The 144179-nt window shown below is 38.2% G+C and overlaps 2 protein-coding genes and 1 long non-coding RNA gene across 4 annotated transcripts; 2 read left to right on the top strand and 1 right to left on the bottom strand.

The window, feature by feature from the left end:
* Positions 1-52204: 52204 nt before the first annotated feature.
* FST (follistatin) lies at positions 52205-58925 on the top strand. Its single transcript, XM_079330515.1, has 6 exons — positions 52205-52436; positions 54454-54645; positions 55053-55271; positions 55611-55835; positions 56864-57094; positions 57811-58925. Exons 1-6 carry the CDS (start codon positions 52355-52357, stop codon positions 57891-57893), a joined length of 1032 nt encoding a protein of 343 aa, XP_079186641.1. The 5' UTR covers positions 52205-52354; the 3' UTR covers positions 57894-58925.
* An 18895-nt stretch (positions 58926-77820) lies between these two features.
* On the bottom strand, positions 77821-85098 carry LOC306814422. Of its 2 annotated transcripts, none has more exons than XR_013777165.1 (3): positions 84989-85098; positions 83100-83186; positions 77821-78573 (listed from the first exon to the last, which is right to left on the bottom strand). It is a non-coding gene; the product is annotated as an uncharacterized lncRNA (long non-coding RNA). The 2 variants fall into 2 exon arrangements; XR_013777166.1 differs by having other exon boundaries at positions 83122-83186.
* On the top strand, positions 84989-132405 carry NDUFS4 (NADH:ubiquinone oxidoreductase subunit S4). Its single transcript, XM_079330434.1, has 5 exons — positions 84989-85149; positions 105207-105285; positions 124198-124370; positions 127802-127875; positions 132197-132405. The coding sequence occupies exons 1-5, from the start codon at positions 85064-85066 to the stop codon at positions 132298-132300; spliced, it is 516 nt and encodes a 171-aa protein (XP_079186560.1). The 5' UTR covers positions 84989-85063; the 3' UTR covers positions 132301-132405.
* The last annotated feature ends 11774 nt before the right edge of the window (positions 132406-144179 follow it).

Raw genomic sequence — 144179 nt, 5'->3', positions numbered from 1 at the left:
TTTATTCTTGTATGATTCAAGCTGTATTTTATGTGAATCAGTGTTCCCCTCCCTACTTAAATGTAGACATGTTATTTTTGTGGTCTGGAAGCTAAGATCAGATTTCACCCATAATGATTTTAGCTGCCACACAGCTCATCAAAATTGCAATTATGAATACCAGTGTTTTTCTTTTTCTGGAATGTAGACTGCATCATGCAAGATCCTGCCAAAAGATGCAAAATTAGCTCTGTGATGGATATACTTGTGGAACCTCCAGGGAAGCACAATTAAGGAATGAGGGATAAGAGGAGAGAGGGAGTTGTCACTATATGAATGACCAAAAGTCTAAATCATCTTTATATCCATCTCTCCTGCACTGGGAGCTTTTGATTCAAGTGGGAATAGCTTCAAACCAAAAAAGGGTGGGTTTAGAATAGATACTGGGGAAAAAATTCTTTGCTGTGAGTGATGAAACACTGGAACAGGTTGCCCAGAGAAGTTCTGGAAGTTTCAAGGCCCAGCTGAACGGGGCTTTGAGCGACCTGAGCTAATGAAAGGGGGCTTGGAACCAGGTAATTTTTAAGGCCCCTTCCAAACCAAACCATTCTATGATCCTACACCCAGTAATTTTCATTGGTGTAATGAGCACAGTGGCACAAAAAAAAAAAAAAAAAAAAAAAAAAAAAAAAAGGCCAGTATTCATTTATTCATTCTTTTTCATTCTTTCTTTTCACATATTGCTTATGTGTTGCTACTGAGCTTCTGATCTGAGTGGATGAGGCTTTGGTTAGTACAGCAATCCAAATTCACTTGGAGGTTGTCTGTCAACAAGAACCAGTTATAATGTTTCTCTCCTGTTTGCATTCTACTTGTGCTGGCTTGTATTAGAATTAAATCTCCACTGAATCTATGACAGGTGTAGCAAACATGTTGTAAATAACACCAGACTCCTTAGCACTCTCACTACAGATAGAGAAAAATAGGGAAACCATAAGTGGGTCAGGCAGACATACCTGGAAGTGCGTGCTATCAATCCTGCCTCCAGCTTAGGGCTGGTCTAGGGACCGCTCAGTTCCTCATTCCATTCCATGTGGAAATCAAATATACATTTCCCATCTGTTCTCTTTGAAGTAGTATCTTTACTTTGACAGTGCTTTGAACAGTCTCCCATTCTGCATGAAAAATTTCTTGGTGTGCTCTGTTTAATCATGCTCAGAGATTTTTGGGAAATAACTCTGATTAGTTCCAATATCATTAGGAATGATAGGGCTGTGCTTCTACATGTAGACTATATAACTTTTCCAGATGCACTGACTTTATAAAAGTTTTTATACAACATCAGCAGGCAAAATAATGGGAAAGAATGTTTATAAAGATTTCAACCTCTAGAAAAATAAGATGTCTGTGAGTCCTCAACTCACCTGCTCAGTTTTCAAGTCAGATGGGAGACAGACCTACAGGACATTTCACAACTTTCCTGGTTCATGAAAGTTTTAGCACTGTCTGAAAGGCTTTGAGGATTTTGATTTACCCATACTGTTGCAAATGGAAATTAGAGTCATGGAACACAGTTTGTTGCATTTTAGGAAGAACAAGTCTGAACTGAAATTTGTCTGAAGACTTAAGATTCTCACTAAAAGTACTTGTGTAATGTCTGGCTAGCCAAGTAGTTTCAGATGTTAATTGTATTCAGCAGCTCTATTAATGCAACCAGAAGGTAAAATAGCACAGATGGAAGGGTTCAAATACATAATCTCAGTGAACTGGAAAATTCAAGTTATCACAGAAGAAGTAAATTTGTGTTTACCACTAAAATTTTACTCCTTGCTTTTTAATGACTGCCAGCCAGACCATGGAAATCCAACCAGCAGTACCATTACTTGGATTTTGTCTTCTCTACAGTCTACACTATTTTTTTTATTTTATGTAATTGAATGCTATTAAGTTGATTGTTAAGAAAAAATATATTTTGTCTACTAAAAGTCACTGAAAAGTTTTTTCTTCCAAATCAAAGTAATTATAAGAAAATGTGAATATTTTATGTGTCTGCCTACTTTCCTTTCACAAGCAATTGTTTAAAACTTAGGAGCTCTATGTGATCTTTCTGAAAGAGGTTTGATAGTCTGCTACATAAACTTATGATTGAGAAAATAAATACATCTGGAAGACAGTTTGGAAGGAAGGTATGGGGAACTTCAAACTAGTTAGTCTGGCCTCAGTGCAGGGAAAAATCATAGACCAAATCATCATAAAAGTGCCATCACACAGCATATCAGGACAACCAGGAAATCAGGCCTAGGAAAGGCAGCTCCTGCCTAACCAACCTGATCTCCTTCTGTGACAAGCTGAATCATTTATGGAATGGGATGGAATGTGGAAAAGTTGGTGAGGAAAATGCTGTTCCCTATGAATATTATATATCTGTACTTCAGTTAAGTCCTTGACATAATTTCCCACAGCATTTTCTGGGAGAAACTAGTTTCTCATGGCTGGACAGGTGCACTGTTCACAGGGTAAAAAGTGCCTGAACGACTGTCCCCAAGGAGTGGTGATGAGTGGGGTTATATCCAGTTGGTGGCCATTCACCAGTGGGGCTCTTTGGGGCTCAGCATTTAGGACAGTTCTGTTTAATATCTTTATTAATGAAGTGGATGAGGGGATGGAGTGCACCCTCAGTCAATTCATGGGTGAAACCAAACTGTATGGGAGTTTTCATCTGCTGTTGGGCAGGAAGGCTCTGCAGAGGGATCTGCACAGGCTGGATCATGGCTGAGGCCAATGGTGTGAGGTTCAACAGGGCCAGTGCTGGGTCCTGCCCTTGGCTCACAACAACCTCAGGCAGTGCCACAGGCTGGGACAGAGAGGCTGGAAAGGACCTGGGGGTGCTGGTGGCAGCAGCTGAACATGAGCCAGGGTGTGCCCAGGGGCCAAGAAGGCCAATGGCATCCTGGCTGGATCAGCAATAGTGTGGGCAGTAGGAGCAGGGCAGGGATTGTCCCCCTGTCCTGGGCACTGCTGAGGCCACACCTCGAGTGCTGTGTCCAGCTCTGGGCCTGAGTGCAAGAGAGACACTGAGGGGCTGGAGTGAGTGCAGAGAAGGGAATGGAGCTGGGGCAGGGTCTGGAGCACCAGAGCTGTGAGGAGCAGCTGAGGGGGCTGGGGGTGTTTATCCTGGAGAAAAGGGGGCTCAGGGAGACCTTGTCACCCTCCATAACTGCCTGAAGGGAGGGTGTGGCCAGGTGGGGGTTGGCCTCTTCTCCCAAGTAACAAGAAAGAGGACAAGAGGAAATGGCCTCACTTGCACTAGCAGAAGTGTAAATTGGATATTAGGAAAAATTTCTTCACAGAAAGACACTGGACCAGATTTCCCAGGGAAGTGGTAAAATCACCATCCCAGCCAATTTTCAAAAACTTTTGGCTTTTGTTGCATCTGGTGTTGCTTGGGGTGAAAGCAAGTAAGAAAGCAGCAAGGGCCTTTGCAGGGGTTTTGCAGAGATGTTTATTCCAACCACGCTTGTGCATCATTCATGGTTCAAAGAACAAAGGCCAGGTACTTCGTAAGGGTTGAGGTTAAACACATGGGATGATCAGGGCAGGGAGAACATCAGAGACCAATTATCAGGGGACATGGGGGTGTCACATGGGGGTTAGGGCAAAGGGCCAACAGGAAAACAGGGTGGGAGTGACTGAAAGGCTGATGGATAGGGAGAGGGCACAGGGCTGACCCAGGGAACAGAACAGGGGTTGCTTTCCCTAATTGGGAATGCCTCTGGTCTCCACAGGCTTTGGTGCTAAGAGCCATGATTTACTGGTGAACTTGGCAGTGCTGAGTTAATGGTTGGAGTTGATAATCTTAGAGATCTTTCCCGGCCTTAATGATTCTATGATTCCAAGAAAGTGCGGTCCATTCAGGTTAAAATAGCCTGGCTGATAAGCCTTAACCTACTGTAATCAGACAATCACTGCTCCTTCTAAAGTTGCTCTACAGCCTATTCTTTGCTCCTCTCTATTTGGACTTCTATCCATAAACTGAAGTGAAACATAAAATTCCTACCATTAAAATTTACAGCCCATGGAAATATTGGAGCAGTAATAGAAGATAGAAAAGAGACAAGTCACTAATGCAAGTAAATTCTGAGTTATCTGGTATTTCATGAGCTAAGAAACTGTATCTATACAAATACAAAATCAAGCACATGTGAGAAGAACATAGGCCATATTTAAAGAGGATAAAGGCTCAGTTTGGTAAGAAGCAACTTAAGAAATATACTCTGTGGTCTTGGAAGAAAATCAGCTGTTAAGATAGACAACAGCATCCAAGTTATTTGCCCAGACAGGCTGCATACCTTTTGAGGTTGACAGGAAAAAAAAAAAAACCAAACCACTACTACATCTGCCTTACCTGCCAAATGTCTGGGATGAGCGTGCATGTGCACAGCAAGTAGGCTGAGACAAGCACACATGAGAATTTGGAGTACTGGGCAACTGTGCATGCAGCAGAGCTGGGAGGCACTCACACATGGCAGCATTCAGCTTCTATGTCTCCCTGGTTAAATCTGACCAGGTGTGCCAGGTATCACATGGTATGTCTTGTACCAAAAGGTTTCACGGCTTCTGGGCTGCCCAGAGAGGTGGCACTGGGTGCCATGCTGCCCTCCTGCAGCACAACAGCCTGCACTTAGCTCTGAAGCTGCCCCAGAGAATGTATTGAAGGGCCACAAATTGAACTTACCCCCCAAGGCTGAAAACACCTCATAAACCATGGGCTGAGCTTCCCCACCATACCAAAGAATAGTAAATTAACCCTTGTACTTCTTACTGAAAATCTCCACAAGGAAATTGTTTTATTTCTTCTGAAATGAGTCTGTCCAGTTTCTGGAATATTAAGCAGGATTAATATCACCTACATCAGATCTTCCACACAGAACTGCTCTCATGGGTTTCCTTATATATATATTAATATATATAAGGAAATATATATTATAATATATAATATTATTATATAATAATATTATATAATATTATATATTATATATAATATTATATAATATTATATAATAATTATATAATAATATTATAATATTAATATATTATAATATATATAATATATTAATATATATATTAATATATTATATATATAGTAATGAGTGAGAAATGGGGTTTTTTTATGGTGTGATTCATTTAGGGAAATCTGCAAAATTAATTCTGTCTTCAAAGCAACTGTCTCTCATCAGTGACATATAGGGCTCTTGAGTTAGTAGTTCACCTTTGGTCAATTTCCTCCCACCCACTCTCGTCTTTTCTGGTGTACATAATCGTGAAAATAGGTGGACACTTCACATAAGATTGCAGAAAGAATCTTGAGAATTATTTTTGGAAATTTAATTTACATTGAGGAGGTGTAGGAACCCTGCTAAACTGTTAATCTTAACCTGAAGAAAATTAAGAATCAATCTAATCATATCCATAACATACCACCAACCATTAGATTCTCTTAAATAGATAGTAGTCTAAAAGGTTGCATTAGGAGACAGAAGAAACTCAGAACAGAAATAAGTAATACAGTCTTAACAGTGATGATAATTAAAATGACAACAGTTTTGCAAAGCTAATCAAACACTAATGTCACATCTTTCTGCATCACATAAAACAAGGATGACAATATAAAAAGACACAAATTAAATTAGAACCAAGTGCTGGGCAGGAAAAAATGATGCTGATATCTACTTTCACTTGGGAAATCCTAAGTCAAATCCCAATGAGCTCAACTCACAGTTTTTAGAAGTTTACCTACTGGACTTATTTTCTAATACTGAAAGAGTATTAAAAATTCCTGAAAGAGGAATTTTATTGTCCTGGAAAGAAAAACCTGGTCTAAAGGTGTGAGCTTAAGCCAATGAGCCAGAAAGACTTTGTGTCTAATCCAGTCTTGTCTCTAGTTCCTTCTGTTGCCTTGGGCAAGTCACTTAAAACCTAAACCAAGAATAGTAAAAATTTAAGAGCTATATTAATGCAAAGTATTTTTTCTTAAAAAAAAAAAAAAAAATTTATATGTCAAAAATCCTCAATAGAAGTAGTAAGGAGAAGAAGTCCAGCCTTGCAAGATTCATAAGAATTTTGGAGTCTCAAGTAATATTGAGCCAGAATGAATGAACTGGACAAGTGGGGTTTGAATCAATCTAAGCAAGCTGGGACTTAAACTCATGAAGTCTTACTCACCTGATACAAGATTAGATATTTACTCAGCAGAGTACCTAGTGAAGTTTTGTGTAATGAGGGGGAAAATCCTACAGCATGTGGTTGTCGTTCCAATTTGATGAAATATAAAAATTATAAACCTGCCATGGGTACACCAACAAATGCAAACAAGGTCTGACTCTTGAAAGCTTTAATATCCTCCCACCAGGAAAGAATTAAAAGGAGTCTAGCTAGATTAAACACAACAATCTAAACTCTGCTCCTGACTACATGCATGCAAATCTTAAATAACATAACTTAAAGACTTATTTTGGACTTAAATTTGTGTCTCTGTAAGCCTGAATTTTGGCAAGCTTTTATTTCAGCTGGGAAGAAGAAAACATGTTTATAAAATCTGAGCAGCCTACAGTTTATCTGCCTTTAAAAAGACACACTGTAAGCAAGCCAGTAATAGACTTCCAGCTGTAGTGAGATCCTGGAGTGTGCTGGATAACATATTACAGCATACAGTCTGCTGGCTGGAGAACAGTTTATTATCTTCTAACCATGTATCAGTGCCAACTCAAATGCATCTGGGCAAGTTGGAAATGCACATAGATTGTCCTAAGCTTTATAAAACAACATAAACTTTTCTCAGAAAAACAACTAGCAGAAGCAGCTAGGTCAGTGATATGGAACTAGAAGGCTGCATGTTTTCATGGCCTGCTTCAAGCATCTTGTCAGATTGTGGGCAAATCCAGGAGATTCACTTTCATCTCGTCCAATTGGTAGCAATTAGAGACCTCCTGTATGTTGATAAAAGTCAGGTGCATCTCAGACACCTTCTGGCAAGACCTGACATTCCCTCATGAGTACAGACATTCCTCACAAGGGCTGAATGTCTGATTTAGGTGCTGTAAAGGGCATAAAAGCAGAGCAAATCCTCCCTGGGTTGCTGGCTGATTTGATTGCTCAGCTGTACAATGGAAATAATAGGATCTGACAAGGGAAATGTGAAGATAACAACAGAGACTGTGAGACACTCAAATGTTATGATAATAGATGTTGTACATGACCTTAAAGTAGATAAATATGAAATGAATTATTCACATATCTTTCATTAGTCCATGACAGAACCCTTCTGATTCCAACACAGCTGCAACAACCTACACTGTTTTCAGCTGTTCCTTCTCCTTTATTTTTTTTAATATCTTGCTTGCATTTAACATGTTTTCAGGGCTAACTTTTTGCTAAATATGTATTATTCAAGAGTAATAAATAAAAACTGTAATAACCTTTTATTTCCAACAAACCCCAGGAAATTTTCAGTTCTCCCTCTCCCCACTTTAAAACCTCCACCCTAGGAGTATATGCAGCACATGTGAAGAATGTCTGGATAATGAGCAATTCTGAGTCACGAATAATACTTCCAGATTTGCAATTTTGGCAGCTGAGAGTAGGATTCCCTGTCTGTACTGCGTCCAGTGCTTTCCTGCAGCTCTTCCCCCTCAGAGGCCCTGATTTTGTAGACATATTTAGCAAGAGGGTCCTCTCATTTACATGAAGTTTTGCCGTTATCTGAGGATCTTTCCCAAGAAGCCGGGCAACCTGCTCATCACTTCAGGTTGAGAAGCTTTTACCTTCTTCTTCAATATTTTAGCTGCTAAAACACAAACAGATGCTTAAGCACCTGATTTCTCTGGAAATTAATGAGGGACAAGTACTCAGGCAAGTGGGTAGGAGCCCATACAGGTTAAAAGATAACGTCTATCCCTGAGATGGGATCCCTTGCACCTTTCCCACTGAGGCTGTCTCTGTCTCATACACACTGTGGAGTTCCTGCTGATATCAAGTGGTTTGCAGTAGCCTGCACAGCAGTCAAGGCAGCCATTGGGCTTTATGGGTGTTTGGCAGCTGCACTTCTATCAACATATTTACATAAGCTTCTGCGATTTCGGATGATGAATATAGATCACTGTTGCATTTTATTAAATAAATTGGCAATCTAAGCCTACATATGACCACACTACAAAGTCATCCACTTGCTGATAGAACAAGAATACACCTTTTTCAGTCATAGTGTTATGATTCACATAGCTAGTTGTGCTGTTGCTCACAGTTTCAGTGCAGATGTCACACCACAGGCTCGTGGAAGGCATAGATTGAAAGACGTAACCCCTAAGTCTGGCTCCTTCAAGTCAAGTCTCTGGTGAGGAAAGTATGGAAGGATTTGCAGTTTGAATGTGTCAGTACACAGAAAATGTATTTTTTATCAAGAGTCCAGAGCAGCAGCCATAAGACCTTTAATAGTCAGTCAGCTAAAGACTTCAAAGATGCAAATATTGATATTGGTCTGGGTGAGTTTACTGAGGGAAAGACAATTTCACTGTGTATTTTGTCTTTGCTAAAGGAAAATTCATAATCATACAGATATGAGCAATTATTGCTTCAGGAGAAGTTAACACAGGAACCACAGAATGGATAAGGTTGAAAAGGACCACAGTGAGTCAGCTTGTCCTACCTTCCTGCTCAAGCAGGGCCATCCCACAGCACACAGCACAGGACTGCAACTGGATGGTTCTTGAGTATCTCTAGTGAGGGAGACTCCACAATTTTTATGGGCAGTCTGCTCCATTGTTTAATCATCCACACTGTAAACCAGTTCCTTTTCATATTCAGGTGGAAAGTCCTATGCATCTGTTTTTGCACATTGCCTCTTGTCCTAGTGGCTGACACCACCAAAAAAGGCCCGGCTCCATTATCCTGAGCCATTATCCATTATCCACTGTCCCTTCAGTGACAGACCTTGATGACGTCCCTGTGCAGCCACCTCTTCTCCAGGTTGAACAGGCACAGCTCTCAGCCTTTCCTCATAAGCACAATGCTCCAGTCCCTTGATCAGCTCTGTTGCTCCCACCTGGACTCACTCTAGGAACTCCACATCCCTGTTGTGCTGATGAGCCCAAAACTGGACAGAGTATTCCAGACTGCATCCTCACTAGGCCTAAGCAGATGGGCAGGATCAGCCCTCTTGACCTGTACTCCAGAATTCTGTTAGCCTTCTTGGCCACAGTGAAACAAGACTGGCTCATGGACAGCTCCTTGTCCACCAGGACCCCCAGGTCCTTCTCTGCAGAGCTGCTTCCCATCTAACAAGCCCCTGGCCTATACTGGTGCAGGGGATTACTCCTCCTCAGGTGCACGACCCTATGTTTGCTTGTGCTGAATTTCAGATTGTTCTTCTCAGCCCAACTCTTCAATCTATGAAAGCCTTTCCAAAGGGTTGCACAGCATTGTATGCTACTGGCCGGTTTTTCCAGCTTTGTATCATTAGCAAACCTGCTGGAGAGGCACCTGCCCCTTCCTTCAAGCCATGGATGAACAAGTTGAACAATTCTGGGCCCAGTACTAAACATAATGGAGCACCATTATTGCCAGGCCTAACCAGAGCCTGTGTCTGTCATTACAGCCCTCTGGGATCTGCTGTTCAAGCTGTTCTCAGTCCACTGCACTTCTGAATTTTCCTCTCAGAATGCAAGAGACAGTGTCAAAAGCCTTGCTGAAATCAAAGTAGGCAACATCCACTGCTCTCCTGTCATCCATCCAAGCAGTTGTTTCATTGTAGAATGCAATAAGGTCAGTCAAATATGACTTGCATTTAGTGAATCCATGCTGATGACTGATCAGCTTCTTGTCTTCCATGTAGACAGAGATGGCCTCCAGAACCAGGTGCCCATCCCCTCTCCAGGGATTGAGGTCAGGTTGAATGGCTGGTTGTTCTTTGGGTTCTCTTTCTTGACCTTTCTGAAGACCTAGGTGATGTTTGCTTTCTTCCTGTCCTCAAGAACTTCTCCTGATTGCCACAGCCTCTGAAAGATGGTCACAAATGGCCCTGCTGGGGTGTCCACCAGCTCTCTCAGCACTAGTGGATGTATCTGGTTAGCATCCATGGACTTACGTCAAGTTTGCCCACATGTTCTTTAGCCCCATCCTCCTAGACCCAGGGACAGTCTTCACTCCAATATTCCTTTATCTTAGACACAGGGGTCACTGATCCCTTACTGATTCCTGACCAGGGCTGGTATTGTCAGTGGTGACTGATGCAAAGAAGGTATTCAGCAATACTGCCTTCTCTTCATCCTCTGTTTCCATGGTCCTACCTTCGTTTAGTAATGAGCCCACATTATCTTTTGATTTTCTTTTTTTTATTGATATATTTGAAGTAGTCCTTCTTGTTGTGCTTGACATCCTTGGACAGATTTTTTCCTAATGGGCTTTGGCCTTCCTTGTCGTGTTTCTACTTACTCTGACATGGTCTCCTATATTCATTTGAGTGGCCTGATCCTGCTTCCATCTTCTTTGTATATTTTGCTTATACTTGAGTAATGACTGGAGTTGTCTATTCATCCATGGAAGTTTCCTGCCTCTTTGGCCCAATTTCTTTCTCGTTGGAATGCATTGTTCTTGAGCCTGGAGGAAGTAATCCTTGAATATCATAGAATCACAGAATCTTCTGAGTTGGAAGGGACCCACAAGGATCATCGAGTCCAGCTCTTAAATGAATGGCCCATATGGGATTGAACTGACAACCCTGGCATTATTAACACCATGCTCTAGTCAGCTGAGCTAATCTCAGTGGCAACTTGCCACTCTTGTACTCTTCTCCCTTGCCGGGGCCTGTTTCCATGGGATTGTTCCAAGAAGATCCCTGAAGAGGTAAAGTGTAGTTCTCCTGAAGTCCACAGTTATGACCTTACTTGCTGCCCTGTTCCCTCCTGACTCGGCACTGAACTCCACAATCTCATGATCTCTCCAGCCAAGGCTTCACATCTGCAAAAAGGCCTTCCCTGTTTGTTAGCATAAAGTCAAAGAGCACACCATTCCTTGTGAGACCCTCCCCTGCTTGTGGCAGGAAGTTGCCATCAGTGCTTTCCAGGACTGTTTGTGTTTCACTGTGTTGCTACTCCAGCAGATGTCACAGAACCACACAATATTCTGAGTTGGAAAGGACACACAGACACCATCAGGTTGGGGTAACTCCAGCACCACGCCTTCCTGGTCTGTCTCTCCTGAATAGGGTGTAGCCCTTCCTGACAGCATTCCAGTCATGTGAGCTATCCCACCACATCTCTGTAACTGCAATGAGATCAAAATCCTGTGGCTGTGCACAGATCTCTCGTTCATCTTGTCTGTTCCTCATACTGCATATGTGGTACAAGTACTTTACAGAGATATTTGATTGTGCCAGTATCTTAGCAGAGATCTAAAGAGATGCTGTATAGTTCTGTCTTGTTCTTACACCTTTGTCTGCTTGTGCTTGCTGGAGCTATTCCATCGTATGTTTCCTTTTGCTACTAGGGTCACAGTATTCCTCCCCTTCCCACAACTTTTCTCTGTCAAGCTGGTTATGTCTCCATCCCCCTTAAAATATAGTTTAAAGTTCTCTTGACAGGTCTAATAACTCCTGAACTAAGATCTTTTTTTCCCTTTGAGACAGATGGATCCCGTTATGTGCTATTCATTGATGTTAAGAGATATGATTTCCCTCATGTGATAATTACCCTCTTGTCTAGTTGTCTGACAAAACCAGTTCACCCATTCCCATTCATGTGACAGAGTGGGATGCTCTTAACCTGCCACTTCAATTCCCATGCATGCAAAAGAGTTAGCCCTCATCTCTCCATTCAAAATGCTTTATTTCAACAGGAAGAAACTACAAAAACTCACATAAGAAATCTAAAGAAAAACTGCAGGAAAGCAGTGACTGTTATTCTGGTTTCAGTTTCACTCAAGAGCAGGAAAAAAGCTTATAAAGGTTGTGAAAGAAGGACCTTTCACTACTAGTTTAAATTGTATAGTTGTGTCCCTCTCTTTAAGCTTCTAAGTACTGTAAGATCAGGCAAAAATAATAGCAAACACACTTCATCTATGTTTTAGTTATTAAGTATTTTCTTCAGACTGAGAACTAAATGGTCAATGAGAAGGCAAACAGGAGCTGAATCAGTCAATTTGTGTCATACAGCAGCCTGCTAAAGAAAGTATCCAGAGTAAAGGGGTTCTGCCTTCAGTCCTCTGGATACAGGCATTCAAAATATGCAGCGCCTATCTACGTCAGTGAGTGATGCATCACACGGGGTGAATACAAAGGAATATTTTGCCCTAATTAAGAATTTTACAGATCCAGATCTGGAGGTTGGATGATGCATCTGATTGTTCTCCATAAAGAATTTTGTGTTCCAGGGCAGATCAAAGGCAGCAGACAGGATGACAACACATTGCGTGCTGTACAGGACAGGGAAGGGCTGTCACCATCAGACACCTTGTGGTGTTGTGCCCATCATCCAGTCACCACCTTACCTTCAAGAGAGGGATTGGAAAAACATGCCATTTAAAGCACAAGCACTGTGCATTTTGAGTTTAATAGTTCATTAAGTGTCACTGCTGAAATCAGCTGAGGAATTTCCACCTCTGCTTTACTCATTCAAAAAATTAAGCAACAGAAAATGAAATAAATAATTCAGAAATTTATCTAAACCAATACTAAACTGGAAAGCAGATTTTTTCAAGGCACAATTAAACATTTCCCATTTGTGACTCAGTCATAATGATGCAATGTGTCATACTGAAATACCACAAAAGCAGTGTTTGCTTCCCGTTCTATTAATGTTCCTAGAATTGGGTGGGATTCAGTGTTATGTGCCTGGCTTAGGAATTGCCTACATCTTCGTCACTCAGTTCCAGGAGGGATGATCCTGTCCTAGAAAAACTGCCCACATTCCCATAAAATCAGTTAAGAAAAGCTGGATCCTGAAATAAATATTAAAAAGAAGAAAAAATCTGTCAAGTGTTGATATGCTTGTCCTTTCCATGTGCACCAGCTGCTCCCCATGCATAATGATTGGCTAGGAATTTTAGAGCTTTATAGTGTGTGGCACCAAGCACACAGAGGGTGTGTTCACTAATACAGGTTGACCTGGATAATGAAGTGGGTTTGCAGGATATTTATTTTCCCTTTAGCTCAGTATAATATTGAGAGATTCAGGGCAGAATGCTGTAGTTTAGGAGCAACCATTCATCAACTGTAATTTTGTATACTGCACTGGAAACTTTGAAGGTCCATACAGAATTATGAGACTTTTTAGTCTGCTTTACGAGGACCTTCCACAATATATTTTGCTTGTGGATAATATGGTGTGTGGAAGGGCCACTGAATTCCTTCCTCTCAGTCCAACTCCTGTACCACTCCATCAGTGAAACAGTTTCCATTGTCTGATTGGATAGACTTTGGTTTGGGCAGCCAACTGAACCTTAACTTTAGCAGTTTTGCAGTATGTTTTCATCACAGCTTGTTGCACAGCTTCAGCCAGAATTAGTCCTGATGTTATCTCAACCCCAAACAGCATGTATGGTTTTCCATTGGCAGTTTGGAAAGAACCAACGTAGTCTACCTGCCAAGCTCTTGTTTTGTGTCAGGTGCAGTGGTGGGTTTTTCAGAGGATCGTGATGCCAGCCGAGTGTGGCACTGGCTACAAACACAGATCACTGTGTTGCATAGTTCCCTAGTCACCAGCCACCCTCTAGTGATTGCTTCTTTAAACAGATTTTGGTTTCCTGAATGGCCTTTTTTTACATATAACCATTCCAACAGATGCTCACATTTTTCCTTTTCTCCCCCAGTTAATCATGTCAGTGAATCTACCTGATTGTTCAACAGGTATGCAGGATTATTCCATGTTGGATGTGCAGGAACCTACCCCACAGAAGGTTTTTGTTTGGCTATATTTAATATTTCTTCCAATTTTTCTCACTGCAACAATGATACTTAATTTACTTCACAGTGATTCTGCTCCCAAAAAGGGGACCCACTCTATACATCCTCTGAATGTAGCATAAATGTACATGTTTAAATGTACATGTCTTCTTCAGTGTCTGATTCCCTGGTAAATACACTCTATATTGCTACAATTTCCCCATCTGGCACTCCCTTCTTCTGTCACCACCCTGGTCCCCATATCATCTTGTAGATCCACTGCTCAGTATTTTCACACTTTCCTCTCTTGTCTGATGAATACACTTGTAAACCAAATATCCTTTAGGTAAGCTTCAAAATGGAGAGCAGGATTTATAAGGAAGGAGGAGGGGCCAAGTCAGGTTGTTTAGCAGATTTTTCTTGTATTTGGAATGTTTTTGGGGTTCCCTAAATTACTTTGTGAGAGTGACAATAATGATCAATTTATGCATACTCTTTCCAGACCGTGTGCCTCTGAGTTACCCCTCAGGCGGGGAGGGAGGGAGAAGTTCCAGACATCACTGGTTTGAAAACTTTAAAAGGCCCTCACAAAATGATCAACTGTTGTCAAATTGGGATTTTTGCTTCCTGCAGGGCTAAGCAAACCACAAACAGGCCCTTTTCCCATGCAGAATATAGCTTCTCAACATCTTTACAGCTAAATAATAGAACCCGATGGGATGGGTGGGACCTTCAGGTCCTCCCTGCCACATATGCATGGGTAGACAAAGGATTGCAAATCCCCATTCAATTTGCAGTAGATCTGAGGGATGTATTGGCCCCAACGTTTTTTATACACTGTCTTCAAATTAGTAGTTTTGGAGCTTCCCCATGCATGGGGGGTCCAGTCCCAAACTACTCTTTTCTGTGTTAGATCATACAGGGAGCAAGCTATAATGGAGAGATCTGGAATATGTTTTCTCCAAGAAGCAAATAAACCCAAAACATGCTAGAGCTCTTTTTTATTCACAGACATCATTACTTGTTGTAGAGTGGTCAAGGTTTCAAAGAGAATACAACTGCTCCTCCTTTTTATCATGTAACTAGGATTTAACCCCAGAGGAATGAAGCACTACCTTTTCTCTGCAAATTTGAATTCTCAGATTCTCCATGTGGGTGATAATTTTCTGAGTCTGGCCCTCTGTGGTGACCTTAGAGCCACCCATCAGTATATCATCAATGTATTGGTATACTTTGGTTCCTCCTTCATGGACAGTCTGTGCCAAATCCTATGCTGGTGTGTAAGACCATAGTAGGCGAATGCTGGTATCCTTGAGGGAGCTGTGTAAAGGGATACTGATTCCTCTCCCAGTGAAAAGCAAAACAATCCCTGCCTGCCTCTGGCAAAGGAGCCATAAAAAACATGTCTTTGACATCGCTAGTCTCAAGGATTGAGCAGACCCATTCCTGAATTGTGGCAATCAAATTGGCTGTGTTAAGTCCAGCAGCTGTTAAAGTGCCAGTGTTAGCACTGAGTTGTCAGCAACAACTTCCCATTAGGTTTATGGACAGGCCATACTGGAGAGTAATACAGTGAGTGTATGGGATAACTACTCCTTCCTTCTGCAATTCTGCAATTACTGGAGCAATTTCTTCTCAGGCTCCTAAAGGGAGTGGGGCAGGGTTTCACATTTGTTATTATGGAAGGAGGCAGATCCACAGCATTCTACCAACAGAGGAACAGAGGGAGATGTGAGGCCAAACACTCATTCTCTCTCTCTGACATGGGCCCAGGCATGTGCCTTTAATAGATTTATCTCCAAGATATTAGCCAGTAGTGGCTCCACAATCCTGACAGCTTCTGTGGCTGAGTCATCCCCTGATATCCAGCATTTCAACTCAGCTGTTCATTGGAGTTGAGATTTACCAGAAGCATTAATTACCCATATCTTTTTCTTGTCTGGCTTAATGCCACAATGAGTGGCAACTTCAATTTGAAGAGCTGACATTTGTGCTCCAGTATCTACCACCAAAATAGCCCAGGATTTAAAAGAGCCTAGGGAAAACATGATTACCATATGTCCCTTGCTTTTTTCTGTGAGCCTTCTCATATAAATCCACCAAGCAGTCCTCAGCTCATGCACTGAGACGAAAGAGACAAGTTTGCTGGCTTAAATTGGTAGTTCAGTTTCTGAAGGGGCTGAGGGAACCACAGTGTTGGCCTCCTGAGGAGAATCACCTATGGGAGGTTCTTTGATCTTATCCCAATTCTTTATCAAGCCTTACAGAATAGTGGTGGGTACTTTGTCCATTACTTCTTGAGGAATTCCCTTCGCAGCACCCTCCACCCACCAACTGTATCTTCGCCCATTAGCTGTCACATTTTGTCTGTAATTACCTGTCAAGGGAGGTTTTGGACCTGCTCTAGCCTCCTCTAGTTTATCTTTGATATAGAACCACCTGTTCTAGAGACCTAGAGTACTTATTAATTCTTGGGCAACCTGTAACCAGGTTATTCTAGTGGTGCACCCCTTCTTCCGAGCCCAATGCACTCTTGTAACTGTTTAGCATGGATTCTTCATGCATCAGGTAAGCCTCAGATCAAGACAGGAAACCTCTGTGGATCTGCCTCAAATTCCATAGACAAATGTCATTGCAGGTCCAATAGCTGTGCATGCATTAATTGGAGACATACAGTCTTTTGCACATTTTCTGCACTGACTGTAATGTGCCAGTCATGAGGGTTTTAATGGTGTGAGGATCTCTCCTTTATACAGGATCTGTGCTTGGCTGCAGTTCACAGTCAGGAAGGACCTTGTTCCTCCAGCAACCTCTTGCTTCAGCCTGACTCAAGAGAATCTGATTTTAGTTAGGGACACCCTTCACACATATTAAGTCTGATTCATCAGGCCTTCAGCTGTATTTTTCCTGAAGCTTAACCAGAGCTTCTCCCTTGTACAGAACAGTCCATGTGGTAGTTTGCTGACCTTCCCCCAGCCATCATTAGTAGTTTTAGTTTAATGAAGGGACACATACATATGCCTTTGCCCTCCTGATATCTTTGTCTAAGCTCTTCTAATTTGCCAGCAGGATACAAAGATTTATTAACACCCACTAACCCAGGGCACCTTAAATTTAAATTCTGTAGTTCATTATAATTTGTTTCTAGCTTTTCAGCCTCCTGGAGAGCCAGATGAAGGAATAGATTAATTTTTATTTCCACACAAGCTGCTTCATGGTCCCTAGCTAACTGTAAATATTCCTTCTCTAATTGCTCCTGCAATGCTTTCTTTGACTTTCATGAAGTTCTTATCATATGTGGATTTTTGAATAGCCAAACTCTCTTTCCATGCTGATTTAAAGATAACTGTACACGTGTACAATTCTGAACCAAGGACAGATATTTGGAGAGGAAAATGCCTATTTGACTCACCCTGGGCAATCATTCCTTTTGAATCAGTCACTAACCCTCCTAAAGACAATGTCTTTCTCCCTGTTAACCCTCTGAGGCTTGGCTTGACTCTCTCCTGGGGACAAGGGTTCAACAGGACCAGGTTATTACAGAAAACCTTTCAGTGAGCCTGATGTGCCCAGGTAGCAGCAAGAGGAGAAAAATTATTACTATAATTTCACAATGATGTGATAGCCACCACCTGACTCATCCTCAGCAAGATTTCAGCAACCCACAGAGGGTCAATGTCCATTCTCTACCATCCCCTGGGGATTGGTCAGAGTAACTACCAGGAGAGATCCTAAAGCATCATTTAGGATTAGTGACTCCAATCACTCCATCACATCCAGGGAGATCCTGTGCCCCAATGATGATAAAATGTTACAAGCCACCAAAGAGGAGGGCAAGTCAGATTCTTGTTAATAGATCTCTTGGGATGGATTAGAGTGAATGAGCCTGAGTGATTGATGTTTATAAATATACACATGTAAGTTTATTACACAAAAATTTGGTTGCAAAGCAAAGGAGGTAGGTAGCTGTTTCATTTATTATTATCAGTAGTACTATAAAAACATGAAAGCATTGAAATATGAAAGAGCAGCAACACCACCCAAGAATTTGCACAGAGGAAAAGAAAGAGGAAGGATGAGAGTGTGAAGATCTCACCACTTGTGGGCTCCACAACAAGATTTGATTGCTTCACGGTCTTGGTTGAATGGTGGTCACAGGCTGGTGGGTCATGGGCAGAATCCCAAAGAAATGGTGGGAAGACATCCACAGGATGATCAATGAAACATAAAATCTTCTGGGTTTATAACCCTCAGGTTTGGGTGAGAACAGGTACCTCCCTTGGCGTGGGGAGATTTTGGGGGTTCCTGATCTTCTGAGACAACACAGCTGCCATCACACCAGCACAGCTGAGTCCATGATGGCCCATTATGGCCACTGACAGAGGTGAATGACTGTGGCACTCGCAGACCACCATCAATGTCCCAGTACTTCCCCAGGGTGGGGAGCACAGGGAGCCTCATAACCCAGTGTTTTGTGCAAGGCAGGACAGCTTAGCATGGCTAGAGGCACCTGCTCAGCTCCACAGGACCCTTTCCTACCTCACTCATAACCCATCCTTCACCTTCTGTCTTTTCAGATCAGAGGTCAAGGACACCCAAAAGCTCACCCCCTTCACCTCAGCAAAGCACCCTGGTGTCTCCAGAAACGGGAGGAAAGTTTAGAGTCTTTTTCCCTTAACAGTTCAGTTTCCCACAGTAACTTTATAAAGACACTTTTAGAAATCAAAGTCATACAAACTTACCAGACTTCTTCAATTACTTAGGAAAACTGTAGGCAGCCTCCTTCACTGGAGCCAGCACAGCAGTGGTGTTAGAGCAAGCCATGGGCACCAAGGTCCTTAGTATGTCTGGGAGAAGATGTAGACAAATTAAATCAGACACTTGGGAAATTTGAAGATCAGTTAGGGAATATATTAATGCCCCTCAACAGTAGTGGAAAAACTGTTGTATATTATCTGCATTGTAGTCGGATTTTTTATGTGTGTTCCAGTTATGACAGGATTTTGTGTACTACCTGCTTAGGTTCTTTTATGTAGATGAAAAAACCTCAATTTAGTTAATTTATATATTTTTATTAATTAATTGCATTTCTTAATTGCATGAATTAACTGCATTAATTAATGTGCATTAACTACACATCAGAGATGAAGACACTTGGTAAACTCTGAACTAATACTTACTTTGGGTAAGCTTTTTGTTTAATTTGAGGGTGAATTATTCTCAAAGTGCTTTCAAATGTTGAACATTTTATTTCTTTTTTACAGAAAACATCTTCAGCATAGGCTGCTTAACTGGCATACATTGGAAGTTTATGGCATTATCAACTTACTTTCTCTTTATTAAAATGGTATCTAACATTGTGTTCATATATCTCTAGCATTCTATTAATTAAGTCTGTATTGTATTTCTGTTTTCAATGCTGATTATTTTGCCATTTCCCGTGTTGAAAATTGCCTTACTCCATGACCATTAGAGATGCTTTAGGACTAATGCACAACTGAATGTGAGAAATATAAAAAGTCTGCCCTGAGATTTTTAATGAAAATAAATCACACGGTTGCTGTGAAATTGTCTGAGGACCATACAACAATACTAAACAATAATAAGTCAGATCATTAATACTCAAAGATCTTGACACTCCTGGTCTAACTTATATTGAAATTAAATTTAAAATTATCCTAGCAAACTAAGTGGTGCAGTTGCAATTTCCTTGTCAAAACCTGCAAAATCTGTAAAATGCTCACAAAAACTGCAAGCTAAAAGGATATGCTTTTCTGCACTATATACACAGAAATTGGAGGCTCTTTAATACAAAAATAATAAAGTCTTTAAATCTGTTTGTCTGATAAGTGTTCTTAACTTTTTCCTAGAAACTATCATTGCATTAATTGGTCATGAGGATTTTAATTAAATTAAATAGTAATAATTAATACTATCAATTAAATTAATAGCAAAATTCTACTAAAATTTATTTCACTCTAGGACTCTTCTTTAACTCAAAACTTGTATAACACAAATGAAAATATTTAGCTCAATCCATCATGAAAGTGAAAAACCAGCAGATTCATCATTGCTCTAACCATCAATTCTTGATGATGAAAGATATAGGAATTTATTTCTGTCTCATCACTGACTCTCTAATTGGTCTACCACCATTTGGTTGTGTTTGTCTTACACACTGTGAAGGATGAACCATGATTGATCTGGAGAAGTGTGCTATGTGGACAAGCAATTGTGGTATCACAGGTGCCCAGTGATATTAGAATTTCTGAACATATATTTGTTATGTCTCTTGAATCACACTCTATTAGTGCCCAGAACATGAAAGGTGAGTTGAGGAAAATAGAGTCAAGAAGCAGCCTAGCAGCAGCAAAGGGACAGCAGCACTGACCTGCTCTCCCTTGCCTTACATTGTGCTGTGCTCTGTAGAAGTTTGGAGTTTACTAAGGTAGCAAAAAGTATTTTCCATGTTATTCTTTCAGCATTTTTTTAGAAAGAAGAAATGGGACAAAGTCTGTATAAGGGAAAAAGCAAATAAATGGTAAGTTTTTTTATTATTATAGGCTTCCTAAAGCACTTTGTGTACTTTTGTTTTCTTTGTGGAGGAAGGCTGGCTAGTTATTTTCAAAAACAGTGTTAATTCCTTTAAATCCCTGAGTCCTTTAGGAACTTTTTTGTGTTTTGAGACACTAAGATCCATCTCCTGTATGGGAGGAATTAGAGTGAAGTTATAATAACAAACAGATTTTTGAAAAGCCTTTTCTGTATTATCACAAGTCCATCAGAAAATGAAATAAAAATTAGAAAGGACTAAATGTTGTTGATTTGTTTTTGGCCAGAACAAAAGTTCCAGAATAGTTAAGGCAAAAGTAAACAGATTTAAATAAAAAAAAATTACATTATGTCCCAGCTCAAGAATAAAGACAATTCTCAGAACCATTCCATCTGCAGGGAGAGTTCATTTAGGTTCCCACTGAATTTGTGCAATTTAATTCTTTGTAGAGAGAGCCAAGTCATATTGGGATTGGAGGTAAACATCACAAATAAGTGTGTGTGTGTGTCTGTATCTGTTTTCAGGAACAGAAAGCAGGAAGGCAGTTTCAATAAAGCTTCAAGGAGACAACCCATATAGCTTATTTGATAAATAGTATGAATACTTTCATACACTAACTAACACTTAATAATACAACTTTTATTTTAAAAAAATCAGTAAAAATGTAACCCTATTTGGAAGGGGTCATTTCACATGACTATTGATTGATAAATAGCATTTTTATTCTAGAATTTATTTTTAACCTAAGTACATGTTAAATTCAGTCTATTCTGTATCATGCCTAAACCTTCAGCATGTAGCATTCTGAATTCATTTTTACTGATTGTAACTCCAAGATAAGTTAGAAGAGGATAAAGATGTCTGTATGTCTCTATTTCCACAATCCAGCAGCAGTTAGATCCTGTGTCCCGACCAGGACCCTTCCACAGTAATTATTAGTCTTCACATACAGGAGAATGTGTTTTCTGCACCTACTGTTTCTCACTCTTTTGTTTATTCCTTTTCTGCTCACGTTCCCAGAGGTGCCCCCAGTTTGGCTGATGGGCTCAGCCCTGACCTGCCATGGGTCCATTGGAACCAGCTGGGCACAGGCCAGCCCCTGCTTTCCTGCTACACAGGACACATTCTGAAGCCTATTTCTCTCAAGGCTTCTCCAACCACAGCCAACACAATACCTTACTAGCACGGGAAGTGATGAAAGCATAGCTGTGTTTATTGGTAATCTCATGTTTCATTGGCTGATCAAAGAATTGGCTGAACAGGAAACAGTTGTGTCCATTAACCCGTGTCTTGCAGAACAAGTACAAGGTGAACTTTGGCTCACTAGATACCACAGAATTTCTTTTCTGAGGACTGCTGTTAAGAAAACCACTAGGATGAAAATGTATTAAGGCATAAACTAAGTTGTGTTGCAGCTCTATGGCAGACTATACAGCTGTGATCTGTTTCAGCCCTCCTTAGACATGAATTTACTATTATGGTGAAGGCTGAGTAAGACAACACTGGTGGTTTCCCACAAATACACAGAACAGAAGAAACCATCATAGTTCTTCTTAGTGTAATGCATATAAAACAGCTGAAGCTTATGAGTTGCTACTCAAACCTCCAGCCATATGCAAGTTGAATAAGAAACTGAGTTAGATGGTGAAAAACATTGGCTGGAAAATGTCTATAAATTCAATTAATATACTGTTTTAGTAAAAATTTGGATGTTCATGGACAGGAATAGCCAGATGCAAGCAAAGAAGCCAAAGAGACATCAAGATAAGTATTTGAGGCTTTGAAAGAAAGCCAACTCATGGAATCTGGGGGACAGAGCACTGGCTGAAAAAACACTTCTATCTGTGGACTGAAAAAGCTGTCTCTTGAATGACCTTTTCTGGAATCTGAAAGGGGTTTTTTTGTACACCTTGTAAATAAAGAGCATCACATCAAAAAGTGCATGGCTATATTACATATCTGCTCTTAAAACAGAACCAGTCTAAACAACTACAAATGATGGCTATGTACCCTATAAAAGCAGTGACAATTGTGTTAGTAGTGAGATTCTTTTTGAAGAGGAAATCAAGGATTTCCCCAGAGGAAGAAATTGTGAACTGAGATTCCTGTTGAGCATGCTGAGGTCCAAGATAGCCCAAGATGCTTTCAAGTCAAAGGCTGAAACTATACAAAAGGAGTAATAGCAGCATCTGGAAATTTCTCAGGAAGAGCTTGGAAAAAACTTAAAAGAAGGAGGAAAAATACCTCTGTTCATCAGTGACAAAATGTCTGTGTTCATGAGGAAAATCAATAACAAATGGTCCCATCATTCAGTAGTGAAGAGAAATCAAGGGGTAATCAGCAATCTGAGTTTGTGTATTAGAGTTTCCTGGAAATTAAGGGAGGCAGAGAAAAGTGTAGCCAACTTCAAACTTGTAGCAAGTATTCATAGAGCAGATGGTTCACGCTGAGAAGAAAATCAAAAGATCACAGACCTCACTGGCAGACAGCCACCTCAAATGGCACTGATCCAGGCAGAGGCTGTAGTAAGAAAGAGTAATTCTTATCTTCCTAGTACATCTGTAACCCTCAGAGGAGAGAATTTGGATTGTCAGATGCTTCTATTTGCCTTAACTTTCCACACCTCATCACAAACTTGAGGGCTGCCTTTGAGGACATCATGATGGTCTTCCTCCTGGACAGGCTTGAAAGGTGCCTGATAAGAAAGCAGTATGATATAATAGAACCAGAATTCCTAACAAGTGACTAGATTTAAGTTTTTTGAAGTATTATCTGGAAATCCAGACAAGATTATTTTTTTCTTGATTCCAGCTAATCAGGATTTTCAAGAGCCAAGGGATCAATACAATGTTATAAGACCAACTCTGAGTCAGATGGGTCAGTGAATGGTCTCAAAAGATGGGTAGCATTTCAAACATAAAAAGTGGGGCAATTTACCAGAAGATCCCATTCCTTGGTGGTTTATTAGCACCACATTCCATTAGGGCATAAAATATACTCCAACCCTTCCAAACTTTGATTACAAGCTAAGGAGCAGCTGCAGTGGGAACTGCTGGAATGGAAAAATAGCATTAGGACTATTTGTAATACTTAGAAATGTACAATCTCCAGTTTTAAAAAAGTTTACAACACTTGCTTATTACAAAGTAGGGACAGACTAAGAAAATAACTGAGAAGAGAGATACATCATGTGAAGGAACTACAAAACCTGGACACCTTGCCTGTTCTCCTGAGGCAGCAGAGGCAGTACAAAAACCAAGGGCAGCAGGTTTGTGTAATCCTGCTCAAAGGAGCAGCAGCAAGCATACAGCCAGATCCCGGTAGTCCTTCAAGTATTGCATATCCAGGCACTACAATTGCTCAGAAGTGCATAGGCCAAGTGGGCATCAGGATCATGAGGAAATGGAGGAGTACAGGTGGACAGCCACAAGCATGGACCATTCTAGACCTCAAATTACATTTTATCAATTCATTTCAAGGACAGACTGTAAAATTATCTGTGGAAAGATCTGAGAAACGAGCAAGAAGAAAACAACTCCCCAGGACCACAGTCAAACACCAGAGAAAAATAAAAGAGGCAAAATTCAGTGTTCTGTATTTACAATGTTACTGAATGAAAATAGCTCAATCCTCTTCACTCTTACTCAGGTTAAGGTCCCAAGTCCAGCTGTGAGAGGAGCATTACATGTATAATGTGTAAAGAAGGAGCAACACTGACATTACTTCCATTAGAGAAGAATTTCCTTATCTTTTAACATTGAGTAGTTGAATAAAAGACTCAGTAAATAAAAAGTAAACAGTCAATCCCTAACTGTCAATACTCACAGTGAAGAAGGATTCTGTTTTTCAGGGTATTTGGTTGTAATTTTTGCTTGTATTTTTTAGTAAAGTTCTTTCTAGGTCATGAAACTTCTGATAAAATAGAGTCCAGTTTCATGGTATGATACAACACTTGATTTTATATTCCTGTTTCCAATCTGCCTATAGAGGTCTGGTTTGGGGGACAATTTGCTGAAAGAATCATTGTTTAGAAATACTTTTGGTAGCAGATTCACGGTTCTGAAAATGGTGTAGCAACATTAAATTACAATTGCCTTCCCACGGTATAGTAACACAATAATTAGAAAATTACTGCACTTTCAAAGTTTTAATAACATTTTTACATTAAATAAGCTAAATTGTTCCATTAAAAAGCTGAAATATAAACAATTAACTTATGGATCCCTTAGGTCTTCATAAATATTTACCTGCTTCATTCAAAAGACTTAGACACTGCAGCAGCACTTTAACAGGAAAGGGCACATAAAGCAAGAATGCCAGAATAATCTTGAGTCCTGTCAGATATGCTGATTTCAATTTACCTGAAATCAAAGCATATTAATATGTAAAAAAAATTCAATTAACTTTAATTAAGTTGTGACTTGTTTATTCTAAATTTTTTAGGCCTTTAAAAGTGCAGACAAAGGGTTTTCAAAGCATCAAAGCACATAGGGCCAACTGAAATTTTGGTATGAGTGCTGCATAAGTCCTAGATATTGCTAAAAGAATAAAATAGAACACTGAAGTTTATACAGCTTCATTTGTAGCACTCTCAACTCTGCACACTCAGTAAACATTACACCAAACAATTACGTAGTTCTGTGGTTCTGTAGAAGACATAGTTAAAGAGGAAAATGACTTTCAGCTATTATGAGCATAGATGGAACATGCCCCTAAAGATTTAAGGTACAAGAAATTATATTAATTAATTTTGTGAGCAAAAATAGTATATGTTGAAATTGAATGTTGTCTGGACCACTGTGAGCTCCCACAGACTACTGATCAGTACCACTGTCTCTATGAGAAAGAGGAAATTTTTTTATCCTACTTTTATTTCTTAAATTCATTGCTTACTTCCTCATCTCTGACTCAGAAGTTGCAGTACAGCTCAAAATGAGAACTATGGCCAGGTTTCTATAGGGTGTATTCAGCCCTTTCAAGGTAGACAGTCTGCAATATGTACCTTTTGCACCTTTGAAATCCAAGACCAAGGCCAAAGTAAACAAAGAAGATTTTTGTCCTCTTCAACCTTAAATTAACTGGATACACTCTTTCAAATGCAGCAAATCAGCCATTCCACCCCCTTGTAAACCTTTCCTCTCTGAGCTGACATTCTTCGATCACAGAACCCAAACAAGTACTTAACAAAAGGCATCAGACACTCCCCAGATAACTTGCACACCAAGCTCTCTGGCATTTATTAAATAATTTATTAAAATTCTGACCCACTTGTCTGCAGAAATAAGAGGCGGAGCAACCATGCTAAATGTCTTCAAATATCCAAAGATCTGAACACCAAATATGCAGTAATTAGGTTGAACTATGTACCGATTTTTTGACATATTAGATTTTGGGTTAGAGAAGTAGTTATGTTTTCAGAAATAGTGAAATAAACTATTAAAACCTATTTACTATTAAAACCTAGTTACCTTGATGTAGGAAACAACCTGACAAAGGTAAGAAGTTGGGAAGACTGACGTAGAAAGTTTTCTCAAGAGTAAATTGTCCAATTTTGTAAAAATACATTTTTAGGCATGCTATTTCTATGTTGACATAGTCTACTGAATTTGGTATAGAAAAACTCTAGACCATATGACAACAGTATTTTAACTAGTGGACAAGTTGGTCACTAAAAATTTCAGTTACAGAGTTAGTGGGTTTTGGAGAGAAAACCTGCCTGTCTTTTGAAAAAAAGTCTCCATTCTACACATTGGTTTTTAAAATATGGTCTACATCTGTATTAATGAGTGACAAAGAATTTGAGAAATCTGGTGCACATGTGGCTTGGCAGGTGCTTTATATTGAAAGGCACATGAGGTTTTGTCAAATTGTGTAGAGCTGCTCTAATCATAACGTCTGAGCATCAGTCATTGTTTACCTTAATTCTATCATAAGCACATCTGGGTAACTCCTTAAAATAATGGTAAGATAATTAGTCATGAACTGAGTTGGAAATCTGATAAAGTACTTATGACATCCATATTGGTACCAAATTAATTCATCATGGTTTACATTGTTACAAAAACACCAAAGGAATTAATAACAATTTCTGCCAGCTTTTGAATGTGTTGCTAACATGAGATCAAGTACAATGAATGCTTCTTAAAAAAATAAAAAAGTTATTACAGAGGTGTCTCAATAGCCCTACAAAATTTTATGTCTTCATTTTTTTATTGATAAAGCACATAACTTTTTTTCATGCATTACCATTCTTGGGGAAAAGGACAAGCAAGTTAATTTTGAGTATCTTTTCCAGCAAATTTTCAGGCTAACTCTTTGAGACTGAGTTACAAGACCTGAACACTGTCTGTGCTGAACTCACAGCAAGAACTCCCAGCTGGAGGCAGCACATACAGTCTCCCACCAGAGAAATCCATAAATGGATAGTTAGGGCAGATCTCAATTCTTTCCTGTTTTGACTTAGCACAGCCTCAGCTAAAGTTGGTGAATCAATAGTTCATGGCAGCAAGAAGCTGTCCCTATATGTCCATGGCAGTCCCATTGCCATGTGAATCTAGGGAAAGACTGGCACTACAAAGTGGGCTGTCTGCTTTGAACCAAGTTGGAGGTTTCAATCAAGAATAGTCTGGTGTATTCCTGCTAAATGGCTACACATTTCTAGGATGTCTGCTTTAAAAGTATTAGCTAATATTTTCATCATTCTTCACTAATGGAAGTTTCCTGGCACCAAGGTGGAAAATATCAGCCACAGAGAAAACCTGGTTATAACCTACTTAGGGAAAGAAGGGAAGAAAGAACCCATTCCCTGACATGTGCATGTATGGGTAATGTTTGTGCAATGCATATGTAGAGCATTGTCCTGACACTTTCTATTTTCAGTTATGTTCATCCTCAGCAAATTTTTAACTCCTTAGTTCAGAACTCTGCTCCCCAGGGGGGTTGTGGGTCTCTCTACAATAGAAAAAGCACAGCATAGAAAACAATAGGATCATAGAAAACACAGAAAACATCAGGATCTATCTGTGGGAGGATGGCTAGGTCCACAGCTCATCTTCCTGATGTTTATGTATCTCCTTCAGATGTTTTCCAGCATTTCCTTTTTTCTACATTACAACACTGATACTTCCCTGTTATTTCCTGGTTACCATCTAAATGCAGCCTGTCTTTGTTTCCCATCCACTGTTTTCACACATCTCAGTATCTTTCCTCTCTTTTGCATTCCCAGACAGGATTCCAAGCCTTCAGCAAGCTTATAGATGTGTAACTCTGTTTGTATTTGAATGAGAGTTTTCATGTTCTCTATGTCTCAACCTGAAACATCTTCATAATCTAACTTCTGGAAAATCCTGTTGTTTTTCTCCTGTGTTCTCCCAGCACTTATCCTTTGTTTCTCATTTCTCCTACAAAAGTCTGACTTGTTCCTTAGTCACTCACTATACCTGCTTCCATAATATTTTACCTTAGCCTCTTTCTCTTTGTTCTCATTTGCTCAGACTCAGTTGCTATCCTCACTATTCAAGAAAACAGTGCTCATTTCTTTGAATTCCTCACTATCCCTTTTGTGCCAGGGTACAGTCAGCCCTTCAAAATTTGCACAATAGAGCTGTGGTTACACCCCTACAATATTATCCACTGATTCTCCCTCTGTGCTTTCTGCCCTGCCCAGACTCCTCCAATTGCTTTGCTGCACTCCCTAACTCCCTTGAAGTACATTCCATAGTGCAGTTGCCAGCGTATGTTGAAGGAGCAGCTTTGCAAATATGAACTAACCTTATTTTATCTTAGCTCATCTTGCTTCTGAAGTGCATAAGAGCACCTCTAAGTCCAGTAGCTCTCCAAAATCTCTTTTGTCTATTTTCACCAGCTCCTTTCTCCAATACACCTGGGACAACTGTCAGTCTCACCACTGGTTCCAGTCTATTTCCCCTGCAGGCATATTACAGCTGTCCTTTATGATGTCTCTAGCTGCCCCAGGTTGGGAGCTCTGTAAAGTTAAAAAATACCTCACTATATGTTTGTGTAACATCACACTGGTGCTTGGCAGTTGAGAAGAATTATTTTTTTCCCCTATTTATGTTTTCTTTATTTAAAGGCATGTATTCTCACTTGGAATGCATTTTGTCCTCCGATTTGAAATTATCATATAATCATAAAGTGTGTTTGTGATAGTACATTACATTTCATGACAAAAAAAATCTGATGTCATAAATGCAGGATTTGTATCTTTACTGAAAAAATCAAGCTGAAGAAGCAAATGGATGGAAAAAACCTCATTAAAATACCAGTATTTTCTATAATTGCAGTAAAAATATCAGTGGAAACCCAGACACACATTGTTTAATAGTTTCCTTTTTATTCATGTTTCCTGATTTTTAGAAGCCTGCTTCTCTGAATAAGCCCTTTTGGGGTGTGGGAGGAGGTGGAAATATATTTTAAAATAGCTGCAAAAAATAAGTGTTTGGAATCAAGGCTCTAAAATTCAAAAATATTGCCTCAGACAAATTAAATAGAATGGAAATAAAAAGGGCCACAATGGTGAGAAAACACACATAAAAATTTCTGGGCTACATTTCTCAAAGCTGAGCTGCCCCTGCTGCACTCTATTCACTAGAGTGCAAATGACGTACCAAGGATGTGTTTGCGCAGATTATTTACAAGAACTAAGAAGTGATTAATAATAGGATGGATGTGAAAACGTCCTCTGTGTTGCTCTTGCTAACAAGTGGGCTCAGCTTTGTAATCAATGTTGTCAGGAAAAGCAGCATATCCCAAAATGGTATGAATCATTTCTGACTTCCTGCCCTCCCTCACTGAAAACATAGACAAGGAAAAACAAAAACTTCTGAACATAATACAGCAGTTAAAGATGTATGTTTGACAAAAATCATTGAAATTTAAAGATAAAAGGTGTTCCTAAACAGATGTCCCTAAACAACTGGTGTATTTCAGACACAGGAATTTCATAATATTATGATTCACACATTAAATTATTTATAATAGAGATTTTTGCTGGAGTTTTCAGAAGATGTTGCAACTGTAAGTTAAACAGTAGAAAATTGTTTCCTGTGGAGGAGTTGTGTCTCTAAACTGATTTTAACAAAGGTGTGGGATAGAACATAACCTGTATCCACCCAGCTTGCCTGTTGCTCTCACACATTCTGTTCCAATCAGATAGAAGAGGAAGTTACCCTTTCCTTGCCCTTAAAGTAGGTTGGGAATAGACCACAAAGAGGTGGTTTAGCATTTTTGATTGCATTCAGGTTTTGCAGTAAATAAAGTGTTTGATGAGCAAAGGGAAAATATAGAAGACAGTACTAATAGCTGAACTCATCCAGGTCTCAGAGCTATTTAGCATCAATGAAAAGCATCTGTCACAGCCCTTGACTGGTTTAGATGGCCTTCCTGTATGGACTTCCCTGTATGGACTTGCATGCAACTTGTATGGATTTGTGTGGACTGCAGGAGTCCTCTTGGGCCAAGCCACTCTTGGAGATTCTGTCTGGTGGTGATCACTGTCTGAGACCCCAGAGTTACTCAAGGCTGCAGTCAGAATGATCTCTGTGGAGAAATTTTTAACACCTTTTTCTTCTCATGCATCCAAACACTTTCTTTAACTTCTACTACCTAGCAATCTGTGGTTTTTCATGTAGAGTGCCTTACATAGTGTGATATTTTGCACTATGGAGAACCATTGGTTCTGACAATTGCTGAAAATTTGATTTTTTTGAAGATGATCTAAATATCCAGTGTAGGGATAGAGATAATCAAGACAATCCAAACAGACAGGAAAATAACATTTTGGGACGGCACTGAGCACTGACAGGCCTTGCATGTGCCCAGGAAATGGGTGAGTAGACAATACTGCTCTCTTAAATAAGAGGTACCTGTTTCAACTATTCATTTGGTAGGTTCATCATGTCTGACCAGAAAGTCAGGTATGTAATTTAAAATACAGAAGTACTGTTTGTGCTTAGAGAAGGAAGTCCTCTTTCTGAAACAGGAAACAATATATTCAGGACTCCAGGCATTTGTTAACCCACAATATGAATCCACATGGATTTATTTACAAACGTGTCACCCACAAGAGCCGTGACAGCCAATTTAAAGACCTTACAAAATGATGTACAGATGATTGAACACTACCCATCAGCCAGATCTACAGCACTTTCAATTTGCTATACAAACAGTATTGTGTATATCAGTGGAACTAAATTCAGAATAAGACAATGTTGTGTGGGTTGATTTTTTTTTAATGGTCACTTATGATTTGAGATGTTCCAAAGAATGCCGTTAAAAAGTTTTGAAAAAATTGTGTTTAGCATGTCCTTAACTTTTGATGTTCCCTTCAATACAAGTCTTTATTAGCTTATCCATTCAGATCAGCACTCTCACAATCCTCTACTGGATTAACAGAGAATCCTACACAAACAGTTAAAGGCCAAACCTCAGAAAAGGTTGCCTGTGGTTGTAACAACAAAATAAACTATTGCAGAGAGCTGATGACAAGCAGTCCAAATGAGATCCAACTGGTCTGATGACAAAGTAGTCCTCAATGGCTTTCAGAAGATGGTTTTTTGTAATGCTATGATGACTACAAAGAAATAAACACCACAGTTACTCAAACTGAAGTATAATACACCTAACACACTGCTGGCATACAATTCATTCAGTAGTGTAAAACGTGGCCATACATCTTTATGTTACAAACATTTCCTACCTACATTTATACAGATATAAAACTGTTAGCAAAATGGAAGCTATTTGAGGCTTGTAAAAGAAAGCAGACTATATTACCTGGATTATTTCCATTTTGGACATATTTTTTTACTTAGTCCAGAATGAATGGTTTATATTAAAACATTTAAATATTGAAAGAAGTTTTGGGTTACAAACTGATAGTAGTTCCACAAAAACAAATTATTTTTTCATTTCTACAAAATTTAATTAAAAATGTGAGAACAAATATGTTGCATAATATTGTTCTTTTTTGCCTTCAAAAATAAGACAGGACCCTGATAATCTGCTACGGACAGATTTCTTTACATGGCTGCAAGGCTGGTACCCCTTTATGACTTCTGAATATTTTATCTCTGCTACTCCTCTCTTTTTGCTAATTTTAACTCAAAATATTTTCCCATTGGAAATACAAAAAGCCTTTTGCAACTTGGAAAGTGACACAATACTATTTGGTAATTTCTAATCAATTGTAATTCAAAATTTGTGACAGCAAAGCATGTAACTCAGTTATTACTCAAAACTACACCATGAGATACACCTAAACCTGAACACCTAGCACAAAGTGTGACAGGTAGATGAACAATCTCAAGCTTTGTCTGTACCTCTTCCATGTAAACCTGAGATTCTGTACCTAAACCACTGACTTTAACTGTAATCTCTCAATTAGTTTGACTGAAAAGAAAATGCAAGTTCCTGGACTTAGAACAGATGTTTGGCATTATTACATATACTTCCCACCCATGTTTAATTAAGATAACCTGGATTTCTCAGTACAACTTGAGATCCAGCAGCTTGAGATAAATTCATGCATGAAAGGAAATTTGCAGCCTCTTAGACAGCCTCAGACCTCAATTCACATCATGTATTGCAGTACATTCTGATAATAAGGGGAAAGCATCATTTGTCCCTTCACTGTTCTTTTAGAAACATTAATTTCAGTCATGCCTTGCTCCTTCCGGATCTCCCTTCACCTTTGCTCTTTCATGGATGAGTAAGAGGTTTGTAATATTGCCTCACTTGCTCTCCCATCATCTGGCTTTTTGAACTATAACATCTTCATCTCCTCTTTTGCCAGCTGTCTTCAGTCATTTTTGCCTTGTGTTTTTCCAATAGCTTATCCGAAGGAAAAAACCTCACCCTTTCCTCATTAAAAAATCACACCAATAGCTGAATTTCCTCTTTCCTGTCTTCCTTCATTTCATTCTTTTTGTTTACACACCATTGGCAAAACAGCCAGCATTTCCTATCTCTGCTCTATTGCCAGGACTCCAGAAAATCCAAGCTCTATTTTATGCTCAACTCACAGTTCAGTCTCATTTGAACCCTGCATACATGACATCAGGATTTAGTGTGCCTTCTTTCCCCCATACATACAGTTCCTTCTCCCTTCTCTCCTGCTTCAGTGTGAATGCTGATATTTCTTCCTAATTACCTTTTCCAGATTATCTTTTTAATTTTTCCCTCAACTTTCCTCCCATGAAATGTTTTGTATGTTAACTCTATCTGCCCCCGTCTTTCTATCTAAGCATTCACAATATGCTTATCATCTTTGAGGTCAGATTCCTGCTCTCTGGTTTTACTACTGTTCAATGATTCTTTCAGAATATTCCTTGTATGTCAGGTCATACAAGAAGAGACAGGAGGGCCAGCTACATTTGCATCTGTTTTAAAGGCCCGTGGGCAAATATCTTAGTACGATTGCAACTGTTTACTAGGTTGGAATCCTACAGCACAGATCTCCAAATTGTCACGAACACACTTACAGACCAGTTAACATTGATTTTACTGGCTGATAAGATATTAAGTTCCCTTTCTGATTTTCTTTTTTCTTTCTTTTTAGGAAATGGTTATTAAGCCAGGGTAATACGTAACTTCACAGGACTAAGTAAAATGTTAATTTTCTCTATTCCTCTGGATGCAGAGTACACCAGGGTACTTTTATCATGGAGTGCCCAAGAATATCAGAAAATAAAGTTCAATTTTGAGTGAACTAAAATAAACCAGTAAATCTAGAAGACAGACAGAGGAGTGAAGAAAACTCGGGGAGAGGAAATAAGCAAATGAAGTAAGTTGGTTTTGCAGGACTGATTTTGCTTTAATGTAATACCCTGAAGACAACTGTAGGACAACAGTACAGTACAGTTAAATGAACAGATGTGTGCACCAGCCTTCATAAAATAAGATGTAGCCTTTTCATATATATGTCTGCTGAAGGAATAAGAACAGAAAGTAACATCTTTCCCATCCGGGAAAGGGTAAAATATTCAACCCATATGAAATGGCTGGTCTTTAACTCTTCTTTATTAGTGAAGTAGTAGAAATGGAAAAGTTAAATTTATCATCAGTGGTAAGATTACCAGTCTGCTGTGTTTTTTTACAGGCTTAATAAGTGATATGCTGTTGTTATTAACTTTAGTTATTTTAAATTATGCATTAGGTGGTGTTCAATTTTACTTGTGATGATTTTTTAAAAGAAAATACAGAAAATTTGATAAAATAAATGCCTATTAAATAAACACACTATTATTCTGTCTGTTTTGAGCAACTAATAGATCTCACTTTTTAGGAAAACTCCGATTTTATGTGTCAGTGTCTAACCACTCTGGAACTTCACATACAAATGGTATGAATCATAAGACAGAAATGTAAGATGGATGTTACCTTCTGTGTGTTGTGTTAAGATATTATCACTCTCCTCTAAGAAGATTTATGAAACCATCTAATATGAAACACTGTTTAAAGGACAGACAATACTGTGACAAAAACCAGTCTCTCTGGAGAAACTCACTTGAGAACTCTTCTTTGGGGAAAGTACTAGCAAGTCATTCATACCCATAATAACATATAATAGAACCCTACAAACACTAGGGTACTGTGAATATCTTGTGTGACCACTAAAGGCACCGTGTAGCTACACAGCAAGCAGAACATGCTAGCAGCATGAACCTTCTCCTAGTGAAACCAACATCAACAATAGGAATTCTTCACCAGCACTTTGCAAATATCTGAAAAGGAATAAAATCTCCAAGCGCATGATAACTTATAGACACTTTGTAAGCAGTAAGAACTTTCAAGCTAAATGAAACATAACAATCTCTGGGAAAGACCTTTTTGACACAGCTGGTGAGGCTGTAGGTGATATTGAACTTTCCTCATATTCAAATTCAAATTCAATGTATCTTGTTTTAGCTACTAGTCTAGGCTAACTACAAAAGTACCTCCAAATTTGTTATATCCTGAAACCATCATTAAAATGACTACCCTCTTTATCTTTCTCTCCCTCTGGAGGCTAGCTAATAAATGCATACTAAAAGCTTGACTTTTTAAAATAAAAGCCAGGTGATATTAATTCCAAACATTATAAGAAATCTGTCAAGGGTCACTCTAGCAATAATGAAAAGTATAAGAAAGTAGCATAAATATTAGAATCAGGGAAGCTAATGCTCTTCTTTTGCTTGGTATCTTGCATAAATTAGCATCATTCCACTGAAGTTCCTCCAAAAAAACTTGGCTTCCAAAACAATTGTGGATTTTATAATAAAACTGTCCATAAATTTATCCTTCCTGTGTATTACACCACTGATGGTTACAGCAAAATCCCTTTCCAAGAGACATTCTCTTAATCCTGGTGGTTTTAACTGACTGTTCACTTACACCACTGTGAATAAGATAAGGAATGACACAGAAATTATTGTAAACACATCAAGGTAATTAAACAAACAAGCAAACCCAAAACATAAGCATCAGGTAAATGACACCAGACTGAAGTTTTTGCTTATGTTACAGGATTTAGTTTCACCAGCCTTGTTTCTCATTCACTTTTCTTATAGTTTGGCTTCCTTTTTTTCAGACTTACTACCCTGTGGTGTGCATTACATACACAGTGTTCCGTATATGTGTCTCTCCACATGTGCTCATGCATTTGTGTATTTTTCTCTCACTAACCCTGGCCATCCTTCAAAGCTTTTGAAGCCATTATCTCACTTAATTAAGTCACAAGGCAGAGCAGAGTCACTTTCAGAGATGTTAAGTGTTTATGAGCTTCATGAAAACATATAACCAGAATGAGAAAATAACTCCTATCACTGTCCCTGGAAAGGCTGTGGCTGAGTCTCATACTTATTAGACACTTGGGAATCTAACCTCAAAACACTTCTCAGGAAGAACGTGTACTCCAGTAGCTTCACTGTTCATTGCCCTACTAGGAATAAAGTCTACCACCTGCTGTTAAATTTCTCTTGAAACTGCTGTGGAAATGCCTAAGTGACTACAGATGCACAACCTCATTTAGAATAAACACACTACAAAATAACCCACTGTCTTCTAAGAAGTCAGCTAGATAGAAGATCAGCCTGGCCACTCAGAGAGGTCTTCTTGAGCCAGCACCCACATCAGCAGACTTAAAGCTCAGAGTACAGTCTGATAGATAAATAAATATCTTTTCCAGCAAAGGCTGGGCTCTCATGTAGGCAAGGACCAACCACATCTTCATTTTCCATGTAAAACAAATCTGTTGCTTTACATATAGAAAGATTAGATAATAGCAATGTTAATGTCATGGCTTGTTGATAAATTAACTCAGATCAACAGATGCACACAGTACAACCTCAATAGATTTCAAACTAGTTATCTGCAACCCAATCACCTCGCCGTTCAAGACATCCTTTAAAAGCACAGGAACAAACTGCAAACCAGACAGCAAAAGACCAACTTATACTGCCATATTCCAATGTTGTGGAAGAGATTCAAAACATTCCCACCTTGGCCTATCTGCATTTGTGCTTTAGCCTTCCTAGCTCTTAGGGAAGTTTCCTAGGGAAACTAAGTGCACATGAATATGAACAGCAGGAAGAAGCAGAGCTGTTAGAGGGTATCTGGCTATTCTCCACCCCAGTCTCTTTGTCCTTTCTGCCTGTGGCTTTTCTATGTGAAGGATTAAAAAAAAACTCATAAAACTAAAAAGGGGGAAAAAATGGAAAAAGAAGGCAAAAAAAGAGCCCCACCTTAGTTTAATTAATATTTCCTTTCCTACTTGTTTTATATTACACAACCAAGTGTGCTAGCACTAAAACACCACATCATCCTTGCAGTGAGTTAGAACAGCTGTGGCCACAGCATAAGTGCTCTTGAACATGCTGAAATTTTCCAATGTATCACAATTACAGAAACACCTGTGCCAAACAGCTTTCTTCTGATCCTCTATAAAAGTTCACAAAGCCCTCAAACTTTCTCATTTCATACAGGTCTGTGCTGCCTTGAAGCCAGCTCCATGCATCTCAATATGGGACACTGCAGCATTGTTTCTTTTCATTGTGCCTCAAAACATAAAACCAAGTGTATGTGCAGGTGCAGAAGTTGACTTGTTACTTGACAAAAAGGCCTAAGACACACCACGACAATACTCATTTTCTTCATAAATCATTTCCACAACCAAAATTCTTTTAAAGAATTTAGAAGTGCAGATACTGTGACAACAAATGATGTGTGCTATAGTGTATTCTCGATCTTGGGAGATCAACTATCCCAAAAATACATGTGAGCCATTGATTTGATGAATCATCTGGGAGTTGGTGAGGGTAGGTTTAAATCACATCTGTAAATAGTGACAAAAGCTTCAGAACTGAATGCATTTGGCTTTGTTGTTATTTTACAAACACTATACCATAATTGTGTAAGCTTTAGTAACTGCTGGCTGGAGTCTATTAAATTGTTTACATTTATACTGCCCAAAATGTCTGTTTAAAAAGGGCCAGAAGAAAGTCACCATTAGCAATCACCACAGAAAGTGTGGCTGATGATCCCCCAGGCAAACGCCCAGAAGAGGGAAAGGGAAGTAGAAGTTCCTTACCAAGCCCAAGTGTTCTTTTCATGCAGAATGGAGTCTGTAGATAAGCTTGTCTTTGGAAAGATGAGGAGTGTGTAATAATTACACAACCTCCCAAGTCTTGGCTCTCAATAGTCATTCCTATTAGAAACTTATCCATGTCCAAAAAAAGCAGCAAAGAAAGTTTTAATAAAAATTTAATAATAAATACTGCTTATAGTAATAAAAGCTATCTATTAAAATAATAAAATATGCTTTAATAAGGCACCATTTTTGCAGTCTTAAAGAGGGGAAGCTTTCCACCATCACCATTAACGTGGTGCATTGTGGAAAACATGAGGTTTTTTCACAGAGCATGAGCAGACAATAAATAAAATTACTACACTAATTCAGGAAGCAATACACAATGGCAGGAATAATTTGAACCACTTCTGCGTTGCTCATACACTCAAGAAAAACAGCTAGATGTCATTGTGTATAGCTCAGGGGAAACATCTGTTCCAACTGCCTTGGTCAGCAAGTAATAAGGCATATTACTGAAAATATCTGAATGTTTTTATACAAATAATAGGTATGTTTTCATGTTGCATATTCTGTTTTGTTCTGATTACTCCACCTAATGAATCATTTGACAGGAATAGAGAGTGACTGGAGATAACTCATAAGAATGCTACAGCCACAAGAAGGATTCTATACGTTAGGATTATTTAGCCCGGAAATAAATAAAACCAGCAGTCACAGTGCAAGTGTACGCCATAAAATAAAACATTATTAAGGGTATAAATTGAATACTACTATTTGCTCACATTTTCTGCCACTTTTCTTACCCTTCATATGTCTGGTCTATTTAGATGCTGTGATATGAGCATTTGGAGATATCTATTATTCTAAATTTGAACCATGGCTGCCATAATGAAGCTCACAGATGGTCACTAGGCAATTCCATAACAAACAAAAATAATCTTATTTACCCTTTGTCCTCATAAAACAACAAGGAGACCATTACATTTCAAAAGGAAATACTCCTATAACATAGCCCTAAGAGTGGTTTTCAAGAGCTCATGCTTCTCTGGGAAGCAAATTCTGCTTGCTCAGGAAGGCAAGAGATCTGTGAGCAAGTTGCCCTCCCACAGCTGGCTCACCAACCCTGCTGCAGCCCAGGTTCAGACATCATTCTGACACAAGCATGGGCGGGCAAGGAGGACCACACTGCTGTCTTTGGAAAGGACTTTTTCCCTTGCCACTGCAGTCCCTGGTTGCTGGTGCAGTAAGCAGGGCTGAAGATCTCCCTGTTCCCCCAGAACACAGCCACACTGGGCAGCTCACAGTGACAAGCAAGCATCACTGGAGCAAATGTTTCTAACTAATACTCCAAACATTTTGTGCTATACATCATAGCTTTCTCCACACTTCTTTCTGGAGAATTCAATGTTGGAAAAGATCAGAGATAAGAATCTAAATGGCAGTGGTCCCAGATTACATGTTTCTAATTCACTTTTACATCAAAAATAGGAGTTATTTTTAGGAGTGATGAAAAGACATGCTTATTTAAGTGCTAAACTCACTACTAAAAGGTAAAAAATGAGGTAAAGAATTTAGGAGGATTCAAAAGGCTTAGACTCTGTGACAAGTCAAAGCCACCACAGTTACATGTGGCAGATAGACCCCTCTGTAAGAGTGAGGGCCTTGATGCATGGTTCAGACACAGACAGCTCATCACTGACTGACTACCCCAATGGACAATCTTCTCTGTGGTCGCATTATTCCATATTTGTCTGCACTGAGGCCTCTTGATCCCTTTTAGAAACTTCTGGTAGAGTTGATCTCTGTCAGAGATATCCTACTGCAGGCACCAGACCAGACAGAATCATAATTTTCTGACACCAGTCAGAATCATAATTTCTGTGTCCCAGTCAAAGAATTGGATTTTTCCCCTTCTTTTCACCTTTATCTTCATGTGCATAAAAGACACAGAGAGGAACAAAAAGACAGGGGAGAAAAAAACTGCTACCTTTTATGCTTTTACATATTGAAACAGGACTATAGAAGCAGAACATCTGAGATGGCCAAGATCAAATATAATCTTCCTGCTATAGTATTTATGGTTCCAGTTTTTGTTTCAGTGAAAAGAAAATTTATTTCAGCATTTCAAATTCACTTCCATTTGCAGCTATTACAACCATTGGCACATACATTTAGTGTGGATATTGTGAGCACAGTCTGTGAATACATGTTGGCACAAGTTTCCCTGCAGCCATGGAAACACCTGCCTCCAAGTTAATTTACAATCTGCACCTACGGCCATGGGACACTTACAAGTTTATTGAAAAAGATCTTGTCAAACCATATAGGAAAGACTGTTCTTTCTCTTGCTTTTCCACATGACATAAGTTTGGCATTAACAAGTCACATTTTTATGTCCAGCTTTATAGATTGTTAATAATACATAAAGATATTTGATATGTAAGACCATGGGTCAAATATTTCTCACTCTACTCCCATGAATAGTCCCACAAACTTTATTTATGCAATTAGTCTGAGGAAAATGGTCATGTTTTACCTATCCTGTAAAATTATTCTGCAGTATTTTGAAGTGGCTCTCACCACTACTTAAGGGTATTCTCATTAACTTTGAAGCACAATGCTCTCTTGAGCTCTTCAGATGAAATCCTGTAAGATGAAGCAGAGTTGTTCATACATAAAAAAGAAATCTGATAATGCAGTCAAGATGCCCTGGTTCTTCTCAAATATGACTCAGTACAGGAAAATATCATATCCCCTCCACTATTTCTGGGTTTAATGTATTCCATGTCACTCTACATAGAAATGAATATGAAAATGCGTTCAACCACTGTTTCCTTGACAATTTTTTTTTCCCTTTGGTTTATTAATGACTATGGAGAATAGGTCTGTAAATGAATCACTGCTTTTTGACTCTAGTGTAGTCAGTTGGCATACTGCATCTTGGCTCTGTACTAAACCTAGGTTGTTTGGTTTTGGATAATGATCATGTAAGTAATCAGGAACTGAAATCTCCTAGGATGTTTATAAATATCACAAAGAGTCATTATTAAAAATATCAGACAGATTATATGGGATGGTCTGGAAAGCACAGAGAACTCCAGACTAATAGTTTTTCTCCAGTAGTTTGTATAGGAAAGTACTCCATGAAATATAGAGCAACATAAACAACTCATTTCAACTCAAATCTCGATCCAAGCTGGAAGCTTAGTATGTAGCACTCAACCCATTTCAACACAGAAACAGCAGCAGAAAGTTTCCACAGCATTTGTAGTTTTATTGAGGATCAGCAGATGATGCTTCCCCAAAGCCCTTTACAAGTTCTGTGTAATGAAATATATAGGTGGCTAGGTCATGTTGAAATGTTAATTACAACTGTCATGACTGGCTGTGCATGGCATCTGTAAAGTCTGTTCATTGACCAAATTTCTTGCATTTTCTTAATTGCTGACCCACCTGTGAAATGAGTGATTTATGCCAGAAGCTTCATTGTTACACCTCAGCAGATGACAGCATAGGTACTCCAAGCCTGTCATTCTTCATCCCTGAAGAAATTGCATAGCTACCTTGCAAGGATTCCTTGAAATCTAAAAATCCTGACTAAAGTTAAACTGAGAAGCAAAACTCTGAACAGCCTTGGAATGAGTATCTCACTGGAAGAGGAAAAACTGCTCTGGGCATCAATATTTGGGATAGGAAACAAACAGTGTTTTTAGAACAACCTAGCACTATGTGCCAAGGAGAAAAAGTATAAACACCAGAGGTGCAGCTGCCTCTAAAGCCACACTTCAGGGTCGAAAAGAAAAGCTACCCCCACCAACATGGTGTGGACTCTCACCTACACAGATCCTCATACTTCTCCAATCTCTTCTGCCCCTTTCAGCATGCGCTGCCAGAGCTGGTGGCACTGGATGGGACAGCACCTTCTCCCTCCCAGCAGCAGCTCCCTCCCCCCACCAGCACAGCACACAGGCACATCTTCCCTCATCTGGGTTACCACACTCTCAGTGATGGCATTTTCCCTGCAGCTACCTGGTGCACATTCAGTATTAGACAGCAGTGCTTCAATATGGACCAGGACCAAATATTTAATTCATGATTACACTCCAATTACGACGTGAAGGTGTATTATCATTACCCTAAATTTACAGTAACCTAGAACAAAACAATCTAAACTGCTTTCTTAGAATGACATAAGAACGACCAGTAGGGATTTTCCAACTGTTATGTTCTATTTTAACCCCAAATCCATCTGTCTTCTTTGCAAATTGACATTATGTATACAATGTTAGTCCATTTATATCCAACACGTTATTCCTTTGCAGTGGATTCTTGAAAGTTTTTTTGCAAAATCCTTAACTGCCTGAGGCCCAGGAGAAATAAAACCCCCTTACTTTGTTTTCCAACTATTTCTAATGGGATGAATAAACCCTTTAACTCTGGTAGTAGCTAACATGTCCAGTGAGAGGTAACAATTATTTCCTGAAAAGCAGTTGTTCTGTATACATCAAACTACAGTTCTCCTTAGAGCAGGTACTTGGGGAAAGGAAGGCACTCTATGAACATAACAAGGTGTTATCATAGTGTGAAAATGTGATTCTGTAAAATTCATGGAGAAGGGAATCAAAATAAGTACTGAAAATCTGAATTGTCAGGAAGATGCCCCACCACACATCGCCCTCAAGAAAGGCTCTAGAATTTTCATTTTTCCTTGCTCTTGGGACCTCTGCAGGTGAGTTTTTTTTTACTTATTTACAAGGAATTCAGTTGAATGAACATTTTCTATTTTCTGCTATCTCCACAAAAAGAAAATGGCCACCAAATCTCAAAAACTAACAGCAAAGAGGTGAGGCTTCACGAGGGAATGGTGACCAACCAGCTGTTGTGTGACATGAGTTAGCTGGGCTGAGGTAGGACATGGGAGAGGACAGATAGACCTGGAATTCCCATGGACTTGATAGGAACACTCTTCAAGGGACACAGCAGAACTGGACTGCTGCATGTTAAGCACCTTCTTTCTGGAAAGCCTTTCGGGGTGCCAGAACTCAAATGCTATCAGAGTGGTCTCAGGGGACAGCATCCCTGGTGGCACACTGCCAGGAAACACTGGAGGCATTTCCACAAGTGACTGAAATCCCAACCAGTTCCACTAGAGGGTTATGCTGAAAGGACAAGCCTGAGCAGCAGCAGAAGCAGGCAGTGTGCTTTGCCTCGCTGCAGTGCTAATTTTCCTTCTCCAAATACAGGGGTACAGTCTCCTATTTTTTCTTGCAGGAGCAATTTAAGAAGCATAAACCCCCCCAAACCTTATCCTTTTCTCTGTGTCTCTGAGCCTTCAAATCTGCCCCTACAAATCTTTCTTAGACTGAATTTGCTGACTACAGAACAGGAAAACTTGACTGCTTCTAAGATATTTAAACAAAAGAAAGTGCTGAATGATGTCTCTTCTCCTCTGACAAATAAAAGAGCCATATATAAAAGAGAAAAATGTATTTGCATCACACAAAAAGAACTATTGTAGAAAAATATAACTTAAATATAAGGCCATGTATAACAACCATATAAGTGAGAAAGTGATGGGTCCTCATTTAGTAACATGCATTACCTCTACATGTGCATCTTGTCTGAACAGTAATGCTCTGAAAAGAGAGATCAGATTTGAAGACAATCTTGTTTCTGCATCTGAAAGAACATTGCTGTAATTGAATCACAAATGTTCTATCACTTTGAATAAAATATTAAAGCTATAAAGATATAAAAGTAATTGCAAATAACTCCCTACTATCTAGCTTCTCTCCCTACATTCAAGCATAATTGATACTTTATCATCCATCAATATGTCAAGTTGTTACTTTTTTAAATTTGCTGTTGAAATTTGTCAAGAATTTAATCTCATTTTTCTGTGAAAATAATATGATTTTAATTCTGAGAAGCTCCAAGTACACTTTGAATATTTTCTGGTTTCATTTTTTTCTTTTTTCTTTTTTTTTTTTTAATAAGTTGAGTAAAATCAACACTCTCATACTGTACTCTTATAATATCATAGAATAAGACAAGAATTACCTGCTAATGCCTTGCTTCAGGATAAAGCAAAGTTTTTAGAAGGCTCAAAGATCTTAAAAATTACGTATATCTTTAAACAAGGATAAAAATAGTATATTTGTTCCATTTTTAAGTGGTTCCAGACACAGCAAGCTACACTGTTGGTATGCTGTTATTTTCCTCAAAAGAGTCAGTTACTTCACTTGTACTATTGAATTTTGGGATTTTGTGGTTTGAGCCAAATAGCGTACAGAGTTTGATGCTTAAATTACTCTCTCACTGTCTAGATTTGTTATGTCTTCATCTTTGAGATACTTCAGAATGAATTATTTTAGTGATTTGTGTTTTGCTAGTAGCAGGCTACTAAAGCATGTTTCAAAATTTTGTGGGTAAAGCACTAATTGGGGTATAGACTTTCTTTCCACCTAATGGATGTGAAATCAGTTTTGACTTAGGCCTTCTCAGGAATATTTTTCTTAAATTCTCTTTCCCTTTCATTTCATCAATATGTAAGCTACACATGCATCAAGGACATTTAAGAAGAACCAAGCTATTGGAATTCATTCTTAGACCTCAAGAGGTCTCTCTTATTTTGTGAATTCTTTGTAGCTATAAGTCAGTTTGGAGTAGGGAACATTGTTTCAAATACCACAGTTTCAGATTTTCAAGTTACTCAAAACCTCCCTTATATGCGTTTGCTGCTAAGAATCCTTTTAGATTTTTTTTTCTCTGCTAAAATACCATGAACACCAAATGAAAACTAATAGCATAATTTGATTCTTTACTTTTCAGTCCTCTCTAGAGGTTCTAGTTATTACATTATTTGCCCCATGCTATCCCTTCCCTTCTCTCTCCCATGCTTCTCCATCAAAAGCTCGTGAGTTTCTGTAGATGAACACAAGGAAAAGTGTCTTTCTCTGACAATCACATTTCCACAAAGTAGGCTGCCTTTGCTACTGTGTTTTCACACTTTTTAGGGACAGCATGGTCCCACACCTTGCAGGCCAAAATTTCCTGTTTGGAAAATCCAGTGTAGATTCTAGCTAGATATTGTAATCCTGAAATCATATTAGAGTGTACGTTTTAAAAAGACTTAAAAACATGAAAGTAGGAAAGAAAGATAGCTGAATTTAAAACTTTCAAGCTGATTTGTTTGAATCAAGCCTTGTGACACGTGTACCTTCAGAACACTTGACCTTGGAAATACTGCAGCTCACTGAGGTGAGTAACCATGAAAAACAAAGACTAGTGAGAACCTCTGGTCAGAGGTGTGGGGCCTAAGGCATCCTCAATTTAACATTATTGTCATCATTACAGAGAAGCAGGGACCTGCCAAGCCACCCAGATTTCCTGCTTCTGACCCTACATAGTAAATAGCACTATTTTATCATTCAGATTAGAAGGTATTTGAGTGCTCTGACAGAACATATCTGTGATTTTTTCCATTTGCAGACATGGCCTTCACATACAAAGCTGGAAAGGACACTGTTACCTTCTCACCATCATCCCCACAGAATTTTGTCTTCCTTTCAGATACCATGAAGGATGGCAATAAAATTCCAAGAGCTCTGCAGCACATGATCAGTGTGTGAAGGACTTGAGACTGACTTTTGTCTTGGAAATAGGGATTTTTAAGATTGTACAATTAGGGTGAAATTAAGGTGCTAGGAGCAAGGAATACTTGGACTCTGGGCCACACTACCGTCACCTTCTACTGCTTGTGTTGAAAGAAAGTAGGAATTAAGTTTTTGAAACTTAATGACAAAACCTCGTGATCCTTACATCATTAAAAAAAGAAAAGGGAATCAGTGGAAAATTTAATAAACACAAATAAAAAGAAGACACCTAATATAGACCAAATCCTCAATGTCTGCATTTATGAGGCATTAATTAAACAACCTGTCCCTTAATAATCAACTTTTCTTCATTATTTCACAATTTAATGGGGCCAATCCAAGGATTTTTGCATGCTAAATGAGATAAAGTAAGAGCAGCAAGAAAGAATGGCCAATGGAGACAGATTTACTTAAGATTTGGGGCTTATTCCTTCTGTCCCACAGGCATGTTGTTTTGTACCTGAGCAAAGACATTTAATATCATTTGTCAAGTCCAAGTGTACACAGGTCATTTGTACAAAGCCACTAGATATGTTACCATGCACTTCTGGAGCAGCAAATGGAATTACATAGAATAGGTATATCATCTATAAAAATGGCTAAAGCATTTTTCCTGCCTGTACCTCTGAAACCCTCTCATGTGTGAGGTAGGTTATCTCCTCCTGCTCCCACAATAGTGCTGTATAACAAGACCTGTTAAGGCTGAGCAGGTTTCCAGAGTCTGAGGCCTTGCAGATATCCCTCCCATTGACGACCAGCAGAAGTCAGAGTTGATTAGGTTGGTCATGAGAACTGTCAAGGATCAGGGCAGAGGCAAGAAAAGCAGAAGCTCAAACCCATGCATTCTGGACTGCCCTGCAAACCTCTGACTAAACCTGCTACCTGGTGTACAGAAGATGCAACTCTTCTCCCAGACACCCAGGGAGAAATGTAAGGACTGGTAGTCTGGAGATACATCTTTCTATCCATAACTTGTGGCTACTCTAATAATTTCATGATCAAGCATACAAGAAAGTATATGCAGACTAGTGGACAGAACAGGAGCCACAGGGATCTCTCAGGGGAGTTTTAGGAGGGTTTAAGCCAATTCTAGTGCTACTCAAGGGAGACAATTCCCATAGAACACACTGTGAAGCCAACAAACTCTAAGTGATCCATGCAGGGCCTTCACTGCAAAGAAATTTATGCAATAAGTCTCAAAACAAAGTATAAATTACCTGGGGTCTTCATCCTTCCCATTCTACTAACTAATATTTGTATTTATTCCACAAAAGCCTAGCTTCAAAATAAGACTTTAGGTGGTCTACAGATACCACTATCTAGCACTGCCATAGGACAAGTCTACAGAGGCACATGCACAGCCATGTACTTAATATAGCACAAAAGTTTCAATTTGTATTAAAAAAATAATTTTGGAAATTCACTGTTGCTTTTGTGATAGCTTTTTAATGGACCAAAAATTTTTATGACCTGCAAAGGGATGTGATACAAGTGTGATGATGCTCCAGATCCTGAAATACTCTCCTTTTCTGTTTATAAAAATAAAGCAGCTCACCACAACTGGGATAAAAACTTTCTTTTTCTTCCATCATAGCCATGATCTTAAATTCTCTAAAATTCCTTGTCACAGTTAGTCTTATTTAAATCATCGTTTTTGCTGATAACTAGTAAATTTCTCATCTGACCAGCATGTTTAAGGCAATACTAGACGGTGGCATTTGGTGCATTTGGACTTTACCAAGAGGTACCGTGTTGGACAATTTTTATAACGTCCCAGCAAGGTGGCACTGACTAAACAGCAGTCTAAAATCCATTTGGTTCCATTAATACCAGAAAGTAAACCATTAAAATCGATCCTCTTCCTAGATAAGCAATAATGTAAATATAATCCTCACAACAAGGAGTTAATGATCTGTCCCTAACAAGTACTTACTCTCTTAGTCTAGAAACAAGATCCAGTACATCACCAAATACATGCATTCAGCTGGAAATCGTCCATTTATTACCCTTTTTGCCTTGCTACATTCAGCTTGTTACAGTTGATCATCATACTTAACACGATTTTTTTTTGGTTAAGCCCCAATCCAGGACCTACAGTCAAACACAGGTTTTTTTTGGATTAGGGAGTTATGTGACCACACTTCCAAATAATCAGATATGCCCTTCACATTAACTCTAACAGAATCAAAATAACAAGAAGGAACACAAAGTAATGGCAAAAATTGACTTAATTTTCACAGTAGCTGTTTACAAACTATGTCTGTCCTCACTTTATCTTTGGTTTAGTCTCCAGTCCTGGTTCAGCTGCAATTGCTTGCCAACTAACATGTCTCTTGAAGTCTGCCATACAAAATGCTCCAGACATTGAAAGCATAACCCTGCCATTCCTAAAGCATTATGCTCCTCATCTGTAATTACAACTTAAAATTTTGAAGTTTTGTCACCAAGAATGACATAGCTTCACTTGGCAGGGTTGTAGAAGCAGAAAAGGCAATTTGCCTGGCAAGAAGCTGGGCAAGAGCCACTCTGCACTTAACACATGACTTAACAGAGCCAGAGGTTGAACTGGCCTTCCAGGGGCTGCTCTGCCTGACAGCTTTGCTATCTCCATGCTCCTCCTACCGTGCCACATCTCAAGCATTCATGTGGAAATGGGCTGTCTAGAACTAGTGGCATCCTTCCGGCATTTCTTTACTATAGTAGCATCATAAGGACTGTGAAGAGCAGGTTTCCCACAATAATTATATTTTCTTTCCTTTTTAAATTTTTTTTTCAAGTTTTAAACAACTCATTTAGAATCTGCATCAGAATTCCTGTTGGTGTTGAAAACTGCCATCCCAACAAGGTGAAAGACTTCTTCTGCCCTAGAAATTCCATGGTCTGTTGCACATTTCTAGTTGTTTAATATTGTCTGAAGATATACAGAAGAGCATCTCATCAACAAGTCAGAAAAGTAATAGACCAGTAGACTCCTTTATAATTTTTATTTCACTTCCTCAGACAGTTAATGTTTGTAAGCTTCTTACAATTTTTTCCAATACCATTTTCTACTGGAATTTTGCACTTTTGTCCAAGTTCTCAATAAGACAGAAAGATTTTGCAACTTGTTTAATAACCTGTTTTCATTCCATTCTCACATTAAACCTTGTCTTGCCACACCACATCCCGTTTGCAAAGGGTGCTGAATAATAAGGCTTGCTGCGGTTCTTCAGTGGTGGTCCTGGCAGCACAAGACAAGAGACTGCCTTTGGAGTGTCTAAGACAGCTCATCCTGTTTGGACTTCCTGTAAGAGGTAGGTATCCTTCAAACTGTAGGGGGATACACAATTATGCTTCTACTTCCTGAATCACCAAAAAAAGGTGAGGAAAGGGTCAGTTTGGTTCACATATACGTCAATTTTATCTAACCTAAAACATGAATGACACCTGTCTACATGACCTTTCTGCAGTATGAACCAGAATGAGCCAGTTTCACTGGTTTTGTTTATTAGGTAAGATTCCTACTACCTCTTTATCTAGTCCATTGCCCACCACCTGACAACAGACATAACTTCTTAGGTGAACTTTACAAAAAAGAGAACACAACTGTTCCACATACCTGTATTCATCCAATAAGCACAATCCTCCCCAAGAGGATGCACTGCAAGGTCTATGTTTAATAGTGCCACTGATCTGCAGGAATGATTTCAGTAGCACACATAGCCAATACCTGATATTAGAATTCAGCTTGTATTTTTAAGCTTAGTTTTATTGGGAACTATTTTACTTGTTTTGTGCAAAAGACCATGGTTAAATCAAGAAATTAAATTTATATTACAATTGTTTAATGCTTTTGTCTCAGAAACAGGACATTAAATTTCTACAGAAAATGTTGTTGAAAGACTGTACTTCTTCTCCTATACTTCAGAAAAAAGTGGAGGGAAATCTTTTCAAATAGAACAATGCAATGGTACTCAGAAAAGTCCTTATATCTGAGATGCAAATGAGGGAAGTCTACATAAAACTGCGGTTTTCCAGAAACAGGCCGTTCTTTTTGTGATAATCAGTGCAATTACATGAGAACAAAGCAATGTAACAAGTTTTCTCTCCTACCAGAAGAGGACGTTCTATCTTTATTTGAGTACTTGCTCTGTGGGAGAGGCCAGTTGTGTGAGAAACTGCAAGGGATGATGCATACATACATCCAGGACCACAGGAGGGTGTCTGAGTCTTTTTCTGCTCTCTTGAATGTTAGATTGCCAGGATAGGCCTTCCCATTTTCACTTGATCAAAATCCAGATCCCTTTCAAATATTCAGCTTTGGCCCAGAGTCCCATCCACAACCTCAAAAAATTTTATTGCAGACATGTTCCTTATCAAAGAGGGGATTCCAAGCTGGTCCATTCCTGATACAAGCAACCGCTCTTCTGTTAGGCAACAGAGTGAGGGGAAAGGCGTAAAAGATAATTTTACCTTTGTACAGTGAATACTGACTTATCACAAAGCAAATATTCCACATATGTGTATGAATGCATGTGTGTATCTATTTCTGTTGGTATGTTAATAGCACATGTTGATCAGGTAGCTTGCAGGTTATTTTTCCTCCTTCTCTGTATTTCGCTGCTATTTTATTCAGAGGCCAGCCATTTAATATTTTTTATTATGGAGTTTGCTGTAGCTGTAGCTATATTAGAAATAGGACACAGAAACATGCAAATTGAGAACAAATCTGAACTTTCTGAAAGTCTGAGATGTAAGTGTATAAGGGTTTTTTTAAAGGCTCTATTATCCCAAGATCAGGACCAGCTGCAAAGATTGGATTCACATCCAAAAGCCTATATTAAAATGCATACGTTTCTTGGTAGAAAGAAGTTGTGAAACCTGTCAGACTGAAAACAACACTCTTTTCTTGTGCTGCCTGACAGTTCAGTTACAGATTGACCCCATTGTTTTTTGGAAATTTAAATATGATTGTTGGCACAGCAGAAAGGGTGGGGGAGTCGTAAAGAGTGGCACACACAGTGAGAAAGAAGAAAGCATTTCTGATTACATAATATATTCCTGACATGTTCTTACTCACAAACCCAGTATCTAACATTTAAAAAAAAAAAGAAAAAAATTTTAAAAGGGGAAAACAATGAAAGAAACAGCAGCTGTTTCTAAGTGATGTCAGAGAACAGGTGTGATACAAATCTCCATACCAGTGCAATCATATTGATCTCCCGATGATGCATGCATGAAACACATGTGCAAACCTTATCGACCCATTCTGCCTTTCATTTCCAGGAACACGGCCTGAAAACGCCCCTCTATAACTGAAAACATTATCAGAATAAACACTGTATTGGCCAATTACTAAAAAAACATACACAAACGGAACCCAGGAAGGTGAGCCTGACCCCGCTGCCCTCTCGGCAGCCGTGCAGTGCCGGACCGAGCCGGACCGAGCCGAGCCCAGCAAGCTGTGCAGTGCCGGACCGGGCCGGACCGGGCCGAGCTGTGCAGTGCCGGACCGGGCCGGACCGGGCCGAGCTCGGTCCCCTCGTTCAGGAGCAGCCGCCTGCGGGGCCCGCGCTGCCCCCGGGACGCCTCCCGGACCGGCCCCGGCGGACCGTGCTGCCTCCCGAGCCGTGCAGCGGCTGTGGCCGGAGCCCCGCGGGGACAGCGGCCCCGGAGCAGACCCCGGAGCACCTTGCGGGCGGACTCCGGCGCTGCCCGGCCCCGGCCCCGGCGCAGCAGGGGCTGCTCGGGGACAGGAGCTCGGGGGACGGGGCTCGGGGTAGGATCGGCTCGGGGGAAGGGGCGCTCGGGGGAAGGGGGGCTAGGGGGAAAAGGGGGCTAGGGGGAAGGGGCGCTCGGGGGAAGGGGGGCTAGGGGGAAGGGGCACTCGAGAGCAGGGGCGGCTCGGGGGAGGGGTGGCTCGGGGTGTATAGAGACGGCTCTCGGGGCAGGGGCCCTCGGCCCTGCCGCTGCGCGTCGCCGCCGTTAGAGGGCACTACGCACCCCCGCATGAGCGCGGCTCGGGCAGCAGGGGCGGGGGGCAGGGGAGAGTGGCACCAATTTGGGAAAAGATTAAATAGGATGTGGAGTTTCTGAAGTCCACAGCTTCTGAAGTGCTCAAAATTCCCGCGCGATGCTCAGGACGAGGATCATAATAATAATTTTTAAAAATCCAACAAACAAACAAGGAAAAAAAAAAACAACAACAACAACAAAAAAAATGTAGCGAGGTCAATCATTTACCAGTCTGCTCCTTAATGCGTGTGACCGCAGGTGGTACCGAGGGACATTGTGATTCATGCCCACTTTCAAAGCGGGACCAGGGCCCGGCCTGAGGCACCCAAACAACTGTCTTCTAATATTAGCACGGCTGTATTTCTGGATCTATTATAGTCTGTCCAGACAGATCCCATTGTAATGGGATCTTTTATTAAAAGATTAGCACTATCTCCTGCAGTTGGTGGAAAAAAATCTGTTATCACTGAGTTATTTGCAGTTGTGGGGAGGGGGCAGTCGGGAGGGGGTGGCGGGGGGCGGGAGCGGGAGGAGGGCTGTGGGGAGGGCCGGGCGGAGGGCGCGGGCGGCTGCGGCGCACCGGCCCCTGACCCGGCACTGTCCGGGCATTCCTGTCTGCATACTTCGCAGTCTGTTGTGCTTTGGTGGCTCAGAAAAGCGAAAGAATCGAAATTTAAAAGGCAGCTTTTGAATAAACAATACCATTTTCCGTTAAGTAATCGTTTTGTATAAAAGGAAATATCGCCTACTCAGTTTCATTCAGCGGTGCCAAAAAATTTTATAAATGAGAGACCGCCAACTTTACTAAGGGGAGAATAATGCCAGACTGTGCTTAATAAACTAGTGCCCTAGAAGTTCATTATCGATGTTGCAATCTTTCTGATTCTGAAAGGAGACCGCCTACGTCGCCCCCGTTCCCGTCTCGTCCTCCCGGGCTCTCCCAGTGAAAAGCCTATCACCCGGGAACGGCCCTAGGTATTAAACTTTTAGCCGGTTCTGTGTTTTGGGGTTTTTATTTTTTTCAGGTTTGGGGCTGGTCGGTCGGGGTTCGAGGTTTCCTGGGGCCGGGCGGTCGCCCGCCCGCCGGAGCTGCGGGGAGTGGGATGCATCCTCCGCAGCCGCCCCGCGCGGGGCCGCGCCCGCGGAGCCGACTGCGGGCGGACGGGCGGGCGCCGCTCGGCTCCGCGCCCCGGCAGCACCCGCAGCCCGCCGGCGGGGCCGGGGCGTCCCTGGGGCGGCCGCGACCCGCCGCGGGTCCCCAGCCCCCCGTGGCGCTTGCGGGGCCGGGGCCGCGGCCGGGGCCGCTCCCGCCGCTGCCCCCGCCGGCGGCTCCGCCGCTCAGCGCTGCGCGGGTGCGCGCCTGTGTGTGCGTGCACCTAGAGCGAATAATTGGAGAGGGTTTCCAGAAGGTGGAAAATGTCACCTGATTCACACTGAACTTTTTAAATCTCCCCACCCCCGAGCAGACACACACACACATTAGGAGACCGCCCACCGCAGACAGCTAGGACCCCCGTATAGATTTAAAGAGAGACTGCATTCAGAGCCTGACGTTCATTCAATAGAGCGATCATAAGCAGGCTGGCTAGTGCTCGCTCCCTCTCCCTACTCCCCCTCACGCTGTCTCTGCGTCTCTCTCACTCCCTGCTATACTGAGGATGTTAAATCACAGAATCCACCCGGGCATGCTCTTAATCCTGATGTTTCTGTGCCACTTGATGGAAGATCACACAGTGCAGGGTAAGACCAGACTGTTTATTCGCAGATATGTTTCTTTATTATTACTATAGTTTTCTGTCTTTCGGTTTAGTTTTCTTGCGGTGTTAAACGCCTCTTTTCAAGGTCCAACAGAACAGAAGTTAACTGTGGGCTTTGTAGTGAACTGCAGAGGTGTCATTTAGATCCCTTTTTGATCGGATCTTCGCACTGCTCTGCAAAGGCACAGAGGACAGATAAGATGTTTCTTGTTTTTTATTGTTATTATGCAGCATGAATGATGAACAGCATCGTGAGTGAACTTTCCCAGTCTCGGCTCACGAATGAATGCTCAAAGTTTGTTGGTAATTTAGTTCAGATTTTTATCTGTCCTGAATGACTGAAGGAGAGATGGTGATGGAGAACCCCACGATTACAGCTGACATTTTAGAAACCACAAAGTGGTCATTTTACTGACTTTAATATTGGGATTTCCTCCTCTCCTCCTCCCTAGATTTTTTTTTTTTTCCCGTGTGCTTGTGTCTAAGTAAATATCAGCGTTGTAAATTCTCCTGCACTGAAGAGTATGCTTAAATAAGTTGGTGGCTGGTTTTTTTTTTTTTTTTTTCTTCCTCGTGCGAACAAAACAAACCCGAACCTGATATTGACAACACTTAAGAGCCCTCTTTCGACACAAGGGAATATTGATTTTTAGTTTGGGAGCTTTTTCCCTTTTCTTGACCATGTTCCAACCACATCCTGGACGTCTTGCCATTACTTCTTTTATAATTCATTCTTTTCTTTTTCCCACCCCACTACCGATATAGAGTAGAAATTAATCTAACATAGGCAGCGGTAAGACGCAAAACTTTCTTCTTTTTTTTTTTTTTTTTTTTTTTTAAGGGCATTGTTTATTCAATGACTTTTACCGTGAGGGGGGGCGGGGGGGAGGATGGGGGAGGTGGGAATCTTTCCCCGCGCCCATCGACATCTCCGCTGGCCGATCCTGACCCCTCGCTGCGGTACATTCCCATCGGAGTAAGGAGGCAGGATCGAGCCCTGGCTGGATTAGCAGCAGAATCAATTGGTATTGAGTTGCTGGAGAAGTCACATTGGTTATTCACGAGAGACTCATCCCAACCAAAATGCTTCAGCTGAAAAAGGGGGAGTTGCTTGGACTAATGTTCTTGGCTTTACTCCACAAAAAACAGGGATACTAGAGGGGTAAAAAAGGCAAAAAATAACCCCAAGAAAACCCACTCTATCCGGTTAAGGACTTTCCTCTGAAATGTTTGTAGGAGATATGGCACCTATAACTTTTCCAGCTTGATCGATTTTTAAAACTCTATAGGGACCTCCTACGCAAAGTGTCCTTGTATTTTATGTACTTTGCTCACTTTTTTTTTGGAACTCTGCTGAATTATTTTAGTGAAGGAGACATTTGTTAATAGAAACAGCAAAACTTGGAGATTTCGAAAGACTTCGCTAAGAGCAAATGTTCCCAATTCGTGCAGATTGCAAAATGGGCTGGGAGTGAAACTGTGCGGCACTAAAACAATGCTGCTGTACTGCCGCGGTGAGGAGGAGAGGGCAGGGGGAGGAGGAAGGAATTTGCAAGCGCGATTTTCTTTTTATTCCCTTTTAAATGCACATCCTTTTCAAGCCTCTGTCACGTGTCGGCAGTGCTCCTTCTGCTCTACATATGGAATAAATACCTCCAAAAACTCTTGTTCTGTTTTGGTTCGGTTTCCTATTTCTTTCATTTTGTTTTGTTTTGTTTTGCTCTGGATTTTGTTTTGTTGTTTCCTTGGTTTAGGTTTTTTAGTTCTTTTGCGGTTTTGGGGGGGATTTTTTTTTTGTTTGGTTGGGTTTTGGTGGGGGGAGGGTTTGTTTGTTTTTTAAACTGCGTTTCCAAATGGGCCGTAGTAGCTGCGGGTTATGAAACGGGACTAATAAAAGGAAACAGTCTAGTAAAAGTCACGGCAAGGCGCACGTGCTGTGTCTGGGTCACTGGTGGCCGCCACTGATCCGTCTGGGTGTCCCCCCCACCCCCTCCCCACAGCTGGGAACTGCTGGCTCCGGCAGGCGCGGAACGGGCGCTGCCAGGTCCTCTACAAAACCGACCTCAGCAAGGAGGAGTGCTGCAAGAGCGGCCGCCTGACCACGTCGTGGACGGCGGAGGACGTCAACGACAACACGCTTTTTAAGTGGATGATTTTTAATGGGGGAGCCCCAAATTGCATCCCGTGCAAAGGTGAGGGGGTGCTGGCGAGCTGCTCCCTGCTGAGGAGCGGCTCCGGCAGGGGCTGGTCTGGGGGAGGAGGAGCTGGGAGGGGGTTGGAAGGGGGCAGCTCTGTCCTCTCGCTTCTTCCCTCGTCGGGGTTTTGAGGCGAGTCTCGTACCAGCCCCGGGGTCGCGGAGGGGACGCCCATTTCTGCTCACCGCCTTGCACATCACGAGAAGGAGGAGAGACACCCTCTCCCCCCCCTGCCCTCACTGGCGGAGGGGATTTACCTCGAGTGGTGTGTCCCGGAATTGGAGGGGAAGGTGGTTTTGCTCTGTGCTCTGGGTTGACAGTATCTTTTTTTCCTTCAAGCAGTTTTGACACCAGGTCTGTTCTGCACACTTGGTACTAAAGTGGTGCCTCTTTCCTTCCATCAGAAACATGCGAGAATGTGGACTGTGGACCCGGGAAGAAATGTAAAATGAACAAGAAGAATAAACCTCGGTGTGTTTGTGCTCCGGATTGCTCTAATATCACTTGGAAGGGCCCCGTGTGTGGCTTAGATGGGAAAACCTACAGGAACGAGTGTGCCCTTCTCAAAGCCAGATGCAAAGAACAGCCCGAACTTGAAGTCCAGTATCAGGGCAAATGCAAAAGTAGGTTTGCAAATCTAATCCAATCTCCCTCAAATGCCAAAGGGTGTCTGTCTAAGAGTAGGGAGGAGATGTTGGTTGCACTTCCTGACAGGAGACATGTTGGGAGAGAGCAGCTAGACCATGCTCAGTAGAGAGGGATGTAGCTAAACTGAAGCTCCCCATAGTCTTGCAGCACATGTGCACACACAGCTACCCTGACATTTGAAGGCATTTTCCCACACCCCTTAAACGACAAGAGCCGCTGGAGGCTTTTATCTGATCATTTGCTCTTGTCGCTTATACACTCCTCACTGGGATCCTGGTCTCTTCTACTAATCTGTGTTTCTGTCTGTATTTCAGAGACCTGCAGGGATGTCTTGTGCCCAGGCAGCTCCACATGTGTGGTTGACCAAACCAACAATGCCTACTGTGTGACATGTAACCGAATTTGTCCAGAGCCTACCTCTCCTGAACAGTATCTCTGCGGGAATGACGGCATAACCTACGCCAGTGCCTGCCACCTCAGGAAAGCTACCTGCCTCCTGGGAAGATCCATTGGATTAGCCTATGAAGGAAAATGCGTCAGTAAGTATCTTTGGAGGAGACTGAGTGTGGGGGGAGCTTCCTCAATCACCTTTTTCAGAGGATCCAGCATGTGTAACTGGATGAATGTAATTAGTGCTGGGGAGGCAGAGACTTTAGCAGCTTGGGTTACTACTCCCCTCCCAGAAGAGGAGAGTCAGGGTGAACTTAGTCCTGGGAAAGACTGGAGCAGGGATGAGGGAGAAGGAGGCTGATCCTGCTACGGTGCTGACATTAGTATCTAGTGTAGAAGTAGCCTCCCTGAAATAGATGACGAGATGGTTACAACATAATAAGGTCACCATATTCAGTGGGTCTGTATTCCTGGAAACAATTGTCTTCAAATGGTTTTGGCAAAGTATGTTAACCTAATTGGAAACATCTGATCACTTTTTCCTCTCTAGAAATAATTGTGGGATTTGGAGACAGTGAGTAGGTGAAGACAGGCAAATAATTTCTATGCAACCTGACATTCTGTGTTGTGAGTGATTCCAGAAAGGACTGATAGTACAGTGTATTACGATGAAGCACCTGCAGGGCAGCCTCTGCTCCCCAAAACTGCTGGGGGAATCTGGGGGAGTCTCAGGTTGCTTTCAGTTGGCATAGGTTGTGGTGAATTCCCTTTCAAATCTTGTAGACAACTGCTCTCTGTGGGTTAGTTTAAAAATAATAGATTTAGAAATGCTGGACCTGTTGACAAATCCTGCATTTACTGCTAATTTGGAGAGCCAAATTTCCACTGACATGAAATGGAACAGCAAAGTCATGTACAATAGGCAAATGTAATTCTGTATTCCCAGGGCCAAGCTTTGCTGGCATCGCTGTCTTTCCTCCCCCACATATAGACAGGCACTGTAGTCCAAGGGAATACTTGCTTGAGCAAAATCAGCAAGTATCATCACATCTACTACATCTGAGCTTTCTTTCTTCACAGTTCACAAGGGGAAAGGAGGTTTTGGGGGTTGCTTGTCTTTGTTTTGCTTTTTGCTTTGTCTTTTCACTTACCTCTAGTATTCTGTGTGCATTTTTAGAAGCCAAATCCTGCGAAGACATTCAATGCAGTGCTGGGAAGAAATGCCTGTGGGATTTTAAGGTTGGCAGAGGTCGGTGTGCCCTCTGTGATGAGCTGTGCCCTGAAAGCAAGTCAGAAGAAGCAGTGTGTGCCAGTGATAATACAACTTACCCAAGCGAGTGTGCCATGAAAGAGGCAGCTTGCTCCATGGGTGTGCTTCTAGAAGTTAAGCACTCTGGATCTTGCAACTGTAAGTGAGATTTTTAACTCTGCAGACACTTAAGGCTTCTGAAGGCGATACCTAGGTAATGAAGACTTACACCTTTAAACATAAGAAAGCTTGATTTATTGATTCAAGGTACAGTAGAATATAAGTATCTATCTTTCACGCACACACTTTGGTTGCTGATAAAATGCAATAGATCTCCAACAACGAGCTGGCCTTCAAGTTGGAGTTTTTGGGGATGTTCCAAGGACAAGCCATTCTATCAGAAAGGGTTGCCCGAGGAGTGTAATTCTAGTGACTTTTTTTGTACTTTGTCTGCTCTTGTGTGCTTTGCTGATTGCTTTATTAACACCTGGATAAACTCTTAACTCGGTCCAAAAGAACAAGCTTAAAGGTAGCACATGGCACCTGGTTTAGCACAGTTGCCTCTACTAACTCTGAATGAAGGACACAAAGCAATTAAACTAAAACACCAGAGCGCTTTTTATTTGATTTCAGGAATCTGCCAATAAAACCTGAGCCATTGATTCTTCCGAACTTTCTGCAGTTATGACTTCATAGATTATGTGTAAAAACTTTATTGCATAACAGATGATGCCAAAGAGCATCTCACTACAAGTCGCATAAAATGCAACGCTGTATTATGGCTGTTCAGAGGGCTTTCAAAACATGCACTGAGCTGCTTCTGCGCTGTTGTTGTCCTTATTTAAACAACAGCTCCCCTGTATTCCCCCATCTAGCAATTAATGAAGACCCAGAAGATGAAGAGGAAGATGAAGACCAGGACTACAGCTTTCCTATATCTTCCATTCTAGAGTGGTAAAACCTCCATTACTATTGGAACAGCCATTGGGCACAAAATCAATGTCCGTACTGTAAATAAGTGTATGCTTATTTATTTTGGGGAGAAAAAAAAAAGTATACATATAGATGAGTCTCGTAGACATTTATTTATACTGTGTCATGTTTTATAATTTATACATAAAATGTCTGGTTGACCGTACACCTTGTTTTTTGAAGAAATTTATTCGTTACGGGAAGAGCAGTGTTATTTATTGTGAGGTCTCTTGCTTGTAAAGTAAAGCTTTCTTTTTTCTTGTAAACTATGAAAGTCCATTCCTTAGAGCCTGCCCACATGATCTCATCTCTTTGTTTCACTGATGTTAACTCTTTTCCACTTTAAAAAACTTGCATGTCAACTTCTGTTATGTTTATTTATTGGATTTTCTTATCACCAGTTCTGTGCAAAAAAGATCCCTGTGTTTTTGTTTACAAGGAATCTTGACTGACCAAAAGGCGTTGTAACTGACAAGTACACTTTCAAGGTGCAGTGAGGCAATCTTTAAGGAAACTTCTTACACTTCATTTTCTCTACTTCTGATCACATTGTGTACTGAAATTATCTCAGTGTACTGAGAGTTTATACTGTACTATACAAATTTTGAACCCAAAGAAATTGGATTGTGAAGTTTGGTAACAGCTACAGGCTTAACTGTAGTAGGAATAAAGGTTTTATTTTATTTTTATTGTTTTTTTCTTTGTAACATGCAAAAGTCTTTTATCGGGTGTTTCCTTTAAGATGGTCTTGCAGTACCACTTTCAAAGTTTTTTTCCCAATCAGTGTGTTGCTAAAAGTTATATCAAAGCTTTATCAGTTCAAGTTTCTTGCTTTTCATAATACTTTTTTTCTGATGCAATTTTATATTTTCAAACATGGCGAGTTAAATATAAATTCATTTAAATATATAGTTTTGTACTTTTCTACCATGTAAATGTGCAATGTATATAAAAGTTATAATGTGTATTTGTAAATAAATGATGAGTGAAAAAAAAATAAAAAGTGGAATTTTCCCTAGAGGCAGTCCTCTGTCTTTCATTCTAAATGGTTTTGGTCCTCTGGATTCTTTTGCACCATGCAATACCAGTTAAGGCCAAAGCTCTCAGCTTACATTGATATAAGAAACCCTCTTTTCTGATATGGACAATGTTTCCAGTACATTACTTTTTAAGTACAATGATACAAGAGAATAAATTAATAAATTTTTGTTCCACTCTCAATCCTCTCAATAAGAAGTCTGTAATTTCATACAATCACAAAATGTTTGGGGTTAGAAGAGACCTTAAGATCACCTCATTTCAACTCCCCTTCTCCTGGAAGATGGGCAGGGACATCTTCCACCAGATCAGGTTGCTCATTGCCCCATCCAATCTGGCCATGAACACTGCCAGAGATTGGGCATCCATGGCTTCTCTGGGCAATAGAATATTCCACCACCCTCATAGTAAAGAATTTCTTCCTAATATCTAGTTTCAATTTCCCCTCTTTCAGTGTATACCTATTCCTCTCTGCCCTGTCACTTCAGCTCCTGTCAGAGAATCCCTCTCCAGTTTCCCTGAAGGCCTCTTCAGACACTGTGTCTGAGGCTCCCACACAACCTTCTCTTCTCCAGGCTGAACTGCCCCAACTTTTGCAGCCTGTTTTCATAGGAGACATCATCCAGTCATCTCACAAACCTCATGGCCCTCCTCTGGACTTGCTCCAGTAGTTCTATGTCTCTCCTATGTTGAGGACCCCAGAGCTGGATGCAGTGCTCCAGGTGGGATCTCAGCAGAGCAGCACAGTCCCCTCCCTCAATCTGCTGGCCAAGGCTGTTTTGGATGCAGCCAGGATTCCCTTGGCTTTCTGGGCTGGGGGCACTCACTGCTGGCTCATGGTGAGTTTTCCATCAGCCACCACCCCCAAGTCCTTCCCACAGGGCTGCTCTCAATCACTCCTGTGCCAGCCTGTGTGTCTGGGCTGGCCCCAGCACAGGGGCAGGAGCTGGCACTTGGCCTTGCTGAACTCCCTGGGGTTTGCATGGTGCCACCTCTCAAACCTGTCCAGATCCCTGTGGATGGCAACCCTTCTCTCTGCTGCCCCACACTTTTTTAGATATCTTCTGCTTTCATATTTCTAGGAGAATTTGAATATACATTTGAATTTTTGGTATGCTTCAGATCCATTTAGATGACCAATACAAAAAAAAAACAAAACAGGATCTGCTCGCTCAAAGTCAAGATGTGCAATAAATAGCAAAGAAAAAAAGAAATCCAACAAACAATCAAAGAGTACCCTATCACTTGAAAATTATTTTTCTCCCAAAAGGATAATTCAGAAGTTCTTTTTAGTCAACCTATATTAAGGCTGGACACTATTTGAGACTGGCTACTAATACAGTGAATTTAATAAAGGCAGCCTGCATAAGCACAGCAGGAATCAAAATTCCTTTCAGTGCTACCTGGTCATGCTGTTATCACAAATAAAGTCATACTTACAAAAAATTCTCTATTGTATTACATAAAACTTAAAACTGTACATATGCATGTTACTCAGTGATAATCTAAGTTTTCTGAACTGAGGTCTGAGTAAAGGGAAGTTATCCTTTTTGTTTAAATACAAATATTTGAAGATTTTCCTCTTATAGTCTTCTGTATATTTTTTACTATATATAAAATTCTAATTTGTTATTGGTTGTTTAGCATTACCCAAAACAAACATAATTTATTCCTCTCTGAATATAAAAAACTATAAGCATGAATTTATAATATTGTATTCACAGTAATAGCAAAAATATTACTCTTCTATTACCTCATGTTACCTCCTGTTACCTCATTTAGACAAATAATCTCTTTGGAAGGAGGTATATGATGAGTAGAGCAAAAGGAGTAGGATTTTGGTCTCCTGAGGGTATGGAACCCAGAATAAAAGAGAACAGGGGCCAGGAGAACAAAGCTATGGAAAAAGAATTTATTGAAAACCTCTCAAGGAATTAATCAATACTTTTCAGTACCAGAGAAACAACCTGTTTAATAGATATAGCGACCATGAGAGAAGATTTTTTCTTATATTCAATTAGGTGCCAGCAACTTCATTTCCAACAAAACAACAACATTAAAATACTGGTTTTAATTGTAAATATATTTACATGTCTTATAGAGAGACTGTAGCAGAGCAGGATTGCTGGGTTCTAGTTTTATGTCCTGCTGCTGGTTCATAAAATAACTTTGAGAGAACCACCAATGGACAAATTCAAAAGAGAAACAAAAATTCCAAGAAGATATATTTACACAAGCACATGTATGCTAAATGGCCACAAAAATCTTCATCAGGTTTTTGCTGATAAAACTATTTAAAAGTTATGAAACTGCATCTCTCATTGCTACTCCTATTTCTATACAGCTGAAAATCTTGAAACCTACCTTGCACCAAAGCCTGATTGTGATGTACAGGTGTGGCATATCCTGAGAGGCTTGTGAAGTAAGCACCTTCTGAGCATGCCTACCACAGACCAACCTCGGCATGAATCACAACAGCCCCTGAGACTTTATCCCAGAAATACCTCCAGAGGTTATGGAAGCACAACAGCCAACATTTTACATAATATCATACTTGTAGATAAGGTGCTTGTTCTCAAATTGGGAGATGCAGGTTCACTGCCAGTCTGTTTCTGAGGAGATCTTTCCCACATCTCCCAAGAGTGCATCCAGCACCAACTCAAGGTGGGATTCAGGCTGGAGAACTGCCTGTCATGCCAGCTGAAGCCATACTTCTGTATTGGACAGGAAGCAAGATTCAACGAGAGAGGATAATTTGCAACCCTAATAGGTGCTTCTTTTGAAGAGGAAGTCCTGGGTTATTGCCCCAGGGGCTGCCTACACATTTTGCATTTGTGATTAAGTAACATGCATAAATAGTGCTTGAAGCAGGAGCCAGAATCCAGGTTGCTTCCCTTCCTCCTTCCCCCAGCAGGTAAGTGCTTCCATCCTTGAGCTATGAAATCATGCTTAACTCTCTGCTTTAAGATTACAAATCTCAAATCAAGATTTCAAATCTCAAATCTTTTTCTACATTGAGTCATAGTTAAAACAGGAGTGAGAGGCTTTACTTTTTTCTTCATGTCTCCAAGGCTTGTACATGGGCAACTTTTTGCAAAGTGGAAATGTGATTTTTATTCCCTCAGTCTAAGGAATGGGAGTTGTGTACGCACATGCATTTTTGTGTATTTGTTTTGTTATGTTTTGGTTTGCTACTTCTCTTAATGCACAGGCTACCTGGCTGTTGTTTAAATGAAGAAAGAAAAATATCTGGATGTTAAAGTACAGAAAGCTGTAAGACTCTGAAGCCATGTGGAAAAGTTCCTGAAATCAGAAGAGAAATAAATTTTCAGAAACATCTTTCACTTCAGTGTTTTGTACTGTCTGGCATACATATTCCCCTTGCAGTAAATCACATTTCTGAACTCCTGGATCACCATGGAGCATACTTTTTTACTGAATCCCAGGTCTGTGAACTCCATCCACAAATGCAGACAAAGTAACTTGGAGCAGAATGCATGTGTTTGAAAACAGAACCCCACATTCTGGCACTAAAGTAAAATCACCTTAATTCTAGGAGACTCAGCTTGAGGTATTTGAACAATACAAATATTGCCTATAAAGCCCTGGTTCCCAAATGTATTTGTCTGTGCAACACAGGCAAAAGAGTATACTCAATTTCGGTCACACTCGAATGCATTTCTGATAGCTGCATTCTTCTGACAGCCTTAAGAATAGTACTATAGACCTCTTTTGCACCTTTACCTCTTTACTTGCCTTCTTCCTGTAATACACATCAAATAAGGTTACATTCCAAGTCTCACTATAAATTTTAAGCAGCTGTTATTTCTTTCATTTCCTTTTTCCTTCTCTTTCTTTTTTTCTTTCTTTTTTTTCTTTTTTTTTCATGAAAATATTTCCTCTCCCTCCAAATGCAAATCAGGTGAAATTAAATTTCAGTATGCTATGCCATTCTCTAGTGACATTTTACTACACAATGAATCACCAGCACAGAAACATCTGTATCTTATCTCTTTGAAGAACTAGGATTCCATGCTTTCTGGTGAAGCATGGCATTTGCACACAGACCAAGGCATTTGCAAGGCATCAGATGTGAAATTCTTTACTCCCTGAAAATAAAACAATTACATTTTTTGTTTGATGTTAGTGTAATTCCAAGGCCTGTCTGACCCTCTGTGGCAGCATGAGTTTTGCAGGTAGTATATGAAGAACAATTTGCACAAGTTATCATGTTTTTATTATGTTTTTACTTTTTCTTTGTCCTGATAGACATAAATGCATAATAGAAACTACTGGCAGGATTTTTGTCATAATCATTTGGGATAACTGTATAATTCACATGCATTTGTTACTTCTAAACAGTCTGGCCAATGAAATTATGACAGTGTGGAGAAAAATAAGAGGTACAAGCCATAGTGTTCAGCTCAGAGACTGATTTGGAGTTAAACCCACAGGTCTGGCTCATTTTCTGTCATTCACAACTACATTATTTTAATCCCCTAATCTTGAAATGGACCTGGTCAACTTCACCATTGGATTGAAGAATGCTAATGTGTCAGAAAACTGAGAAGGAAGTATGGACTTTGGCAACAACCCATCAGATGTCCTAGATGCTACAGGATAATGAGTCTACCAAGGTGCTGAAGTAGATTTGAATGCATAAATGCTCCGGAATTTCTATCAGTGTCTCTCAGTAATACCTGAACCTCCTACTGTATCAGGGAGTTGTATAGATACTCAGAACTTCTCAAAATGAAACCATAGTGTGCATATTCCAGACCCTGTTTTGAAACATTTTTGAACTATTATAAATAGAAAATTGAATATGTTAAAACTTTGTACTATTTAAAAATCAATTATTAATTAATTGGTAAATGTAATAGCATTTTAGAGATCCAGTGTAAAAGCAGTATTTTTAAAAGAAAACATTGCTACCCAGTGTATCATGGTTATATGCAATAAGTTTTACATAAGAAGTTTACATACAGTTTAGATACAGTTTTAATAAATTTTCCAAGCAATTTTTCAAGCAATTTGAAATATTCTTGCTCAGATAACAGTGTTCCTATAATCTTTTGCTGATCTTCATGTAATATACTTGTCGTTTTAATTTCAAAGTACCTTCATATTTTAAGAGGCACCCGGAACAATGAGGCTGATGTTGGTGGATGGCCACCAAAGGTACTAAAATGTGCTTCCATCTCATTTCTGATTTAGAATTGCTAAAGAAAGGTCATAGGTCAAAGCCCATAGAAAATCAAGATAGGTAATAATGCAAGTAATTGGATAATGGAGACAGAAGTTGCACTGATGACAAGTGAATTCTGCAAGGAGCACTGGCCCTGAGTAATGGAACTGCTTCTGCCTGGAGAAAAGCAGCAGCTCAGATTAGCCTTTTCCACCTACAATCAAGTCATTGTGTGGAAAGTTCCAGGCTTTCTGTAGCAGCATGTGTAGCAGGACAAGGTGTGCACAACCTGAAGGAAGAGACGTTCACACAAGGTTTAAGGAAAAGAAAATTTCCCCATTAGCACAATCCAGAAGGTAATCTTCTGACAACCCTTCCAAGTTGAATTATCCAATGATACCATGATGAAAAGGCATGCCCACCTACCCCCAGCTCATACAGACTCCAAAATCAGAAAGGAATGTCCAGTTAAAAGAAATAGTTCCCTCAAGAAACCTTGAAGAAGCAACCACATCACCACAGATCTAGGATGCAACTGCCAGTAGGAATATAGAGTGTTGCTTCTCTGATATGTCTTTCCATTATATTAAATGACTGTAACATTTTCAAAAAATGCTATTTTCCCACAGAGTTTAGTGAGTTTACTGTTCAAGGCAAGTGGCACCTTTACTTAGAATATTTACTCTGTGCATAGAATGTGTAGTAGAAAAAATGTAAGAAAATGCATAAAATTTCTATATTTATAAATGAAAACAAGTAATTCAAATTAAAGAGACAAACAGTTAAAATGCCGTTTAAAATGATACTATTGTTCAGATTTGTAATTTTTTTTTTTTTTAGTAGTGGCAATAATTCTCAAAGAGACAACTAGTACCAGCTAGATTGGTCAAGACAGCAAGAAGAGCCAAAAAACACCAAGCCCAAGACAAGACACTTGGAAATATAACAGATAAAGCCCATTGGAGTAAGTAAATAAAGCTCTTCAGGGATGTTTTACATAATCTTCTCCCACCTACAGTGTTTTAGTCAGATCAATTCAAATCCTTGTTTCAAAAGATGACTCCAGCCAAACTGCAAAAAGCCTAAAATGAGTTACATTAAAGATATACAAATAATGAGTATCCCCACATTTGGACCTCAACCTTAAGGCTTTTCTTTCTTTTCACAAGAAAGAGAAAAGGGATTGAGCCCATCCCTCTAAATATACAGAGCTGGAGCTCTGCACACAAAATTGAGCGTTTGTGTACTTCTCAACCCAGCATGCCTGGAAGCTGTGACAATTCATTTATTAGTCTCCCCAGCATTCTCCACTTGCAGGCTCTGATGGAACTTCAGCCTTAATTGAAAGGCACCTGTCATTGTCAGCTACATGGCAAGCAGCAACACATGAGTTGATGGGGCAAAACCCAGTCATGGCCCACAACAGAAGCCCAAAACAAAATCCTTATTTCCTATCTGGAAAAAAACCCCAGAACCTGAAGTGTGTAGCCACAACCTGTGTGCAGTAAGTGTAGTCTAACATACACAGCTGAATACTTGTAGTGTGCTTCACAGATACACTGGAAGTTGGCAGAGAGCTCTTCACCTCACATGACAAAAAAAAAACATGGCGAGGCTTTAATATCTGAGAATTAACCTTTTTGCTTCCACTCAACACCACCAGATCTCCTTTGTAACAAACTAGTCAGTATCTACACAACATTTTTTTCTGAAAAAAGCAGTGAGTGATATTCCTCTTATTAGATTTGCTTTTCTTTCCTCGGTGTTTTTTGGTTTTGTTTCTAGCGGGCGGTGTTTACTTTTTTATTCTTTTTCAAATGAGACATAGCAAATATAAAATTGAGAGGAATGAAGAACAGGAAAGTGTTACAGCAAGGTAAATAAAAATAATAATAAAAAAAGACAATGGCGGAGTAAAGCTACAAGTAAAAAGTCCACAAATACAAAAAGAAGGAAAATTGTAGCAAAAGTTGCATGTGAAGACCTACACACCAGAAGTCCAGCTGTATCAGACCCTCAGATGCATGAGCAAGGCTATGAATGCTGAGGTGCCATCTACTGGTATATCATACTAACCATGTTGCTTGGAGTCCACCATGATATTCCACATGGAACAGAAGATCCATGTTTTTCTCTCCCGCAGACTTCTTGGTGACTGTGGGTAATGGACCTTGTGTTATAATCTCTCCACCGTAAAAGGCAGATACTGAAATTTCAGCTAACCTTTGTGCTTTCACAACTGATGCAAAGCTCTTTGAAATGTAGTGGTAGAACGTTCTACAAGACAAGTAGAAACTTTTGCATGTCCACATCCAGACTCAACACTTCTGGACAAGATGTTAAAAAATGAAATGTGAGACTCATAAGAAATGGAGAGAAAACAGATGAGGAAATAGAAAAGTGAAGAAGGTAAAGACCAGTAGGAGTTAAGGAGGAGGAGAATCAATAGAATACAGTGTAAGTGATTAATTGCTAAGGACAATACAATTCACGCTGCAGTTTTACCAGATGTGTATGTGTTGCTCCAGCTGTTGGAGCAGTAGACTCTCCAGATCTTGTTTCTGACACACAATAACTATGAACTCTATTATGTGCAAATAATAAATCTAAGCAGCACCTCCAACACATGAATGAGTAAGAAAAAGGAGGTCATATTTTCAAAAGTGTTAGCACATATTTGTCAACACCAAACTTAGCTAAATAGCACAAGGGAAGACTACAAGACAATGGTAACAAAAAGCAGGATGTGAGCTTGCAAGCAGATACATGGTTTTGAAACCCCATGTTTAATAGGTAATAGGGATGGCAGACAAGCAGGGTCTTGGGCAGACTGGATGGGCTTGTTTTGCTGATGTATTTACTGGCTGGTATGTTAATTTTTTCAATGTGTTATAGAACAGTTTCCAAGTTAGGGTCATGACCCCACTTGGGGCCCACAAGCCTGGAAGTGAAAACGAAAGTGGGGTTGTGACCCTGGAAGTAGGGTTGCTAAGGAAAAACTTCGGTAAGCACTGATGTTGTGCTACTAGGTGAGACCCCTATGTGGACAGTATGTTTAATCACTGCTGAGGGACAATGTTTTTACCAGTGCCTATATTTATCAGAGGTAAGTCTCATTTCTGACTGATTTATTGACAGATTCAAGTAAATGTCTCGATAAATGAAGAGAGATTTGAGAATTAAATTCATAATTCTGAGTATTACATCTTGAAAAGATAAAATCCATAATGCAGTACAGACACATCCACTATTTTCTTTAAAATACTCATCAGTAGCTAGAAGCTACAGATTAGAGCACTTCCCTCACAATCCTTGGCCAGAAAATATCACTTCCACTTTTGCCATTCTTCATAAATATGATCACACCACCAGGCCATCATTGTGGCATAGAGCAAAGTCTTTGGCTTTTGTTGAACTCTGCTTTGTTACCAGGGAGCATGGGGGCTGTCCCTCACCACCTATACAATCTTTGGGCGAGGTACAAGTGTGTTGGCTAAGAAAAGAGTTTCTATGTTGAGAAAAATACTCAACAGAAAGAGATAACCACTCTGAAGCCTGACTTTCCTTAGAAGAGTGGCACAGGTACCTTCTGCAAGAACAGATCCTATGATTGAATCCAGCCCAAACTGGAGAAGATTTGAAGGTTTAGTTGCCAGGACACACTAATTTAGTGCCATTTCAGGCACTGTAGAATATCCTTGCTGGTCTTCAGCTGCAGTACAGTTTTTCCATAGCTCAGGTGTAATTTCTGACACCCCACAAGGGAGCTTTGATAAGCCAAAGAGTTATAAATAGAAAAATATCCCTATGTGGGGACAAGTGAATGGAGCCCTTAGGCACTTAAATCATGTAAGCACTTTTGAAGAGTCATGGAAAGTAGACAGAAAGAGTTACATCTTATTTCACATGCTCTGTGCATATTTATTTCAATCTAAAATTATATTATGCCATAACTGCAGCTTTTACTGTGGAGCTGGACAATATTTCTGACTTTCACTTAGAGAAATACTTTGTAGTCAGTAACAAAAATTGTGATATGTGGCAGGCCATTTCAGTAAATCAAGAGGCATTAACAGCTGATTTTTGGCAGCAATATGTCTCTGTTTCTCATTTATTAGTAACTTGTATTGATTTATACCAGGATTAATTATTGATACAAATATTTAATCCATATTTTTAATGTCACAATCAGGGAAAAAGGCATGCCTGTGAATAATCCATAGAATGGTTTATGAAGGACAAATTCCTCAGAGAGTATCAGATATCCACCTGGTGTCCCTGAGTGCTGGATTTCACATTTCAATCTCTGAATTAACAGATGTGTACAGTCACACATGGGCAGAAAGCCCCTTCTTGATACTACATCTGAGGAGGTTCATGGACACTGTTTATTTTAACAAAATGGTGGGATATCTTGTGCTTGTGAAATTTATTCAAAATCCACATGCCTTGGAATGTTACTAACCAGTATCTGCACAGAGTACAACTCCCTATTTTAGTTCAGAAAACACATCTTAAAAAGACCAGCATACTTATTGAAATCAGCTACAATTTTGAGCAGAAGTCTCTGAATCTGAAAAACACTCTTCTGATGTACACTGCCCCATTAAAAATTGCATTCTTAAATTTTGGTCTGAGTATTCTGGCAACTGAGATCCAAACACTTAAAATTAACTGAGGCAAATAACATTTATAGAAGCCATTATAACAAAAACTAAAAATGTTAGGTTTCAAAAGAAGGAACTTCATTTAAAGCTTATTATATTTTTTAAAACTGCACATTGTTTTAAAGGTATATTCTTTCTTTGGCAGTGAAGCAAGAGTCATATCATCAGCAAGAATGTTAGCATACCTACATCTTTAAAAGGGTAGTGTGAAGGATAGTTATCATGACCAAAAAAAAAAAAAAGCATTACTAGGAAAAATAATTATGTCAGTAAAGTGTATCAAGTATAGACCAGACTAGAGTACACCATTTTCTGAAGTACCACAGAAACCAAATTGTTATTTAGAATTTGATTATTTGCAGGAGCAAGTAAGCCACAGCTGCTTATAAAGTTTTAATAGCTGATTTTCACTGCAGCAGCAAATCATATAAGAACATATTAAATAATCTTTTACTGTAGTCTTGTGAAATATTCAACAGCATGCATCAAGCCCAGAACCTATGTTCTCACTCTTTGTTCTGATGTTCCTAATGTTCAAAAAGCCCCTCAATCAACATCATATTTTGATATATGTAATCCCCAGAAGAAGAGTTGAATATGTTTGTCACTGTGAAATCTTCATCTTTTCTAAAGAAAAGCAAAATATTTAATGTCAGTTTTTCAACCACTCATGGAAAAATGCTTGCACAAACTATCTGGATATTGAAAACTAATTAATATTATTATTTGCACATACAATCACTTGCAGTACTGTCTTATCTCAGGCAAACTGTGCACTGAATCCTCAAAGGTTTTGTGGATTTCTCAAAACCTGCAAATCACAGATGAGATCTTTGTCTAAAGCCTCCAATGGGGGAACAAGTGGCTCAACAAAGTAGAGGGCGTGTAACAACTGTTGCTCATGAGGAAAGTCTGACAGATCCACCATAACATTTATTTTTTACTCTCCCCAGGTTGCAAAACAGCACTGCTGCTGCTAAATAAATCTAGGCTGAGGAAGGAGGTGTTTTTGCCCTTCCACCACTGATGCGAAGGCACGTGTTCTTAAGCCACTGAGTACAGTGCCACTCTCAGTACAGAGAGCTGGGCTGGGGCTTAAGAGCCAGAAAGGGACCCTGGATAGTATGCTAGGGCAGGCAGGGATACACCAAAATCTGGCAGTGCTGTATCGATAAGCTTGTCAGCATCACAGCATGGGTGTGCAAGCATAGCGTGAATTTGCTATCAAGGTTCCCGGCATACTTTTGGCTCAGGCCAACTACATCTCTTCTACAACTCAAAATTGTATTTCCAGGATCTGCACAGGCCAAGGATAGTCCCCAATAAGAATACAGTTAATACAGTCAGGACAAAAAGCCATATAGACAAAGAGAAGGCTTCAAAGAGGAGTCCATTTCATTCATTCACACAAACGCAATCTTCAGGTCAGGTTTACACACTGTCTGTGTGAAACACCTTACTTACATGTTTCTAGAAACTACTTGTATAACTTGCAACTGATGGAATGACATAAGACAAAGCCACAAATGAGCTGTGCATGATATTCATCTTAATTTTCTAGCGAAGGCAAGCATGTATCAACCTGATTATGTTCCTTACTCCTTTAAATGTATAGCAGAGATTTTTCTTGAAGCATCAGGAAAGAGACAGCAGTTAATTGAATTTACTCAATTAATATCCTAATATGCAAACAGTATACAAGAAAAGCACTAATAAACAGTTTTGTTATTAAAATACTCAGGAAAAAAATGATTGATTTCAGTCACTTCAGTGAACTGCACAATCTGTGTTTCTGAATAGGAGAAACGCCAGATTTGGAATAAGTAGTTGCCTTATGGAATCTTGGCTTTTTCTCCTGCTCAGAAATGCAAACTCTGAAGTTCAACTGAGCTATGCAAATAATCTTGTCTTATGCTCCTCTTATTAGGCAACTCTGTCTTGATATTCTGACTAATGAACTACATAATACAGTCTCAATGGTATGTGGAATCAACATGCTACTTCAAGACCAAAGATACTTCAGTAAAAAATTGCTTAGAATAATTTCTTTCATCCTTAAATTAAAAAACTGCTGTCTGCACAAACATAGCTAGGCAGACTGAAGCAAGGAATGAGAAAGAATGAAGTGCTATTGGACACACCTCATGGGTTCTTGATATTACTAGGAATATTCCAGGTGTATAGCTCAGTCTGAGATGCTATCTACACTACAGGATGTGGGCAGATAATTCACATTTCCTTTCTTGTACGTCACTGATCTGTCTGCATGAGAACAGGTTACCAAACCTTTTGAATAAAAATAAATCATGAAGCTCTGTTAGAAAAGATCACAGAATTTTATACAAGGTTAAAGCAAATATCAAAATAGAAAAAGAAAGGGTGGGGGGGGGGAAGGAAGAGCGCATGACAAAGCATATTAAAATGGCCAGATTGACTACTAATCCTAGGATGCAAATAAGAGAAGCAAAATCACAGACGTTTACTCAGGCATGGAATTGATTAAAAGTCACCTGTTTGGAGCATCCTTGTGGAAAAAGAGCACTCTAATTTTCCAGAAGTAACTAAGCAAAGTCAAGGCTATTGCCTTGCTATTTAAGAAGAGTATGAAAATTGCATTTTCTTCATTAGGATTTTGCAGACTTAGTTAGCAGGAACAAATTGATTCACTGAGGTAAAAAGAACCCAAACAAAATAGAAATTAGTGAAGTTATGGCTTCTGAACCTTCACCTGAGTGCCAGCTGGAAAAATCTGCACCTGATTGGAGCACCCAGGTCAGCCCAGGAGCTCTGTGCAGTATTAGTCCTCCACTTGTCAAAGCTGTAGTCCCTTCATATGTGCAAAGCCTGATGTTCTTTTGAAAATCCATTTTCTTGCAATAAGATAAGCCCTCTAATTTTCCTGTTGGAAGAACATTCTGTCTTGGGTAGAACTGTTTGAGAGTCTCAGATAGCCACCAGCACCTTAATGACTGTAACTTAAGATTTCCACTGCAAAGGAAGAGGGCAATGAGCCTTGGCAAAGGTGAAATCCCAACTTTAGAAACATAAAGGCAACCAGTTAGAAAGCCACAAGAAAACTACAAAATAGTGACTTGCAAAATAGTTGCATTTCTGAAGCTAATTTTAGGAGTTTCTTAAGATTCATTCATTAATCCAGCAGATCAAATTGCAAGTAAAGACATCTGTCAAGAAATTATCTTGTTATCACTTTAAGTTTTGATCTAACTTACTTAGTCCATGCATGGAGGAAGAGAAGACTGTTCTGTTTTTCTGTAGACGCAAGGATTTGTGGGCCAATTGCCTATTTTTTACATCATCTCTATTTACATCAAAGTATCTAGACTGCTTGTATACGTTTAAAAGATACCAACAAGAAGTGCTTTGCTATGGAAATCACATACATCTCTAGAAATTATGACCTTTAAATAAAAATAAAAAAAAAAGCACATATATTTTTTAAAATACATTAAAAAAATTAAGACTAAATAGATGGAAGTTCTGAAAACTTACTATAACCATCCTGCAAACTAACAGGGACACTGTTCTGGTTGTAGTTTGCACTCAAAATCCATAATTCTGTAGTGTTTTAGCTGCTGTAAAATTTTCAAGAGGTCTTCAAGTCCTTCTTGGACAGGTTACGTGGTAATTGTACTCTCTTTTGGGAAACCTAGCATCAGGAATTGGTGAAAGGAACATCAAGTACTTAGGGTACTACAAAGAAATATATTTTTCCTCCAAATATTTACAGGGGATAATATGGAAATAAAAAGTACCTTTGGTGATTCCTTTCTACTGACTCCTCTCCACCTACTTTTGCTAAAAAAGGAGCATGACCTATGCCAGAAAAAAAGCATGACTTGGTGACTTGTCAAAAAGGGAATGAATAATACACACCCAAGAAATTAGATTAGGCTAGAATCAACTTCCAATATAATTACTCCCTAGAAAGTCTGAGTTTGGTATTTATTTTTACACCTAAGCATTTAAACTTTTGCTGATATTTACAGTTTGAGGCATCCCACTGTTGTATTTTTCCACCAATAAGCAAATTTTAGTTTCTGACTTACAGCTTTCAGCTGGTTGACATTGCAAAGAGAAGTTAATGACATTCTGGGAAAACTCTACCTTTTAATTTTTGCTGTTTAAGATGTGGGAGGAAAAACTTCAGGTTTCATGAGGATTCCCTATAGATAAGATTATTATTTATAATGACGACCTCTGATCAGATATAGCATTACACACATTTAAAAATAAACAACATATGTTCACACAAAGGAAATGAAACAGAGATAATCTGCTTGGGCATCAACAAAAATCATGCCATGACACCATAAGGGAATTTCTTAGTTATGCTAGAAGAAGGTGAGGATTACAGGAAAGATGATAATGCAGGTAGAGAAAAAAGAAGAGATAATCACAAGTGATCCCAAGAAATAGAGTAACACACCTGAGTGCTTCTTAACCATCTTGTTTAATGTATTTGTCAATTTTACCTTGAAAAAAAATCCAAGTATACAGATGTTGACAGCAAAGTTTAGGATTCATGCTAGTAGCACACTAAAGATGTAGATACAATGAAGAAATAATCATATGACCATGATTAACTGACTAGTGAAAACACACAAAAGAATGAGACTGCAGGTGAGGAACAACTAAAAGTGATACAACACAATAGTGTGATATGAACAAACTTCAAGTCAAACACAACACCAGGATAAGATACAAAGAGAAATTAAGTTCTTTAACAGACTTGCCTAAGGAGCAATGTGACAAAATTGGTCCAGATCATCTTAAGAAAGAACTTTATCAAAAAAGGTTATGTGATGTAGTTGCCTAAATTAGGAGGAGATTGGGCGTGCCAAAATATTCTTCTAAATCCTATATATCCTTGGTTAAAAAGACCAAAACATTTTGCCACTATTTCTAGAAATGTGATTTACAGCGACAATAGCCTGCATTTAACAACTTTCTATTAAAATTTATTTTCTTGATACAGTTTCTCATGTTGAGAAACTCTCACTGCAAAACTTTTAAAGCATTCCAGGAAAGAATTTGAACACAGAAATCAAAGTGGTGATAAAAGTATTTTAACCTGATGAGACAACAGCTGAAACAGAATAAACACGTGAAAGAAACTGTGGGCTTTGCCTTGGTAGGGAGATTTAAAGGCTGAAAGGTGTGGTGATGAAGGTCACAAAGATAATTAATCAATGCAAAATTCAAAATAATTTGATAAGCATTCCTGAAACCCCCTTTCCCCCCCCCACCATTTTGCAGCAAATCAGCAACAATTAAACAAAGTTTAGTACCAATATAGGATGATCTAGGGTTTACTGGATACATAATTTTCCTGCTGGCAAATCAAACATTGCTCATTTATAAAACTACAGAATGTATTGTGGTATATGGACTTCACAACTTGGAATTTATTCAAGAAATATCCCCCCAAATTGAAATTCAAAAACATGTAAAAACATGTTCCAACATTGCTGTCTGTGTTCCTAAGACAGAAGACTAAGAAAAGGGAAAATTCATTCTCTATTTTCACAGTACTTGGGGAATCTAGCTGTTTTCTGAAGTGCAAATTGCACCTTTGTCAATAAAGGGGATATTTCAAGAGAATGCAAAAGTTTGCATTCTGTTTTTTACAAGATATAAACTATAGCAAGTTTTATTTAAATCTTCTTCTGAAAAAAAGTACTTTTTTTTCCAGTTGTTTCCTTGTTTTTTGAAGGGGTATTTTATGTCATTGGAATTAGAGGCCTCAATTCAGTGAAATATATTAGCACATTCCAAGTTTCTTTTAGGGCCATGAATACCTCAATTGAATGCATGAAGTACTCTCTATAATATCAATGTCAAAAATACACCTGGATTTTAAACATATATGAGGCAATATTATAAATTATTTAACATTAATATGTTAATGTTAAAATGCATTTGATTTTGAAAATGGTACTATAAAAAAGGTAATATAAATTAGGAATACATTGAATAACCACATATGAAGATAAAGGACTTCCTTGAAATTGTCTGATCCTGTCAGATAGTACTTAAACATCTGTTACATATATTAACTAAAATAACCATTGTAAACAGATACAATTTTTTGCCATTTCTAAGATTCATCTCAATTAGAGATATGAGACATAAGAAGAAATTTAAGCTTCCAGAAAATGTTGCTAATGTCTTAATTTTTTTTCTGGGAGTCTTTGTTCTCATTCAGAATGCTAGTGATCCCCTCTAGACCAGAGAGATTCAATGGAAAACCTTTATTATTATGCCCATTTTGTTCATAAATGTACTCTTTTATTTCATCTTGTGCTCTCTTTTCAGAACAACTACCCTTCTTTTCAAAAAGGAAAACCCTAATAGCACTTTCCTCCAGCGAATTCCAGTAAAAGGAGGAAAGCAATAACAGTATGGATTAACAAGCATTAAAATGAAACCATATGGAAACATGGGCAGAGGATTTGAGCAGGAAAAGTACTGTTTAAAAATTAATCTTCATGATTTAAAAGTAATTATTAGGAACATTGCAAAAGTTCTGAAAACTCTTAATTCAATGCTGCAACAATGCCAGTGTTCTGAAAAAGTAAAACAATGTTTATGTTGTCAGATGGGCTCCTCTTAGAAGGACAGCGTGGGAAATACACTTTGTGACCTAAATCTAAAGTAACAAAAGACTCTGAAGAACACTTCTTGTATCTGTCATTTTAGTCACAATTCCTGTGATCATGACATATACTTGTGAACAGGGATTTTATTACACTCTTGTAATACCACTACCCTTTACCTTATTATGAGGAAAATAGAAAATAAGGAAAAATCTCCACTGTGTGACATGGCAAATAAAGTACAAAGAAAGAAATAGGAGAGCTACAGTAGTATTTAGCCTGTTGTTTATCAGATGAGGAGAAAATGTAACTTAAATTACAATTTAAAAATACTTACATTACAGTTTTCTGCCCATTATTTACTGTACTTCATTGATGTAAAATGGAAAAATATATGAGAAAAGTAGTCTGAAAGATGGGTAGTTTTAATGATACTTTCCAAACTGGCATGAAGAATACACAGACACAACAGGGATTACAAGTCTTTTTGGTGAACTATCTCTCATTTAAACCTGTTTCTGCTTTCCTCATGGAATGGGATAATCCCTCCAAAATGAATTAAAAAAAAAGAATTACGCAAAGAAAGGTAAATGCTAGACTTACAGGCCAGAAAAAACATGGGAAGAAGGTAAGGAAAGTGATAATAAATAAATTCATAAAATTAGAAAAGAACTAGTGAGAGGTAATTTCACAAGCCAATCAATCTACCAAATCTTTAACTGTGTCATTGGAGAATAGGAAAAGAAAAAATAATGATCATATTATTTGTATGAAAGAGCCTTGCTTTCACAACAAATGGATGAGTTAGATCTCCCCAATTAAATCTTGACATGTTAATATCTAGGTCAAAAGGCACAAGTATGACTGACTTTGCTATCTGTATTAGTTAAAACTAAACTCAACAGGAACATTGAACTGAGGGGAAGAGACCTACTTGTGTATATTAGTTTCGGTTTCAGATGAAGTATGAATTTATTTCCATGGATTTTCCTTGTGTTGCAAGACAACCGCTTTTGGTGGAAACTAAATCTGATACATAACCAAATTAGCAACAATTTAGTCAAGAAAATGGAAAAGTGACCCCAAAATAAAAAAGGACTGCATAAACTATTTTCTATTATAATTATATGCTTGTAGGACTGTTATAATTTAAATTTTTATTGCAAAATTGTAATTAATTTTCATTTGACAGAGAATTAATGTCACTTTGACTGTTTTTTTTTTAAAGAAGGCATAGTGTTCACCAGTGTATTGAGTAAAATCACACATTCTTCAACATATTCTCTTATAAATCACTCAGATTTTTCTTTTCAGAACATTTTCTAAATATTATATTTAGTAAATATTCCACTAATATATATTTCAGGAACTTACTTCTATGGAAACAGAATAATTAATCTTTAAAAAAGCCAAGAGCTGCTTTAAAGAAATAACACTGTTTTCTGGCATCATGATCCTTTCTGCAGAAACTAATTGTGTCACCAAACCATTCCTGGTGCAAATAATACAGTGATGGACACAATAAAAATTTAAAGTACTGTATAGCATACTTCATAACAGTAGAAGACTTTTATGCCTTTCATCCAAATGCAGAAGGTGTGGAAATACAGATATAGTCTCTTGCAACATGCCAGTGCACAAGGCAGTCAAATATAAAATTCGTATTTCCTTATCCAAAGTACTCACAGCCAAAGCAAGCATAATGAAAATGGGTTGCTGTCCTCTTTTTTGCAACCTCAATTTCAGGTTCCAGCTGCTATGGGAATATCCATATTTCATTTCTATATGGACAGTTACAGATATTGAACTTTTTGGCAGCTCTTGTGTATTTTAGGGTTCTGAAGCTCAAACATTAAGACAAAACTTAATTTTTGTTTTACAACAAAGATCCAAAATAATGCCCATGGTTCCATAGGATATTTTGATTATGAAAAGTGAGAAAATCAGAAAGGCCCAAAAGTCTTGAGGCAAACTATGTTTTTATTTTTATTTAGCAAACTCATTACATTTCAAGGCCCCCTCTAAATTCTGAACAGGCTGAATTGCAATGCTAGGTATGTGACAAATGAATCAATCTTCACACAAGGTATAGCATAGCCTGTCTTTTGACCTGGGGATTCCCACAGCAGGGGAATCCCAGAACTGCACAGCACTGAATATACACTGCCCTTTCCCAGATCTTGTTAGACAGGGAGCTTGCTGGAGTACGGTGGTGGCAGGAGCACCTGAACACCAGCATGCTCAGAGCAACACAGGAACTCCTGTGAGCAGCACAAAGAGACCTGGAAGTAACACTTTCTTCCATCTGGTCAACAAGACAGGTGTACAATTGCAAATCACACACAGATTGCTGCAGCCAAGAGAAAATACAACAGCATTTTTAAAATGTTGTGCAACTCCCAGTCTTGTCTGTGGTTCTGCAGAAGTCCAGGGTCCAATCCTTGTTTCAGTTTGTAGAATGTGGGAACAAGCAGTTGGCCTTGAAAATCTTGTGTATAGAAAGTGAAGTGGGGCTTATTCAAAACTTAAGACAATTGTTTAAAGTATCCCACACAACACCTACCCAACTTACTGCCAGATAATATAATCAAGTTCATTCAAACTTCATGTTTAAAACTACTTCTGTAAGTAGGAAAAACTTTAATAATGGATATCACCTAAATGGGAACTTGAGTGTGGAAGATTAAACGTCATTCTTGCCTCCAGTATCCTCAGAAATATCTTGCAGTGGTAATTAAACTGAGGTCCACTTTCATGCTAACATGAAAGGACTTCAGTCTGATCTAGCATTGCACTGTTAATATATTTCTGCTCTATATTTCAATTTGTAGAAAGCTAAAGGAAATTATTTTCAAATGTATTTTACTGGATAGCACAGTTGCTCCATTAGATATATTTATACCACATATTTTCAATAATTTCTCCTAATCTCTCAAAACCATTCAAAAACCTACTTCTTCAAAGCAGCTGGAGTTATTCAGTATCTACCTGTAGCTGATGCCATTCAATAAATAGCTAAGTTGAAGTGAGAGACTATTTGCAGTGATCAAATTTCTCACAGAGCAGTGGTACTCTTAACACTACTCTTGTGAAACATTGAGTATAAAATGAATTTGTGCATCCAAATGAAGTGATCAGTGAGAGAAGATCTTCAAACTGCACAGAGCAAAGAAAAGGAAAATAAAGCCACAAACTAAAAAACTAAATTTTGTTTCAATACAATTCTGTACCATTAAATAAATTAAAAATTATTTTATTTTTCCTGAATTTTCAGATGCATGTACTTATTTAGCTTACTTATGATTTTTGTTTTCATAAAGAATTAAAATCCTTTACATATAAATAGAAATCTTATAGATACATGGGATATATGAAATATACATAAAATAAAGCTCTTTACAATGTATTAATAGAATATATATCTCACAGACATAAATAAAGCACTACTTTTCACCAATATATCAAGAAACATTTCTTAATTTTGCATGAAAGGGAAATAGAGTTCAGAAAAATGGTACTTATGCTGCATTGCATGTTATTATATAATATAGTGTTTTCAGCAATACTACAGAACGATGATTTTAAAATCTTTTATTCCACATTAACCAGTTTAAGTAATTTTTTTTAAAAAATACTAAATACCATGTAGTATTTCAGAAAGTGTCTAAAATCTGATCATCTGAACCCAGGGTTCAAAAACTATGCAAAATGTCATGCAAAGACTTCTATAACAGTTGGCAACACAGAAATCCTTTTTGCAGAATGAGCTATAAGGATGAGGGAAGTCATACCATGTCAAGACTGGAGAGAATAATTTCCTGAAGACTTAATTTTCCAGGAACCTCCCAAAAATCTAAGAAGGAAGAATGACTACCATTATTAGTGAAGGAGTGTCTGATCTGGACAGCTAAAAGGACTAGAAGCTCTAACAATTGTTTTACTTTTATTATTCTAAGATCTTCCACTAACAAATACTCCAGCATACCTAGGATCTTTCAAAAATCATATGAGAAGGCAGATGGCTATAAAAATTCAAAGACTGAAATCTGTTTTACCTCCAGTTACAAAAAGAAAAAAACAAAACAAAAAAAACAAACCCCCCCCCCCAAAAAAAAAAAAAAAGAAAAGAAAAGAAGAAAAAAAAAAGAAAGAAAGAAGACATAGAAATTACCCTACAGATGTTAATAATTGTCTGGGGTGGGAGTCGGGGAATGGGAAGGCTGGCTTCTAAGTAAACAATGCAAAAAAAGACAAAGAGGTCCCTGCTGATGTACAACAATAAAAGCAGTTTTCTCAGCAGTGTCAGCTTAGCAAGCCTGAGGGTCTGTATTTTAAACCCCAGTGGCCTGACGTCACTCACCCTGATGGTGTGTGTGAAGGAAGCTATCTCTCCGCAATGACTGACCTGAAAAGTGTTTTCAAAGCCCAGTGGGCTAATGTCACTCACACCGACGGTGGATGGTGGGATCTCTCAGGGTGGCAGCCTGGGGGAAGTGAGCTGCAACACCAGCAGCCGACCATCACTCACTCTGATGGCAGGGGGTCAGCTGGGATTCTTTGGTGGCCTCCCGGGCAATAGTTAAAAAGAAGATTTTGGTTCACATGTCAATGTCTAACTTGAAAGCAGTGAGTATAAAAAGTGATTTCTTTTTCCTTTTTTTTTTTTTTTTTTTTTAAATTGTGCTTCACTAGTGGCAGCAGTGCAGCCAGGAAGGGGAGTTTCTCTGCAAGGACGTTTGATTGCATGTGAAGCTTACAATGGGGCTGGCTCTGCCTGGTTTTAATTTTTTTCTCCTGCATGAGTTGAGATATTTTATTCCCCCATACCAAAGGGGGGGGGGGGAAGAAAAATTAAATCCAGACAGCTCCAACTGCACTTTACATTTCATATGCAATAAAACAGACTTTGAGAATACCATCAGCTTTTTTACCAACCTGCCTGCCATATAGAGAATGTAAATAAATACTAAAATCCCAAAACACCATGTTCTTATGCTAACTCATCTTGTAATGCAGAAACTGACATTTGGGACAAGTTCTCCCATTAAATTTACCCTGACACCTAAAGCATTGCAAGGTTTGCAAAGGATTACATAGGAATAGTCTCTGTCCCACTGCAAATACTTCAAAAACCCTACAAGCATAAGTGCAGCTGATAATTCATCAGCAAAGTAAATTATTTGGAACAGAATGAAGCTGTAAGAGTCACTACTTACAGAGAAAGGTCTTTGCAATGATAAAATTTTCAAAATAACATTCTCAAACTGAAACTTAGTATTTAAAAACTAAACCCTAGTCCTATGAAAGTAAATGAATGGTTTTTAATCTGTGTTAAACTGTCATGCTCAGTTGTCTGAAGGGTCAGAATCTGTCAGATATCCTAAAATCATAGCTTCTGTATATAAAATCGATGCAACCAATAAATTAAATGAAACTGAGAATTCATGCAGCTCTAGACAATATAATCAGCTTTCTTGCATTTTGTATCCCTTTTCCACCAGTTCTTTGCCCCATTAGAACTGTCGAGATCGAGACTGATGCTATTGTTTCCTACATAGTTCTTCTCTGCCACCCAGAAGAAAACAAACTAATTCAAAGCAACAATACATAAAGGAATAGCTCAAGAGTTCTGCTGGTCACAGCTAACTGTAGTTTACTTGAGACTATAAAATTATTTCCACCAGAACTGATTTGTTTGGGCATGAAGTAAGGCTGTGCAACCTCAGTCTAGCAGGAAAAAAGTAGAAGGTTAAATTTTGTTCTCCAGTTTTCACAATGTGTGCAGCTCACATATGTGAAGAGAAAATATTACTCTAACTCTGCACAGTTAAGATAATAAGCTTCCTCAGAGAGTGAGACAATAGGAACTGTGAGCATACTGTACAGCACAACAAGTGCTGGCACATGAACTGTTTCAGTCTTGAGGGACAGTGTTTCACAGTATATCAGAGACAGAAGATCAGCTTGCAGCCAGAATTATGAATGAAAAGTTTAAGCCTTCGTGAAAGTATTGACTTCAAATGGTAGTTCTGCAGTCACCTCAAAAATTGATGCACTGTTTTGAGGAATGTGGCATTTAATACTCAATTTTCTAAGATTGTTAGACACAAAAATTCATTAGTTTAACATAAAACATGATGATTAAAAAAGGTGTTGTATTATATGTGTGAATACATTTACACAAATTTAAGCCAATCAGATAAAATCGTAAACATTCAACCTGTGTTGAATTATATTACAGGTCTACTTATAAACCTGGGCAAGTAGTGGGAGACAGAAAAATTCATCTCTTCCTTTACCAGGCACCAGACTGCAAGGGACTGTTGGTGCATATTAATTTCATGGTAAACTATGTGCTTGGAATTGCCACAAATACTGTCTCTGGAGAGCTGTGGTTATTTGTCTTGAAATGGTCTCTCACCATTTTGTGACTATTATACAAAAATACTTAATCAATAAATGCTACGGTTACATTTAAATTAGAAAATAAACAATCTAAGGATCCTTTTGTATCCCTGATGCAGCTCAGCTTACACGGCACAGCTCACATCCGTGAAGCTAAACTATTTCTCCTCTTCTCCTCTACTTAAAAAAAACAACCCAAAACCCAGAAAGGCCTCATCCACACAGCTTATTAGGAACAGTCCCAGCCCCATGCTTATTCCCAGACTGTGCTCAGACATTGTTTGGGATGGTGCTAATTAGTCAGGGTCAAAATGGTTCCAGGGGCTGTGCAAGCAATTAGCAGCACATTCACTTGCACACATGCTCAAACCCATCAGTTGTGATCTAACACAGGACCATCCTGATCCTGCAGCTTCCAAAGGCAGCTCCTGAATTTGGTACCCTCCTTTGGCAGATTTAATAAGGTGACAACTTCAAATTTCAGCTGCCATGTGCTACCTCTGTCCTTTCTCCACCCAAAGGAGAGGCAACAGGAAGGGCAGGAGTTTGAAGAGCTGGGTCACATGAAACACAGGAGCCTTCACATCTGCCCAAACCACTGGCTTCCTCTCTGGCAGGGAGAGAAGACACAAAGCTGGATTTGCCCAAAAGATCTTCATCTGAGCTATGATAATCTGTCAGCTGATAGACAGACTCAGACAATTTACCTCAGTTCACAGTGGAGCCCTCAAAGGCAACTGGCTTCACCAAAACACTGGTGCCTTTGAACAGCAATAAAATCTTCCCCTTGCTTACATAAACGACAGAACACTCCTCCTAGCTGAAGGACCCAAAAGAGAAAAGTTCAGATTAGATGAAGTAAATCTGAGTTGGTGTGAATGCTGTCATCACTCATGCACTGGACAAAGACTTTGGAAGAGAGAAAAACTAACAAATTTTTTGAGATGCAGATATTCTTGATATGTCTTTTCGGCAGCTTTGATGTAAGAGACGTGCTTTATCAGGTTGGTAATGAGTACAGCTCTGACAAAAAAAAAAAAAAAAAAAAAAAAAAAAAGGGGGAAGCAGTTTTTCAAGTCTTCCTCTCAAAGTTGCTGGACAAACTGGCCAAGTTCAAAACTTTGGGTTATTTTCCCACCTGTATTTTAATGAAAGACACCACTACTCTGTATAAACCATTCCAATTCATCATTGCTACAAAATGACTCCTGTTGTCTGACTTTGAACATACTAATAATTGAAAAATTAATTTAAAATACTCACATCTGTAAACCCACCAAGTTTATAAATTGCTGTTACTGCGTCTCTCTATTTTGCTGGCCAGATAGGTTTTTCATTTTCCTCTTTTTTCTGTAGCATTGTTCCTGCTTTGAAAGGGAAAAACAGGATACATTTTCATTTCCCCATAAATCAGAAATATTCAATGGAAAGAAAGAATAGAAAATTACATATTTACAGTGAAAAGTTTGGATAGAATGACTTGCAACTGCCTAATAAAAGGAATATGAAATAATGGCTCTAGGTCTGACATTTCATTAGGACTACATAATATACGGGTGTTGCTTTAAAAATTAATGTTCTTTTGATTTTATACTGCAGAAGACATTTGCTGAAAGTTTGTTTAGTTTTCCATTAGAACTATTTTTCAGTCTTCCTTCATTTAGGGGAAGAAAATGCTTAATTTACTCACTTGTGCAGAATTTTTTGTATCCAACCCTGTCAAATTCTGCTGTTTAAATCAAGCACAAGGCTTGATTCTCCTGGAGCAAAGCAGAAACAGTCAAAACCAACATCTCCTCCTCTAGGAATTTAATAGCTTTAAAAAAAAACAAAAAACAAAAACAAAAAACAGAAAAACCTAAATATTTTCTCCTTTTTTTTAAACGTGAAATTAAAGCTGAAATTTCATTTAAGCTTTTATCTTTTTTTTTTCCAAAGATGTCTTCAGATTTTTAATAGAAAAATAATTAATTTCATGAATACCATCCATTTTCACCATCAGAATAAAAAACTTTCCTGCTCTTCACAATGTTGCAGATCCTACTGAAACACTGCTTTTGCACCATGTGTTTTTGGAAACAATGTCATTTGAGCTTTTGGCACTGAACAGAATCATACTTGACTTCTGATTTATAGCAATCTGTCTTCTGTAACCATGTACACAGCACCCAAATTATTGTAGGGCGTGAGTACTGTTAATTACATCCAGTGTACAGTTAATGTATTAAAAATACAACTCCACTTTAAGAGAGTAGGGGGTCATGTCAGTCTTCCTTGCTTGAATATAGGAGGTAAGGCTGGAACTGGTTTAAAAATAGAAAATAACTCTAGAAAGTGCCACAGTATGTTAGAGGCTTCCTTCTCTCAGCAAACTAAGAATGTGAATCCATTTCATACAGGGAAACTAAGAAGTATGCTAAAAAACAGGCGAAGAAGATGTACCAACACTTTCATGTCTTTGTACAGAGTGCACCATTTTGCCTGCAAAGCATAGAGGGGAATAACGGGGCCAAAATTCCCTGTGCCCAGAGCTGCTGTGCCCAGGAAGAGCCGCCATGCGCGGGGGCCCAGCCAGCCCAGCCCGCCGCCCTCCCTGCGGCGTGTCCCTGCCATCGAGTCACGAACCAGCGAGTGCCAAGGCTTCAACCAGATCTCAAAGATCACCCAGCTCCCATCTGCCTGCCACGGAGCAGGGACACGTCCCTGGTTCCATAGTCCAAGTTTGTCAAGGTTTTATCCAACCTGGCTTTGAACACTGCAGGGACTGGAGAATCCACAGCCTCTCTGGGCAACCTGTCCCAGCGTCTCACCACTCTCACAGAAAAGAACTTATTTCCAACAGCTAACCTAAATTTCCTCTCTTTCAGTTTGTACCCATAAAGAAGGTAGTGTCACAACCAACGGTGTCAGAAAATGCTTCTGGGCCAAACATGTAGGTGGGGAAAAGGAGCACCCTAAACAGGCGAATGGCTCCTCCACGGAGCTCTGGGCACCAGCTCTGCCTTCTGTCCACGCTACTAGTGCTTTTCGCTACGGCCTCCACCGAGTCCGCCCCGCACCGCTCCCTGTCCCTGTCCCTGTCCCTAACCCTGTCCCCATCCCTACCCCAGTCCCCACCCCAGCCCCTTCCCCGCCCGCCCTTTCCGCCGCCTCTTTCCGCCCTCACCTTCGCGTTTCCTGTCCGAGCGGAGGAGGTTTGGCCCCGCGGCGCCGCCGTCTCCCAGTGGCTGTGCTGAGCATCATGGCGGCGTCTCTCTCAATGTCAGCGGCGCTGAGGGGCCTCGTCGCCAGGAGCGGTGCGGCCGCGGTCCGCCCGCCGCCGCCCAGGTAACGGCACCGCGGGCTCTCCGCCGGCCGCCCGGGGGGCACCGCCGCATCCTGGCGCCCGCGGGGGCCCGAGGAGCCCGTCCAGGGCCTGGGCCTCCGCCGCGGCCTCCCCGGGAGCGGGGCCGGGGGAGCCGCGTAGGGCCCCGTTGGGGGTGGGGGGGGCAGAATGGCAGCAGGAGCTGGGCCGAGGCTTCCTCCGTGTCAGTCCAGACGTGCCCTTGCCCGTCCCCGTCTGTCCGTGCGTGACCTTGCCCGTCCTTGCTGTCTGCCTCGCCGTGGCCGCCCGATGTCCTTGCGGTGCTGGAGGTCGAGTTCTGCTCGTCGTGGCCTCGCTGCCGGGGAGCGTTACCTCGCCAGCGGTCTTCCCAGAGATTTGCACCCCACTGGATTCTTTTGTATCGTGTTTCCTTTCCTCTCCTTCCCTTTTTCGAAGCACGTTACATTTTTCTGAGAGTGACTATCTGCTTTTTCGCCGATTTCCTAAAGTAAAATGTTGGAAATAGGTTCATAATCTTAGGTAGAACTTTGTTATTTGTTTCTTTAATGCAGAGACCTGTGTTAGAAGTCCAGTGCATGACTCAACCGCGAGTTGAAGATGTGTTCATGTGTTTAGTTTTGTGCATCTCACAGGCCCGAGCCTTATATAAGACCCCACTCTAATCAGGAGAAATAATGTAGCTCGATGCCTTTAGTTGTGATTTGGAGGGTTTGCTTTTTGTGCACTGTAAATCTTTACATATTATCAGATACAGGTTAGTTCCAGTAATTTCTTTTAAATCTATGGAGACGTTAAAATGTGGATGTATATATAAATATGTATGCGTGCGTGTAGAAACTAGAGAAACACAGAGCGAACTATGCACACAGAGAAAGAACTATGGGTCTACCATTTTTTCATATTTTTATCCTCTGGTTGTCCCTTTGGCTATTGCTGCCTTCTCCCTCCTAAACTGGTGCCCGTTTTATGGTATTGAAGGTTAATTATTAGTCTCCAAGAAATGCTTTAAAATCTGTGAGTATGAATTTAGGAGTTCCTCTATGCTAATGCAGAAACTTACTCTTCATGTTCAGCTGTTTCTTTCTGCCCTTCTTCTGCTCCTCTGTGGTGTTGACAGAAGTGTTACCTGTCCCATGTGGTAAATTGGGTCAGTCAAGTGATTCAGGCTAAAAATAATTTTGTTTGTTCGTTTTAAAGTCCTACCATTCTATATTTCAAGTAACTATTTCAGAAAAAATGGTAGGATGTAGCAGGGCTGGGTATGAGAAGCATGGAAAAATGAAGTAGGGACACTTCAGTTGGTATTTCTTTGAAACAGTGCATTAGGTTTCTTGCTTGCCATGGAGGGTGAGGAAAAATTAGCATCCCTTAGTGTTTTCAGTAAGAGGGATGTTAAGGACATTTGCCTGAGTGGGACTGAAACTTACACTTTACATTCTGTACGACAGTGACCTGATCATAGGACAGCAAGTTTCTTGGAGAAGAGGGAAAGCATTATGAATTTCTCTTGAAGTTTTGCTCACAGCTTTGTGATCACTGCTTGTTGTTAGAATGAGAATAAAATTTTCCATGGAATAAAGAAAAGACATTTCAGCTTAAGATAGTTTTGGCAGTATGAGGGAATGCTTAAGGTTGTGATTTATTGCATAAGTTTTGCAAAGGATTTATTTCCTGGTTGGGTGGGCAGTGAAATGTAAATCTCTCCTCAATTACTATTTCATACTAAAGTGTCTATATATGAAAAATATTTATGTGCAATTTTATTCTTAATCAGCCTCTGTAGTCTCCCTACTTGGGAGTGAGAATTAACATACATAATTACTGAGAAGGATTTAGGGTTCTCTGTTTTAAATTCAAAATGTCTTCCTGCAGCTCATAGTGAGGTGTTGAATCTGAAGTAGACAGGAAAAAGTGTATCTGTTACTTTTTTGCTTTGTATTGCTTCTTGTATGCAACTGTTTGTTTTCCTTTGTTACATAGCATATAATCTTTCTTACAAAGCATGTAATACTTTGTGTTTCATCAGAAACCCAGATGAATTTAAGTATACAGATAGATGCCTCAAGGTTTGACAATGTACAAGTCCCATTTTTAGCTTTAGTGTCTTGCATGTCCTGACCTCATAGAACTGAACCTTTACCCAAGGCCACTTAAGTTTGTTTTCCAGTTGCAGTGATATGCTACTGTCCAAAAGACTATTTCTTTGAGAAGCCAGTGGTCTGCTGTGTATCTTTCAATTGGATATATAAACCCTGCAATACTAGTTTCCTTTCAGAAAAGTATTTTGACAGATTTGGTACAAGCAGTCTCTTTGTTTTGAAGTATGTTTGAAGTATTTGTCTAATTTATTAGTGGAGTAATCTCTGCCATTGTCACACTGCAGAAAGATTGTGTTATACCAGTATGCTAGATGTGTGTCTGTAGGTAAATACAGGTGTTACAATTGCTAACAATAAAAATTATTGGTATTCTTAGGAGATGACTGAAGAAGATTCTGGAATTGTTAACTGTGAGGGCATTTGAATGACTCTTACATCACTACAGGACTGCGCTTTTGTTTACTTAGATTCAGAATAGTTTGGTTGTTTGATCTGTGAAGTTTTCAGGAGGCTTGAAATTAGGTTGAACGTGCTCTCCCTAGCTTGGCCTAAAAAATTGCAGTGTTTCCTTCCATTACAAATATGGAAGTTGAAGAAAACTTTCTGTGGAAAGTTGAAGAACTGTCTGCTCTTTCTGTGGAAAGAACACTTCAAACAAATTCCTGCTGAACTGGGATGTTTGTTTCAAATTTCAGATATTTGTTTCAAAATCACTTCAGAGTGTTCCTGAGAAGCCCTTTCTATCACAATGTATTGAAGTCAGAATTAATTTCTGTTGCTGTAGCAGAATGTTTTTTGTGTAGGTATAGTGCCGCCACATGCTCTATACATGCTCTATAATTTTTCATGTCACTTTTCTATGGTTTTTCAAAATGTGTTACCTTCCTCTTGTAATGCTGTTGTAAAAACTCTTGAGTATGACATCAAATGTTTTGCTGGTTCATCATCATTGTTGCAGGTTCAGGAGGATGCTCATGCACAAAAATCTCAGGATACAGTAGGAATTGCAGAGCAAGTCTATTTTATTAGTCAATTTTGCATAAATACATACCCTGGATGTTGGAGAAGCTGCTGAGCAGGAGAAGGAGATGGAGCATGGTGCTAGGCAGGAGGGACAGCAGGTAGGCTGTGCATCTTCAGGGCATCTCCTGCATGAAAACAGCGTGCATCCTGCCCTCTCCCCTCCACCCCAGAACCACATCTCATATCACCTCCTCAGGAGTGGCCAGTTTCAGCATCATATGGTGCAGGGCCAGCACATGAGATGAGGTCATAACGACCCATGATCACACCTCCTTGCCAGCAAGGGACTTATTGTGTGTTATCCCGTTTCACTGGATGAATCCTGCCAGGTGACTGATACATAGTTTCATTACTGAAGGTTAGTCTTACCAACTAACTGTAAGGTCTTTTACATAATTCTGTCTGCTTGTACAACGGTGGACCAAGTGTGGCAGGCTTTAGACCTGTCTTCTCTCCCTGATACAATCATAAATGGGTATCTGAGGCTATGAAAGTAAAGAATTACGGACACTTGTGTAGTATGAAGCCTGTTATTCAATTCATATTCAAGAAATTGGGGAAATCTGGGATGATATTTACATCTCATTTTTCAGTTTCTGTCTTTATAAGCTGGCTTCCCTCTCAGGAAAATGAGGGAGAAGCCATTTTTGTGGCAAAATAAAGGACTTCTAAAACAGAAAAAAACTCCTGTCATAATTTTTTATTCTGTCCTTCCATGAAAAGTAGAGAAAATACCTACTAACTTAAAAAAAAAAAACAACCAACCAAACAAAACCCCAACAAACAAACAAACAAACAAAAAACCCAAACCAATTCTGCAAGATAACTAGCTTACTCTTTTGTATTATTGTTTGGTTGGGTTTGTTTTTTCTTCTTTTATGGGATAATATTGATGTTTTTGTTTCACATCAATGCCAAAGCATGTGTTAAAATACAGCTTAGTAGACTTAGTGGAGCTAGGTCTGGGTAGGGTAGAGGGCTGTTTAAAGATGCACAAAGCCCTGACTGAATCTGGTTACTAGAAACACTATTTGGCCAGTGTTTATGCTAGCCATTGAAATTTTTGTCAAATCTGAAATAGGTGCCATGTTGCAGAAGTTGTATTATTTATTATTTCATCGCCTGTAATATGTGTCTGCTGTTTGCTTTATTCCACACAATATATAAAAGTAATTGTGGTGTAGTCAAGCTCAGACACAGCAGAAGCATTGGTTTTCATTAACATATACATAGTTCTGTAGCGTTTGTCTTCGTTAAAATTATTTGTGGTGACTGATATAATCTGCATAGAGAACCTGGAATAAAATTTAAAGATAAGATCAGAAGGAAAAGCAGTCTTTTTTGCAGTCTTGCCCTAGCTGTATAAGAGGTGTTTATAGATAGTTTCATTTTGGTCATTCACTAGGAAAAAGATGTATTTGGCTTTTAAAATACATATCTGGCTGGAATTTTACAATTTTATCTTAGTTATGTATTTTGGTTTTAATGTGTAGCAGAAAAAGTACAATGAGTCACAATATCTTACAACATAATAGCACTAGTATAATCTGAAATCTGGCATAAAATTCCACCTGTTTTTTGCTTGTGAGATTGTGGTGACATGGAGTGTTGGAGAAGACTCAGAGTGGAAGACAAATGGACATAGAAAGGGGGGAAAAGATGAAATCCAGTACAGTTCATACACTAAGTGAGCCTGAGTTTAAAAGCAAAACTCCAGACATCAGTGAATGTTTGTCTGATCTTGCAGACACCCTGAAGCAGTAGTTCGGGAGTAGGTATTTCATATGTCTGGAGTCCCTAATTCATTTTAAACCAACTCCTTTTGACTCTGTCTACACTGTTCAAATAGTGATTGTGTGGTTAAGAGAGCATCTAGAAGTCAAATCTTGCCTGTTCATTGTGACTGAAAGCAGTATCAGTGGTTATTTGTTATAGTCACAGATTCTTTGACGACAGCCTGTGTCTGGCTCTTGCTGTCCTCTTTCTGCAACAATTTTGCATGCTTTGAGGAAAAGAGGGGGAAATTTCTGATAAGTAGGATTACTTCAGCCCCTTTGCAGTATTTTATGTATTATGTCAAAGCTGCTAATCCATCATTACTGGAGTAGTTGCAACAGGATAACTTGCTCATGTCTGTTGTGTTCATGGGTATGCACCATTATTAAGATATCAAAGTGGCTACGGTGAACCAGAATGGTGTCTTAGATTTCCTGCTTTTGCCTTCTGTTTGGCATTATTGGAAGTAGGGTGTAGGAGTGCTCCTTTGGAGTGGGAAGAGTAAGCTTCTGAAAGCCCCCATGTATGTAATGAAACATGGCAGTAGTAGGGTGTTGCTGTCAGTGTGAACAAGTCCATCACAATGAAAAAGTGAAAAATACTATATATCATGTAGTTCAGTGGTGAGCTCAGATCAAGCTCATTTGAGTTCTTGAAGTGTGTGGGATTCCTGTAATGTTTGTGAAAGTTTATGTACTTTTAGTATTCGTCTAGAGAAGGAAGAGGATGGGTAGAAAGATGTGCAAATCAGAGGGGCAGATAGGAAAAAAAGTTTGGGAGAGCCAAAGTTTGAGAATGGGGCAAGGAGGAGATGTATTATTCTGGAAACAGATGGTTTTGTAATGTACTCATGGAGAAGTAAGTAGAGTAGGCATCATGAAAATGATGTAGGAACATCAAAATGTTCCTGATAAGGCTTCTTAGGTGCTGTTTCTTATTGGTTATATAACTTGGGGTAACTTACTTTAATTACATGCAGTTCCTTTGCTTTTGGAATTGGAAGCCCAGAGGGGAGGAATGATATTCTTTTCAGAAAGTGAAGGTTGAACAGAGACAAGCAGACCGATGTTTAAGGTGTATTTGTGTTGGAAGATAACTAGTGAATAAGCAATGTGCTTGCTTCTCCACTATAACAGCTGAATGCTCTTCTAACCAATTCTGTAGCAACTAACCATTGTGGACTCAGAACTGTAGGTTGTTTATGTAAAGTTTGGCATACTTTTAAAAAAGCATTGTTACATGTGATAATAACTTTTCAAAAACTTACTGATTTGAGAACCTAATAATCTTAGTTCTACTTAGAAGATTTGAAGATGAGTGTGGATACAAATAAAACCCAAAAACTGCACCAAAACAAATGAAACAAACAAACAAACACTCAAAAAAGCTTTGGAGGGTAGAGGTGAAGTTTGTTGGTAATAATATCCTAAAACAGGAGGACATAATATTTTTCTTCAGGGACTAAACAATTTAAAATAGAATCTAACACTGCATTTGAAAAATGACCCTTGGTTTTCAAGACAATCCCCCAAACATTCTTATGGAAAAGACTTTCGTGTTGGTATATCCTAATACTGAATATTTGATACCTCAGGGTTTGAGATATTTATTTGTAGAACTTGTTGGACTAAGTTAGACCACATTTCTTATCAAATTAATTAGTCAATAGAAAGATTATGGAATACCATATTATTCTCCAAATAAATATATGGAGAAGGGGAATAATAAGGCTGTCAATAGACAGTATTTCAAATCTATGATAGCAGAATAATAAAATTTACTTTATTGATGTAGGTTTAATATATCATGTTCAACAGATTTAACTCATAGTGGAAAAGTACTCCTATTTGGATTTTTAAAATTACCTTGTTTTTGCCTTAGTATAGATTTGTGCATTTTGACTCAATTTACTTTGTCATGGATGAAATTGACTGTTTTAAGAAACTAAAATGCTGAGAGGCTTTTATACTTAGCAGGGAAGCATGAACCTTCTCACAAATAGTTTTTAAAAAACCCAAGTTTAAAAACTCTTATTTTATACTAATAATTTCAATTAATTTGTATGATACTTAATAGCTAAATCCTTTATATGTTTTTACCCATGTGCAGGTTTTCATTCTTATGATAATATAGTTGATTTTGCTAAGTTTTTAAAATTCTTTTATAACCATTTGATTTTGGGTGTATTAAAGAATATACCTCCCAATTGTCTTAAGATCTTATCCTTTTTTGTTTCTAATAAAAGAAGTCTCTAAAGTCGAAGGAGGCAAGCTGCATTACTTTATTTATAATGTATGTTTTCATTTTTCCTAAGAAATTAATGGCATTATTTCTGTCTGAGTTTCAAAGGACAGTTGTTCTGTCCTGACAGTGTAATAATGTTTTAGGTATTATTTGCTTAGCTCTTTCTAGCTGCAGTAGTTTCTATCTGAATATTTCCTTGACCCGTGACTGATGTTGAAGAAGTAAAGTAACTTTTGACTCAACAAGAGAGACTGTAGGCAGTTCCAGAATGTGTGTGGGCAAACAGTTCTTGCAGCTGCTTATTTCTGGGGTCTTAAAATGAAAGAGTTCATAAACAAGTCCTGTTAATTTTTTAGTCAGACTTTATGTATTTGATATAAATATTTTTAGACCTTTTATGAATGTATATTTTATATGTGAACACTTCTGACATTGTCACTTGTGATCAGTCCATTGAAGTAATCTTCTGCTAAATGTTAATGAAATAATCCACTAAGTGTTAGTGATGCCATTCATATTGAAGTCCAGCTTTGTTGCAGATGATGGCTGTTGAGTTTTTAACCTTTTTTTAAATGGATTTCAGTAGTTTTAGGGTAATATTTTTATGGATATTGCATGTGCAGAAGTTGCAAGTTATCATAATTTTTCCACTATATTTTAAATGAAGGAAAAAAGTGGAAAGCTCTTAATGCAGTAGCTTTAACTATTCTGTCGTGTATTCAAGGAGTATTTGCATCTGTAGCATGAGTTATTGGAAGGAATATTCTGTGAAAGTGATGTTTTGTCATATGCCAGTGTTTGTGCCTACCAGAGAAAGAGACAAATAATCTACATGTTGTCTGAACTGGAATTCAAGGATAAGGTTTGCATTTAAAACACCAGTGTAGCCTTAAGGCTTTAGAAAAGTGTGAGTATTATCAATACTTGCAGTCTCCTTTCAGAGAGAGAGAGCTAGCAGCTGATCAGATAGTAAGAATAGGAAAAGGAAGTAAGAATAGTACTAGTGGAGGAGGAGAGGATTGGTGTACATGGAAGAGTATAGCAAACACACAAATAGGGTAGCCGATGAGATTGTTTTTGTTCTCAAAGCTGAGTTCCCAGGAATTGTTCTGAGATGTGTTTACATTAATAAATAATGACAAATTAAAAAATTAGAAATTAAGAAATTAGAAAAATCAGATAATTATGTAAAAACAGAGCACTCAGGCTTTCTTTGAATGCAGACTTAATTTATGTAGCTTGATAGTTCTATTGTGTTTCTTTTGAAGAACACAATAATTTGTACTTCATCAGTTTAAAGAATTGTTGTTCCAAGATTGGAGATGCTGATGCAATATGCAAAAGAAAGAAAGGGGTTTATTTTCCTAGCTAGCACCATGTAATTGTTGTTTGCACTTGTGTGTAGAATTGGAGCTAAAGTTTTGATGTGGTAATTTTTTTTAGAACTCCCATGGAAGACACATAGGTTGCTTACATTGCAGCCAACCATTTGTTTTCATTTCAAAACAGATGTATATTGTAGAAGGTATTTAATCATGCTGTACCCAAAGCTTGTGTGGTTAGTACCTTTTGAAAACAAGATAAGATTTTAAATCAGTCATTATAGAGAGACTACATAAAAATTAAGTCCTTTGCTTTGGTAGCAGTATGAGGCTGAAAACCAAGTGCAGGTGAATTGCATACACTGCAAAAACACAGTATTGTATTTGATAGGAATTAATACCAAGCAGACTATCAAGGAGTATCACAGGCTGTCTACTCCAAAAGGTAAGACAATCTAGAAAGTGAGGGTGACCCCAGCAGTCACAGCAGCCTTAATGATCAGGGCAAGAGCCAGTACCAGGGCTCGAGGTGGGTGAAGCTGATGATGGCACTTAAGCAAGGGCTGAAGACCCAGAGCTGAGCTTTAAAATGGAAGTCCAGAGCCACAGGCAAGGCATGTTCATGGAGGCCCTGTGTGAGGCCATGGCCATTAAGACCTGCTAATGCCCCTTGGTGTCCTGATGCATGGTCCCAGAGTTTGTCTTCAGACTGTCTATATTAGAGCACTTGAAAACTCAGACTATACTCTTGCACATAAGGCAGCACCATTGATGTATCTTCTCTGCGTGTAACTCAGTACTGAAAAATTTATTGAAGTATCGTGGAGGTTGTTCTCCTCAGAGGTGTATGAGAACCATGTGGGCAGATAGATCAAGTAGTGTAATTAGGGTGTGTGACATGGAGTGTAGCTAAGGTACATGATAACTGGTTAATGGCAACAGTTCACAGGGGAACTGAGGACAAAAACTTAGTGTCAGAAAGGAAATTGAAGAGAAAGGTAGCTGAGACAAGGTGAAGTTCACAAAGCAAGTGTGAAACTAAATAATACAAAATCTAGAATAACTGCTAAGAGCACACAGTTTTGAAAAGAAACCTGCATGTCATGTTCCATTTGTAAAGTATTTGGCTTTCTCTAAGTGGCTTGTACTACAAACATTAGTATATAGCTTTCAATTACAGTATGTCATAGCAGCCCAACAGCTAAGGCTTACTAGCCAAATAGCTCATTTGACTCTCATAAACTGTTATAAACCAAGATGTGGTTCAGCAGTAACACTTCAAAGGATTCTTTTTTGTGTTGTAGTATACAGTTCAAGTGTTAGAGAACATTAAATTAGAAAGAAGTATTTTTATTTTTATTTTTATTTTTATTTTTATTTTTATTTTTATTTTTATTTTTATTTTCATTTTTATTTTTATTTTTATTTTTATTTTTATTTTTATATGCCATGTTTTACAGGCCTTAGATTATTAGAATAAGAATTAGTTAAGATGGTAAATGCATTCAGGTTGAAGGCTAAATCAATAGGAATAGATAGGAATGAAATACAGGACGATGCTATGCCATAAACCAGTTTGCAAACACAGAGGAATCTTTCCTCTTTTTTTCTGTTTAATGTTACATGATTCAAAGGCTCCTTTTCAAAATGCACAAAATAAGACAGAGGTGGGTTGTGGAACATTAGTTTCATTCCTCACAGTTTTGAAATAAAACCCTTTGACTTTTGTTGTTCCTTCTATAAAGAGAGCACAGTTTTTAGTTTTGTCAAGTTGTATGAATGCCTGAATGTATATGTGTGGGGAGTTTGACATTTAGAAAGTACAAACAAAGCAAATGTGTCACCTAGGTATTTTGTCTTAACACTCTACACAACTTTCTTCTTTTTTAACTTTATTAGGCTTTTTAACTAGAGAATGTAAATTGAGTTGATCGTTGTTATGGCTGTGGAACATTTCTAGTATTTGCCTCCCAACTAACTTGCCTAGAAGTGATTTCAGCTTGGCAACTTGCTGCTTTCAGATTGTGAACTGAGGTTAATTCCTAAGAGTAGGTGTTATAGTTTGGAGAGCAGTGTGTAATGAAATGGTTTATTAGCAACTGTACAGGTGTCAGTAATTCAGAGCTCCTGTGACCTGATAGCAGTTGGATATCTTACAAAGTATGTATTATATTGCTGTAAATGTAGTATATCAGATCTCCTTTCATAATGAGTTCTTTGATTCCTACAACAAAAATGTTTAAATAGTTTAATAATTTTATTCTTAACATGTTAAGTCCCTCTCTCAAAAGCGTTTCTAATCTGTTTTGTGTAGTTGGTCAGAGTCTACTGGTATGCTCTGAGTCATGTGTATATGAAGGTCAAGGAGCACTGACATGACTTTTTTTAGAAGTTGCAAATAATGCCTGGATCTGCATCCAAGCACTTAAAGAAATGTTTTGATACCAGCCTGGAACTTGCAGAGAACTGTTTGAGGATGTGCAGCTGTTGCTTACCAGTGTGCTGATTTGAACCTCCAGGCTAGCTCTGTGGATTTTTGGCTGAACTTTTCCTCATCTCAAGCTGTTTGCATTACGCATATGCTTATACTGAAAAGCTTAAAAGACACCTGTACAGTTCTGCAGGAGTAGGTTGAGATGGCCTGGGCATACTGTCTGCCTCATGTGGAGCCTTCGGAAGGAATGGTCTTTGTTGTGCATCCAGTCACGTCACCTCAGCTACCTGGCTGCTCAAATGGGCCCTGTTTGAGTCAGGAAAGTGTGGGCTTGGTACTAGGTCAGAGCTAACCTTCTTTATTGTGTCTTGACTGCAAGAAGGCTGATTAAATGAACAAAACTGGTGACAGACAACTCATGTCTTCACAGAAATTACTTGTGTCCTGAGGAATTCACTGGGATGCAGGGATGGATATAGTGCTCTCGTCCTGTGGTAGTTCAGGAAGGACCATGTCTGTCTTTACGTGCAGTGGTTCAACTGATAATTGTTTGAATATAGTAGGTCAATAGCGTTTTCTCTCATGTAGGATAATGTAAGTAGAATATAAAATAACTGAAATTAGATTATTTGCTACTTAATGAAGTATTCACTACTTGAAAATTAGACTATTTTGAAAGAATTGTAGAATATTCGGAGTTGGAAGGGATCCACATGTATCAGTGAGTCAGCTCCTGGCCCTGCACAGGAGGGGTCACACCAGGTGCCTGAGTGCATTGTCCAAGCACCTCTTGAGATCTGTCCAGCTTGATTCTGTGACCACTTCCATGGAGAGCTTGTTCCAGTGCCCAGCCACCCTCTGTGTGAAGAACCTTTTCCTAATCCTCTTTTTCCTAATAACCTCCCCAACACAACTTCATGATGTTCCCTCAAGTACTGTCGCCACAGAGAAGAGATCAGTACCTACCTCACCACGTCCCCTCACAAGGAATTTTCAGACTGTAATGTGTTCTCTTCTGTCTCTGCTAGACTCAACAGATCAAGGTGCTTCTCATGTGGCTTCCCCTCAAGACCCTTCAGCACCTCCTTGACCCTCCTGTGGGCATTCTCTAATAGACCTTCTTGTATGAGGGTGCCCAAAACTGCCCCCAGCACTGGAGGTGAGGCTGCCCCAGCTCAGAGCACAGCAGGACAATCCCCTCCCTTGCCTGGCTGCTGATGCTGTCCCTGATGCCCCCAGGACACTCTTGGCCCTCCTGGCTGCCAGGGCACTGCTGGCTCATGTTCAACTTGCCATAGACCAGAACCCAGGGCCCTTTCCATGGCACAGCTCTCCAGCCTCTCATTCCCCAGTCTGGCTGCACATCCAGGGCTGTCCCATCCCAGGTGCAGAATCCAGGACTTATCCATGTTAAATTTAATCTGGTTTGTGATTGTCAGTCCTTCTGTTTCTCAAGATCTCTCTGTGCAGCTTCTTTGCCTTCAACAGCTCCTCCCAGTTTAGTATGATTGTCAAACTTGCTTAGTATTCGTTCCAGTCCTGCATCCAGGTTGTTTATGAAGATGTTGAAGGTCTCAGGGCCTAAGATGAAGTTCTGTGGAGCCCTCCTTGTGACAGGTCACCAGACTGATGTCACCCCATTCACTGTAACCTTTTGTGCCCGGCAGCCCATGAGCCAATTCTCATCCATCTCATAGAATGTTTGTCCAGCTGTGAGCTGGACATTTTGTCCAGGAGGATTCTGTGAGAGGCAGTTTTGAAAGTTTTGCTGAAATCCAGAAAGATCACTACAGCTAGCTGTCTTCCCTTGAGCAACTAGCTGTGTTATTTTGTCATAAAAGGATATTGACAAACAGGACTGTTCCCTCATGAAGCTGTGCTGGTGTGACTGATAGCTGCATTGCTGTTCAGGTGTTTTTCAGTAATTCTCAGAATGGTCTTCTCAAAACTTTACCAGGCAGTGAAGATTGACAGGCCTGCAGTTCAGTATTTGTAAAGGCAGGTTAACTTAACATTTAGCTTCAAAGATGCATACTTTTAAGTTCTTAACCACAAGTCAAATGCTTATTTCCTTGTTAATTTAGTACATTTGTATAACCATTGCTTCTTTTCATAAGTTTTGCCTGTCAGAAAAGCATAGTCAGTTCTTGCCCTGTTTTCCAAACAGATGTAAAAAAAATTATTGCATATTAACTTACTAGCAAGTAAAAGCAGTGTCTATGTATTTATATTTAAATTTCAATGATTTCAGCAACTTACTACAGAAATCTTAGTAGTTTAGAGAAATAAATTAATACTGTGTTCATCCATTTAGAAATACAATTTACTCTGTGTAACATCATTTTGTAGGCAAAGGAAAATGTATGATTAGCCAACTTCGCCAGAGTATGAAAGTAATATTTATTAATGAGGAGCTTTGTTTTCCTCCAAACACGAAAGTTACTCTTGCAGTTCATACTACAAAATAGAATTACGTGTCACCATAGGCAGTGTTTGGCACTGTATCCGTATTTTGCTTCTGTTGGAAAGTAGTAGACTGTAAGTGAAACTGAGTGAAAATAAAATGCCATTGACTTTGTCGTTATCACTTCAACTACAGTAGTGAGTTTAACACCAAGAAAGCATTATCCCACTGTGTTTAAATTAATCTCTCACAAGTCTAACTTTGCAAACTGTCTTTATAAAAATGCATTTATTTTGGGGCTAAATAAAAATACACTATATTGGGCTGAATACTGTGGTTTGTGTTGCTTTGACATTGTATCATTATTACTTGTGTTTTATGTACCAGAACTTTATACTGATTTGTACTTAGTCTGTTTAATCACAGTATATGGCTTGGACACTGTGGAAGTTGTTAGCTGGTAGTGTTTCTTTTAGTTCTTTTTGTTCAGAATTTAATGTTTTTATAGTGGCTGTACCTTTTGAAGCTTATATAATACTAAATGCAATAATTTTAAAAAGGTTGGTTTTCTAAAAATGAACAATATTCAGTGTATTGAATGGTTTATCATGGCTTATTCAGATATGTATATTCACATCCACTGGTGTCCTGGTCTTCAGTGTCAAAATACTTAAAACATCCTTTAGATTTACTTCTTGATGACTGTCTTCATTTTTCACATGGCACATGGGACTTTCTTCTAGACTTTGTTTTACCTATACGTTATGATCTTATTACCTGTTTTGTGATACCTGGATTTTTAAAACCATATCTCCAACAGCTGACCAAAAGGGGGTGCTAATAGATCAAACAGTCAGATGTGTTGCATGAAGAGGTTAAGGAAAAGGTTTTGTGCAATGGCTTAAGTCCCAGCTACTGAATTGTGTCAGGAAAATACAAGTTTTCATGTCTGAGTTTTGTGTAGCATTCCGATCACAGCACTGCTCTCAGTGGAAGGCAAATTGATGCCATGTAAATATGGCAGTATCTTACCATGTAGGGATTAAGCAAGAGTTACTTAGCAGATATTTGTCAATTTTGTTTAGCAGTTTAATACAGATACCCAGAGCTACCAAGTAATACATTCAAGTCAGATGCTTTAATTCAAAGGACAATAGACATCTACTCACCAGTTTTTTAGTGCTTGCTTTCTCTTGTTCAGCGGAAGATAATGGCTTCAGCAGAGCGGGGGCCTATAACCTAAGAAGGGAATTGAAGACCTAAGAATCTTCCCTGCAACGAGGATCTGCTATGTCCTTATCTTACAGTGGGAAAAGATGTTTGAGAGACCTGGTACTGTTGTGAATATTGTAGTTTTCCAGTAGACTGAAGAACTTTAGTGGCTTCTTGCTGGACTCCTTCATTTGTGTAGCGGGATGTTGAACCATTTGTGACTTCCTGTAACTGCAGATGATGGTGGAAGGGGAATACACGCTTATCATGGAAGACATGGTTAGGTGATCACAGCATTTGTTTTTTCAGGACACATGGTACCTAAAGAAAGTTTTAAATTCTACAAACACACATTTTTGCTGGTAGTTCTCATTAATTCATTCTGTGTTACTGAGCTGAGTTACAAGTATTTAATAAGAAGACCATGTAATTTAGTGTTTGCCAAGTATCTATTCCTGTCTTCTCTATACAGTGTAAAAGACATTTTACATACCTAGGCTTATTTTGAGACTCTAAAATAACAAATGATAGCCATAATTATTTCTAGATGCAATGTTCAGTTCTATAACACCTCTCTTAAGAACTATGCACAGTGGAAGAAAAAGTTATTTGGACCTTTTTAAAATTCCTGAGACCCAGAAATATCATTAAAGTATATTGTTTTGTAGTATATATATAATAAAGTCTATGCTGAAGTAATCAGATGGTGGTAAAGACAAAATCTTACTATACAATGTTACAGTTTAAATGAGCTGTAGAAATTAGTATGATGAAATTATTATAAACTATAAAAAATCTCAATTTACAGTAGTGTAAAATAATAAGTAGTGTAAACGAGATTAAGGAATTGAGATTCTTAACACAATGGCATGGAGCAGGGAGAAAATCCTTTTGTGAATTTAAATTGAATGATAATGATATTTAAATGCTGGACTCAGAAGATAAAGGAGTTACTATAGTGTGGGAAAGTATATGGAAAGTCATAAAGGAGAGAGGGGACTTTTTTAGTAAACCTTAATTTTTGTTTTATGTAATTTGGAAGAGTTTTTGTTTTAAAAGGCAAGCTTTTACAAAAAGGTGGGTTTCTTTTTTTAAAACCTAGGTTTTTACATTTAAACACCTGTTTGTTCACCACCAGCAAGCTCCATATAAGAAAAACATTTGGGCAGATTCACAACAGAGCTGTGGCCAGTTTGGAGCCTTTATTTGTTAGATAGTAACTGTGAAGGAAGTTCGTTTGGTACATGTTTTGAATAGGTCATAAATGAGCCTAGAAGATAGCAAGGTTTATTGTTGCTAGCCTCATGTAAAACTTTCTGTATAGTTTCTGTAGTTCTGAATTATTTTGACAGTCTATTTGTTATTATTCTAGGTATTCTGTGCACAATAATCAGAGTTTTATTAGACTTGGAATAGGGTAGAAGTAGAAGTTCCTGCTCTTAAGGCCTCATCCCAAAATATTTTAACAAGGAAAAAAGAAAGCACAAGCAGTCAAAAAGAAGCAAAATGGAGTAATGTATACCCATATTGTTACAGAGAGAAAGGAAGAAAGCAGATTACCTTTCCAGAGGTTAGTAATAGAAAAAACACAGTAGGATCTTGTGAGGATGGAATTGTAAAATGTATGTTCTATACTTCTGCAAGATTACCCATCAGAAAAGCTACCTAAAAGTCAAGGTGGATGTGGGCAAATATTAATGGAGAATTTTGTGAGAACTACTGTACTGTTGAGGGTGAAATACAAGGTTTAAATCAGGCGTTCACTTAAGTGATTTAGATTGTAATATCTATTCTACCTTCAAGTTAAATGGATTTGCAAAGTTTATACCATTTCTAAGGTGAAGCCTGAGTGATGAAATTACACTTGCCATTGTGGGAGTTTTGAGAAGATTGTGTGAAAGAGGTGCTTTTTCTGGTTCTGTCCTCGGATTAGAGCCTGATACTAGCTACAAAGTTGTGATGAAGCCTGTTGAAAATTAAACAGGCATTCTGAGAATCAAGCTACACTTTCTATTAACTTTTTAATAGTAGTATTTAGTTAATATTATATTTCAGAGTTGCTGGTTTCCCCAAACTTCAGATTATTTTCCTATGAGAGATGCAACAAATGGAAATATTGTCAGCCTGTCATCTTTAAAGCAGAACTAGTGTTTTATGTATTTTCATGTGGAGGTCTCTCTTCTGCTGACTTGAGATTCACTTTCCTAGTCTGGTCCAAAAACCAGTTTTCAACCACACTTCAATTAGGAAGTTCTTAGGGAAAGTATGTTCTGTCCAACTCATTGCAATTCAGGGAAGGACAGAAGACAGCTTATTCAAGAAGTGTACAAGGTTGCAAATTCCAGTAACAGTTCTGTATATTTCAGAATTGTGTAGTCAAAAGAAATGAAATATTATGAAGAGGAGAAGTTGACTTAGGTTAGTAAGCTGTTCATCTGCTTGTGAAGAATAGCTAAAATAATCATGGGGAGCTTTTAAGGTATGATGGCTTGGAAGTTACCTAGCTGACAGAGTCATCTCGTGCAAAAAACCCATCTCCCTCTGTGTAAAATGTGGAGGCATCTCAGAAAGAGATCCTGCCCACCTTTAATCTGATGGGATTTTTACCCTGCTCTTGATCATGGCATTAGTAAAAACAATGTCAAATGACATAAAGCTGAGTGGAAATAATTTTCAGGGGCATGGCATTTGTACTGTTCAAAGCTGATTAGTACTTTTTCAGTTTAAAACAAAACAACCAACTCTCAACCATATTCAAACTAAATTGTGCTAAATTTTGTCTATAATTGAATTTGTGTTACAAGAAAAAGCTGATCAGCTTTTCTACAACCCTTGCCTACTTGAATCTTTATATATTTATCAGATGTCTCTACAGAGCAAGGTTAAAAGAATTTCTTGATTTATAGTCTAGATGAGTTTTCTTTAGAGAACAAAATTGTATAATCCAATGTCCTTCTTTGTACGTACATCAAGTAATGTTATGAACACTGTATCACATGAAGTTCTGGAATACCTGCAGAATATTACTTTGATACTAAGGCTACTGTAGTGGGGAGGAAACTAATTTTCCTGTTATAATGTTTTTTCCTTATTTAAGGTTGGATACCTTGAGGCTTTAGCTACTTAGGTTTGGAACACAAGTGTAATGCTGCTGTTCAGGACGCTCTTAGGGTAACTTGGTGTGAGTTGAATAAGGACCAAGTAGCAGCCTGTTCTCCTAGTACTGCAGTATCTCTCTAGTCTGTTTTTGTGATGTATTATTTTACATGTGCAAATTGTTGAGCCAGAAATCTCTGGTACAGAGATTTTGAGCTAAAAAAGTCATTACCTTGAATTTTTATGGAATTATTGTGCTTCCTTGCACTTGAAAACTTTTGGGTTTTGAAACAAAGTAATTTTCCTGACAGATTTTGTCACTTTAGATAGCAATAGATGTGTCTGTCCATGCCACAGAGTTAGGTGATTCTATGAACTTTAAGATGTTTTGAAGTTGTCAATGGCAGAGGGAAGATAATTTAGTAAAAGGTAATCTGTTTTAAAAGTATAGATTTATATTAAATGTTTCGGAATTGAACTTTGTTCCAGTTGCATAATTTCAGAGAGTTCTTGTGGAGAAAACTGAATTCCTGCATTTTTGCTCCTCATTTCCTTAAAATGGCCTTAATTAAATATGGAACACACTATTGTCTACCTGGATTTCTCCAAGGGTTCTAATACACTGGTGTGTTCCAGTCTAATGAAGTGGTCCATGCCGTGGGGGGAACTGGCTGTCAGCAACACTCTGAGGGTGGTGGTGCCTCGCTTGGCAACCTGTCACAACAGGGTCCCCAGGGATCAGCTTTGGGACCAGCACTGTTTCATTTATCTATGGTGGGATTCTGATAAACCCTGATAAAAGTTTGCTGATGATACCAAACTGTGTGGGAAAGTGGAGACTTTGGAAAGGAAATTCACCCTGCAGGAATACCTAGACAGGCTGCAAGAGTGGGCTAACAAGAGTTTATGAGTTCAGCAAGAGCAAGTTGCAGTTGTTCAGCCTGGGAAATCATAATCCAGAACTGCAGTTTAGTCTGGTATTTACCTGACTGGGGTCTAGTTCTGGGATAAGGGACCCGGGGGTCCTGGAGGAGAACAGTCTCAGTCTGTATGGACAGTTGCTTCTGAGCAGAGAGGCAACAGATTGCTGGGTTGCATCAACAAAAGCATAACCAGCAGAAATTAAGAAGTTATGATACCACTGTTCTCAGCACTTCTCAGGCCATACCTGTAATACTACATGGGCAGGCTGGAGATGGTCCAAAAGGCCACAAAGATTATCAAAGGACAGGGAAGCCTGCCATACAAGGAAAGGCTGAATGAATTGGGTTGGTTTAGTCTTGAGAAGACTTGGAGGAGACCTTATCACCGTGTTCCAGTATTTTAAAAGGTGGTTACACATAAGGTGGACACTCCTTTTTTGCAGTGAGTTGCATGCAAAAGGAACTAATGGTACAAGTTACTCCTTCGGAGATCTTGGTTAGACACAAGGAAAATTTTTCAGAATGTGGTAGAGTCAGTCAGCTATTATTGGAACAATCTCTCCAGGAAAGTGATGGGTTCCTTAGTGTTGGACAATTCAAACATTCAGCTGGACAGGGTGCTGGGCCATCTTGTCTAGACCGTGCTTTTGCCAAGATAGATTGGAACAGATAGTCTTTGAGGTTCTCTTCTCTTCCAACCTGGTATTCTATCATGAGGTCAGACAATTAGGTTTCTTGGCTTGTTTCACCTGCTGTTGCATTATTTTGACAAAAGATGATTTGTTCTCAAGGGGCCTAATCCTTTCATTGTGTCATAATGTAAGCTAAGGGCAAATTTGACTTGTTAATTCAGTGATGTGGAATTGGGTTCTCTGTTTCCATATATATCTTACAGATTTAGCAATTCTGCAAAAATATAAATTGCATGTCTTAGAAATTAATAAGCTGGCCCAAAAATATTTAGAAATTAAGCAAAATAATTGTGAGTTTTGCCCACTTACAACCAGAAAACTCTGTTTGCGGTATCGGCTTAGAGTTTGTTTTGTCAATTTTTTGGTTGGTTTGGGTTTTTTTGAATTTTGTTAATGTTCTGTTATTGAAGTATGGAATTGGTGGTTGACCATTACAAATAGATTTAGGATTTTTTTCTCTGATGCCATCAGTTTAAGGATCAGAATTCCAGAATGCTTGCAGCAGCCTTGTATTTTTCTGTCTGTTCGTGACAATCCAGCTACTGTACATTCATATAGAGCAGTACAGTCCTTGCCACTGGCAGTCTCTCTGTGACAGAGAGCCTGTAGGCTGACATAAAGTGCAGCCTGTTGTGAACTGCTAAGTGGGAGTCTGCCAAAAACTCAGCAGACAGAACTAATTGGGGAGAAAAAGGATTTTTGTGCCCTCATCTCTCCCTCTTCAATTTTTTTTACAAGACGGATATTGTTAAAGTAACTTGTTTATGTAAGATTTGTCTGCCTCTATTTTCTCATTGCATGAATCATTTTTTAACTTCAAGTCTTGCACTGCAGGTCACTGAGCACTTCCACATGGCGGCTGGCACAGGACCAAACTCGAGACACGCAACTCATCACAGTTGATGAAAAATTGGTAAGGGTTTTCTACTGAATACTATGATACAGCCTTCAGGGTTATTTCTGCACAATAGGCATTCAGTATGGTATTCTGCGTTCTTCTAGGAAAAAGCCATATAAATGTGAACTACAAAGCAACTGTCCTTTATACACTTTTAAAAGTGGAACATCAGTAAAACATAAGTATGTGAATGAATATGGCATTCAAAGTGTTAAGCAATGAAAAATGATGAGTACCTTATTTATTATTGTTATATTTTAGTCAGAGACCAGTGTGGGCTGTAATTAATAACAAATTTGCTCTTTTTGAAATTTATGTGTATTTTCTGTGTAACGAAATTATGTGGAATTTGCCAGCTTCCTGAAGTTTTTTCATTGGTATCCATGTTAATAAAGATACTGTGTAAAGATATATCATGGAAGATTATTGTTACTATGCACATACACTCTAGCTTTTGAATATGCATGAAGGTTAGATTACAACTGGAAACAAATGCATAACATTCTTCTGCTAATCAGTAGCAGATCAGAAATTTGGCAATCTTTTCTTGTAACTTCTTCCATAATGTGTGGTCTGTTACTCTAGATGCAACCTGACACTTATGTTTACATTATTCAATAGTATAATTTTTGTAAGACTTCTGGGGGAAATGCATCGCAGCAGAAGCATGCCTTTCATTGGTTTTCTTACTGCTTTTGAATCTCCAGGAAAACAATGTTCCTGTCATATGTACCAGACAGTTCACACTGTAGGTATCTTTTTTGTGTCCCTGAAGCTATACTAACTACCTGAGAAATATTTGGAATTTATATTTATAAACTGTACATTTGTAATGATATGTACAAGTTGAGACAGCTGAAGTTTAAGAGGCTGTTGGAAAAACCCCACACTTCATCAACTTTCTGGGGCTTTTTTCTCTCATGCTTTGTATATAGATGTAGCAGTAATAATCTACTTACAAGTGAAAAAAATAACTGGTGACTTCATAAACTTCTTTCTAAATTTGAGAAATAACAGTATAATCTTAGATTTAAAAATTAAGGAAAAAATAGTATTTGATTCTCGCAAATATGATTATCTATTTAGTCTAGTTGCATAACCTGGGATCAGGAAATTTTTACAGAGATCATGAGTCACTGTGTAAATAAGATTGAACAAGACAGTAGACCTACATTTTCTGAAATTATTTCTAAATGCACTGTTCTTTAATGTTAAAAGATACATATATATATTAGAATACCTCTTTTATAATGCTTAAAAACTATCACATTTCCCTGTTGAGGCCTTGGGTGATGGGTACATATGTCTGAAAAGACTACAATGTAAAGATAGACACACAAAAAAAACACTGTTCCATCTTCCATATTGAATTTAAATGTACATTATCCAAAGTTAGTGTTGTACATTACCCTGTCTAGCTATGAGAGTTTATACTTCCAGTTGAGTTAAGGTAAAACTGGTTTGAAATACAGCTATTCAGTTCCCTTAGTGTTACTGTAAATACACTTTACATGGAGTGCGTATTTCTAATGTCATTATATGTTGTCACCAAGTTGAAAACTCTCATATCATATTTGCTGAGGTTTTCATAGATCTCGTATTATCAGCCATTAAGCCATTAATTTTGATACATATAATGAATCAAAAATTATTATCTTTATTATCTTGGAGTGTTAGGTTAAATGTCAGACTAAAAAGTGTTCTAAAAGTGTTGTGTGTGTAGGTCCATGTTCTAAACACAAAAATCTTTTTTTCTTTTTTAGATTATTGTAGGATGTGATACAGAATGACAAAAAATTAGAAACTTCCTTTTTGGATTTCATTAAATTTTGTGAATAGTTTTCATAATGTTCTAAATTAATGTTCTTTTAATGGGCAAAAATTATATCCCATTAGCAAGGAAAATTATGTCAGGATTTGATGTGGTTTTCAACTGTTTCAACCTTAGGAGAAATTCTCTAGGCACCTGTTAAGTCTCATGCTAGAGTACTAGCTTACCTTATTTTAGGTTGCTGCAATATATTTCCTATTTTTAAGTGTGGTTAATTGCAACCAATTGAGGCTAATTTAGCATATTACAGGTGTTTTCTGTTAATTAATGTTACAAAGCATGCCATTATTTCTTGCGAATTGTGTTTAAACTATGCTCTGGAAATTGATGGTTAATGTTTAATTTTAAAACAGCCTCTTCTATTACAGATTGTTAGAAAACATTAAATCCTATTTTGATGGATTTGCCATCTTTGTCTTATTTTTAATTTTTTTTAAAGCTGGACATCCCCTTATATGTGTTTTTGCTTCCATTTCAGAAGGAGCAAGAACAGGTGGAAGAGGGGGATATGGTTATCCTTGTTTGTTACTCTCATCTTGTAACTTGCTTTGAAACTGAACTCTTCTGTGACTTGATATTTACAAAGCTGGTAGAGTAATGCTAAGGTTGTTGAAAGCATTTAACTGCATAATGTAGTGGAGTTAATCTGTATTTCCAGTGCTCTTACAGACCTTGTGTTTTTATGTGTACACGTGTATGCTAAAACTTGTTCAACAGAATGATTTGGTTCTAGGAGTGCTAAACTATTCCTTGTGTTGGGAAACACAAATTAAATAGAGGAGGTATGAGCATCCTGACATTGAGTAATTAGGTGATAGTCAGTCACTTCCTTCCTGCAGCCTAGACTCTGTTGAATGCAACAGAAAAATTAGTTCTAATGAAATAGTACGAAAACTAGTGGTTTAAACTACATTCATCACAGTAGGAAAAAAGTGTGTCTCTTCAATGTAAAAGAAGCTACACTCAGCTTGCATAGAACACATCCAAGAAATTATATTTCTATATCAGTTATTAGCTGCTTTCAGTGAATACTGAATAAAATAATTTTTAATGGACAGTAAAATCTGAAGAAAATAACATACAAAATTAAAAAAGCTCAACAGAAATGCAGTTCTTGCATCACATTTTGATTCTCTGGCCGCCAATTAGGTCATATTCCAAGAGTCTGGACAAATAGCTGTGTGAAAAGTAGTCTCTCAAGGCCCTGCTTGCATTAGGAAATTTGGGCTATGGAGAGCAAAGGCTGTCAGCTGCAAGTCTCACTCAGGTACTGTTCCAAATTATTTAACCGTTTGTGTGTATGACATAATATAATATTGTCATTATAAAATGTTGAAGTGACTTTGCCTGAAATACAGATTTGAGCTGTTCTGATTCCTGTGGTTTGTTTCAGTTGTGAGTACGGTGCATCAATACTGTGTGTAGCTAAAAGTCATCCAGTTCAGCATGCATGCTTTAAGCAGGCTTCCCAGTCAGTGCTGGTAAGGTTTCATTGTGGATGTTTAGCCTGGAGTTAGGCACTTTGTTGGAGGTTGCCCTTTGCAGCTGAAAGGTTCCCACAAATATTTGCCAATAAAAGGATTTTTTTTACTGGTTAAATGATGATATTTCAAGAATGTTTCAAAATTAGAACTACTGTCTGAAATTATCCATTGCATTGCTAAAGTAGAATATTCAGCTAATAATGTATATTCTGTAGCTCAAGGCAAAAAATATTGCAAGAGCAGTTATAGGGCTTGGGGAGTGGTAGTTACCTTACAGATGTTTTTATTCTGTATCAGGCCAAGATGAAATAAGATGAGTTGCTGCAGTGAGTTAAGTATTCCAGGCCAGTGCTACACAATGCAGTTTAAATGGTACTAAAACAGTTTTCAGCATGGTGAGAACATCTAGGGACAGACTATTACAAGCATGAAAGGCTAAATAGAATGATGCTATTAACATTTCATCACATGTCCTGAAGTTGTTTTATCTGTACTGCTAGTTAACCTTTCCTAAGAATGGTTTGTAAGTCTTAGTACTGAAACTCATTAAGGGACTATTTTCCCTCAGACTGTAGACAAACTCTGTAACTCACTGAAGATAACTTCCATAAACCAAACCGGGCACAGAAAATCTGAATCTTTTTTTGAGGCTGAGCCATTCACGCTTTTGGAAGGGCACTCAAAACGAGCTGAAAATGCCATATACTGCAGCAGCCTAGGCCAGTGATGTAAGTCAGTGTGGATGAAGGACAGGCCATGATGTTGTCTACCTGAATTTTAGGAAATCCTTTCTCATATCTTTCTCCTAAAAAAAAAAAAAATCTGCTCATGGCCTAGATGGGTATACTTTTCACTCAAGGGAAGCCTGAGTGGCCAATGTTTAAATACTGAAAGGCCAAGTCCAGAGAGTGGTGGTGGATGAAGTTAAGTCCAGTTGGTACTGATTATAAGTGGTGTTCCCCAGGCCTCAGTATTAGAGCTAGTCCTGTATGATATCCATACTGGTGATCTGGTCAAGGGGATTGAGTGCATCCTCGGTCAGTTTGTAGGTGCCACCACATTGGACAGGAGTAGACATCTGCTGGAAGGTAGAAGGGTTTTGCAGGGGCTTCTGGACAGGCTGATTGGTGGACTGAGGCCAATGGTGTGAGGTTCAATAAGATTAAGTCCTACTCTTGGGTCACAACAACCCCAGGCAATGCCACAGGCTGGGATAGAGTGGCTAGAAAGGACCTGGGGGTGCTGGTGGCAGCAGCTGAACATGAGCCAGGGTGTGCCCAGGGGCCAAGAAGGCCAATGGCATCCTGGCTGGATCAGCAATAGTGTGGGCAGCAGGAGCAGGGCAGGGATTGTCCCCCTGTCCTGGGCACTGCTGAGGCCACACCTCGAGTGCTGTGTCCAGCTCTGGGCCTGAGTGCAAGAGAGACACTGAGGGGCTGGAGTGAGTGCAGAGAAGGGAATGGAGCTGGGGCAGGGTCTGGAGCACCAGAGCTGTGAGGAGCAGCTGAGGGGGCTGGAGGTGTTTATCCTCCAGAAAAGGAGGCTCAGGGTGACCTTGTCACTCTCTACAGCTGCCTGGATCAGATTGTGACCAGGTGGGGGTTGACCTTTTCTTTTAGGCAACCAGGGATAGGATGAGAGGACATAAGTTCAAGCTGCTCCAGGGGAGCTTTAGGTTGGAAAGTAGGGAGAATTTTTTTCACAGAATGGAGCTGGGGCAGGGTCTGGGGCACCAGTGCTGTGAGGAGCAGCTGAGGGGGCTGGGGGTGTTTAGCTTGGAGAAAAGGAAGCTCAGAGCACACATCATTGTTCCCTAAAAAGGAACAAGTTCCTTACTTGAAGGGAGGATACAGCCAGATGGAATTGGTCTCTCCTCCCAAGCAGCAGTTCATAGGAGAAGAGGAAATGGGTTGGATATTAGGAAAAATTTCTTCACAGGAAAGGGTGTAAAGCATTGGAACAGGCTGCCTCAGGATGTGGGAGTCACCATTCCTGATGATGTATAAAAGATGTGTATATGTGGTACTTGAGGACATAGTTTAGTGATGGGTTGGCTGTGCTGAGTTAACAATTGGATTCAATTATCTTACGCGACTTTGCAGTGATTTCCGTGATTCTAATTAATATTGTGAAATCTGTGTCAAGAATCTTAGTAGCTTCATTTTGGCTGCATAGAGGTATCATTTAGTATCTGTTTCAAATCTTTAGTACTAGATAATCCAGGAGTAACAGTGTATTAATAGGATTCTCGGAATATGAACCTTTTCCACAAAAAAGGTGTGGAAACACTCCGGTCCATTTTTTCTGGAAGACCGTGTTATTAGCAAACATTACACGGTGTTTTCAGGATTGAGTCATAGTTTGTTCACTATCCAAATCCCAATTTTGGCTAGGATTAAAAATTAGTGAAATTGTATAATCTTTGTTTGATTAAAAAACCATAGACTTTACTATAATAAACAGTGATAATACTGCAGCTCAAAGTAAAATATACAAACAAGTGAAAAATAGTCTGGAATGATGAAAAACTTCTTCAAAATTCAGTCTGATGGTCTACAGTGCTATGAAACAAAGGACATAGCAAATCACGCTTTAACATGCATTTGAAAGTGTAATCTTTGCTTTCCCAAGAACTGAGAGTATATAATACACTTTACTCTGAAAACCAAAGAAGAAATGTGTCATAAAGTTATGTGTGAGACAGTATGACATTGCATTGAAGACTGTGTGTAGAAGCTGTTTTTGCAAATCAGTGAAGAGAAACACTTGGTAAAGTATGCATTTATTAAGGACAGGCTTACTAGATTTTCTTTTATTGAAACTATTTCAGCCAAGAATTCTCCAAGCATTACCACTGTGCTAAATAATAAGGATATAGTGCATGTTCTATGTTTTGGTTTTCAAGATGCTGTTAACCCATTCTGGGTTAATTCCTTAAGGGTGAGGTGTAGCTGTTTCTAAATTGCCTTAATGGGATAAAAGAATTTGCAATAATCTTTTATTTAATCCACTCTAGCTGCAGTATTTATTCAAGTGGCTACCATGAAGGATTCAATTCAGGACAGTGTTGCTCTGTAGATGAGGAATCTAATTTACAAGCTTTTCTATATATGAATAACTCTGATAAGAACTTGTCATATTCAAAGCATACACAGGACCATGATGGTAGTTTCGGTGGGAGTTTAGTATTACTCATTCCCTCCCCCTAGCCTTAGATTTTCCTCTTGTGGCTTGTCTTCCTTCTATATATTTTTCCTCTAAATTAGATCAGCAGCTTGCATTTTGCTTCAGAATAGTGAAAAATAAATAAAAAATAATGAAGCTGTTATGTAAAATTAGGCTAATAAAGATTCTTTCCCATCCTTTACTTTGCAGATACACTGAGAAACAGTTTCTAGTTTTGTGCAATGGGGCTTTGCAAATGAAGCCTGTGATTTGCAGAAGTACTTCCATCATGGTTGTGTCAAGCAAGCAGGTGATCAGCACACTTGTATAGTGTTGTACAAGATACAAGATTTTTAAAAGTGTTTTGTTTTCATTTGATCATCTGCAGTTCTGTGTTTAACTGCTCTGGTGTTTGAATGATTCTAGAGTCTGATAAAGGTATAAAACTGCATTCTAGAATTATTTCAAAATTAGTTACTTCAGTAAAAGTAAAATATTCAAAAGAGAAGACCATTAGGAAGTGAAAACACATGCACATCTAGTAAAACTAATTTAAGAGTGGACTTGCATAGGGTTAAATGCTTAAAGGCCTTTACTCTGCAGTCACCAATAATTTGTGTGAAACTGCATTTTTGCTGCAAAACATAGTCTTTTAAAAAGTTATTTTTCTATTTCTCTGTTTTAAACTGCCCACACTCCCCCATTTCCCAACCTCTCTCACCCAGAGAAGACTAAGAAATACTACTTTGGGGAGAAGAACACCTTAAAACTTAAACACCTCTAACTTAAAAAAGCAAATTAAATGAAATGTAATATATGAAGGGTTTAATGATTCTGGAAATGGTGATAACCTTTCTTATTTCATGTACACCATTCTTGTCTGCCACAGTATATATTTGTTTCTACGCATTGATTTTTTTGTTTCTAATTGAAATAATTATTGTATCCTTCTTTATAGTTATGGTTGGTAGTTGCATTTGGGCTTAGTTACAGTACAAGCTCAGGTGCAGTTACCGGTTTATCTAGTTATGTACATATTTTCAGTTCTGCATATTTACTGTATTTTGCTGTTTGGCAATTAAATCCCTCCTCAGTTGGACTATCCTAGCTCAATTCAGTCTGTAGTACTTGCTACAACTTGTTTTTGTAAGCAGCTGTAGTTTGATGAAGCTTGGTTTGGAAAACCCAGTTGGCTGATAAGGTGATTTCTGTAAGAATGTCTGTAGGCAACACGTTACTCCCTGTGATAAAGAAGCTTTCTATAACTCTGACAGTCCAAGTAAAGAAATTTCCATCACCTTTATCTGTCTTCCAAGAGCAGTGAATATTGCTGTTACTAAAGTTCAGTTGTAAATAATTGTGGTGCTCAGTTTAGAAAACTGTACATTTTGCAGGTAGCTCAGAACCCTGTATAAAGTGATCAGTTGTTGCATCCATGAAGGCAATTTCCCTCTCATCCCTATGTAGGCTTATTTTGGGTTTAGGCTGGGATAAAAGATTTTGATTTCTTTGGTCTGAAGGTCTTTTCTTTTGGTACATAGTAGTGCTCTCTGCTGGCTGTTGGAAGGAGGAGTGTTGAGGTTACACAACCCTTTTGAGTGTCTGTTTTGTCTGCACTTCCTTCATACAGCATTATTTTACAAAAATTTCAAGGCTTCAATCTAGAGCACTTGGTTAAAATAATGTCTTTTTGAAAAGTATGTAGGTGGTTTTTTTTATCCCATTACATAGTATTTAATTTTCTGTCAAAGAATAATGTTTCTGATAACATTGCTGTGATGGCTGCTCAGAACAAATGAAAGGGGTGTCATTGTGCAGTTTTTACTTTGGATTTCAAAGGGTTATTTAACATGCAAATACTTACTTGGTTTTGGAAGTCTGAATATGCAAAATATGTTTTTAATCTGCTGGAAAAATAAAAGTAAGTCATTGATTCAATCAAGTAATCAAGAGGAGTAAGAAGTAACATCATTTTTTGAAACTGTTTTGTTCATTGGTTTTTCGTTTTAAAGAGTGGTATTTCCATGTTCTCATAAAACAGTTCCATTATCTGAACCTTTTCTAAAACACCCAAGTTAGTGTCCCATGTTACATTCCTAGATGGCATGAATTATTTTTGTCTTCTCAGGAATAGTGAATAAACTCCCTGTACAGTGCTCGTTTTTCTGTGCATTCAAGTGTGTCTTTCTGCATTTCTGTGGTACTAACTTGTAGACTTAGACCACAACTTCTAGCCTAAGAAATAGTAGAAAATCACAAATCCTAAGAAAGTTCCATGTACAGACATGAAATCTGTTTCTAGTCATGAAGTTCTAGCTGAATCATTTTATCAAATCAAAAAGGAAAGGCTTTCCTTGTCTGGAAAGCCTGATAATTTAATGGGATAGTTTAATGCTTAAGAGAGAGCTTGGGGCTTCTTCAGTGCTTTCTGACTCAGATCATCAATGATGGAATCAGATCTTTTTCAAATTCTTGATGGCATTGTGAAATATCTTTGAAGTACTTTCACACTGGCAAAGCTAACCTGTATTTAGTGGAGACATGGACCATGGATGGAACATCTGATGCTCAGATCCAGAATTTTAGTATGACATTTAGCTCTTGTGTTATGAATTACGCACTGTAGAGAAATTGCTTAGTCTCTTGTGTATCTGTTTTGGCATACTCAGTTCTACTCACTCCAAGTTTAAAGCAAAAGAAAGTCTTTGCAGGTGGGAAAATAACTTTTATCCTATTAACAAATGAGAAGGAGCAGAGCGATAAGGAATTTCCATAAAATGCTGGTAAGACAAACCAAAGACAGTATATTTTTAAAAAATGCTTTAATTATGTTGCAGATATTTCTGAAAAATTATGACTGGTTAGTAATTTGGATTAGAATTTTTGCAGAAGTTGTTGGTTTTACTTATCAGTTAATTTTCTGGAAGTGCACATAAATTCACATATAAAAATAAGTATTTGTTTTCCTATGTAGGCCAACATCTGTATAAATCATGTATTTGAAGTTTTTACTGAGTATCATATTAACCAGGCAGAAGCTGTTTTAAAATAAATATTTTAGCTTGCATTAATACTTTATTTTTTATTCTGCTGGTTTGTGTTTTTTCTTAGGACCACATTTTTTTTTGCTGCATTGACCATATTTGAAAGCATTCTTGACTCAACTCATTCGGCATCTGTTGAGTCAGAAGTTGAATATCTTCTCTCTAATGTCTGGTTCCAATACAAATTCTTACTTTTTTATCACCATTTAGTAAACACAATTGTACATTGTTGTCTCCTTTGATTTTTTTCTCCACAGTAGTGGAAAACTGAAAGGAAACATGTAGTGTACCAAGTTGAATTTATTTAATGATGGATTTCTCCCTATTTTATTGGAAAATATATGACCATGATTTCTGTCCTGTAAGTAAAGGCCCAGCATATAAAGTCCAAAGCACTATTTACAGTAATTCTAGAGATAATAAACTAAAACCAGTTGGGAAATAATACGAATATGTTCTAGTTATGATTCAGCTTTTTTAGAGAGAGATTTTTGGAACCATCATTTCTAACTAGCTATATAGATAAATTAAAATAAACCTATTTGTCCAGTGGTACTAAGTATATTTTATTGATAATATTGAAACAGCTGAAGCTCCATCAACCCTTTCCATCCCCACAGTAATGACTGCGATACTGTTAGAAAAGAACCTCCTAAAACACAGTTAAGGTTTAAAAGCTATATGCACTAATTAACAAAATACAGTGAACATTTAAGCTGTTAATAGCCGCAACATCCCTGATGCACAGACCTTCAATATGCTAACACTGCATAACAGTTCTCTATTGTGCATCTCTTTAATGAGGGTAACTGTGTCAGTTCTTTTCTTGCTTCACTACCTGCTGTGTATGGAAATTATGTACACTATTTAGCACTTTCTTTCAACTTCTAAAGTGCATGCATATTACATAGAAGCATTACATCCTGCTTTAGGGTAAGGGGCAGCTTTTAACAGGTCTGATTTCCTTGTAGCTTCTTAAGTGCTACTTTTCTTCTTCTAAAAAGCATGCACTAACAGGGATTTTGCTCTAAATTTGCATTTCTTGATTGGGGATTTGCTTCTGTTTTTCTCTCCTGTGTCTCACCCCACTTGTAACTGTATGGGCAGAGATCTGTTACAGAAATAATTTTCTCTGAAAAGGAGATGTGAAGAATAGAGAACATGCATCACAATGAAGGCAGGCATTGGTTGAATTTCTTGATACTGTTCTTAGTAGCAGACCATACAGTAGTGTGACAGAACTATCAAGTTAAACTTTAAAACACTACTTTTTGCCTTTTTTTTTACCCTCACCTTTGATAAATAGACTGAAACCTAAATAGTTTGCTAAATTTCAAACCTTACAGTTAAATGCTGCTCCATAGCTACCATTCAGTGGGGAATTAATTAATTGGTAGTTGTGAGGTGAAAGGAAAAGAACACTAGAAAAGGCATGATAATGGGATTTAAATTTTAGTATTCTTTGCTCTAGTTTCCAGCCCTGGGACATTGTTAATTAGTTAAAAAAGAATTCACTATTAGTGTTTCATTCATTTAAGTGACAATTTTTCTTATGATTTCATAATAAAAACGTCTTACCAGAATTTTCAGTTCCTAAGGTGTTGATGTACTTCCAAATGGGTACTCAACAGGTCAGACCTTAGAATATTTGCTGTCCAGGTTAGATTAGGAATTGCCCAAGGTATTTCTGCCTCAGAGCAACAATTCCAGTACCTGTGTGTAAGTAGTTTCCTGGTTCCTTGCAGGCTCTTTCCTGTTCTGCTCTTTTGCAGCTCCAATGGATAAGGGAGCTTAGAGAAAGAGCCACGTATTTAACATCAATTGAAAGCATTTCCAAAAGCTGAAGATTATGAAATGAGTGGTACCTGAATTTGAGAACTCTACTGGGGCCTTACTTGGAAATTTTCTTAATTGGTACTTTAAAAAAAGCTTTGTAAGGTTTTCAGATGGGCATAAAGTTGATCATAATTTTAAAATTTCTTCTTCCTGAAAAATAGTAACCTTAATAATCCATTTAAGTAATATGCTTATGGTTTACTTTGTAAATACACATAACTTTTAGTGAATGTTAGAAGAAAGTATTTTATTAAAATAGCATAGAAATAGAAACACAGAAAAATACATATATTATTTCCAGTTCACAAGTAGCCTGAATTTTGGCTTTCACTCCAGATATGAAGACCTCATCCTGAACTTCTGGTTAAGGCTCTTGGTGTCCATGATCAAAACTGGATTGTACAGACTATAAACCATTGGTAATGAATAATTCACCAAGATAATATTGAATACTGTGTTTGGCTTTGCAAACAGTCTTCTTTACTGTGACTTACGCTAGGATTGTATTCTAAATAATCAGAACTGCAAAGTGAATAAATTAGGTTTGAAAAACATGGCATCACTGAACTATAAGTAAACTTCCATATGCTATTTATTTAATAGTATATACAAATTTGAACTAACTGGAGTAATAGCTGCAAAGTTCTTTATCCTAGGTAGTGTCTGTTGGCTAGTATTTCTGTCTGCTTTCTTTCCAAGTTCTTTCCTGCCTGTTCTGTTTTCCACTGAGAAATACTGTCTGCAAGAGCAGTTGCTTATGGTAGTAAATTAGGGAAGTGTTACCATAATATAAATTATTTTAAGATAAATCAGATTGTTTCACTTGTCTGGTTACCCTCTCATTTTCTAAATGCAGGTAAAGTAAGACTGCCTCTTCTTTGATTTGAAAGTCTGTCATCTAAAAATGTGGCTGTAGTCTTGTTCTTCACTAATTGATTTTCTTGCATGTTTTTTAATCTGAGCATTGTGAATTCTAATAAAGTGCTCGAAATACATACACTGTAGAAAACCATATTTTTGAAAGGCCTCACAAAAAGACCTAGCAACTTGTCTGTGTGTACAAGCACAATTTTCTTACATATGCTTGGATGAGCTAGAAAGTATGCTTTCTCTAAATATTGTTGGGTTAAAAGAAAAAGTAGTTTGCAAGATCTTCTGTAATTCAGACTTTTTCCGTCTTGTTCAAGATAATCAAGCTGTTTGTCATGTTGTCAATTTGAAGAACATTGCATCTGCAATGAAGTCTCTTATGAGTACTAGTTGCAACATCAATCTATTTTTATGAAATATACTCTTTGCCCCTGACTGCTCCAGCTTTCCTCTAATTAATTATGATTTTCTTAATATAGATATATAGAGAAACCAAAGTGTAAACTCAGCTGTTTGATTTCCTTTCTTTTTAACATCTTATTATTTACCCAGACATCTACACAGACAAGACATACTGCTACAGGAAAAAAGTACAGTTTTAATACATTTTGGTTTATTGTGGTTATTTCTTGGCAGAAGAATGATACTGAACAAGCAAAAATCTGTCAGTGCTGAAAGTGGGACTTAGGTGTTGTTTACTTGTCCATCAGAATGCAGGCTAAATGGTTGGTATTTTTTGCAACTGTGTAAAGAAAAAAATGCCTCTGTGTTTTGCGTCTTGTCAGGGTACTGGGAAGTGCAAAATCATAGATTTTTGTTATTCTTTCCAGTGTTGTAGTTTAAGCTACAACAAGCAAAAGCACAACTCAGCAGCTTTTCCCATAACTTGCCAGTAATCACTTTTATAAATCCCAATTTTCTGTGACTTTTGAAGGAGATGTAACTAGAAAATTTGGAGATGTACTGTAGACTTCTACTGAAGTATTTTAAAGATGTGAAAGAAGGACTGGTGAGAAGGATGTTTTCTACTTATTACTGTGAAGTCATGTTCCAGTTGTTACTCCTATTTGCTCTTTCCTAATGTTTTTTTCAAATCACAGATTCAAGGAGATGCTGATTTAATGGTGTGTGGAATATGTTACACCATTTTATTTGTAGTATCTCATACAAGCAAGTATAGAATAATATTAAGCATGTAAAATAATGGGAAAGTATAGTGAGCCTTTAGAGCAGGACTACAGGGAAGTTCTTAAGGAGCTCTTGCAACTGCAGTGAATGCTCTGACATCATGGTTGCTCTAGTATTGCATCAGCTGTGAAATACAAACTGATGAATAGAAATGCTGAGGCTACCAGTGCTTGTTTTGGATGCTGACACTTCCTTTGCATTATGGCAGTCAGCAATCTAAAAAGTATTATAGTGGACTTAGTTTGGTTTCAATAATTTGGTGGTTTCTGCTTCTGTTAGACCTACTTTTCTCCATTTTCAAAACTGCTTGTGAAAAAAGATTTTGTTTAAATGGAAGCTTTCATGAAATCTTGGTTATTGTCAAATTCTATTTCCTGTTTACAATGTTTGGTTTTCCTTTTAAAAATACAGTTCTTTAGGTGCTTTTTTCAGCTTCTTTATTAGTCATTCTGCAGGATGGCTACATAGGAGAATATGTTATGAGTAATACCATGTTGTTCACCATTTACTGTGATAATGCAAAATGATTGTGAAGCCTGAAAGAAAACTGTATCCTGTATGATACAAAGTTTCCTAAGGGCAAATATGCTTTTTCCCCTTATTTTGTCTGTGGCTGTTAGATAAATGTTGTCTGACCACGTTTAGTTCATTCTGCTCCATTTTTCCATTTGCAGTTTACATAGCAGATTCTGTTCTCGTGTTTCCTTCAAAAATATTGCACTGAAATGTGGAAATATAAATGTTCTGATCCTGACTTACAATTAAGCAGCTGAGCACATTAAGTAAAAAACCTTTTTCACAGCAGCTACTTTGTGGGTATTATGCAAGATGTTCTGTGCTTTGATATAACAACTTCTAAATAAAGTGAATTGCAACATGAATTTATAGCAAAACTTTACGTAGTTAGTCTGGTGAAACATGTTGGGGAGGGGAAGAGAGCAAGCTGTTGTAAACTCCTATAAAGTACAAAAACCTTCTACTTTCTCTCCATTCCAACAAGTGTAAAACTATTGAGGTTAAGTAGGTGGGGCAACCGGAAGTAATTGCTAAGGCCAGTGGCATTTTTGTGGTTTCATAAAGGCAGAAGCTAATTATTCAGTTTTTATTTAAGTGAAATGATGCCAAAAAGGAGGTTCCTGTGGAGCAGCTGCACTCCTTCAGTGTTACTCTAATTTACCACAGACACAACTGTCACAAATAGAACTTTTAAACTTGATATATAGCCACGAAAGTAAGGAGCCCTTTGTCTGGAATGCATGCAGAAGAACTCCTTTATACAAATCAACCGGCAGATGACGGACAATGATGAAAATTTGATTCTTTGAAGTCATAATGGTCATTGAAATGTGTGAAATTCTGGTATTGAAAAGAGAGCAGCTAGCAGGACTCTAAATCCTGGGTGGTTGCTGGAAGCTTGCTGGGAGGTTTTTCTGTGTTTTGACATCAACTTCCCATTGCTTGTTCCCTGTTTCCTTTATTTAAAAAAAAAAAAGGGAGGGGGGGAATGCTAAACTGTAGGTAGTTAATAGTGGCTATGTACAGTTTCTATCTTCATGGCAAAGGAAATGCCATAGAAGAAACATGACACCTTTATGCACACCTGACCCATCTATTCAAAACCATTTGTTTTCAGAGCTACTTTCAATCATTTTGTCTCTCTCCTTTAATTAGAGAGTTCCATTTCTTGTCCCCTTTGGAATTTCTGCTATTAGTGGAGTACTTAAAAAAAGGATATTCTTGTTTCCTTTAAAAGTCATCTTCGTGCTGAATAGTGCTTTCATTGACACTGCCTCTGTGAATCAGTTTTTCTTATTGCTGTATAGCACATTTCGTTTGTTACTACCCTTCCCAGAACATCTTTAGCAGGTTTTCCACCATGAACGAATATTCTTAAATTATAATAAAGTTGTAATAAAGAAAAACCACTATGTTTGTAAGAAATTTTATGTATTTTCTGCTGTTTAAAAAAAGTGGTTTGTTCCTTTGAGCTTATTCCAAGGAGACACAAAATGCCTCAAAATTAGTATTAAAATGTTACAAAAAATATAAAATCAGAGCTTACTATGTATATATAATAAGAAAAACAAAATTTTAGGTGCCTGTTTTAAAAATGTCGTTAATTTTTTGTAAACCTATATAGTTGAAATCTCAAGTCTTTTATATTGTCATCTAATGTGTTTAATATTTTGAATGCTGAACACCTCACTAGTATTTTAATATGCTAATACAGCAAAATTCATTAAGGAACACTTAAAAAAAAAAAAACAGCTGTCAAAAATATCTTTGTTTTGAAAAGTTGGTTCACAGGTAGTTTCAATGAGAACTTAAACTCAGAACAAAGCACTGAAGACCCAGTAAAGAGTTCAACCCAATGCAGCATAGTTCTTTTCAAGTATTATATTGTTTTAATGGCATCTTGGAGCGGGAGCTTTAGCCCATTGAAATGTCGCTTAAAGGACAGGTTCTTCTGTCACTAGCTGGAGCTGTGTGGATGAAATGATCACAATAGAGTGTTGTAATGCATTTTAAAAGTGTGAGAAATCAGTTTGTCTAGACTAAGAGTGCGCCTACAGGGAATAGGAATCTTAGAGCTTCTGTGCTCTTTAGGTGTCAAGTATGTGATAGATGCCAAGCCTTTTTATTCCATATCTTTGGCAACAGCTCAGCTATGCACAGTACCTTACATGTCTAGAGCAAGCAAAATCAGTGATTTTATGTCAGGACAACTTGAGCTTCAGCAACCAGAAACTCATTGTCCTAACAACTGTCTGTTCAATTGCCAGCTTTTAAAATGGGGAAGATGTCAATAAATAATTGCTTGATTCCCAGAAGGCATGAAAACTCTAGCTATAATGAATGTAAGTTTGGAGAGCTAGCAACACCATGTAGATATTTCAGTTTTGGAAAGCAGGCAGGTTTTGATTTTTAATTTTCTGTTTGAAAAGATTTTTATGGGATTAATCCTATATTATTAGTGAAATAACCTTGATTTAGAGCCAGCTGAGTACCCAAAAAACATAGCTTGAAGGGTTTGTCTGGGGTATTGGTTTTACTTTCATCCAGATAAACAAGTCTAGGCATTTCTTTACTATGGTTATCTCATAAATATAGCATTTGCTGATTTTAATCCTCCTTTTAGATTGTGTTCTGTATGCACTGTATAATATTTTTATGATTTTCTGATGTTAAGTCTTCAAAAGTAAAAATAGTATATGTCCATAATGTTATTTAACATAGTATATTTATTTTAGTAGTTCCAGATTATTCTGGAAGAATTAAAAAACTTCTAAATCTGAAGCATACAATTCATAATGAACTTATGAGTTGCTGAATGTAATAATAGTAAAAAAATAAAATAAATTTGAGTTATTTTGAAGTTTACCTATCTGAAAGTAACAATCTCAGCATTTTTGCATATACCATTGTTTAAGGGCAGAAAAAGAAATTTTTTTGTGAATATTACTATATTTTTCTCATGTTTGTTAAATACAGAAATAAAGGCTAATATTTCAGCCTATTTGTATAAATAAGCAAATTGAAACGTTCCATCCCAACTGAACTTTACTGCAGGTAAAAACTCCTTTTCATTAAACAAAGCACTTTGCCAATTCAAGTCAGAAAAATTTAAGCAAATTTCCTCCTAAATTGCAGTTGAAGCTTCAGCAGTGAGAAATGGCAATCTGTCAAAAGGTATTTTTACTTAGATGTTGCAACATTCCAGTAGCTGGTACCGCTTCTCTTTCATATCATGGCTAGACTCATAGTAAAAATAAGTGTGACTTGGCCCTAATGAAAGCATTTATAATGGAATTGTTAAGATACTTCTACAGTTGTAGGAGTTTGAATAGAAATGTCAGAAGCTGGAAAACTAGTGTGGATGTTTGTTTGTTGTCCCTGCTATCCTCATTGCAAATGCAAGTAAAATGCTTTAAACTTCCTCCCTTTTACAGCTTTAAGGGACTGATCTCCCAAATTTTCTGAAGTAAAATTGAAAATGATAACTGCTGTGTTTCAAAGGATGGTCTAGTGACTGCATCAGGAAGTTTCAAGTTTGTCATGAAATCCCATAAAGTTAATAGGTACATCTTATGTAAAATGACAGCGTTCTATTCAAAACTTATCTTTTCATTCAAGACATGGCAATACTGTCAGGATGAGTTCAATATGTCCTAAGTTTTAGTGCAGTTTTCTGGACTTTTACCAGTTTACTACTTGTTCCAGGAGAGAGGGAAGGGAAGGGAGGCAGGGGAGGGAAGGGGAGGGAAGGGCAGGAAGGGAGACTGAGGAGCTCCCATTGGTGTTTTAAGTATGTAAGGAGCAGGAGTAGTTTAACCTCCTTAGAGATGGATTTGATGTTTGATTTCAGTCTTTACTAGGGTGAACTGACAGGTTAATTTTGCATAATTACTGTTTAGTTTTTAGCAAGAATGTTCACTTTAATTATATCAGATGCTGCTGAGGGTAATTTTTCACAGCAATTCTTGTGAGGTTTTTCCCTATCTTATGCTTTGTTAAAGTCAGTTAATGTTTTTAGGCTGGTTTGAAGGATTTATCTTTGTTAGGTTTATTTGGAAGGCTTATTCCTCCCTAATAGAGGAGGGCATCATACTATTGGTTATATACAATGTTACAAATATTTTTTTTTCTTTGAAGATTGAAATCTCCTAAATAATTTTGTCCCTCACAATACACTGGGGATGTTGCCAAGCATCAAATGTCCCTCTCTTGATCTTGAACATCCACAGAACTGTCAAATGCTGAGTAATAACTTGAAACATGAAGAGAGGGTCAACTTTATTTAATAACTAATGGCTAGACAGATAAGACTTGAATTCTAGTACCTTCTCTGCAGTCTCAAAGAATCAGTAGCATATTGTGCTAAAGATATTACCTTCTGCCTCTTCCTTCATGCTAAGGATAGCTTCTTGAGCCAGCATAGGTGTTGGTGTCTCTTAACAACATACAGAGTTAAGCCCAAGGGAAAGCGCTTACACTGCAACACGTACTTGGCTGGCAAGTATTTTGGTAAATAGTCCTGTTCATGTGAGGTTTAGGCTCCTAATGCTAATGCAAAATTTTGAAATTTGTCAATGTTTCAGTCTGCACTCTAATATTTTCCTGAAGGAAGAAAGTGTTCTCACTTTTCCACATTTGCTTTTGCTGGTGCAAGTTGAAGCAGTCTTGACTTAGCAGCTGTGGACAGAGAAGGATGGGGTGAAAATGTCCTGTCCCTCCTCTGGCTCTAGTTGTTTTGTAGATGGGAGATAAGCAAGCTGAGGTAATTGATCCAAGCAAAACCTAACTTAGCCAGGGGAAGCAGAATTATAGCAGCCCTAACATGTATCGCCTTCAGTTGTGTTCGGCTGAAATCATAATGTATTTTTCTAAATTTTTTCAACTTTTGTAACTTTAAAAATAAAGCATGAAATCATGTAAAAAACATAAGCAGTATTTTTTGCACGTCTCTTACAAACCCTTTTTTAACAAGTCACATTATGTTTTTTTTTAGGATATCACTACTTTAACTGGTGTTCCAGATGAGCACATCAAAACCAGGAAAGTTCACATTTTTGTTCCAGCACGTAATGCAATGCAGTCAGGAGCTAACAATACAAAGAAATGGAAGATGGAATTTGATAACAGGGAGCGCTGGGAAAACCCTTTAATGGGCTGGGCATCTACGTGAGTACTTACTGAATTTAAAAATACTTTTCTTGTACATTACTAGTAATATAGTAATCACTAGTAATCTCAATTTGAAATAGCCTTTCTACCTTTAAATCTGATTGTATTATAACAGTCTTTATGTAAGTGGTTGGGTTTGTTTGTTGTATGATTTATGATCTGTTAACTTTAAAAGCACATTCTTAAAGCTCACGACATCATCTGGGAGAGTTTGAGAAAGATGTTAACAACTAGACTTTTCAGTGATTACACTGTGCTGATGTTACTGTGTGGCAGAATCAGGGCCAGAATGTCATAAGTTACATAAAGTAGTAAATCATTCTCAGCTCTCAGTGACATCTTTTAAACAAAAACAGCAACACTTCCATTTTTTTTTTTTTATTCTATGGATCTAAAAGGACAAGTCATAACTAACAAAACACCACAACAAGCCCAGTTGTTTAAAATATTACTCTATTTGTTAAAATACTGTCAATATTAATATTAAAACCTCTAAAAAACACAAAAAAACCAGAAAGGTACTGCTCTTACCTAAATATACTGTAATTTGGAAATGTACTTGCAACTTGTATGCATCTAATTTTTAAATCTTTTTTTTTTTTTTTCTTATATGAATACAGTACGTACATTTCACACTGTGGTTAGAATTCCTGTAAACTCTGAGAACTATGCCAGCAATTCCTCTGAAAACATTGTTATTTTGATTTGGAGCAGTCTCCTTTGAGGCATATTCAGAATAGTTAATTATTAGGCATAAACCAAAATCAACCACTAGAGATTCTTTTTCAACCTTCAGAAAGAGCACAATGTGTACTGAAAATATCTGGCTACAATCATACTAGCACTTATCATCAAAGAATACAAAATTCTATGAAAAAAAACTTTAAAATCTTAAATACGAAATAATTTCAGGATGCATTTTTTGAGATCTATTAACATTCTGAATCAAATAACAAATTATTTTTTTATATATGTAACATAAATGTATCCAGAAATTTAATTCAAAGTAAGTCTGAAATTTAATTCAAAGTAACTCTGAAATCAAGTCTTCCTGTTGCATTGATTTCTCAAAAATTTGACAAAGCTCCACATATGTTTTTATTTTTGAGTAGGGAAAGGAATATCTCATGGATAGGCAAGCTCCAGGTAGGATAAAAAAAAGGCTCTCTGTTGAGAATTGACACTGCTAGGTTAAAGGTGTTGTAATATAGTTTGTATCTGTTCATTTTTAAGGCATTCTTGTAAAAAGTGTTAGTGTACACTCTAATGTTACCATTCAATGCCCAAAAATACCTAAGAGTTTCTTCTCTTGAGATTTAATTTCTGGAAAGAAAATTCCTTAGACAGTTGTGCATTTACTTTTGAATAATGTAATGAGATTAGTGGGTTAGGGCTCTTTAGAGTCTACATATTTAAGCCCTCTTTTCTCTGAACTCAATATACCTACTTACCTGTAGGTCTTTCCTATATTTCTGTAATTTTACAGTCTTATTTGGGGTTGGAGTTTTTTTATACTTGTTGTTTCTTGGCTATTTGGCCTTTCTTTTCAGTGAAAATGGCATTTACTTTTATTTGGGAGGTTTTGTTATAAGAATGCCTAAAGATTGTTCTTGAGTACACCTTTTAATATAAAGCTGTAAACAAAGAAATGTGGGAAGTGCAAAGTTTTCACTATATAAGATCTCATAAGAGAACAAAACATGGAATCCTAGTTTTCAGTGACTGATAGAACAGTTGGGAGTAGGCATAGGAAATTCTGGAGCACTGGTACTACTGGCACTATCAGGACATCATGCTGAGCATCATGAAATCCAGTTTTCTTACATTGATAGCTCATTTATGGAAATAAATCAGAAATGTATTTAAATTGAATGAAGGATAATTCCACATAAAACAGAATTAATAATTTCTGCACAATTATCATTTCCCAACTGCCTCTGTCGTGGAAGGCTTTTGCCATAATTGTGGGTCTGAGCAGTCACTGGTTCTTCACTACATTTCAGACTTAAAGCTTCTTTGTTCCTTTTTAGCAGTGTTGAAAAGATTTTTCTAACCCCAATCATGGAAGAAAATAATGATAAGTAAAACTTGTCACAATATTGCAGTACACTGAGGCCACTTGATTCTCCACTGGTCATGTCATCAACTAACTCTTAGCTCCTAATTCACTTAACTGCTGTTATAAGAGTGCTCTTTAAATGTCTTTAAGAGAGCCTATCACAGTGGCTTGCAAAAGTATAATTTCTGTCTTTATCCTGGTTGTGTGTTTGTTTGTTGTGTTATTTTTGCTTGTTTCTGGTTTTTTTTGTTTTTTGGTTTTTTTTTATTGTGGAATATATTGGATATATAGTGAACTCCATTTTTCCATGTGTACATCAGATAAAATTACATTGTTGTCTTTGCTGGAAGCAAGATTTCCCCTTTTCCCCTCCCCCTTCTCCAGGCTTTGCCCTTTATTGTAGAGAGTTCAGTGTATCTTCAGTCTTTTCTCTTCATTTATCCTTCTAGCTTCAAAGAGAGAACAGTTGAGAGGCAGCTCCTTCAATAGTTTTTGCAATTTGGTCTTGTCATTCCAGTTGTCTCCCAGGCTCATAGGCGGTGTTGTCTCAGGGAGGTTTTATCTATCTTTGTGTTGCTACAACCAGTATCTCATTTCTTTAAGAGTTAGAACTCCTGCTTTTTTTCCCCCCCATCCGTTATCATTATTCTTAAATTGAGCTTTTATAGCGACAAATAAGGCAATTTTGTATTTTAACTGAGAATTCAAAAACCTTTATGGTATTTCATCCATGCATTTGAGGAATAGCTGGTCATCTAAAACTAACCACTATGTAATTAGTTAACCAGCAGTTTGCATTTTGAAGATTTGTTTTCAGTTGCGGCCTGTGATCTGCTTGCTGTGTAGGAATAAATTGTGCTGGTCATGTGGCCTCAGCCAAAGCAGAATTCTCAATACTTTTTTTGTACTTTTCCATTTCTGGTTAATTCCTTCTCTGTTCACTTCAGTATTCTGCTCTTTTCTGTCTGAGATTATTCTTCCTCTAGCTGCTCTACAGTCTCTTGGTCTTCTTGAAATGTTCAGGATTACCTTAAACCGCCTGATCTTACAAAAAGAGAGGGATTTTACAGACTTAAAGAATCTTTTAGAGCACTGTACTATAACCTTAGGAAGTGGTTAGACATGTTTGTCTAACAACCCAATTAATTTTTGCAAGTAGTTGTGAGGGAAGTTTCACATAGTGAAAGAGTAAAACAACTTTGCAGAAAGTGTTGACCCTGAAAATAATTTTTCAAAGTCTTTTAAATGTTTGTGAGTTGGCATACCACAGTGAGCTGTGTAATACAGCCTTTGATTTAACATTTGTGATGCAGATATAATTTTTTTCTATTTTCAAAATGCCTAAAAATTATTATCTGATTACTTACAGAGCTGATCCTTTATCCAACATGGTTCTTACTTTCTCTACTAAAGAAGATGCCATTGCTTTTGCCGAAAAAAATGGTACGTATTGTATGCATGGGCTATGAGGGATTTATCCTTCCATAGGCAATCTTGATCTCAAAATATTAATGACAGAATAAGTGCAGGATAAATACCTTCCCTCTGTTCTGCAGAAATGATAGAACGCTAGTGTTCTACATGAGGAGGAGAAAAATGGGAATGATGGATATTTCCAGAGGTGCTGAAGGCATTGAATCTAGACTTTCCACCTTCTAGAAAGATGTTTCAGCCATTAATGTTGTTAAAATGTGATACTAATATTAAAATGCTTTTGCAAGTATCTCTGTTTTCAATGAGAGCTGAATGAGACCTTGTCTTGGAGGAAATGGTTCAGGTTCAAGTGTATTCCAGGCTTGGTGTTCCAGATGCATGGCAGTGTTATCTTTGTCTGAATGCTTAACATGAGCATTTCAGTTCTTACTGAGGGAAACTGTCCGAGTTCTTTTAAATGTTTGATAATGAGAAATTCTAAATTTGGCTGCCAAGCAAGCATGTTGGACTTCATTTCTGGCTATGTTGACGCATAGATTTATTGTAAAAGGAACCCAAGAGGATCATCAAGTCCAACTCGCTGCTCCTCTCTGGACTATCTAAAAGCAAACCATGTGACCAATAGCATCACCCAGGTGCTCACTGAAGTCTGAGAGGCTTGGTGTCTTGGTCATTTCCCTGGGGAGCCTGTTCCCATGACCATGCTGTCTCAGTGAATAAGCTTTTTCTATTGTTGAGTCTGGACTTCCCCAGACACAGTTTCATTCCATTCTTTGTGTCCTGTCTGTGGTCATCAGAGAGGAGATCAGCACATCCCCTCACTGCTCCCCATGAGGAATCTGTAGACTTAGGATATTATGCCTAACTGCCCAGCATTAGAGTCTAAACACATGCACTTGATGATTATTTACTTGTGGAGAAGACAGTAGAAAAGTCAGTATCATCACTTAATAATTTTAAGCCAATATTATATCAAAGAGAATGTGTCTGCAAACTTAGTTAGGCTTGTATTTCCTGACAGAATGATGGTACCACAAACAGTACCCATAATCTCAGCCTTCTGAATATTTAGTGGTCCTTTTTAGTGTTAGCATGAATTTTTTGCTGCTCTCTTTTCTTTTTCTTTTTTTTGTCCTTTTAAATCAACTCTATTTTCCTTAAAAAGTTAAGCTTGATGCTTAGTCCTTTTGAATGTGAAGAAGATTAATTGCATTGAGACAAAGCCAGGAATAATGCACATGAAGTGTAAGGTTCTTCAGAAGTCTTCCCTGTGGTCTGCAGCTTTCAACTATATTTAGTTCAGGGTAAATAGTAAAGTTCCTTGATCAGACTAAATTATGCAAAGTTGTTAGATGGCTGATGTTGTGCACCACGAACATGGTCCATTAACCATTTCCATTAACCTGTACATCTAAGAAATGTGGTTTAGATGTATTGCACATTAAATGGCATAAAATAACATACAAAAGACCAATCTCAAAGGCCGGGAGACAAATGGAGACCTTGGAAATTATTGTGCAATTTATTTAATTTTTGATGTGCAATTAATTCTCACTTTTTAATAGTAAAGCTAGAATCTAATTTGTCTGTTCCTCTGTGAATGTAAACTTTTTTGACTTAAAATGCTAATTTTATTGTAAAAATAAGTTCTGTTTTCTAAGAAATTAATAGGATCACATTGATAATCTGTCAAATTTTATTAGTGTACTTTAATGTTTTATGAACAAATTAAAATTGGGAGATTTTGGTATAGTTGCATTTATGCTTCTGTATAGTTCCTGTTAATTCTTGAACAATACAGTATACAGGAGAAAAGAATTAATGTAATGACCTGTTTATGTAATCTCTTTATAGATGTTATATTTTTTCTTTTCAAAATACAGATTCAGGTAAAATGCATTTGTTCAGTGTAGGAAGTTTATGCCTTCATTTGGCTAGAAATTTAGATGCATGAAACCATCTAAACTAAGGCTATGACTTGGTATTAATATTAGTAATTGAATATTCATTTAGCTTGTACTCTTAATTTTACCATAATTGAGACTGCACCAAGCTTTTCTGTAGATATTGGTTTACCTAAATTGTGATTTCCTTTCTATTTATACATGTGATATATGCATAACATTTTCCATAGTGATAGCTTCAATATCATGTCTAGCTAGAAATACAAATTTTACATTATTTAGTTCTGGTTTTAAAAGACTGTAGAAATTAGGAAGTTAGCTTCTTAACCAAAATAGTATTGAGACATATCTAAGTCCAGGAGCACTAATACTTACCTCTCTCTGTTCCTCCTGTATGAACCACACAAATTTTCCGTGACAGAATTCCTTAAGAATTCCTGTAGTGTAATTTCTGAAAATTCTGGAGTTTGCAGGTTATTTTGGTAAAGTTGGTAAACTTATGAGATCTTTCTCACCTTAAGAACTTAAGGAGATAAGCTGTCTTTCTGCCTGCCCCATCTGATGTGTTTTCTAATGCCAGTGTAGCAGCTCTGGATACAGTAACAGAAGACATTTCTGTCCAAATATTACAGCTGAGGATGGTTGGAGTTCTAGGCAAGGAGGAAATATTTTTAACTGGAAGAAATTAAAAATTCTGACTGTTGACCTACTTTTTTTGTCCTGACATCACTGAAGCAGTTGTTTAAAAACATGCAGCTTAAGTAACAAAGATGGAGAGTTTTTCTACTCCACAACAACCTTTAGTCAGGTGTTCTTCCAGTGAAGATGAAATCTGCTTTCTTTCTACTTGGCTTGTATGGCAGGGCTCTGGGCAAGAGTAACTTCACTCAACATCTGGTATTTTTATGAAAGTGACCTCTGCTCTCTGTTGTGAGCACCTCAAAGTGCCAGTCAGAAGAAGTCTGTTCCAAAGTGTGGAACCTAATCACATGTGGTGGCCTCTTGCAGTCATTAGTTAAATGTAACTAACCTTAAGCATTTTGGGTATCTGTGGCAGTGCAAGTCATTGTGCTGGCAGTTGCAAATCTCTTCTAGAGGCACTCGGCCCCTCTCCATCTAGTGTATAAAAAGATGAAGCAATACCTTGAGGCTGTAGATTCCATTCCAGCAGCCAAGTGTCTCAATGTTAGGTGTTACAATGTTGAATGTTGCAATACTGAAGTCTGTCTCTGGATCTAGTTCTGGCTGTTTACTCAACTTATATTTTTAATCATAACAGGAGGCAAAAGCCAGTGTTCTCACAGATGGAAAGAATATGTTTTAAAAATCTCTATTCAGTGTTTCTTACGGAGAATAATTAACTTGGAAATTAACACAGGTCGAGACTAATAAACATGAAAATGTTTTTGTGATGTTTGTGAATGCGCAAAACTGAGGCAGTGACATGACAACTTGTGTATCTTAGAGAACATTTTGATGTGTACGTGTATTGAGTGTTTACTGTGAGCACCTTAAATATAAAAATTCAGATAAATGTTAAGCATTTTGGGGCTTGCAACTTTCAGTTTTAAAACTAAGGAAGAAAAGTACTTTCTTATGAATGTCACTTAAAACTACATATTTAACCACTTCTGGCTTCAACTGAAGTATCTCAACTTTGAGTGAAATATTGCAGCTAAAGAGACCAAACTTCGGAATACTGAGTGCTGCCCTGGCAACTTTCCAGGCACCTGGAGGCTGCAATCAATTTGCATTTTGATTTACATAAACACTAATGTCTCCACCTCCTCTTTTCTGACATTTTTAAGCATTTCTCTTGCTTAACTATCACATAATTTACTTGTCTTCTATCACTTCATTCCCTTTTCTTTTTACTCCTAGTTTTTTTATGTTCTTATAAAAAATGTTAAGTATTAAACTCCTTTCTAATGTTGAAGTTTTTTGCTTTTTGCAGTTTTTTTGGTCCTCATGCCCTTCTTTTTCTATTACCTTTCCAAGGTCTCCATTTTCTCTCAGCCTTTGAGATTTATCTATGTATGTTATTTTATGCATGTTTTTTCTTACCTTTTTCATTTCCTGTGCCAACATACACAGATCCTTAGTGCTTCTTTGTGCTATGGAATTGTGAAGCCATGAACTTACAGGACAGTCAGTCTTCCCTGTTGAGCTTTTCATTAATGACTGTCAATTTTTTTGCATGGAGGTCTGTACTGTGGTCAGGTCTTGCCATCTCACACAATGGTCATTTGCCACGTTTATGGCATTTCATTATTCTCCTTTGCCAGCTAGAATGGAACAGATTAGTAGATGCCTACATTGAAAAACAAAGTTAAAACCTTTTAATTGCATTTGCTGTATATTGTATGCTGGGAATATAATTCTCATTGTTTCTTGTCTCACCCCTGCCATTACCCCATAACCTCTAGGCTGGAGTTATGATGTTGAAGAGAAGAAGATGCCAAAACCTAAATCCAAGTCTTATGGTGCAAATTTTTCTTGGAACAAAAGAACAAGAGTGTCTACAAAATAGGTTGGCATTGGCTGTGTGACTGTGAATAAAGTCAGCTGTGCTGTATTTATAGTTCATGTATAATACATCTCTTAATCTCCTAATAAATTTGACCTTTAAACTACAGATGCATCTTGTGATGTCTATTTAAAATGGTTTTCATGTCTCCAATTGAATCTATTACAAACTTCCCTAAAAATAGAGGAGATTTGAACTGTTCATACTTCTGAAAACTTGCTGTACTCTGAATCTATCAAAAGGAATGTTTGAAATCAACTGCAAGTTTAGGGGTTATGATTGATCTTTGATGGTAATTTTATATCTGCTGTTTAAACTTCTGAAGTTTAATAAGTTCAGTAAGCTTTCAGTAAAAGCTGGGGTTTTTTTTCTTTCTGTAGAAAACAGTATTGGCAGTTGAAGAGCAAAGAATGGGTATAACTCAAGACTGTTCTGTATAAATGGGATGTTCTTGAAAAGTGAAACTAAGCCAGTTAAACATTAACAGATGAAGTCAGAATACTTGGGTGTGTCACACAATATCAGCATATACTAATTACATAATTACAGTTCTGGGTCTTTTATTGCTGGTTACATGTTTATCTGTATTGAGGTTTCCTGTTGCTTAATAGGAGATGTGGTGATAGCATCTCAGCCTTAACAGCAAGTGCATATTCTAAGCTCAGTTTGTTTTAAAAGGTGTTATTAGTTTTAAAAATGCATAATGTTGTATTTGAAATTTTTGTTTATGTATCTTTGGCTGTTGCTTTATTTGCTTTAATTTAACAAGTTACAGTATTGACACATGATCAAAAACATTACTAATGGGGGGTATAGACCTTTTTCCTATGCAACTGAGAGTTTCATCCCAGCTGTCACAAAAGTTACAGTGGAAACGGCTCTCTCCACATAGACTTAAGTAATGGTGTGAGTGCTCTGTTAGTTTAGCCGAAAGAAGGCATGAAACTATCTTGTATTGCCCAGGTTTTATTCCTCTTGGGCATATATTCTTGTTTCAGTTTTAAACAGCTTCCTGTATGTTGCATTCGTGTAAGGCACTGGTTCTGACTCAGTTTCAGCATAATCAATCAGTTGGATGAAGTTGCTATTTTCCTATCACAGACAAAAATTGTTATTCCAATTAATCTTCTGTTGAATTTTGAATGCTGCATTTTGCAGTGGAGCCTGAAGTCCCACAGGAACTCCAAAGTGCACCGAACTGGAATCTTAACAGCCAGAATCTACTGCATCTCTTTGTATTCCAGTTCAGCTTAATATGCTTATCTTACTAAGAAGACAGTAAAAAGAAAAGCCATTTGTTGGAGTTTTTTCTGCTGTCTTTTTTTCCAAGTAAAGAGAAGCAAATTCTTAATAATCTTTAAGCTTCATCAGATTATTAAAATGAGAAATCCATGGTATCTTAATGCAGAAGAGACACAGCTTGGTTTTTGAAATTACATGGTCCACAGAAGACTGATTAGTCTTAATATTATCTTTGGATGCCAAATTCATGAAATTGCTGTCTGTTAATCTATACTTCTTATAACTAGAACCTGTTTCACATAAAACACAGTTTCTCATTTCTTTGTTTCTCCTGAAAAGATAATGGAAATGCTTAAAAGAAGAATTTGATAAATCCCTTTCTGTTTCTAAGGAAGAAAGCTTTTTGTTTGTTTCTTTGTTTATGATTGTGTATTATTCATGCCATCTTGAAGTCTTTAAGTTGTGTTTGAGCCCCGATCTTCTTTTCCTTTGATCATTTTCTTAGGACTTGGATTTTTTGATCCTATTGCATGGTTTAAGAATGACCATGGTGACAGTGGGAATAGAATTGATTGTAGTCACACCAGTCTTCAAACCTTAGAAGAAGTACTGAGGGCATGAGCTTGGAAAGGATCAGCCGCAGCAAGAATATATTTTAGAGATCAGAAGTTCTATTAGATACTAAACTTCTTTACCCTTTCATTAATTTACCAAATTATTACAACTCTGGAAGTTTTTTCAGCTGGAACTGAAATTGTGCAAGATGATCTGGCCATCTTTAGTTAAGTGTCTTCAGAAGTGAATGTTTCATAGATGAACTCTAGCTTCTATCTATTCGGCAATGTGTTGGGCTAAGTAAAATTGTTCCTGAACCTTGAATATGTCAAAAGGCACAATAAGTAAATGAGCATAATTAGTCAGTTGTGATGAATGAGATTAGCAATTCTTCAGAAGGAGAATTAGAATTACAAATTCATTTTGGTGTAGATTTAGCTGTGCTGCATCCAACTTATCTAAGCCTTTATTAGGAGGAATATCTGAGACCTGTGAAAGTAACAAAATCATTACTGGGTAAAGAAAAAGTGTAAAGCTCACAAGTAAACAATATATTCTTTGCCCAGTGGGATTTGTTTGCATCTCACATGTCTTGTCACATTGCATGGCAATAGCAAAAGAATGTTAAAGAATTACTACACAGTTGCAGTGTTACAGAGTAATGTACCACAGATGTTACATTTACATTCTTTCAGTGACCTGTGTTAGAATTGAGGTAGCTTCCATTATTGTGGAAAGCTCTGTGCAAAGAATGTACTGATCTGAAGTACACTTCACTTTGGCTTCAGTAGTTATGTTGTGTGAAGCACTGGAGGCAGCATGCTGCTGTGAGAGACAAAGTCCTTTCCCATTTCTAGCAAATTGTTCCAAAGAACCATCAGTTTTCTGAAAAAGGCATATTATCTGTCATTGCAGTCTCAGCCAGCATAACCTAATAAGTTTTGGATTATTCCTGTCAAGTCTTGGTGAAAGTTCCTTCTTCAAAGAAACAAGCAGCATCGTAATATCTTTCCTCCCATACGCTACTACTTTTTACTCCCATCAGCTCTACAAGGTATGTGGTATATAGTTTTGGGGGACTTTTAGTGTCTATTGTCCAGTTGAAATGTTCATACATGAGTTTTGAAAGGTTGTGTAAAACCAAGAATATTTTGGCAAAATTTTAGCTTCTCTAATAAACTATAGTTTCTTTATTTTACCACACATTTGGGTTTCCACCTTCCTGACAGCTGATACCAAGTGTGCATTCTGCAGGTGCCAGAAATATTGGCATCATTCATAAATAAAATTAACTTTCAAAAGAAATTAATAATAATGGTTTTGCAATTCTTTAAAATCATGATGTTATAATGGAGTGTAAAGAGTGTCAGGAAACTAAAAGCACAGTTTCAGATTTCTAGTAGAGTATTCTGTAATTGTGCCATTTGATACATAATTTAAAACAAATCAGACTATTAATGGATACTATGAAATGGAAAAATTATTTACCCATTTATGCAAAGTTTTGTCATGCGATGTTCTGTTCTGAGAGGGACTTACATTTAGTTGGTATTCATTAATGCTGGAGTATATCACCAACTTCACAAGACTGCTTACAGCAACTTTTTAAAAAGGGGTGCAAAATAATTTTGAATTGCTATTTAAATGTTGATTTCAGTGGATGTAAAATACTGATTCTTCATGTCCATGTTCATGAGGAAAAGTAAAAAGGTTCCTGTCATGAACCTTTTAGGACAAGTTGATTAGAGCAAGTACGAATAAGTTTATTAGAATAAGACCATAGTCTTGAAGTAACTGAAATTTGAAACTGTGTAGCTATTACTTTTGGTTTAAATATTTTTCTTAAAACTGTCATCTGAGTAACAGGTGATAGGTTTTGGGGTTTTTTTGTTTATTGGGTTATCTTTTATTCCTGCCTACACCTCAAAAATCTCTATAAATAATGTTGTGAACAAATATGATACAAAAATTATGTGACAGTTTGGCTATTTTAGATATTACTTATTTTCACATTCTTCAGAGTTCATTTTTATGGGGACAGGGTGATTCGAGTAGTTAATTTGAATTTACAGATGGCTTTAAAAAAGTTTCTTACAAAGTTACAGAGAAAGGCAACAGCACACCTGAAGATGTAAGTATCCTTTTTGAGGAGCAAATCTCTAGCATGGAGGAGAGACAACTGAGGATTAGTATGGGCCTCTAAAATCACAGCTAGTCTGGTGAAGACTGTATAATTCATTGGCTTTTAAACAGGCACATCCACAAACTCATGAGAGTAAGTACATTTTCACATAGCAGATACTGAAAATCATTGGAAATTTTTTTACTTCCAAAGCTAGCTTTACACTAAATTCAATACAAGAAATGCATGTAATAAAAATCTGCATTAAATATAAAATACTGTCCTGTTGAGTAAAATCCCTGAGCTAAAAGCTGCTGACAGCTGGGAAAGGTATCCTTGGAGTATCCCTGTTTTTATCAGCCACAGCCACTGGCAAACCTGGGTTTGTTCAGGTGTGTATCCCAATCTGGTTCTTTGTACTATTTGCCAGTATGCCATTCCAACATACGTTATCGTGTTTTGTCAGTTTTTGTGATAATTAAATACATCCTTTATAGTGAAGAAGTAACCACAGTTTCCACTTTGAAGCTGAAGGACATTCACTGTTGACCATCATGGTCTTCAGTGATCATCAGGTGTCTTAAAATGGGTTGTCATGCTCAGATACCTACATATGACCGAATTCCACTCTTTCAAGAGTATTCTCTAGGACTTCAGAAATAGTTAAGGGAACATACATGTACCCTTTTCTTCCTAGAACATTCTGGTGAAACAATGGCTAGTCTAGATAAATAACTACAATTATTCTTACAAATATATCACTAGGAAGAAGTGAAGAAGACTGTTTATTCTGGTACTGTGCCTATAAATACTAGAAGATATTTTAATTTCTCTGTTATTAGGTAGAGAAAATGAGAAAATTCTTATCATGTCTATCAAGTAAAGCAGTTGTCTTCTGGCATGCCTTGGTTGTCTGTTACAGGAATATGTATGCAAAGTTGTAGTCAGTCTACTGAGATTTCTGTAATTGAATGCAAGCTTGTCATTGCTGCCTTCTTCCTTAACCAGCTAAGGGAAGTCAAACATCAAACTGAGAAGTACTGTAAATTTAAAACCAGAACACACTGCTTATTACAAACAGTCTCTAATAAATTCTGTGCTTATTCCAGCACCATTTTTTATCAGTTCATGGATGCTTCACTATTTCTGTTTACATGATCCAGTTGCTGCCAAATAGTTTTGTCAAAATTACAATCTGCTTGTAAATGAAATTTATTTTTTGCTTTCTTACCCTTTCCCCCACCTGACCACTTTTATTGCTTCACTTTGGATGTCTGCACAGTGCTTGAGAAAATATTTTTGGGTATGACTGGAGAAATACTAGAGTTACAGTTCCCTTTACATTTCAGAGTGTCTTTTTAATTACTCTGTTGCAGTGAAAGATTCAGGTTTTAGCTTTTCGATGATGCATTTTCTGTCTTTCCTGTTTATTATTGGAATATGATAGAGAAGTTCCTTTATCAGTCAACACCCCAAAGTATAGCCTTAAGACATGTAAAATACCCATTTTCTAGAACAGACATAAAATCTCATTTATCACAATTGAGGGAGCTTCACAGAGACATTACAAAATAAACTACTAAATGGGGAGGAGCAGGGGGGGAGTAATTTCCGATTTCTAATTGTCTTTAGTTTGTAACTGCTATTTGCAGTTATGCATAAAATAAAACTTTGAAGCAAAAGATATGTTTGCCTCAACCCAGAATACTGAACCATATCACTGAGAATGCACAGTGACTGAATTACACAGGCTGCACTTGCACAGGTGGAATAACTAAGTAAAAGGTTTTTTAAAAAAATAATCAAAATAACTAGGCTACTAAAGAGCAAAATTTGCCACTTTTAATATAATAAAAATTTTGATACAATTTTTAACACAATTTTTATAATATGATTAAAATAACAGTAAATTGGAAACAACTTTGCTGCAGCCCATCACTGTAACTTGGAATAAAATTTCAAATCTAGTATGTTACAGTATCTGTTTTAAAATGAGGTGAAAATTGCCCATCTATTCACAGTATGTGGATATTTGCACTTAAGCTGGGTTCCTTTAGTAGCTGGTGGATTTAGATTAATTTAACTAGTGCAGAAATCTGAAGAGGTGAGATGCATGAAGCTTTAGAAATACCTTCTTGTCTATTGCCGTGGGTGTGATATGAATGTATGTTAAAAGTGTATGTCTCAAAAGAGAGACTAAACAAGTTATTTGGGGGGGAAAAAGCCCCTAAGGGTTTTTAAACACATAACAGCCACCTTCAGCATAGAATTCCCTAGAGCACAAATGGCTGAAGGCTGTCAGAATAAGAAAAGGAACACGACTCAGCAGGCATCCCTGCAAAGCTAGACGGCTGTCTACATTTGCTCCCCTTCAGAAACAGGACCTGGGCTAGACAGATGCACCATAAGCACCTTTTGTTCTTACAACTGCTTACATGACTGTAAACAGAGACCAGTTTAATGACTGCCATCTCAGGTGTAAACACCTGAAGTTCAGTCATCAATACCACTCTTCATGTCTGAGAGATAATTAATGTCTGTTGAATTAAGTATCATCTGAGTGATGATGAAACTGTTGGATTTATATCTCTATATCTGAAACTCCTTGTTTTGCACAGCTTAGGGTTGAATTACATACATATTTTTATTTTTTTGTATTATCTGTAGTTCTTCAGTTTTTTGTCCTGTCTGCTTTAAAAATGATGGCTGAAGCATCCTCTGCTGTTACTAAGAATGGCTAAGAAAATTTTTTGCTTTTTTTTTTCCTCCAGACTAGTAGTATTGTTTCCTACTATAGGAAACATTCCTACTATAGGACACCTTCCATAGGTGTCCTTCCTATGTCTTGAAATTCCATATGCTTTCTAAACGAGGCATAGATGCTACCAGTCAGTGCAACAGAGGCATGGAAAAAGTTGGATGTACTCAGTTCTCTTAATGTGCCCTCAAAAATAGCATCCTTCACATCAGTGCCTATCTTCAGATTTCAGGCTGATTAAGAAGCACAGGAGAGGAAAACTGCAGGCCAAATATTTTAAATTAAGACTTTATTTTCCTGAAGAGGGCCAGAAGACCAAAAGGAAGATAATACAGGAATTTCATTTCAGGAAGGGTAGGTGATTTACTTTACAACCTGAAATTATTTGTAAGAAAGAGCCAAAATAATTTTTAGATCCACCCATGCCTGCTTTCTATACACTGGAAAGCAGGCTATGAGGAAAAGTGGAAAACAAATACAATTACAACTTCTTTTGCTGATTTTTACATGTTAGAACAAGGCAGAAAATAATCAACACCTGGCTCCACCACCCACCAATCACAGAATGCACCTTAGGAAATTGTCTCAATACCAGGTTTCACTTCTTGCCTCCTTTTCCCACAGTATATGATGGCTTATCTTCAAAGCATTCCCATTTCACTATCTTCAGACAATTCTGTTTTGCAGGTGGAAAGCAGCTTTTTGTTTTTCCTCAGCTTTGATCATTACCATATGGTCTTTCATACGTGCTCAGGGTCTCTTTCCAGGATTGCAATTTATTTTTCTCTCACTGGACTTTTTTTCTGACCAGTTCTCTATACAAAAAAACTACTCAAAATGATGTGGTTCTTGGAAGTATTTTGAGTTTCATACAGCAACAGTTGTTGGGTGCCAGGGACACAGATCCATGGCCTGGGCTGGGGATGAATGTTATCAAGTAGGAGGTCTTATCTCAGAGGAATGTTAACCTGAGATGCAAATACCTGTAACAGAAAACAAAGGGTGTCACAGAAACAAAAATCCAGTTCTTACTGGCGCCTCTTGGGCCTTTTATTCTTTTCCATAGGCAAAGCCCTAAAGATTCACAGTCAGTCTTTGAGTGATGTGGTTGTGTGTGCTCTATTCTGCTGTTTTCTGGAGTTTGGAATTTCTTTTTTGGCCGGTAGGCTTAGCATCCCACGTTGGTGCACTTAAATGACCTTCACCATCTCCTGAGGGCATAATGGCAGAGTGTAGCCAGCTGTCTCATCTGTGGTTAGAATTGCTAGTTGTGTCTAGGTGCTTAACTCTTCTTTTCTGTAGTATATCACTAATCTAGTAGCCAGCTAAATAAAAAAAGTTTTATTTTTAGGCTTCATTTTGATTTTTTTCTTACCTATTACAGCCCTGCTGTTTGAGTTGTCAACAATGTAAAAGGTTCTCTGAGTCTTGGCAGCTTGGAAATATTCTGTAAAAAATTAGGTAATATTGGGAAATGTTGAGTTGTTGAAATCATTATGATTTGTGGAAAAATTCTGGCTGAAGTAACATTAGTTTTGAAATATTTTGCAGCCTGGGAATGATTTCATGTCAAAACCACTGAACTTGCATGAGAGTAGCCAGTAGTAGGAAAGTGAACTTCTGGGAAAGTGCAGTTAAGGGTGTGGGAGATGCTGCTGCTACTGCCCAGGTGAATTCCCTAACTGTTAGGCTAAGGAATTCTTTTTTTTTGCTAATGCAACTAATATCCAGTTATTTACAGGAAATAGGACTGTTCTAGAAAAGTGACTGAAGCAAAAACAATAGATACTCAATAGATAGATAGGATATTCATCTTGTGTAGGAATGACCCAGGTCTGATTTGAAGCCAGGATTTTAGTTCTGGATCTTATGTCTCCTAGGAAACTTCTATGACTGTTAATTGCTATAGTTTATTTCTGTCTTACTATTTTTCTGTTCTTCTTTACAAGGAACTTCAAAAGCTCCAGGTTTTATTTCCAGGCAAAGTCCTCAGGGATAATATTTCCCCACCCACTTCTAATTAATTTAGAGTATCTTCTTTGCCAGATCACAGACAGAATATGCTGCCTCACAATTCTCTGCCTAAATCTTGGCTTAGAAAGAAAAATAAATCAAATTTCTAATGCCGTCTTACTGAAGGGAATTTGCAAACTAGCTTTCAGAATAGGAAATCAATACAAATCATTAAAACTTGCTTCAATTTTAAAGGAGTCTCTGGGCAATAGTAATCTGAATCTGAGAATACTTCGTCATGTGACATGGGGTGCATTCGTTTCTCTTGAAGCCAAATTTTGTCTTTGTTATGTGCAAGCATTTCTGGCCTGGCATCCTGGTTCAGAGACTAAAACATTCTAGCATATCAGGTGGAACAATCCTCTTGCAGTATATATAAGGCTGTTCTCACAACCTTCACCTGCAGTGATGCTGATAAAAAGATTTGCAATCTTGTGTTCATCCAAATAAGCTCTCCTGCTGTTTCCCTGAGACCTGGGTAGTCTGAGCAAGTTTCAAGCTTTCTTTGTACTTAATTTAGCAGCAATTAGTCCAGCTTCTTACAGTCTCAAAGGCATTACTGTGTGTATACTCTGTAGTTATTGAGCCCTTCATTCTTAGCATTATAGGTGAAATGCATAAGAACTGGTTTTTAACTATGTTTCTTAAGTCTTTGTGTGAATATAGGATTCTTTATGAGCATTTTGATTCTGCTTCTTGAAAGCCAATAGAAGTCCACCTTACATTAATTCCAAAGCAAAATTTCTCCTTAAAGTAGTTGTAGCTTTCCATGTCAGTAACTTCATTGCTATTAAGAAAATCTCTCCTCTGAAAGCTGAGAGCATCAGGGCTGCACAGCCAGAAGAGAATACTTTGGTGAGACCTTAAAACAGTCTTTCAGTACCTAAAGGGGGCCTCCAGGAAAGCTGGTGAGGGACTTCTCACATGGGTGTGTAATGACAGGACAAAGGGAAATTACTTCAAACAAAGAGTAGGCTTAGATTGAATATTAGGAAGAAATTTTTTACTGTGTGGGTTGCCCACAGAGGCTGTGGATGCCCCATTCCTGGAGGTCTTAAATAGCAGACTGGATGGGGCTTTGAGCGACCTGGTCTAGTGAAAGGTGTACTGTCAGGGTTGGAACTAGGAGATCTTTAAAGTCCCTTCAATTCCAAACCATTCTGTGGTTAGAACAGTTTACAGTTAGTTGGATCTTACTAAAACATTCCCAACCTTGATTGAGGTGACTGGCTTTGTTAAAAGAGAGAAAGAGCAAACCATTTTGCAAGCACTACAGCAGATTTTCTCCTAAAATGAACCCATATGGATTGCTAACTCAAATACTCTATGTTAACAGATAGCTAAATGAGAACCTTCTCCCCAGTCAGATAAAGATTTATTTCATAAAAGCTTCTGCAACTTCTTTTGGAAATATTCCCATCTTTGGAGTATGCACTATGCCACCTGTTTATGTATTTATGAAACACTGCTCCCTGCGGGACACGTCTGGGTTGTATGCTTATTTTGATAAACAGCTACTTTAATCTTCAGACACTAAGTAATTACCTCCTGCCAATGAAGTTATGTCCAGAAGTGAAATGTATTATACCTTTTCTCTCTCATTTCAGTTTTCCCAAATTAACTGCTTGTTGGGTTGTATACATGTAGGCAGTACTCTGCTATTTCAAAGCTTTTAACAGATTTATAGATGAAGGAGATATCTGGGGCTCCATTGAAGACCATCTAACAACTTCAGGACGAAGTATTCTCACTGCATTTATGGAATGTATGCAACAGGTGAAGAGTCACTGCACAAATTGGTGTTATAAAACAGTGATCATCAGAGGAGCAACAGTGGAGTTTCCTTTGAGTGAGTGTTTATGTACTTCACTATTGGTACCTTGCAGATGCTAATCCAGTTGATAGGAAATGATGCTTACCATCCAGCTAAAGATTGAAGTACTGTTTAATCAAATAAGCTTATGTTCAAATGTTTCCCTAAGGGTGTCCTGACTGGTTTGATGTCTGCATACTGTTAGCCAGCTCTTGGTATTCTCTCTACATCCCATCCCATTTTATCCACAGCTGAGCTGTAATTCCAAATAGATGCTACTCACTAAATAATAACTAAGGATACATAAATTATTCTTCCTTTCTGGGATACTCAAAATTCTGCTCAGTGAATGGACATCATATTAGCTCCAGTAGGATGGTTTAGAGTGGTTTTCCAAGACTGATCCTTCCTTGAATAACTGTTCTGGTTAGTCAGTATTTTTTAATGTCAGAAAATTAGTATATATTGCAAAGAATTTTTAGCTCTGGAATTTCTCGTGTTCAAGGGAAAATAGGGTTTCCTGTTGCTCTGTGTGTGGCAGCATCATCAAGGTGCTGATGTACACACAGAATGAGCTGCATTACTGGAAGTGACTGTTCTTCCTCCAAAAAATATCTCGCTCATCATAAATCTAATTGTAGAACTAAAGGTTGACTTCATACATCTGGAAGCAATAAAAGAAGTGGCCTATACTCTCCAAATGTCAAGGTGGAGGATAGGAGGTGATGAATGACATCTTAGAAAGCTGAGCAGGGTCCCTTCTGCACATTGTCCAATCTCTTACATTGTTTTTAGAATGGTACCAAAAAATACCAGTGATGAGTAAGTTGCTGAGATGTTTTTTATGCCATCTGGCATAGAAGGCTGTGACTCTGACTGACTCTGATCTCACATCTTCAGAATCATTCTCCAAAGACCAAATCTGGATGCACTGCCAACATGCCTATGTGCTGGAGTTAGAATGGAAACCTAGATTAGATGATTATTACAAACCTGCATCCCCAAAAGTTAGAACTTACTCTTCTAGCTGATGAACTGGTGAAACAGAGTTTAGGAGATTGAAGTACAAGAGAATTAGGAGTGCCTACATTGCAAAAAACCAAAACATATCCCCTTTGCACATTCTCAGAATGTTCAGGCAAAGGTCATATAGAGCAATTCACTATCCTTAACATTCTTAGGGCATCAAACATTTTCCAATTGATCACAGTCACAGAGGTTCAACAACTCTTTGGTGAATTTAAATAATAAGTATAACAACCTTTGAGGGACCAGGAATCAATCACAGCCAACCATGAATATATATTCTGCCATTGTCTACAAAAATATCTGTAAATGCAGATTCAGTATAAAGGAAAAAAAACCCAAATAAAAAACAG

Source organism: Erithacus rubecula, assembly GCF_903797595.1.
Source record: "Erithacus rubecula genome assembly, chromosome: Z".
Classification (NCBI taxonomy): domain Eukaryota; kingdom Metazoa; phylum Chordata; class Aves; order Passeriformes; family Muscicapidae; genus Erithacus; species Erithacus rubecula.
The sequence above is the reverse complement of the archived record's forward strand: the minus strand, read 5'-3'. Positions and strand labels throughout refer to the sequence as shown.

What these genes read in the sequence shown, in the direction of transcription:
- FST (XM_079330515.1), top strand. Translation starts at nt 52,355, where the DNA reads ATGTTAAATCACAGAATCCACCCGGGCATGCTCTTAATCCTGATGTTT. An exon ending in AAATTGCATCCCGTGCAAAG is followed by an intron (nt 54,646 to 55,052) that starts GTGAGGGGGTGC and finishes TCCTTCCATCAG; the next exon opens with AAACATGCGAGAATGTGGAC. An exon ending in GCACTCTGGATCTTGCAACT is followed by an intron (nt 57,095 to 57,810) that starts GTAAGTGAGATT and finishes TCCCCCATCTAG; the next exon opens with CAATTAATGAAGACCCAGAA.
- NDUFS4 (XM_079330434.1), top strand. Translation starts at nt 85,064, where the DNA reads ATGGCGGCGTCTCTCTCAATGTCAGCGGCGCTGAGGGGCCTCGTCGCC. An exon ending in GTCCGCCCGCCGCCGCCCAG is followed by an intron (nt 85,150 to 105,206) that starts GTAACGGCACCG and finishes CTTGCACTGCAG; the next exon opens with GTCACTGAGCACTTCCACAT. An exon ending in TGCTTTTGCCGAAAAAAATG is followed by an intron (nt 127,876 to 132,196) that starts GTACGTATTGTA and finishes CATAACCTCTAG; the next exon opens with GCTGGAGTTATGATGTTGAA.